The 121,896-nt window shown below is 42.9% G+C and overlaps 1 protein-coding gene across 1 annotated transcript; it reads left to right on the plus strand.

The window, feature by feature from the left end:
- The first annotated feature begins 13,880 nt into the window (after positions 1 to 13,880).
- CREB3L2 (cAMP responsive element binding protein 3 like 2) lies at positions 13,881 to 121,646 on the plus strand. The gene is made up of 12 exons (XM_010947492.3): positions 13,881 to 14,400; positions 78,365 to 78,581; positions 91,012 to 91,187; positions 92,699 to 92,786; positions 96,193 to 96,377; positions 98,465 to 98,611; positions 99,849 to 99,907; positions 101,202 to 101,270; positions 112,354 to 112,453; positions 112,736 to 112,862; positions 114,207 to 114,423; positions 116,138 to 121,646. The coding sequence occupies exons 1-12, from the start codon at positions 14,299 to 14,301 to the stop codon at positions 116,211 to 116,213; spliced, it is 1,563 nt and encodes a 520-aa protein (XP_010945794.1). The 5' UTR covers positions 13,881 to 14,298; the 3' UTR covers positions 116,214 to 121,646.
- Positions 121,647 to 121,896: the final 250 nt, after the last annotated feature.

A 121,896-nucleotide genomic window follows, 5' to 3' on the forward strand; every position in this document is an offset into this window, starting at 1 on the left:
ATTTGTATTGTCTATTTAATGTTACAGTTTTCACATTTCTGTGCTTTATGATGTTAATTTCACTGTTTATAAATGGCCCTCAAGTATAGTGCAGAAATGTTGTCTAGTGTTCCTCAGTGCAAGAAGGCTGTGATGTGCTTTATAGAGAAAACTGGTGTGTTGGATAAGCATCTTTCAGGTGTGAGGCATGAGCTACAGTGCTGTTGGCAATGTTAATGAATCAATAATATATACGAAGGTATTTTTAAACACAAACACACATAAAACAAAGTGTTTTGATTTTGCTTGTTTACATGTATTGATCCACTAATACACTGATATGTTTGTTTATATGTATTGATTGGTTGATGAAGCTTATGAGTAGAGACTTGCAGGAGCAATGGTTCAGTGTTTCCTAATTCTATGTTTGTGAAGAATTTATAGAACACAACTACTGCGAATAACAAGAACTGACTGTACAAGCAACATTATGGATGAATCTCATAGACACTGTGAACCAGATGCAAAAGAATATGTTCTGTTGGATTCTCAAGAATAGTAAATCTAATGGAATTTGCAAAAGTCATAATGGGGGTGTATTGATTGGAAAATACCACAGGGTGACTCTGGGTTTGTGGTAATGTTCTGAGAGGTAGAAATTAAGACAGAACATGAAAATCATTAGTTCTTTTCAACTCAGCTCTTCTAACCATCACTTTGGGTTTGCTAGCGGCAATGTTCATCTACAGCCACGTGGTGGCAGTGTTGTAGAAATGAACAAAGTTCTCGCTGGCACATTCCAGTTCAGATTCTAGTTCAGATGTTTATTTTCAGGTTCTGTCTTCCATCCTCCTTTTAGTGATCTCTGGACTCCACCTCCTTCTCTTATGACACAGCACGAACAATATCCTAAGGTGAGGGCTCTACCCTAGTCTGAGGCAAAAATATGGCGTGGCAAAGTCTATCTTTGAGGCCTCTGTCCCTTCCCCAGCCCTTCATGCCCTTTTAGTTCCCTACTCCTTTCTGTCTTCCGCTCTGGCACCTGACTCCGACTCCCTGGGCATCAGGTGCTGTTTAGGCTGTCAAATGCAACACGTGAGCCTAAGCTTCCATAACTGGGAGAAGGTCACCTACAGGGAAATTCAAAAGAGAAAACCATATTATCCCATGACATATAATTGATGTTTCTAGAAGTAAAATCTGGAAATAGTATAAATGCTTATCAATTGGGAGAATAAAAAGTGTTTTATCCTGTTAAAATAAGATAAGCGGCCTCTAATGGAGTCACTTAAGCTAAGCCCTACGTCACCAAACCAAGACTTAAATATACAGTTTCTCCTCATCCAGAAATGGAATCTCCTGATCAGCATTAGTTAGGTAATCTGCCTGACAGACCCTTACCATCCCCTAAAGGAAAATAACTGCCATAACCAACCCGCTTTTTGCCCAGCATAACTTCCTTGTTCCTGTTCTGTCCTGCCTGTAAAAGTCTTTCATTTTGAACAGATCCTGGGAGCTCTTTTCCATCTGCTAGGTTGACTGCTGCCTGACTCAAATGGCTTTTTGTTCAAGCAAACTCTTAAAACTTTAATTATGTCTCAAATCTTTTAATGGTCCCTTTTCAGTCGATCATTAACAAAGATGCATTAGATCTATATTGTTGAGTAAGAAAAGCAAAATGCAGGGAAGTGTGCATAATGCAACAATGACCAAACTCCCGTACATGTATGTGTATTTGTATAAAATGATATCAGTGTAAAGAAAAGTGTGGAAAGGTACACACCTGACTATTAACATGTTTACTTGGGATGAGATGGGCATACAGGAAAAAACAAAAACAAAAAAAAGGTCTTCACTAAAAAAGATTCAGCTTAACAACAGCATGTATAATACTTAAACCCATTTATTTAAATTACATATTCTGTGTGGATGTATATCTTTGTGTATATATGTGTATACACACACACACACACACATATATCTAGGTATACACAAATCTACATTTTCCTGTATGTTTTCTGTCTTTTATATTATGCCTGGATCTTGCTCACATTAAGATTATAGAAGCATTTTATCTCTATGTACTCGGAACAGCTTTGTTTCCTTTTATACTCATATCCTCAGTCCGTTTGAAGTTTATTTTCACATAGTTGTAAGGTAGGGGTTATAAAATTTTATTTTCAAACAGTTAGCCAGTTGGCTGAGAAAATGTTCTCAAATGTTTTAAAAGAAGCTGTACTGTACTAGCCAGCTCGGTCTCTGTGGCAAGTTAGAGTGTGGATTCTGAGTGTGACTGCGGAGCTGCCCTGTGGCACTTGGAGGGGGGAGTCAAGATCTACTGAGGGCAGCAAAGGTGAAGCAGGGCCAGTGACACGTGGCTGCAACTGCTCACATCTGTGGCAATTCTTGTTCTTCACAGTGGCTCTGACATCCCTGCTCTTGCCAAGATGGGAAGAGGGAACAGATTTTTTAGTAGATTTTTCCAAAGGTAGACTGCTGTCTGGTCTCCTGGACCTCCCTCTCAGAAATCCAGAGACAGAGACTGTTTCCCAGGCCGCAGGCAGAGGGGCACAACCCAGGACCCACCTCAGGGGCTCTTCTCTCTCAACAAGCAATAGTATCAGAAGCCAGGGTGCTTGTGCCCTCCAGGCCTTCTCAGCTCATGGTCTCCTCAGGGTGACTCCTTAGAGTTGAAAGCACCTCCCTTCACCTCCTCCTTTTGTTTGATTCTTTATCTCAGCGCTCAGCGGTCTCATTACCATGTTTTTCAGGATCCCTCAGGGCTAAAGGACTCCAGAGTTTACCTTGTAATCCCAAATGTTCTAGGGAGGGATTCTACCAGACATGTCTCCTCTCTGTGCTACACGGAGGAAAGAATGATGACGGAAATATAAAGACACCATTTCTGGTTAAGTAATAGTAATTGAAAGAAATTCCTCAGAAGCTGGAAAATTTCTTTGTTATACTGAGGAAGGTTTGAACAGAGAGAAGTTAAAAAGGACTGACAAGGAGCAGTAGAAGTTTGCTCTCATTCCAAACTAGAGTTAAGGGATAGAACATATTAAAACAGAATGAAAACTCTCAGAAAATGGTAGAAAGCCAGGAGTCTTATAGAACAAAATAGATACTTGTGTCTTCAGAATCATTAAAACAATGTTCAGAGACAGACTGTTTATCTATCTAGAATAGACAAGGGAGGTTCCCGGATAAAGATGATGTGGACTAAGAACGCCTGCCATATCAGCAAACAAAGGATACTGCTGCCATCAAGCCATCAGCCACTACGGCCGCCCCCTATAGTGAGCACTAAGGGGGCTTAGGATGAGAGAGAAGAGAATACTGGTCCTAGATAGTTAAGGTGCATAGCAAAGGAAGGAGTTCAATGAGCCTAGACTCTTGCATCTTCCCATACAAAGAAAAGTGTGACTACCTGGTTTTTGTTGCAAAACTCCCTATATATTCTGGCTCCTCTCTCACCTCTTCTGGAGCAGTCCCTCAGAGCTATCTGAGAGGCTGCCTTCTAGACTTGAGTTCTCAGAAAGTTCTCCAAATAAAACAAAATTCTGTTTTTAGGTTGTGCATTTTTTCCTGTCAACAATAATGACATAAGAGGATCTTAAACTCACCTCCTCTCATAGACACAACGAATCTATAGCTACACATGGAACAATTTCCTCTAAAAGAAACACCAAAACTAGCTAAGTGTCTCATACACTTGGGCAAACAAACAAACAAACAAACAAACAAAAAAACCCACATCAAAATGGGTAGGAGAGGCTGAGATACACCCTTTCCGTAAACTCACACCCAGTGCAGTGACCCACAATTGGGAGGGAACTCACAACCCCGAGCTTCACCCTGAGGAGTGGAGGATTTGAGCCCCACATCTAGCACCCCAACTTTTAAGACCTGCACCGGAGAAATGAGCCCCCAAAATATCTGGCTTTGAAAGCCAATGGGGCTTTGTCCATGATACCCACAGAATCATAGCGAACTGAGAAATAGTCATTAAAGGGCTCACACGGACTCACCTGGCTACCCTCCAGGACCCAAAGCTGAAGCAGCCAATTGAAACACATGTGGTCTTCCTATGAAACAGTCCTATTTGCTTATCTTAAAACTTTGGAGTGAGAGGCAGGCATCTAATTTAACACACATCTAGGTGCCTGTGAAATACTCTCCAAAAACACTGACCAGCAGGCATCATATTTGAGTTTTCCCTCTGCCTCACTCCGTGTTGCCAGTAGCTCCTGGAAAGGAGCTTGTAAACTTGTCAGGTGCCCCGATTTTTGCAGATGCTACCCAGAGGACACCTCTTGATCACTTAGCTCTGGTGGCTAACAAGCCTTATGCTCGTGGGTCCCACAGAACTGTAACAAATGCAAAAAGAGTTTTTAGCCACTTACCCCAACACCACCCCAGGACATACTGCAGAAACAACAAACTGAAACGCACCCCAGTCTTTCTGTGAAAGAGGCCTGTTAGTTTACTTCGCTAGTGCGGACTGAGGTGCAGGCTTCTAATCAAACACGTCTAGGGACAAACCACAATCCTCTCCAGAGACCAGGGAGGCCCATGAGTGCCATCTTCATGCTCTCCCTCCACCCCACCCCAGGTTGTCGATGTCTCCGAGCAAAGAACGCTGTACAAGCCTGGCTCACTGACTTTTTTTGTGGCTGCTACCCAGAAAACACATTCCTTGATAGCCTGCCCTAGTGGCCAGTGGGGCTTGTGTTCATGGGTCAACGAGATGGTAGCAAACTAAGAAACAGTTCTTAACTGGCTATTCCCCAGGGCTCAGTGCAGAGGGAGCAGACAGAAATGCTTTTCTGTGAAAGAGGTGTATTTGCGTACTTTACAAATTGCTACCCGAGATTCTGACTTCTAATCAGCTTGAATCCAGGTGCTGACTAAGACCCTCCCATTTAGGGTCCTGATGGGTCTTGGCACAGCCTCAACTACTGTGAACCACTATGAGTAAAGTATGCTGCTTGGACAATCACAATAGTTTGAGAGACATCCAAGAGCTAAGGCAGACTGAACAATAACCTTACATGTGGGCCACTCCTTCAAGAGTGGGAGAGGTGGCTATTTTATCTAATGCATAGAAACCAGCACAGAGAGTCAAGGAAGAAATGAAGAAACAGAAGTACATGTTCCAAACAAAAGAGCAAGATAAAGCTTCAGAAAAAGACCTTAATTAAAGAGAGATAAGTGATTTACCTGATAAAGAGCTCAGTTTAATGGTCATAATGATTCTCACAAGCTCACCAGAGAAGAATGGATGAACAAAGTGAGAATTTCAACAAAGAGACAGAGAATTTAAGGAAGTACCAAATTGAAATTACAGAGTTGAAAAATACAATACTGGAACTGAAAAATACAATAAAAGGATTCAACAGCAGACTAGATGAAGTGGGAAAAAGGACTGCTGAACTCAAAGACAGGGCAGTGGAACTCATCCAATCAGAGGAGCAAAAAGAAAAAATAACAAAAAAAATAGAGAAGATAGTTTAAAGAACTTATGGGACAACAGCAAGTGAACCAAGGCTTGCATAATGGGGGTTGAGAAGGAGAAGAGAGAAAGGGGCAGAAAACTTATGTGAAGGAAACAGTGAAAACTTCCCCAACTTGGGAAGGAAACAGAAATTCAGATCTAGGAAGCCTAGAAAGTTCAACATGAGATGAACTCAAAGACACCCACACAAAGACATATTAAAATTAAAGTATCAAAAGTTAAAGACAAGGAAAGAATCCTAAAAGCAGCAAGAGAAAAACAATTTGTTATGTACAAGGAAACCCCCATAAGATTTTCAGCAGAAACTTTGCAGGTCAGAAGGGAGTGGCACAATACATTCAAAGTGTTGAAAGAAAACAACTTTCAGGTCAAGAATATTCTACCTGGCAAAGTTGTCCTTCAGAATCGAAGGAGAGTTAAAGAGTTTTCCAGATAAGCAGAAGCAAAAGGGGTCCTTCACCACGGGACTCAGACTTACAAGAAATTTCTTTAAGTTGACATAAAGGGGAACTAACAGTAAATATATGACAATAAAAGCTCATTGATAAATCACTTACAAAGCTACTATAAAGGTTAAAACATAAAAGCAGTAAATAACTGTAACCACAATAAATTTTAATGGATACACAAGATAAAAAGATGTAAACTCAAAAACATAACATTGGGGGGAGTAAAATTGTAGTTTCAGAATGCATTCAAACTTGAGTTGTTATCAACTTAAAACACACTATGATAAATACAAATTGTTTTATGTAAACTTCATGGTAAACACATAGCAAAAACTTATAGTAGATATACAAAAGGTAAAGAGAAAGGAATCTAACTAAGCATACCATTACAGCAAATCGTTAAATCACAAAGGAAGAGAGCAAGAGAAGAAGGAAGGAACAGAGGAATTACAAAACAGCCAGAAAACAATTAACAAAATGGTAACAAGGACATACCTATCAATAATTACTTTGAGTTAAATAGACTAAATTTTCCTATCAAAAGACAGAGTGGCTGAATGCATAATCTGAGACCCATTTATATGTTGCTTACAAGGTACTCAGTTCAGATGTAAAACACACCACAGAGACTGGAAGTGAAGGGATGGAAAAAGATATTCCATGCAGATGGAAACCAAAAGAAAGCTGAGGTAGTTATATCAGACAAAATAGACTTTAAGAGAAAGATCGTAATAAGAGACAAAGAAGGCCATTATATAACAATAAAGAGGTCAATCCAACAAGAGGATATGTTAATTTGTAAATATATATTCACCTAACGTAGACACACCTAAATATATAAAGCAAATATAAAATAGTAGGGATCTTTTATATCCCACTTTCATCAATGGATAGATCATCCAGACAGAAAATCCATAAGGAAATATTGGCTTTAAATGACATGTTAGACCAGATTGAATTAACATATATACAGAACATTCTATCCAAAAGCAACAGAATATACATTCTTTTCAAGCATACATGGAAAATTCTCCAGGGTGGATTATGTTAGGTAATAAAACAAGTTTTAATAAATTTAAGAAGACTGAAATCATCATTAGGCATATTTTCTAACCACAATGGTATGAGGCTAGATATCAATTACAAGAAGAAAACTAGAAAATCCAAATATATGTGAGGATTAAACAACATGTTACTGAACAACCAACAGGTCAAACAAGAAAGAAAAGAGAAATCAAAAATATCTTGAGACAAATAAACTCAAAATGGCTTAAAAACTTAAACATAAGACAAGACACTATAAACCTCTTTGAAGAAAACATAGGCAAAACATTATCCAACATAAATCTCAGCAATGTTCTTCTAGGGTAATCTACCCAAGCAATAGAAATAAAAGCAAAAATAAACAAACTGGACCTAATTAAACTTATAAACTTTTGCATAGCAAAGGAAACCATGAGCAAAACAAAAAGACAACCTACAGAATGGGAGAAAATATTTTCAAAAGATGAGACCAACAAGGCTTAATTTCCAGAATATATATACAGCTCATTCAACTCAATAAGAAAAAAACAAACAACTTAATCCAAAATTGGGCAGAAGACCTAAACAAGCAATTCTCCAATGAAGACAAACAAATGGCCAATAGGCACATGAAAAAATGCTCAGTATTGCTAATTATCAGAGTAATGCAAATCAAAACTATAATCAGGTTTTCACACCAGTCAGAATGGCCATCATTCAAAAGTCCACAAATGATAAATGCTGGAGAGGCTGTGGAGAAAAGGGAACCCTCCTACACTGCTGGTGGGAATGTAGTTTGGTGCAGTCATTATAGAAAACAGTATGGAGATTCCTCAAAAGACTGAAAATAGACTTACCATATGATCAGGCAATCCCTCTCCTGGGCATATATCCAGAGGGGAACCTTAATTCAAAAAGATATATGCACTCCCAGTGTTCATGGCAGCACTATTTACAATAGCCAAGACATGGAAACAACTTAAATGTCCATTGACAGAGGACTGGATAAAGAAGTTGTGGTATATTTATACAATGGAATACTACTCAGCCATAAAAAATATAAAATAATGCCATTTGCAGCAACATAGACGAACCTGGAGAACGTCATTCTAAGTGAAGTAAGCCAGAAAGAGAAAGAAAAATACCATATGATATCACTTACATGTGGAATCTAAAAAAAAAGCCAAGCAAACTTATTTATAAAACAGAAACAGACTCACAGACATAGAAAAAAAAACTTATGGTTACCAGTTGGGGGAAGGGGGTGGGAAGGGATAAACTGGCAGTTCAAGATTTGCAGATACTTTAACTACTATATATAAAATAGATAAACAAGTTTATACTGTATAGCACAGGGAACTATATTTAATATCTTGTAGTAACTTACAGTTAAAAAGAATATGAAAATGAATATATGTATGTTCCTATATGATTGAAGTACTGTGCTGTACACCAGAAATTGACACAACACTGCGAACTGACTATATTTCAATAAAAATAATTTAAAAATACCTTGAGACAAATAAAAATGGAAATAAAACATACCAAAACTTATGGGATGTAGCAAAAGCATAGCGATAAATGCCTACATTAAGAAACAAGGTATCAACCAAACAACCCAACTTTACACCTCAAGGATTTTAAAAGGGAGAAAAAATGAAGCCCAAAGATAGCAGAAGGAAGAAAACAACAAAGATCACAGCAGATATAAATAAAATGGAGACTAAAAGACAATAGAAAAGAACAATGAAACTAAGATCTCATTTTTTTAAAAAAGTGAACAAAGTGGACAAATCTTTAGCTAGATTCACCAAGAAAAAAAAGAGAGAAGACTCAAATAAATGCAATCAGAATTGAAAGAGATGTTAAAACTGATATCACAGAAATACAAAAGATCTTAAGAGACTACTATGAACAATTATACACCAACAAAATGGACAATCTTGAAGAAATGAATTAATTCCTAGAAACATACAACCTACCAAGACTAATCATGAAGAAAGAAAATCTGAAAAAAGACTGATTACTAGTAAGGAATCAGTAACCAACAAACAAAAATTCAGGACCAGGTGGCTTCAGTGCTAAATTCTACCAAACATTTAAAGAATTAATGCCAATCCTTCTCAAACTTTTCCAAAACATAGAAGAAGAGGGAACATTTCCAAACTTATTTTACCAAGCCAGCACTATACTGATATGAAACGCCAGACAAGGACACCATAAGAAAAGAAAATAACAGACTAATGTTGCTTATGTACCTAGATGCAAAAATCCTCAACAAAATATTAGCAAACTGAATTCAACAATACATTAAAAGGATCATTCACCATGATCAAGCAGGATTTATTTCAGGGATGCAAGGATGATTCAATATCCACAAAACAATCAATGTGATAGATTACATTAACAAAATGAAGGACAAAAATCATACGATCACCTCAATAGATACAGGAAAAGCATTTGACAAAATTCAACACTCATTTATGATCAAAGTTTCTAAAGTGGGTATGGAGGAAATGTACCTCAACGTAATTAAGGCCATATATAACAAGCCAACAGCTAACATCACACTCAATGGTGAAAAGCTGAAAGCTTTTCCTCTAAGATCAGGAACAAGATAAGGATTCCCACTCTCACCACTTTGATTCAAAATAATATTGAAAAGTCCTAGTCAAAGCTACAGGTATATGAAAAAGAAATATAGGAAAGAAAGAAGTAAAACTGTCAGTATTTGCAGATGACATAATATTATACATAGAAAACCGTAAAGACTCCACCAAAAAACTGTTAGAACTAATAAATTCAGTAAAATGGCAGGATATAAAAATCAATATGCAAAAATATGTTGCATCTCTATACACTAATAATGAACTATCAGAAAGACACATTTAAAAATAATCCCATTTACAACTGCATCAAAAAGAATAAAATACCTAGGATTAAATTTAACCAAGGAAGTGAAAGACCTGAAAACTGTAAGACATGGATGAAAGAAATTGAAAAGGACACAAATAAATAGAAAGATATTCTATGGTCATGGATCAGAAGAATGAATGTTGTTAAAATGTCCATACTACCCATGGCAATCTACAGATTCAATGTAATCTCTATCAAAATTCCAATGGCATTTCCACAAAAACAGAACAGACAATCCTTAAATCTGTATGGAACCAGAAAAGACTCCAAATAGCCAAAGCAATTTTGAGAAAGAAGAACAAAGTTCAAAGCATCATGCTTCCTGAATCCAAACTATATTACAAAACCACAGTAATCAAAACAGTGTGGTATTGGCATTAAAAACAGACACATAGATCAATCAGACAGAATGGAGAGCCCAGAAATAAACTCACACCATTTACAGTCAAGTAATTATAACAAAGCATCCAAGAATATACAATGAAAAATGGACAATCTCTTCAACAAATGGTGTTGGGAAAACTGGACAATCACATGCAAAAGAATGAAACTAGACGACTATTTTACATCATACATAAAAATTAACTCAAAATAGATTAAAGACTTGAACATAAGACCTGAAACCCTAAAACTCCTAGAAGAATGGGCTTCTTCTTGTAAGATTCTTGACATTTGTCTTGGTGTCATTTTTTTTGTGGGGGATGGGGACTTGACACTAAAGCAAAGGCAATAAAAGCAAAAATAAACAAGTGAGACTACCTCAAATTAAAAATCTTTTGTGCAGCAAAGGAGATGATCCAAAAAAAGAAAAGGCAACCTATTAAATAGGAGAAGATATTTGTAAACCATATATCTGATAAGGGTTTAATACCCAAAATATAAAGAACTTATACAACCCAATAGCAAAAAAAAAAAAAACTGATTAAAAAATGGATCTAAATAGACATAATAGACATTTTTCTAAAGAAGACATACCGATGGCCAACAGGTATATAAAAAGGTGCTCAATATCACTAACCATCAAGGAAATCAAATCAAAACCATAATGAGGTGTCACCTTATACCTTTTAGAATGGCTATTATCAAAAAGACAAGAGATGACAAGAGTTTGCAAGAATGTGGAGAAAAGGGAACTCTTGTAAACTATTGGTGGGAATGTAAATTGGTGCAGCAACTATGGAAAAGAGTATGGGGGTCCTCAAAAATTTAAAAATACAAGTATCATATGATCCAGCAATTCCACTTCTGATTACTGGACCAAAGGGAGAGAAAACACTAACTCAAAAAGGTATCTGCACCTCCATGTTCACTGAAGCATTATTTACAACAGCCAAGATATGGAAAACAACCTAAGTATCTACCAATGGATGGATGGTTAAAGAAAGTATAGTATACATATAAATTGGACTGTTATTAAGCCATTAAAAGAAGGAAATCCTGGCATTTATGACAGCATAGATGGACCTTGAGGGCATTATGCTAACTGAAATAAGCCAGATAAAGAAAGGCAAATACTGTATGATCTCACTTATGTGTAATCCAAACAAACATACAGAAAAACTCATGGATACAGAGGACAGATCAGTGATTGCCAGAGGCAGGGGTTGGGGTGTGGGTGAAGTGGGTGAAGGGGGTCAAAAGGTACAAACTTCTAGTCATAAAACAAGTAAGTCCTAGGAATGTAATATACAGCATGGGGACTGTAGCTAGATATTGTGGTGATCATTTCACAATATATATAAATACTGAATCATGTCTGTATCCCTGAAACTAATATAGTGTGATATGTCAATTATATTTCAAAAAGAAAAAAAAAGAGCAAGTGATGCTACTTTTTAGGGATGCCAGAGAAGCTGGGGGGAAAGTCATCTAAATTGTTAACTCCTAAGAATGAGAGCGAAAGGACAAACTAGACTCAAGATGAAGAACAAGAAACATGCTGGTGAGACGTTTTGTGTACATGGAACAGGAGAAGGATACAGGATACAAAGGAGGCTGAAAAAACTCGTCATTAGGGATTGTGACATTATAATGGCAATACAAAGAAATTTAATCAAGCACTTGGGGCACCAATTATTATATTACTGATTTTATGAAGGAAAAACTTAGTTGCTTAAAACAACATACACTTAGTATCTTTGATTTCTGTGGGTCAGGAATCTGGGTGCGGCATCGCTGAGTCCTCTGGCTCTGGGACTCTCACAGGCTGCAGTCATCACAAGGCTCAGCTCCAGGATGATCTGCTTCCATATTCACTCATGTGGTTATTAGTGGGATCCAGTTACTCATGGGTTGTTGGACTGAGGGACTCAATTCCTTGCTGGCTATTAAATGGACACTTTCCTTGCTATGTGGGCCTCTCTATAGGGAGCTCACGGCATGGCTGCTGGCTTTCTTCAGAGCAAGCAAGTAAGGAAGAAAGAACCAGCAAACCAGGAGCCAGAATCTTTTTTGACATCCCATCACTCCTGCCATGTTCTCTGTTAAAAGGAAGCCCCCTCGTCCAGCCCACACTCAAGGGCAGGCAGTTACACAAGGGTGTGAGCACCAGGAGGCAGGATCACTGGAGTCCATTCAGAAGCTGCTAACCACCTGCGGCATAACCAGGGACTGACTTTGTCTAAAGCAGAAATGTTTGGCAGGTAAATGTTTGTATTCCCATATTAAGCAGGATGTACAGGTTTCTCACCTCACTGGCTCATGTTGAGTGTTATGCTAAGAAAAATAGGAAAGCTCTCTAAAAATTGAAAAGGTGATCTACAAAAAGGATGTGGTGAAGGAGGTAGCGGACTAGAAAATAAAACCCGGGGGGGGGGGTATAGCTCAACTGGTAGAGCGCATGCTTAGCACACATCCTGGGTTCAATCCCCAGTACCTCCTTTAAAAAGTAATAATAAATAAGTAAACCCAATTACCTCCCCCTCCTAAAAAAAATAAATAAAAGTGCAAAACATTAAAAAAGAAAAAAAGGGGGAAAAAAAACCCCCAAGGACCAAGAGAAAAATGAGAAAACTACTACACAAGGAAAGTGCAGGCTCATAAACTCAAATTTCTACTTAAGCATTAAAATATTTTCAAACGACCCAAGACATAGGACCAAACAAATAGGTTCCATGACGAACTGCTGCTTAAAGACAACATAAGAGTCCTAAGACAAAATGTGACTGGCCCTATCCACCAAAAAACACTCGCGAAGGGGACAAAGCGGCTTCTCCGTACCTGAATGTGCCATTGTAAGAAACTTCTAGAGACAGTTGACAAAGACGCCTTCATATTTAAAGTGAGCAAACTATATAGGCAAGCACTTTGTTTCCTACACTGACGTAAAAGCTCTGTGACCTGGAAAAGAAAGCTGTTGGCTCTCTTCAGTAATGTCTGTTGGGTAACAGAATAAGGAGAGCCCATAAAAAACATGTCTGGAGAAGAGCAAAACAGAAAGCGGGCGACAAATGTGAAGCACAAGCAATTAAAACTTGCCAGAGCTGTGCTAATACAAATACATGGGAATATTTCTATTTGTGTATAACATGTGACTTTTTTTCTTTAATTCTGAGAATCAAATACGCTAATCTACTTGAAAATATTGAGGACAGTATAGAAAACTGCCCTCGCAGTAGCGATCTCCCCCTCTAAACGCCCGCGCTAATTCCTCTGGATTCTTAGAGGCGACTGAACCCCCCCCACTTATAAAATGTATTCTTGTCGCTATTTGATTGGCTCTCCCTACAAGCACCCTTTTCTCATTGGTTGTTCCCCCAGTCCATCATTCCTGGACTCTAGCACTCCATTTGTCCGCTGCCTCAGACCGCGGCCGCAGCCGGCACTTAGGCAGGAGTAGTTCCCCGGTGACGTCAAAATCGCTCCCCGCCCGCATTCCAAAGCTTGGGCGGAGACTTCCCGGTGCTCCCGCCTTTGGGCGGAGAGATAGACTTCTGATTGGATAGAGCGGGCGAACTGAGTATCCGATTGGTCACCGCTCTGGAGGGAGGTGGAGTCGTGGCTGAGTCCCGGAGTTGAACTGAGGAACCCTGAGGAGTCTCAAAGTTTGTGTCTGGAGCAGTAGTGGAAAGTGGACTTATTGAGAAGGGCTTTTCTTGGGATGAGAGCTGATCTCCTGCCTTCATTTTGGATGCACACCCTGCTTTAACTTCCTCAGCCTTCGGTCTGATCTCTGGACAGCCTGTCTCCTCTGGGGATTCTCAGCTCTCGGAGGACACCGGACCGGGGCCCTTGGCAGCTCTCTCTCAGGCAGAGGAGCGAACGTTTTCCTTCCTAAGTGCATAAGCTACACGCACACCCACGCTCACACACACGCACACCCACTCGCGCGGAGGCAGATCTCGCCCTCCGAGGCGGCCCTGCCGGCTCCCCTCTTGCCCTCAGCATCCTCGGCCCAGCGCGCCTCGGACCACCATGGAGGTGCTGGAGAGCGGGGAGCAGAGCGTCCTGCAGTGGGACCGCAAGCTGAGCGAGCTGTCAGAGCCCGGGGAAACCGAGGCTCTCATGTATCACACGGTGAGGACTCGGCGGGGCCGGGCGGGGAAGGGGCGGCTCGAGCGGGGAAAGTGTCATCCAAGGAACTGCTCGGGGCTGAGAACTGGGAAGGAAGTATTGGGAAGAGCATGCCCAGAGTGAAGAGATCTGGGGAGAGCTGTGGTTTTTCTAGCTGCACACTGAAGGTGGGCAGCTAGCCCTTTTAAACTTTTGGTAGTAGTAACGACGCTTTGTATTCCTTTAGCAACTTATACTTTTTTCCCTGAGGTTTTTTCACCTACGCAGTATCATTTTCTATTGCTGTCAGCACTATAAAGCGGGAGAAGAGGTAGATGTTTTGATAATCTGCCTCTGTTTAGGTTGCTTCTGATTTTTGTGGGAAGGTTTTAAAAAACTAGACAAAATAAAGTAGCATTTTCTTTCCTTCACTGTCATATTCTCTCTCTCTCTTTACTTTCTTATTTGTATTTTACGAAGTATGCCTGTGCGTATCTGTGTGTTTTGAAAAGGCCCCTCCCCATTAGGAGGAAGGCTGCTTTATTTGGCTCCTTTAACTATACAGCCAAGAAATCTGCTTCCTTCTTCAGAGGAAAGATCAGAAAAGCAATATGGAAAATCTGAGGCAGTGCATACTTCAGAAGGGCTTTCGAGAAGGTGGGACAGCTCACCAGTTCCTTCAGTCTTATGCCCCAGAGACCCCTTTGGGCATTAAACTGTCACAGAGAGCACACATTTATTTTAAATAAATTTCAAGCTTTTGGTATTAAATTTGCAAAATGAAATTTTGTTTCCAATAGCCAGCATTGATAATATGATTTTATGTGAGATCTCTTTGTTTCTTTTTTATAAATGCAGAGTTTGTAATGAGAGAGAGAGGGAAACACTAATGAGAAAAATGAGAGGCTTGGCTGTTTCCCCTTCATGATTCTTTTAATGGGGTCAGTGCCAGGATATTTGAAACTTGCAAAATGGCCTGCAGGCTCCACCTCTTTGGCCTTTGCCTCTGGCTGACGTTATTTTGGGAAGAGGGATGCGGGCCTCCCTGTGATTCCCACCAAGGCATTTGTGGTGGCTGAGAGTGGCTTGGTGAAAACATGCGGAGTGCAGGCCTGAGAGGGAGTGGTAGTTCATGCTGGGTCAAAAGCCAGATGTGTGGTGTGATCTTCTGGGCTTTGCTGGCTGAGCCCTACCGGAGGAGACCACGTGGGCTGCGTCTGGATTGGGGGCCCAGATGTGCTTCCTGTTGTCAGTACAAAACTTTGAGCACTTTGGCCCCCAAATATCTTCTGAAAATTGGGTGCTCCCAGTCTTTCTACCAACACAGGCCACTTTTCCACCATTCGCGAGGGGCAGCTCTTCTCTTTTGTCCTCACACATGCTGTGAAAATATCTCATCCAGCAGTTGTGATGCCGTTGCTTTGGGCTTGCCTTTCAGCTGGTAAGATGAACTGTGCACAGGCGTCCACATTCCCTTCTTTGGGCCTCAGGATTTGCATTTGTGAGATCTCAGGCTGAGGTTTGAGACACTACCTGTGACTGTGACATTAACTCCAGGCAGAACAGCTTGGACTGGCGCTGACATCTGAATGCACAGTTTCAGGGGCAGAGACAGACCTTACATTCCTTTTGGTATTAAGGGCTCAGTTTTTCTATGTCATTATGATGAAGCAGTGATGTGAGATTTTTTCCTTCTCATTAGATTTTTTAAAAACAACTTTTATAGCTGCCGCTTAGGGACGTGTCTCTCTTCTGGGCAGTTCACTCGTATAAAATGTCACTCATCATTGCTGCAACTCATGGCCCACAAACTGCGTATATGAATTAGTGTTGAAAGAGGTATTGGAAAGTAGCACAGACAACTGGATTATATTCCTTCTAAACTAAGGGGAGTTTGGCAGAGATTTGAGAATAGATAACTTTCCCATCTGTTTCTTGCACTCTGTTGGGTATCCAGTTGCAGAGTTGGTTATTATTGCCATTTGTCCATAATGTAAAATGGCCTGACCTCCAAGTGGGAAAAGGATGGCCCGATTATGCATGTACTCAAAGATTTATTTGTTCTTTCAGTGAATGGTTATTGAACAGCTTCTATGTGCCAAACACTGTTCTCAGCTGTTGGGATACATCAATGAACAACCCCCCCCACTCCAAATTCTTGACCTTGAGAAGCTTACACTTGTGTATGTGTGTGTGTGTGTGTGTGTGTGACCAGAGAAAGATAAACAATGAATGATAAATACAGTAAAGAAGTACGTGATTAGTGTGTTGGACAATATAAGTGCTATGGAAAAAGTAAAAGTAGAGCAAGGTAAGAGGAACAGAGAAAACAGGATGGAGGAAGGGCAAAATATGATCATAAACTAACTGATCAGCTTAAGCCTCCCATAGGAAGTGGATCTGAACTGAGGCCTAAAGGAGGGGAGAAGGTTATCTCAGCTGACGAAAAGCCAGAGCAAAGGCCCTGAGATGGGAGTGCCTCTGGCATGAACCTATGGTAATATCACCTTCTGTTTTAGATCCTCCCATTTTGGTCAGTTATTTTCCTTGTCAATGCAGGTTACTTCTGAGACACAGTGCTTGTTTTTGGAATAGCCCAGTGAAACTTCCCAAGTTTCATATTGGGAGTGGAGAGCCTGCGAGGAGGGTAAGGCACAGCTGTAAGTAGGAAAGGGGGAAGATATAGGTACCATCTATTGAATATTTATTATCTGAAAGGGACAGCTGGCTTCATGGGCCTGCCACTTGTGCAGTCCCACAGGGCCCACACTTGGTTTGATGCTTTGCTGTCACTGTCTTGAAATCCTTAATAACTTTTGAACAAGGGGTCCCACATTTGCATTTTTGTATCAGGTCCCATCGGTTATATGATGGTCCTGATGAAAGGCATTGTATTTAGTACTTTACACAATTTATATCTTAATGACTCAGTGAAGGAGTCATTTTTCTTCTCACTTACACAAAAGAAAACTGAGACTTAATGAGCTTTAGTGACTTGGCAAATTAATGCTAGTTAATGACAGAACCAGACTTTAAAGTCTGCCTGCCTCCAGAGCCCAGGTACTTGCCTACCATTCTGTATGAATGAAGGGCCAGACTTAAAGAGAAGGAACTGAATCAGAGGATGGGAGAGGATGACTGAGGGGTCAGAAATTGCTGAGTCTGAAGGCGGCTAATATTTAACCAAAATGGCAATGCCAGCCACTAACCCTTCCTAGCGTGATCACTCTCTTTGTTGTACATAGGGATTTAGCTACCACGTGCATGATTGCTAATGCCTTGTCTTAGCAAACCTGTCACCTACCTGATTTTAAAAGCATGGAAAGTTCAGATTGCCCAAGGCTGGGATTGTCACACCTCCCAGGAGCCTTCCAGGAGCCATCAGGTGCAATGTTTTCCTCATTTGGTTGGTTATGAAGACTTCTTGGTCCAGAAGGACAAAGGCTTAGAGGAGACAGATTCAAAGTCTGCAAAATAAAGAGGCCCATAGATGGAGTAAATTTGGACTTTCTCATTAGATCCTGAATTATTAGAGCTTTGGGCTTTCTCTTGAAGCTTAAAAAATAGTTCCCATAGAGATGATGAGATATAATTTTAAGTCAGTGAGTAGTACTTTTGGGAAAGCTGTTGTTTCTAGAGTGGATACAGGCTAAAAGTGATTTCAGAAAAGATGGCAAATACAAAAAGTAGTGTATGTCTCTTTTCAGATCATTCTGAAAAACCTTGTCCCTTCCCCTAAACCTGCCTGGATGTTGGACATTTCTAACATTCATGTGTTATTCCTGTAAGATTCTGTGCAGATTGCATTTCTGGGAATTCACTGTGGGACTCTGCAATTTAAAGAGCAAACAAGTCTATAAGTCTTATCTATATATATTATTATATGCACCAACTATATCTGAAAGGATGCTCAAGAAACAGATAATTGATGTTTTCCTGGTAAGGGGATTTAAGGGTCTGGAGGTCAAAAGAGGGAGGGAGGGAGAGGGAGTTATTTACATGCTACCCCTTTTGTCCTGTTCAAATTTTTACCTCCTGAAAATATTTAGGAAGTGAAAAATGACCATTTAAAGGCACCACGTAAAACTGGACTAGAGGTACTTTTAGCCTGTGTTTCCTGGTGGGGACAGAGGGACCTGGGGCTGTATTAAGCTCAGCTCAACACCGTGGGAGTTGGTGGAGGCCTTGGATGAAGAAAGAGGAAGCAGGAGTGCTTGGGGAAAGGGGCTCTGAGGGTGGAGGATTAACAGTGGGTTTGTGGATGATGAACACCATGCTCTTGGTAACGTTCTTATAGCTCAGTTTAGCAATCTGGAAAATTTTTTATCAATTTTTGCAATGATTTTTTTTAAGGTATACAATGGGAATCACCAAGTCTTTGCAAAGATGACAGAAGTTCTGCTTGTTTTAAATGCTAAATTCACACAAATCCAGTTCTTGGGATAATTATTTAGTGGTTCTGCTGCTTAAATTTTATATCCAGTTGGTTCTTAAAGTGAAATGACTGAGCCCAAACAGTGGTTGGTGGGGAGTTGTGGGAAGACTCCACCTGGCTGGTGTCCAGATGTGAAGGCCCTCCGGCTCCCACATCCATCCCTGATTATCGGTACACGGTGACTGATCTCAGAGGCTGGTGGTTTCCCCTTCCTCCTGGTGGCCCAGAGGCTTAATAGGGCCCCAGGAGGACATGGGAACTTTGGTTTGACATTCCTCTCCTATTGTTGGCCCCTGGCCAGATTGTGAGCGGGACCCTGGGTCATCATTGACTTGAGAAATCATTACTTCTGGTCACCTGACCTCCACCAACTGAAGAAAGGTAAGAAGTTCCAGTAGGAGCCAAAACTGTGAAGTCAGTAGAATTTGTCTTCAAGACCCTCATGGCACCTTTCTTCACCTACACTCCTTTTGCATTTCCTTCGCTTCTTGGACTCTAAGTGCTCGCTGTAGCATGTTCTTTTTCCATTTCCCCCTCTTTTTTCTTTTTTTTTTCCAATCAAAATGTCTTTTTATTAAAATTGCTTTTACAGTTTTTTTTTTTTTTTGAGTTATAGTCAGTTTACAATGTTGTATCAATTTCTGGTGTATAGCACATCCAATCCCCCCCCCCCTTTAATTTTGCTCTCAGGAAAGATTTGTTAAGCTTATGCTAGAAATTTAAATATTGGTAAAGCTTAACATATGACCGCTAAATGGGCATTTATATTTAACAATAATTACCTCAGCTTAAAAGCGTGACTCTAAATGGAGAACTTAAGGCAATAGCCAGGTAGTAGGGGAGGACTATTTGGGGCATGGGGTGGAGCCCTCTCTACCCCTCTCCTAGTCATGCATGTGGCCCTTATTCATAAGGCAGCCTTGTATATGTGTTGCTAATTCATCTATTATCTAAAGGATTTTCACTGGCTTGGTAAAAAAATCTTTGACCTAGTTGTATTACTGTTTCTGAAATTGTTCTCATGGTGTTAGGGGAAGGTGGACTTGGGCACAGACTTGAAAGATGAGAGGACGGCACTGGGTTTTGCACTTGCCCTTTTTCTTGTGATATCCCTGAGTGATAGTGTTCTATGGAACTCTGATGTCAAATTGCTCTTGCAGGAGAAATGAGGCACTGCATCTAGATTAATAATTGAATTAAATTACAGTGCCTGCAGCTGCAAGTAACAAAACTGATTCAGATTGCTCACACAATAAGTAAATTATTGTGCCATGTTGCAGAAGGCCTAGAAGTATAGTTACTTGTTTGGCTGACTCAGCAGCTCCTTTGTGTCATCATGGACCTCGGTTCCATCCGTCTCCATGCAGATTTCATCGTCAGGTTAGAGGCAACCAGAAGGCAACTCATACCCATATGAGTTTCAGGTGTTCAATTCAAAATGACACTATACAGAGGAGGAAGAGAGGTTACATCTTCCCTGTGTCCCTTTTTAGGATGGAAGAAACTTTCTTCAGAAACCCACCAGCTGATTTCTCTTTGTGCTTCATTGGCAAGGATTGGATCGTATCACCATTTCTAAACCAATGTCTGGAAAGAGATTTAGCCGATTGGCTTAGATTAGTCATATGGGGATGGAGGGGGTATTGGAACCTCAGCCAGTATGACCATTTATAATGATCATTACTGAAACAGTCTGTGTTGGCAGACCTTTCCTTAACCAAAAGGTGTGTTCATTAGTCAATAACTTTTTCTCACAAAGATGGGCTAGCAATGGAAAATGTTTTAAAATCTGTAGTAATTGGCCATGGGGGCAAGAGACCAAACCAAGTACCATGTTACTCGCAAAGCTCTAAGAACATTGTTTATCCATGCTAATGGCACCCAATAAAGGAAGACGATAGAGACTGGAATATCTCTGCAATGCCTGCAGAGACTATCACGAGGGAGTATGGCTGTGGCCCAGCTCACTAACTAGGAAATGCAGTATTAGCTCTAATTATCTGAATTCTCTGCATCAGGGTCACATATCAGAGTTGGAGGTAACTGACTGGACCTGTAATCATGATCACCACGTAAGACAAGAATGGCTTGTTCTGTTCGAGGTCCACACAACCTCATATCTGTAGGCAGACAGCTGAATGCTGTTTTTCAAAGAAGCTGTGTTTTCAATTGCATGTGGCTGTTCAAATACTGATAAAGGCACATGTGCCTGTTTACAGCTTGAACTGCCTGCCTCAGCCTTATGGTTCTGATCTGCCTGTGGACTGTCTTTGGGCAGGTGGCCTTAGGCCTTGGCTGGGCATTTGGTAGCACTGAGGACCTATGTCTGTAGGCTGTCTGAATTGCCCAAGTGAGTGATTTTGTGAGTGAGAGAGTAGTGTTTACATTCCCTGCCTCAGAAAAAATTCCCATTCCCAGCTAGAAAAAAACAGTGAGACCCACCATCTTTTTGTCAACCTTGAGTCTGTTCCTTCTCCTCCGGGCTCAGCACATGCTCTCGGGTTCTTCCAAATGAAGTTCCAAGTGACCTCAATTCTTCCTTGAATGGAATGGTCTAGGTTACCCATGAAGTACTTAGGAGGTGATGGTCTGTTTTTAATCTATGGAGAATCTGAGGCCTCAAGCAATGAAGAGATTTGCTCAGCTGGGACACAAGCTCCTTGAAGGCAGGAGACATGACTGTCTTTTCTATACTCCCACGATGCTTAGCCAAGCACAGGATGCTCAGAGATATGTTATACTTCCTTGAGGTACAATTAAGTGGAGTGAGGCAATCTTGGAGAATGGATAAGCTCGGTGGCTTTCCTCTTTCATTAATGTATTTTTAAAGCTCTGGGTGCTTGTAAATGCCTCTGCAACTTTGAGAATTTAATATGAAAGTTATTTGGGTAATTTGATGTCAATAGTTTTTCATGTTTTGTTTAGAGAGCAAGATGGGAGGGAGGCCAGTAGTCTGAGAGTCCCAGTTTCCACTGGAGTAGAGTTGAAGGCAGTGTTGTGGAAAGGGTGGGCTTTCGAGCCAGGCGGACTTGGTGTCCAGGGCTGCTGGTTCTCTGGTGACCTTGGGCAAGTTACCTCACCTCTTTGGGGCACAGTTTCTTCACTTGTCGCTGCCTGGCCCGTAGTGTTCACGTCGTACCACTCTCTCCCCTAAGTCAGATGTCTTCTTTCTGGGGAAGAGGTGTCCTCACCTCAGAGGGCTGGCATTGTTCAGGAAGCACAAGGGACCTGTAATTATTCTTTCTCATGCATCTTCATTTCCTCTTCTCCCCAGCATCTATCTTCTGCTGTAAACACAGATCTCCGCCTTGAACACATGTTTGCCAGATGCTCTTGCCCCTCCTTGCTCTGCTCATTTTTTCTCTCTCGTTTACTGCCTGGTTCTCGCAGACAAATGGTCAGTGGCTGCGGCCTTGCTCCATTTCCTCACTGTGTGCTTCTGCCTCCTGTATGTTCTGGTTCCTCCTGCTGCCTGAAGGCTCTCCAGCTTCTCTCTCACTACTGGATCCACTAGTCTTCTCTCTGTCCTTACCTGCAGGGCCTCATGGAAATATTTGACAATACTGACCGACCACATAGTCATCTCATAACTCCCTCTTGCTTTGGCTTCCATGACACCCTGGGAGACTTAGTTTTTCCTCCTTTGCTGGCTTCCCTACCACCTGTTAAATGTTTGGTGCTTGGTCTTCTGTTCTCTCTGTACACTCTGCTGGGCTCCTCCATCAACTTCAGTCCAGCTGGTTCTCAGATCTTTCCTTCTGTTATTTGTCTGTTGATGGAAACTAGGAGATCTTTGGAGTATGACCCAAGATTCTTCTGGGCCTCATGAGCTGTAGGACAGCTCCAGCTGGTAACCCTTGAATCTTCCTGATGCGTTGCTCTGACTAAGAAGAGCTGAGGACACTTTGATCCCCCTTATCACGGCACCCCTGTTATCTCAGGGAATGTTTAGTGACTCAGCTCTCCTGCAGTGTAAACCCACAAGAGGCTCATGAGTCATTGCTGGAACGTAGCTGTTTCTGGAGGCAATGTCACCCATCAGACACAGGCTGTGTTTTGACTGGGCTTGTGCTTATTCTTCGGCTTGGGAAACCCTTTGTGGTGTTCTGCAATGTCTGATTTTTTCTAGGACTGCGTGGAATCTCAATGCAAAAGTCAGGCATGACCTCTTACATCCTGTCCCATCGAGCTGTCTGGTGTGTCTACTGCTGTCGAGCTCAGTTACAGTTGCCTTATGTTGCATTGCCCGCCTTTGAGTAGCTCTATTCTGGAGTAATTTATTTGTCTAAACTTTACTGACATTACCAAAGAGCTTTTTAAGAGTGGAGATGGGTTCCTCTGAGCCACTCAAATTTCTAGGCCTGCTTCTTGTTAGAAGTATCTTGGAAGAGAGTTTTTCTTTGGAAAAACTCATTATAGTACAGGTTACTTCACATGGTCAGTCTCAGTTTATCCTGCTATAAAATGCTGAATTGTATTACATGGTCCCAGAGGTTTCTTTGAATTCCACAGTTCTGTCTGAGTATCACCCTCCTACCCTTGAAAGCCTCTGATCTTAAAAAGAAAAAAACAAAAAAAAAACCAGGGTGATTTAAAAATAACAACAACAATGTGTACTGGATGTTTGTGTCCCCCAAATTTATACTTTAAATCCATAACCCCCAGTGCGTCTGTATTTGGAAGAGGGGCTTCTAAGAAAGCAATAAAGGTTTAAAAAGATGAAAAAATAAAACAACAAGAAGATTCAGCTGATTGCCTATTGAATTGGGGAACTCAGTTGTAGTTTGCATTTTATAGCCTCTGTTCTGACTTAAAAGCTTGCTTCAGTAAGACCCAGACAAAATAAAGAGTGGAAAAACAGAGAGGCACAGAGGTAGGAAACTTTTCTTTTTTTTTTTACATCAGGAAAAAAAAATCCAAGACACAAAAAAAACCCTCTTCAGACTTCTTGGCAAATAAAAGGAGTCTGGAGAAAAAAAAATCTACAAACAGTTTTCTAGTCGTCTGAGTGGAAAATCCTGGTTTTTAAACATCTCATATCTTGGAAATGACTGAATAGTTTTTGTTTAAAGGGAAATTCCTTTTGGCTGAGAAAGTGCCTGCAGGATTCAAACTGATAGGGTGATGTTTTTAGCAAACTTGGAGGAAACAAGAATTTGTGATGGAAATGCTTTCTCACTGGCCAATTGTGTTACACAGAAATTTAAATTCAAGGTTTCCAATCATAGCATTTTAAAGGTTCAGCCATTAATTCCTTCCTTCCCCTCACTTCCTGTCCGTACATCCTGGGGAAACATCTCTCATAGCTGGTCCTTCCTCCAATTTGATTAACTGCTTTTCTAAACCTATGCATGTCCTACGCAGGAGGATATAGAGTCTTGACCTTGTGGCTCTCCCAGTAGAGTGGAAGGAAGATATATAAACAAGTCATTAAGTATCTTGTGTACATTTTCCTTTAAAACTGTGTTCAAAGCATTTCTGGAGCATAGAGGGTAGAGTAACAGACCCAAAGGAGATGAGGAGTTGGAGAGCATCTCGCAGAATAGATGATATTTGCATGGGGTCCTGATGTGTAAATAGGAGTTCTCCAGGCAGTGGGGACAGCAGGTACAGAGTAGGAATGTGTAAAATGTCATAACTGATTCTGGGAATCACGAGTAGATTTATGCAGTTTGAGAGTAGTGTACTCTGGGGAGTGTTGGGAGATATGACAAGATCATACAAAGTTTGCATGCTTTGCTAACCATTTGGATATTCTTTTGTGGGTAGTAGGGTGGGAAGCTTTTAAGACTTTTGACAACAAAGAGACAGAGGTAGAAATGTGTTTTACAAAGGAAACCCTAGTGGTTGTGAAGGATGGGTTTGAGGGAAGAATGAATGGCAGCAAGAGGATCTGTTGGCTGGCTAGCTCATCCATGGCGTACAAGACACTGTGAAGGCGTTGAGCCTGACAGGGAGGAGCACGTGAATGCAAGAAAGGGTTAGGAGCAACCTGGAGACTTGGTGACAGTGGGATATGAGAGAGGGATGTGGGAGACTTCCTGTTTTCTGATGTGGCAGACTGAGTTGATGGTGCTGCTATTGATCTAGAAAGGGGATATTTGGAATGAAGAATGAGTTTGGTGGGGAAGATCATGAATTCAGTTTTGGATGATGATTCTGATGTGATCGTGGAACATTCAGGAGAGATACCTAAAAGGCATTTGGAAACTTGGGTCTGATGTTCTGGTGAAAGGTCTGGAGACCTTTCATGGGGGATAAGTGAAGCCAAAAGCCTTAATAAGATAGTCCAGGAAGGTCAGGGGGAGAGCAAGGAGTGTGAGAACAAAGCTGAGAATGAAGCCCTGGGGGGCACTTGAAGGGTTTGGGGTAGGGGCAGAAATCTGCAGATGGAACTCAGATGGAATCAGCAGAAAAAGTGGGGAAAATCCAGGAAAGTCCCGTCACAGGATCCAAAAGAGGGGAGAGTTGCTACAGAGTGGTCAGGATAAACAAGGGCTGAGTGTGCGCTTCGGCAGACCTCCAAGCGCTCAGAGGACCGTATGGTCGCTCAGGGTAGACTCGTGTCTCGGAGCGGAGAGGCCCCCGGGGGTCTGGACCTGTGGGCGTGCCCTGTGGCTGTGCCCAGGGCGTGGAGGCCTTGTTTCTAGGCAAGAGAAGAAACTGCAGAAGGGCAGGAACTGAGAGTAAATATGCATAATGGATAATATATACAATGGAGCCTCTTTCCTTTTGTTTCTTGTAAAATCAATCCTCACAATGGGCCTTGGAGACTGTCGCAGTGCCTGTGAGGTATTCTGGGGAGCCAACCTCTCTTCCTTCTTCTCTCCAGGCTGAATCCACCTATTCCTGACATTCTTCTAATCCTTCTAAAGGAGTTTGTGCCTGTGTCCCTTCGTGCATGTGTCATTCACAGTTCTCAGGCTTTGGGACGTGCGAAGGGAGCATCTCTAGATGCTTTATATCTGTACAAGAGGGCTGGGATTTATCCTATAAGGCTCGAGCCTTTTCCTTTCACTGTTTCTGCTGACTCTTCCCACTGAAAAAGGATCAGGTGGACCCACTGGCTGCCAAAGATGAGTTTGATCACAGAGACATCAACAATATTCAAATGGTAGAAAAACAGAAAAAAAAAAAAAAAACATTGGCCCCATTTTTAATAACATAATAGTTGCAGGTGAAGACAAATTGTTTTGTAATAAGAATATGAGCTCGACGGCCTTCCAGTGGAAGGAACATTAAAGCAAATGATGCTGCTTCAAAGAAAATATGCAGCTACGAGCAGTGCCTGGGTTTTAGGACCTACAAGGGGACTCTGACGGGACACCCTCCAGCGCCCTCCAAGTGCTGGGGCTGGCCTTTTCCTTTGCTCTCTGCTGCCCTGGGTCCGGGATGTTGCTTTCATGGCCCTCAGCCCTCCCAGGGAGATGAGGAACAGGAATAGGGGAAGAATTCTGCAGCCAGTACTGAAGTTGAGCCCAGGAAAGAAGTGGGTGGAGGATAAGGAGAATTCTACTTCGTGACTGCACAGGGTGGAAGCAGCTGGTGGCCCTTCTCAGCCCGGAGCAGATTCTTCAGTTTAGAATTCAGCTTGAGTTTTCTTCCTACACCTCCTTGAAATTATTGTAGTAGAAAAATGGAGGACAGGAACCGACTTTCTCCTAAGCGGTGGCCATGTCCCAGGCACGGAGATAGACACTTCATTTACATCATGTCACTCACCCTCCATCATGGCCTTGTGAAAGGTACCCAGAGTAGGGAGTGCCACAACCAGACTGCATGCCCAGAATCATTCATTCATCCATCCACTCAGCAAATACTTCACTGAATCCCTCTGATGTGCCCGCTACTGTTCTGGTAGCTTCCCTCCTGCGAGGTGACACTGAGTTTAGGATTTACCCCACACCATTCAGCCGCAGGATGCGTTAAGTGGGTCTCTGGGCTGACTGAGAACCAAATTACTTTTGATCACATTATTTCAATAACAGAATGTCTTGTGAGTTTGAAGCACTTATGTTGCAAATTTTTTTTAAAAAAGACAATTTTTTAGAACGGCTTTAGGTTCGCAACAAAATTGAGCAGAATGTGCAGTTTCCATACACTGCCTGCCCTCTCCCCTCCACGCATCCCGCTTTACAGACTTTTGGAATGTGGATTCATAAGCTGGGTTACCTGTGGCAGCTTTTGAATTTCACTTTGTTTTTAAAAATTAGTCACAGACAAGGTTCCTTTTGTAATCCAGCAAGAAGCCAGATTTGTCCATAAGGGCCTCAAAAATATGTGTGCAAATGTGTGAGTGTGTGTAGGCTGTTTTTTGCTTCATTTTAATAAAAACTTACCTCAAACAATTTTGGAGCAGACCTATAGATTTCAGCAGAATACAATTAAGAGGTTAAAATATGGTGAATGTCCTCCCCACCTTCCTGCCCCCTCCCCTTCCATTTACAAGCTTCAGATGTTGTCCTTTGGAAAGGAGTGTGGGATGGAGTGGGGGAAGTACTGCTTTTTTGGTACCAAAGAACTTGAAGCTGAGCTTTGTAGCTATGACTTTTAACTTCCTAGCCTGAGATGGTATTCATTTCTGAGGCACTGCCAGCAGTTGTTTTTCTGGTTCTGCTCTGAATTTGCAAGTTTTCTTTCCAAGGCTCTCCTGCAGCCCCTGACCTACATTTGGAAGCAGCTGCAAGACGTGGGGCTGTGGGCCAAGGAGACTGAGGAGGTCAAGACAAACCCAGACAGAGACTCACCTGACCCCCTTGGCTTCCGGGGCATCGTGTTCTAACTGAAGGGGCCCAGTGACCCTGGTAATCTCAATGTCCACATACATTTTTGTGTTTAATGAAAAAGAGGGAGAGAAATAGCAGCCAGAAAATCATTTGGTTTTTCATCTGTGTTTACATGTTGGGAACATAAGATGGGTTTTAAATCAAAAGAAACCCAGTGTTTCCTTTTGACTTAAATACAGACTTATAGGAGGAAACTGAAATTATGCCTGGCCCAGCTGAGAGGTGGATGGTTGAGTGGATTGGGCATGCTGAGGTTTTAGCTTTGTTATTCCTCCTACTCTTCCTATTTCTGCTGTTGGATTCTGAATGTTCTGTTGTCTGCTGATCACTCAACCACTGGGGCAGAGTGTTGGTAGAAAAAACAGGGATTTTGAAGTAAGCAAAAGCTTCAGAGCCTTTATCACCACCAACAAATTATGTATCCCGTGCTTCCCAGCTCTGTCAACATGGCACTCAGAGAAAATGATGGTGTCCACCCAGGGCATTGGAGTAATGGATGAGGCTGATCACAGCCCAGAATCTGTCAGCTCCCATCTCCACTCGGGGCTTTCCATAGGGAAGCTACCAGAACAGCGGCGAACACATCAGAGGTGTTCGGTGAAGTATTTGCTGAGTAAATGGACAAATGTATGATTCTGGGCTTGCAGTCTGGTTTTGGCACTCCCTACTCTGGGTACCTTTCACAAGGCCGTGTTGGAGAATGAGTGACATGATATAAATGAAGTGTCTATCTCCATGTCTCGGACATGGCCAGTGCTTAGAAGAAAGTCAGTTCCTGTCTTCCATTTTTCTACTCCACGAATTTCAGGGAGGCATGGGAGGAAAACCCTTACTGAATTCTAAACTGATGGAAAAAAATGAATGAATAAAATAAAGCCCCTCTAATGTGACCTAATTATTTTATTTATTTTCTCCAGTTTTATTGAGATATAATCGACATATAACATATGAGTTTCAGATGTACAACATAATGACTTGATATATGTATATATTGCAAAATGATCACCACAGTAAGTTTAGGTAACATCACCTCACATGGTGACAATTTTTTCCCCTTGTGTTGAGAACTTTTAAAATCTACTCTCAGAAACTTTCAAATATACAACACAGTATTGTTAGCTATAGTCACCATACATTACATCCCCAGGGCTCATTTATCTTATAACTGGAAGTTTGTACCTTTTGACCACTGTCACCCTAACATGGCCTAATTGTGATGACATTTAGGAGAAGAAAAAACTCTGAAAGTTTTTTTAGTTCCTACCTGAATCTTTTTAGGCTCAAGGCCTGGTATTGATTTGCATGACTGAATTCACACTGTGATTTTTCAGGCACCTGCTTCTGCAGAACTGAAATTCTTTGTAGGTTTTGAGGGGGTGGATTGGTGGCAGGTGTTAACATTCTTCAAGTCGCAAGAGGGAAGGCAGGAAGGGGCCGGCCCATTCCCTATTCCTGCCGTCACCTGAAGCAACCATCTGTGAGTGGATGTTGAGATAGTTTATGCTGCTTTTTAAAATATAAGTAGCATTTCTGGGCTGATTGTGATAAGCTTAGAAATTCGTTAACAAGAGGAGAGTGGGAAAGAACGTGAGCATGACGTGGAACAGCTCCAGTGGGGCCCTGCCCATAGCATCAGGGAAGTCCTGAGGGCTCTTCATCTACTGGGGCACTGCCTGTCCTCGGGGGCCTTCCCAGCATAGCAACCTCGAGTGCTGTTGGTAAGCTGCAGCAAAAGGCATTTAAGCCACAGGCCTCCTTCTGACCCACAGCCTGAGCTGACCTTCCAAAGTAGTTGCTGTAAGTAGAGTTCAGTGAAGGAGTCTTCCCTGGGTCTGCTTTCTTGGGAAGCCAAATTCTCAGTTGGTTTTCTCTTGATTGCCTTTTACGTGGACCAACTAGCCTTCTCTCCACAGAGATTCTGCCATGTACAGGGACCCACTTCCATGATGCCTTGTTACTATTTTGGCAGTTTCAGTAGGGCTTTGAGAGAGACAACTGTTAGAAACCGGTGCCCAAATCTTCTTTCCCTCTAGAAGTTATAATTTTTATTTTAAACAAACACACACATAACTCATTGCTGATAGTGGAGTGAATGCCAAAAATCCTTAGCTGTAGAGGCTACCAAGTCTGAACCAGTTAGCTACCTGACGGTTCTTCTCTATGGAACTGCATTATTGCCAAACAGCTGACAGTTTTGGAGACAGGTTAGCCCTTCATTGGTTTTTCATGAAATACAAATAATTTTCATGCAGAAGTTTGTTCTTTGGTATTTGTCAATCAAAAGAAAAATATCCTGGTAGGTAGATTTTTTTTTCTCATTGCCCTTTTGAGAAACTGTTGCCTTAGCCAAATTTAGAAAAACAAACCAAAACCAAAACCAAAACCAAAACCAAGATGGCAACATTTCAAGGTGACAAGCATGTATGTCACTTGGTTTCAAAATACAGTAATTTAAACATGTAAGGACCTTCTTATCTTATGGACCAAGAGGTCCTGAGTGAGGCCTTCTAGGACTAGCGTAGTGGTTGAACAGTGCCAAAGGGGCCAGGATTGTCCCATCTTTTCATTCTGCCATATTTAGCAGATAGACATTTGTCCTCATTGGCATTGCCTCATGACTGCAAGATGACTGCTTTACCTCCAGCGTAACATCGGCCTCCCTGACAGGGAGAATGTGGGAGGACAAAACAGGAGAGGGTAATACCTGTAGTAGAAAAGGCAAGTTTCGCTCTGAGGTCCCCAGCAGAATTCCTCTTAGGTTTTGCTGGCCACCCCTCACTGAAGAGAGGCCAGGAAGGTGAGTGTTTAGCTGGATATCTTGTTAGAAGATTGGCATGTCTGATGGGGAGGAGGGAGGTCAGGATGGATATTGAGTGGTCAGGCAGCAGTTTCTGCTGCACTACTTGGTAACATTTTCCCAAACTTAAAGGATCGTAGGTCTGGTAGGGACTTTCGAGATGGCCAAGCACAACTCTTTCATGCCACAGATAAGGGAACTGCTTTATTTCCTTCTACTTTGACTCCGTGTGTCCCAAACCCCAGTTGCACTTTTTGCCACTTCTGAGCTGGGCTATGCATCCCCAGATGTGTACGCTGTGCCCGCAATGTGAGTGCACTGTGAAGAAGCCCCTTTCACAAGAGAGGAGAGCAGCAGGGATGCAGGCAGTGTGTGTGGATAGGAATCCAAAGGTCTGATTGTGCTTTCTCAGGAAAAGCAGCCAGCCAACAATAATTACTGGGCCGCCTCTGAGTATGGAACCTGGAATCCCGCCTCCTGGAATGATCACAAACGCCACAGAAGACTCAGCCCTGCCCTTGAGGAGCAAAGCCTAGCAGGAACGGCCATGGCAGGCCAAGTAGCCAGGCAGGGAAGGCAAGTTGGAGGAGTAGGCCTTGAGCGGGGATTTGTAAAGGTCTGTTATTTGGTGGAGAGTGATGGTGCATAAAAACACTGAGCTGAGAGGAAGCAGCTTTGCCTGGTCAGAGCCTGCAGCCTGGTGTGTCTTCTTTAGAAGAGCAGCCTTGAGCTGACAGTGTTTACAGACTCCTCCCAGTGTGCAGAGGGGTGTGAAGGTAGGCAGCTTTATTGGAACGTGTCAGAAAGACCACTAGCTTTGTACCAGCCTTCTCTGTGAATCTTCAGTTTCAGTCCTCTTTTTCCCTTCCCGCACCTCCTGATAGCCCTGACATTTCCTTTCAGCCCTTGCTTCTCCTGTTTGAGATTCCTTCTTCAGGGGCACAAGCAGTCTCCCAGTGCTGCGTCTGTGTCCCTGAGAGCTCTCTGGAGGACATCCTCCAACCTTGCCTCTGGGCTGTGTGGTAGAGGAGGCAAAAATGAGGGGACCAGTGTCTCAGCAGCTCGTATGCCCCACAGTGGACCAGGTGGATGGTATTTGGTATTGAGAGTATCAGGTGAATTAGCCCGCCTGGCTATCACAAAATACCATAGACTGGATGGCTTAAACTATAGACATTTATTTCTCAGAGTCTGGACACTAAAAAGTCCAAGATCAAGGTGCTAGCAAATTCTGATCTAAGGGAGGGCCCTCTTCCTGGCTTTCTTCTCGCTATGTCTTCACATGGTGGAGAGTGAACGCTCTCTGGTCTCTTGTCCTCTTCTTATAAGGGCACTAATCCCTTTATGGGGGTCCCACCTTCAATCACTTCATCTAACCCTAATTACCTCTCAAAAGCCCCATCTTCATATACCATCACCCTGGGGCTTAAGGTATCACCATATGAGTTTTGGGATGACACAATTCAGTCCACAGCACTGAGGGTTCACTAGAGTTTCATAAGGCTCCCAAGTGATAAGGGGGGTGGGGTGACTAGGCATTGTACTTTCTGCTGGAAGAACCCTGTAGGAGTTGAGAACCTGTAAAGTATCAGTTCTTTAAAGGTGAGATCGTGGACTCAAGTGGGTCTGGGAACCTCCTAGCATGCTCTCCAGGATATTGTAGGTGTGGTCCCTATGTGCATTTTTCATCACGTTTTCAAAAGTTGTTCATGACCCCCCAAATGTTAAGAGCTACTGTCCTGCAGAAAGTGGAATCTGAGAAGGGTCGGGTCTGTGCACAGCACTGTCCACCACCAGCATCTGTGTGCTGTGTGCACGGACAAGAACCCCCTCCATGCCGCATCCATCCCCCCTTACCCCCAAAGCATTCTAGAGGAGCCGTGCTTCCTCTTACTGCTGTGCATTAATTATATTCTGACTGTTTTTGACAGGTGAGCTTACCAACCAAGAACCTCAAGGGAGCTCATACCCTGAAAGCTGCACTGTTTGTATCCTAAACCCTTTGTCTTCATTTTTGGAGAAAAACTTTTTTTTTTTTTTTTTTGAGAATGCATGAAAAATAAGTGGCTTACATCATAAGCCAAAAATAATCTGGCTTATTTAAGACATTTCATAGTATTCTCAAGATCCTGGCTGACAAAAGTTGAAGCTGTCTTTTCTAAACATACATGGAGGTCCCTGGCCCACATATTCATTCATCATACCCAGAGCATACCTAGTTTGCTCTTATTTTTTCTCCTCTACTTCCTGGTCCTCCCACATCACAAAATTCTTCTCTACATACATTTTTGAATTGTGTTTGACTTCATATTATATATTTCCTTTAGCCATTTTAAGTCATTTCTGAAACACGGTAAATATAAATACATTTTAAAAGCACAGACCTTCCTAGAATCTGGGCTTATCCTAAGGCTGACTCACTCCTGACCTGGGCACAGGCCCTGAAGGGTGCCAGATGCACTCACCTGGGTTCCACCTCCCCTTTCCCCACCTGGACTTCCTTCTTCTCCTTCCTTCTCTTTCCCTTCTTGTGTCCTTTGCTCTCTTGGACCTTTCCGTTCCTCTCTGACTATGCCCTAAATCTGCCACTGCTTCTAGAGCTTTGCTCAGCTCTGATGGCACAAGGACCCCAACTTGGGGTTTGGAACCTGTTCTTAGATTCTCCTGACTTATTGCCAGGACTTGGGGGTCCCCAGCCGATGATGGCATCCTGGAGGTTGGCACGTTATTGGTGTACATTGTTAAGGGGGATTGGAAATTGCAGTATTGACTCTGCAAATGTATGCAGTAGCTGGAGACCCAGAAGGGGTCATATTGTGGAGTAACTGGGCCGATGTATAAATAAAGAGCAGGAGTAGCTGAGAGAGGAGCCAGTCACTCATAGAGGTCACTGAGGGATTCTGCTTGTTATCAGGGAAAAACAACTGTCCTGTTTTGCCCTTCCTGGTTTTACCCCCTCAGCTGAATTACTGGGGACCTCCAGCTCTACCAGCTCCGTTGTCTACAGTGAGCAAGCCCCGTCATGTGTTTCGGGAGCCTGGTCTACTGGCTGGGGAAATCTGGGGCTAGGTTTGCTGGTGACTGGTGCCTGTAATGCTTCTCGTAAGCCCTGGGCACCAGCAACCCTTCACATCCCTTTCTCCAGTTGTGTTTGTCCAGGCCTGAGGTGTGGCCTATCAGTCTGGGTTCTCCTGACTGGGCATCTAGGTACTCCAAGTTGCTTTAGGCCTGATGGAACCCCTGGAACTGTGAGGCTCCAGCTGTGACCACCTCCATTTCCCAGAGCAATGGTTCCTGGTTTGGGCCATGTTATAATTACCTGGGAGCTTAAAAAATATTGATACTTGGGTCCCAGCCCATGAGATTCTGATCTAATTAGTTCTGGGATGAGGCCTGGTCAGTAAAAAAAAAATGTTTTTAACAGCTTCCCTGGTGAGTCCAAAATGAAACTGCTGTCTTTGCTACTCAAAATATGGTCTGTGGACTGGCAGTATCAGCATTGCCTGGGAGTCTGTCGCTGATGCAGAATCTACTCCAGACCTTCCAAATGATAATCTGAAAATCCATAGCTCCCCAGCAGATTCCTGTGCATGTTCAAGTGTGAGACCTGCTGGCAAGAGCATCGTGCTGCCCCTCCTGTGAGGGATAGGACCCCCGCCAGAACACTGCACTGAGTACTGATGCCAGATCAGGCTAGATGAACCCCAAGAAACTGACTTGCCCCACCAGGAGCCCTTCTTGGGGGTCAGTTCTACATCTGGATTAGACTCCCTCCCATTCCTGACTAATTCCTTTTCTATCTGTCCACTTGGAAGTCCCAGCGTGTTTCAGTGACAGGGATGCAGAATCTGGGTGACAGTACTCTTCTGAAATTGGAGACCAGTGGAACTGGTTGTAGCCTGTGCTTTCAATGTCTTGGCGTGATGGCCTGACCTCATAGTGCTTTGCTTAGTCAACCTGGCAAGAATTTGCCCTGTCCTGACCCTGGTGGGTGGAAATAGGGAAATCAGACTAAACACACTTGTTTCACGAAAGACAATGGAAAAAAAAATTAAAACAGAGATGACAGGTGGGAAGCACAGGTGTTGTTCTTCCCTCCCTTGCCTGCAGCAGACACCTTGTTTTGGACCCAGCTCTTTTACCTTCTGAGCTCACACAGGACCCTAGTTTCTCTCCCAGTAGGGCCCACCAAGCAGACATGGCCTATTCCTCAGATTTTGCACTTAAGATACAACGACTTTGAATTTTCTTTTTCCCAGAGGAGCATCATTTACCGTTCATATCGTGATCCTTGGGTTTCTTCATACATCTGAGTTCTCAGATACCCTGAGAAGCCATCAGTGCTCCTTTTGCCTCAATTTGCTGCTCTTGGATCTCTCAGCCCTCACAGGCCATTGATAAAATGAATGCATGCGTCTCTGAGAGTGTCATTCTTGTCTCCATCCCACAAATACTTCTCGAACAGCACTCTGCCCAGCAATGTAGAGGGTGGGACTTGAGGAAACACAGACTTAATGGATACCCAGCCCCTTGCCTTGTTGCCTCTCCCCTGCTGCCCTGACTCGAACTGGCCTCAACTTCTTTCGTTCCTTATCACTTGGTGGGCATAACAGTGGATTGGGTCATTCAGCTTCCTGATCCCCAGTATCACTGCCTGACCAGGGTCTTGTGTTCTTTTCATGCTCCCCGTTATTTGAACACAATGTGACCTGACTTACTAACCTTCATATAGCATCAGGGCTGTCCATTACCAACTTCCTAGATCATCTGCTTTTATGTTGACCTGAGCTCAGGAGTCAGGCAGGTAAAAGAGTGAAGCTGATCGGGGAGATGGTGGGGGCAGTAGGGACTGGAGAGACTGGGAGACCCTGGGACCTGTTAATAGCAGAATCAGTAGCCCCTCAGCCGCAATAGACAGTTGTCAGACAGGAATTTGGACTCAGTATTGGCAGATGATGTGGCTTTCAAAGAAGCAGAAATACATGCCCCACCACCAAATTAAAGAGAAAAATACAAAGTAGAGACAACTTTGGGCCACTCAGGCCACTCTTTATGGGTCACTCAGAGATAAATCTTGGACTCGCCCGCAATTCACAGAAATTTAGCAAATGCTCTAACTTGTGTAAACTGAACTGCCATCATCCAGACCGAGGCTTGGTGCTCCCAAGTTGTAATTTAATCTGTGTTTCATTAAAAGACTGCTGTTTCTGCATCCCACCCATCTGAAGCACCTCTGCAGTTAGAACCAGAAATGGCATCAGGACACTTTATTTGTTTTATCCTGTGTCTGCTTTTCAAGCTCATCTTTCCCGTTGTTAGAAGTTGTTAAGAGAGATTATTCTCTCTGACCCTGATTTCAGTTTTTCTGTGAAATGCTTTCAGATTGCAGAAATATGGCTAGAAATCAGGTCATTTATATTTTGGATTCATTGAGTGTCTGATTGAATTTTATTCATCTTGGCTTCATCTGCTGCATTTATAAAGTGGGATGATATTACCCATTGATTTCACAGAGTTGGCATGAAGATTAAAGGAGATTATTTAGGTGGAATCATTTTAGAAAATATTGAGTCCTCCTGCATTGTAAAAATATTAAGTTCAAATTAGAAGTTCAACGGCTGCTGCCAAAGAAGCATCTGCTTCTGGATCGTCTGGACTGAGAAGCCAAGGCAGGGTTTATTGTGAATCATCCATTCTCCCTGTTGCTAGATTTTGAGGATACCTGCAACCCCATTTCCAGGCAGCCTTCCACTGTACCTTGGAGGCAGCGTGATGGGGAAAAGGAAACTGGCAAAGATGGAGGCAGGTGACTGGGCAGGGGCCATGTACCAGTGTGTAAGCCCAGGGGGTGTCTTTAGACCTGAATTTTCCCTACTGCAGCCTCAGTGCTAAAGGAATAAAGGCAAGTCATTCCAACCCACCCCAGCATGCTTTGCCCTCTGTTTGTCTGTGGTTGGTAGTGTGTGCTACAGTGCACATACAAGAAGGCAGTGCTGCGGGCTGCATAGCTGGTGGCATTCTTTCGCCTCCACCCTCTGGCCTCTCCCGCTTTCACTAGGCAGGGCTCATGGGAAGCAGATGTAGTCTCTCATGGATCCCTTTCCTACATGTTTAAATTACCTGGGGAGAGTGAAAAAACAAACAAACAAACAAAACTGGTGTCTTAACCCCACTCAAGGTTAACTAAATCAAAATTTCTGGACATGGGGCATAAGAATTTTTTATATAGTGCCCGGATCAGGTCTGTATTTATCCTAGAGGTCTGTGATTTGCCATGTAACACATAAAAAAATAAAATGGAGTCATGGAGGAATAGACTGGGAGATAGATTTGTGGTAAAGCAGGAGTAATAAAATGTCAATGGTAGAATCTATGTGGTAGGCATCCAGTATTCATTATAAAATTCTTTCAACTTCACTCTGATTTACGTTTTTCAAATTAGAATGTTAGAAAAAACAAGTTCCCTGCTTCTCCAGATGATGAATTTGGGGTGGATGCCACCCAAGGCTTGATGGTGGAGATGAATAGAGTGGAACTGTGTCTGTTTTGTGGGGAAAGAGTGTAGGGTCAGCAGGTCTTAGCACCTGCCTCGTGGCTGGGTGATCATTGTATATTTAGAAAAGTGACCCCTAGAAGGCCCCAGAGAGAAAGTAGGTGAGAGCAGACTCCTAGCTGATAAAATACCCTTGTTGAATCCCAAACTTGATTAATTGGAATTCTGAGTGCCATTGATTCACATAGGAGCATAGAGAAAATAGATGTTTTTGAAAGATGCTGACTCTTTTATAAGAACATCTGGTTCTTACATATGGGAGCAGAATCTTGGAGCTGGAGAAACCACTGAGGGTCATCTGGTGCAGCCTCCCACTCGATGGCCCTGCGCTGAATTGCACTGATTTATGCAGCTGGACAGAATGGGTTAAGGTCACCATTCTGAGGGTGAAAATCACATTTAATTCCGGCAAATGAATATAGCTTAAAACAATTTTCCTGGGAGAAAAATAAAAGCTGTTTTGTGCAAGGCTTGATTGCCTCTCTCTCCTGCTACTTTAAAATCGGGTGTTGAGGCATTGTGAAATGAAGACAGCCTCAAGGAGAAGTGTGTTGTGTGGTGCTTGTGTTTGACTTCTCACTGAGTCATGGATCCTGGTCCCCCCTGAAATGGGCAGAACGAAGTCTCTCTCTAACTTCCCTGCTCCCAAACTTCATTCTGTTTTTAAGGTCTACAGAAGCAAAGGCCCTTCTGTCTGGCCTGTGGGGCTGGGGAACAAGCAACAAAGGCCCTTTAAGGGAAGGAGAAGGGCAAGAGTCCTGCAGATGTGAGGTTACAGTGTGTCAGCCAGGCCCCTGGGAGCTGCAGCCAGCTTATTGCAGAGGCCTGAGTACGGGACTCATTTGTGGCTTCGGGAAAAGAAATACCCCGCTGATTATGAGTAACTCTAAGCCTCCTTCCCAGAGCCTCTTGGGCTCACAGAGAACTCAGACAGTCTGTTCTCTTGGACTTGCTGGAGCTTTGATACGGATTATACTCCAGCCCAGTCTTGTCTGTACAACTCCTGGCCTTGTTAAGCTGGATCTGTAATCTTTCCTTCTACACTTATAAAATGCAGAGAAATGTTCGTCTTCAAGCCCTTTCAGGGTTTATAGTAACAATTTTTATAGTGCTTTACAGTTTATAAAATCCATTCATATATGTTCTCTTCTGGGAGTCACACAACCTTCTAAAAGGGTTTGAGTACCTCAGGTCTCAATGCTGAAATGTCATCTCTTCTCACTCTGTAACTGCTTCTTGGGCAACTTCTATTGTTTCAGTTACCATCTATATGATGATAGGCCTATAATTTATATCTCCAGCCTGGATCTCTCTCCAAGACCTGATTATCCAGCTGCCAGATGGTTTGTCTCTCCACTGGGCTGTCTCAAAGTTCCTCCATGAAATGTGTCAAAGACTGAACTTAGGATACTTCTCTCTCCCAGGCTCCACCCCAAACCTTTTCCCTGTGCCAGGACGTGGTATAGTCATCCATCCATTCGAGCAGGCCGGGCACCCTGGAGCCCTTCTCGATGTCATTCTCCCCCTGAACCCTAGTATGCAATCTGTCACTCAGTCCTATGGACCTTTCCTCCTAAATGTCTTGACTCCATCCACGTTTTTCCATCTCCTTGACTGCGTCATTGAGACGCTTCCCCCATCTTTTCCCACGACTACTGCAGTAACCTATTAACAACTCTCTTCAAGTCTGGAATTAACAAGACATACATTACTGTATATAAAATAGCTAAACGACAAGGACCTACTGTACAGCACAGGGAACTATACCCAATTTCTTGTAATAACATATAATGGAAAAGAATCTGAAAAATATGTATATGCATATGTATAACTGAATCGTTTTGCTGTACACTTGAAACTAACATTGTAAATCAGCGACACTTCAGTTAAAAAAAAAACAAAACACAACTTTCCTCATATCTCTTTTGTTCACTCTCCTTCCCATCATCCCTTAATTTAGAAGAAATTTTTACAAAAATGCAAATTTGTCTAGGTCACTCATTCCTTAAGCTCCTCAATGGCTTTATTTTGCTGTTATGATAAAAACACAATCCCTAACAAGGCCTACAGCTCCATCTGTAGTTTGACTTCTGTAGCGTTCTTTCTTGGCAATTTGTGCTCCATGCATAAGAACGCCCTTCCTCTTTTTAAGTTCTTTAAATGCATTCCTTTCTGCCACAGGGCTTTTGCACATGCTAATCCCATTGTCTGGAACTTTCTTCTTCCCCTCTTCCCTTGCCCAGTTAACTGCTGCTTATCCTTCAGACTGACCTCAAGCCTCAAGGAAACTCCCTGCTCTTAGAGATCTGGTTCCTTTCTTTCAGAGGTGTTATAACATTTTATACTTTATATTCATTTTTCTGACTGATTGAATCTTCTCTCAATATAAGTTCCAGTCAAGCAAGGATCTGTTTGCTTTTCATCACCATTGTACCCCAGTCCTCGTCACACAGAAATATTTGTTCAGTGAATGAACTCAATGGGGTAGGTAGGATAAGCCTGTTTATTCACTTTTTTTTTTTAACACAAAGAGATTGGTTTTTTTAAAAAGCAGATGTTTGGCTTTATTTCTTTTACTTCTAATTTTATAATATGGCTATTTCTGCCTCTGATCAGTCCCTTCTTCCATTTCTCCTTACCAGCTGAGCAATCACTGGTTTGGAAATGCTCCTTAGAACAGAAATGCTGACTCATAAAATGTTTTTAGATTGCTGGAAATCTTGTGAAATCTTGCTTAATTAGCTATGGGAGAATTTAACTGTGAATATGGATGGGAGAGTTTTTAATTAGAAGCTCTGTATGAATAATTGTTTAAATGATAAAGGTGACTTTTTAAGAGAAGGGTTTTGAGACTGAGACCCCTCTTGCCATTCTCACGTTTTGCCTCTGTGGCATCAGAAAAAAAATGACCTGTGCCTTCCAGTGTCTCAGATCCATCATATTAAGTCTCTGAGCACAGCCATGGATCTGGTGCCAGACGGTCCCTCGGCTACTGCTTTCTGTACTTTAAACATCTCCTGTTACCTTTCGCTGCTGAGTTCCTCTGAAGAACGTGTAGAATAACTTGCTCTAGCTGTGCTGCCAAGGGCCATGCTGACCTCCACTATGTTCAAAGAGAAGAGGCACCCGTGGGCCACTGTCTAGGAGACTCTATCGTGTGTTTCTTGCTGTCGTACTAAACCAGTTTAGTAAAAGCTTATCAACTTTGAGCACATACCCACAGTGAACTTACGGATTCAGAGACCAGCCAGGATCTCCACCCCTTAGGACCCAAGTCTTCTGCACAAGGCAAACGTAGGTATAGGGCCCTGTGATAGTGTTCATCATTAGTTGAGGGATTTCAAGCCATTTCAGTCCATCCTTCAATACTAGCCGATTTGATTTTCTGGTGTGGGTGTGTGTGTACGTTTTCTTGTGTATAAATATTTTCTCAGAGGCCCCTCGCATTGGCATTTGGGGACATTCCCCAAATCAAACAGGAAGACCCTGTTGCCAAGGTGTCCATATGTGAACTTGCTGATGTGAAAATACTCTCTGTGTTGACTGATTCACAGTGTATTTATCACTGAATGTTACAATACCCAGTGTTAAGTTCCCTTAGAGGATGTGGAATTCAAAACAAGAAATCTGCCTTTATTTTAGATTCTTTATTTTGCTTTTTCTTGTCCAGAAAAACTATTATTATTGTTTATTACAAAAAAGAATATTACCCCATTACAGACACTGAAAAATAAACAAAAAAGACATCTCTCAAAAACTCATCCCCCCTAAACTGCTATTAATTTCTTTTGCATTAGCATTCAGAGATTTTTCTATGAATATAGCTACATAGCTATAATTCATGTCCTTCATATAACTTTTGTGTTGTACTTTTTATTCAATGATAGACATTTAAAAAAATTTTAATGCTTCTTGTCTATTACTTTTTAATGCCTATGTTTTATTCGTTGTGTGTATAGTTTATAGTTTATTAACTAATAACCAAGTGTTCTCTTTTAAATAGATTGGATTAATGTTTTTATAATATTAGAAAGTTAAAAAGAGCCAGAATATGCATTATAAACATTCTATGGCTTTTTGTGACTATCCAGAGAAGTCCATGATTAAGGTCAGAAGAACACATGATAAGATGGTTTGCAAAGATGTTGATTAGTAAGGGAAATTGAGAGATGTGAGGCAGTGTAAGGGAACCCTGTGTACTTTCTGCTGTTTTGTTCTATAAACCTAAAAATGCTTTTAAAAATAAAGATAAAATTTTTTAAAAAAGATGGTTTGCAACCAGGAAGGAGACCCAGGGAGTGAAGACTCGAGTTCTGCATGTACCCAAATGTCACAGCATTGCCACAGTTTGGCTGTGTCTGCAGCTCCCCTCGGAGTCCTGTGTAACAACTTATATGCCACCCAAAACTTAAAATATATATATAAATATATATATAACTCAAATTCTGGGAATAAGTGGATGACTTTAGGCTCTATGTAAACTTGATAATTTTCTTTTAAATTTGTGTGTCTCAGTATTTACGCCAGCTGAATTCAGGGTCTGGGTTCGTACTGACGTTGGAAGCATTCCATACTCGAGGCTTTTTAAAAAATACGGGTATTCTGAAGTATCTCACACTGAGGTACACAGTTATAAAGTAGGTGCAGCATAGGTGGATGTGCACGACATAACAGTTCTTCTGTAAGCTGGAGAAATAGCTGGAGGAGAAATCTGTTCTTAGAACAAGGCACAAGCTGTTGGTTCCAGACATTCTTTCTTGCTGGAGGATACAAACGTGGTGTTTAACGGCTGCTGGCCCCACGCCCACTCTCCAGCCCTAAGGAATGTGCTCTGTCTGGGCCACACTCCCAGTCGTCAAGGCAGTGACTGTGGGGAGGGAGAAGCCAGCCCTCCAGTCCCTGGCCTGAGCTTTTCCTACCAAAAGAAGGAATCTGTTTTGACTTTGGACTTCCCACCTGGCCCCTGCCCCCACTTCCATGACCTGTCCTGCTTACAGGAGAAGCCTCTTTTTCTTTCTTACAATTGCTGTCTCTTCACTGGTAGTGCTTCACCTGAAAGTACTGTTAAAAAACAGAGTTTATGAGAAACTTTGTTTGGTAAAGAGGCATCGCTGTGTTCTCCCATTAGAGATGTGATGTGTAGATCGATTCCAATATCCGTGGTTTCTGGCACATGATATCTTTCTGAGATTGCTTCTCTGTGTTTTACATAAAAGGAAGAGAGAAAAAGAAAATCCTAAAACAAAATAATCATCTTATCCTTTAGAATTCTACTTGGGAAATTTGGGGATAATAATAATAATAATAGTAACTATTTTGAATTATCTCATTTAATTTTCACAATCAATTCCTGGAGTTAGGTTCTATTTTTGGCCCCATTTTACAGATGAGGAAACTGAGGCTTGAAGGGGTTAGGTAACTTGTTCTGCTCATCAGTGATCAGTGATATCCCAGCACAGGCAGCATGAATCTGGGGCTGGATAAGCCTTCAACCCCCCAAAAATAGTGCTTTCAAGGTCAATAGGTGAGGCTTATGGAATTTTTGCTTCTTAGGTTGGGGCTAATTTATAATTTTTTCCCTCAACTTTCTATTTTGAAAAATTTCAGACCTGAGAAAAGTTGTGAAAATAGTACCATGAAGACATGTATCCTTCAACTAAATTTACCAATTGTTACTGTTTTACCGTATTAGCTTATCTCTCTGTCTTTCTGCAGGCTTGTGTGTTTTGTTTTGTTTTGTTTTTGCTGACCCTTTAAAGGTTAGTTGAGACATTGCGACATTTCATCTCTAAATGCTTTAGCAGGTATCTCTGAAGAACAAAGACATACTCCTAAACAACCTCACTGAAAATCCTGTCGCTGCAAAACAGTGTAACATTGATTCACTGCTGTCCATGTTCAAATTGCCCCAGTTGTCCCCCAAATGTCCTTTATAGCTGGAATTTTTAAAAAATCCAGCATCCAGTGAAAAATCAGACATTGCTTTTATGGTTTGTAATCTTGATATCATGCACATTCTCTTGTCCAACTAGGAATAGTTTGCTTTGGCTTGACTAAAAGACCAGGGATCTTGCTGCAGTTCCAGGTTTTCCTGTCCCTCCTGACTAAGCAGCCCCACAAATGTCCTTATTTGACACATGTTGTTTTACTGGGCACCACATCTTCTTTTTTCCTTCTCTCTCTTCTGCTCTACTTTTTTCTTGATTCTTTCTTCTCCCTTTCTCTTTTTCCTTCCTCATTTTCTTTTTTCCCTTCCTCTCCTTTCTGCCTCCTTTTCCCCAACTCTCCCCTGCCCCCAACCATAATATACACAAGACTTCTTCTTATGAACTGTGATTATTTTATGTTTCAGTTTGGAATCTGACCACGTGGCAGGTGGGAGCTGCTAAATTGGATTTCTTTATGGGCTGGGATAGAGACCAGGTGATGGGGTTGAGGAGGGTGCACTGGGGGACTGACTTGAGGTAGACTCTGTGAGGAGGCTCAGACAGCTTCTTGGCACTGCATAAGGCAAAGAGGATATAAGAGTGGTCAGCTCCAGTCCAGGGAAGCATCAGTTGTGGAAGCTAGGAAAAGGTGTGCCAAAATAGGAGGAAGTGGCATGGTGGTGTATTAGGAAGACTGTAGACTTTAAAGTCAGATAGACAGGTTAAAATAGCAAGACTTTACTGACGAGCTATGTGATCTTAGGAAAATTATTTAACTTTCTAAGTTTCATGCTCTTTCCCCACAAATGGGAAGAGTAATATCTATCTTGCAGCACTGTGTTGAAGATTAGGGATCATGCATGTTAAAGCAAAGATCCCAGCACACAGCTGGTGCTCGACAAACAGTGTTTACATGATGTTAGGTATTTACATGGTGTCCTAACAAGTGAATGGAACGCTGAAGTGAAGGGAATCCCAGGTAGGTGGTGGTGGTTAAGTTTATGCAGGTGGCCAATATGAGGCTGACCCATCAGTGGGTAAAAGGAGGTCCTTTGGAATGGAGTTCAGGGTAGGCCTCCAGTGACTGGGAGGGAAACTTGTTAAGACAAGTTCCAGCAATGAGAAGCACCATTCCAGTTAGAAGCCATGGGGCTCGGGATCTGGAGGAGACTCCAAGTGCCAGAACCAAACTGTCCCTTTAGGTTCATGGTGAATGGTAAGGGTGACTTGCTGCTGAGCCACCTGGAGGATCTTTTGTTCTGGGTTAGCATGAGGGAGCCACTGTGGGAGGAGGGCTGGGACTCACACTTAGTCTGGGATGTATTTTCCCTTTAGATCTGCTATTGATGTGATGGTATAAGTACCTTAAAGAGGCTCTTCTTCCTGGGTACTTGGCCCAAATTGTCACTAGGTAGATGATGATACTTTGATCATGAGTTCAGAGCCTAAGCTGCTGGGCTGATCTAGATTTACTCCCCTTCTGTCTCAGTTTGAGTTGCCATAACAAAATACCTTAGACTGGGGGTGACTCAAACAACAGACATTAATTTTTCCCAGTTGAGAGAGAGAGAGAAAGAAGGAAAGAAAGAACAGATGAGCAGGCTCTCTAGTTCACTTATCTCTTCTAAAAGGGCACTAATCCCATTGTGAGAACCCCACCCTCATGACCTCATCTTAACCTAATTGCCTCCCAAAGGCCCCATCTCCAAAAACCATCACACTGAGGTTTCAGGCTTCAACATACGAATTTCAGGGGAGCACACATATTCAGTCCATAGCCCCCTCCTTCCATGGTCCCATGCTCAGACACTTGAGAATCTGTAAGTAATGAGTAATGAGAGATGTTACCTTGAAGAGAGTGCTATTCATATGTCTTACATGTAAGCAGAAAAATTATTCGGAACCACAGTTTTTGCAGCTTGTCAGTAAAAAGCCTTTACGGAGAAGCTCCAGTTAACTCTCATATTACATAGGTTCTCCCTTTTCCCCTTCAATCTTTCATTTTATAATTTCCTTATTTTTTTATTATTTTTCACTCAAGTCATGAAATTGGCAAAATCTGTTATTGCTTGTTCCTTGTAAAATCTCCAAAGTGAGGCATTTTTCTCTGTTCTCTCCAAAAGATTAGTTTGTTCCAAGCTTTCCCTCTTTCATTCGAGCCTGGCAATAATCAAAAAACACTTCTTAAATATTTACATTTAACACCACAGATAAAGCCACTCCTTCCCCCTGAGAACTGATGCTTCCATGTATTTCCAGTTTTCTTTGCTGACTGAATTTGCTTTTGTTTTTACTTGCTTTCTGGAAGAGCAATAAATTACAGTCTGAGCTTATTAGGACAGTTTTGCTTGTTTGTTTTATGCAGGGGAGGTAATTAGGTTTATTTACTTATTTATATTTTGAGGAGGTACTGCAGATTGAACCCAGGACCTCGTGCATGCTAAGTATGAGCTCTACCAGTTAAGCTATTCCCTCCTCCCAGGACATAGTTTTTATTTGCTTAAATCCTTTTTTTAAAAAAAAAAAAAAAACTAAGCAATTGAAAATAACATGTAATTTATTTTATAAATTATAAAGTAATAAACATTAGGATATAACTTAAGAAGATGGAACTAGCCCTGGTTTTTTTTTTGTTTGTTTGTTTGTTTTTGTTTTCACTTTTTGGAAGAATTTCATGGCTGTTCACATTTGTACCTTCTTCTCTGGTCTGTGTCTTCTTTGACTCTCCTGCCTTGGTCGACCAGTACCCCTCCCACCCCCAGCTCCCTAAGTCCCTGATCTCATCAGTGAACATCAAGGCCCTTCCCTGGAGACCAGTGGTTCTTCACATGTGCCCTGTGGACTAGCAACATCATCTGATAACTAGTTAGAAATACATATTCCTGGGTCCCACTCCAGACCTGCTGAATTAGAAACTCCAGGGATGAGACCCAGCCATCTTTGTTTTAAAGATTCTTCAGGTAGTTTTGACACATGCTTGCAAGGGACTGAATGTTTACGTTCCCCCAAAATTCATCCGCTGAAATCCAATATAATAGTATTTGGAGGTGAGGCCTTACGGAGGTGAATGGGATTTAGTGCCCATATAAAAGAGACCCCAGAGAGATCCCTGGCCTCTTCTGCCGTGTGAGGTCACAGTAAGAAGACACCGTCTGTGAGGAAGTGAGCTCTCACCAGACACTGAATCTGCTGGCACCCTGATCTTGGACTTCCCAGCCTCCAGAACTATGAAAAAGAAACAAATTTCTGTCATTTATAAGCCACCCAGTCTATAATATTTTGTTATAGCAGCCCCAAAGGACTAAGACAATGCTTAAGTTTAAGAATTCCTGCCTCAGACTAAGAGGCTAGATTCAGTGGTCTTACCTCCCAGTCGCCAATGTTGGCATAGATAACAGCACTTCATTTCACTCCTTTTCAGATGTAGAATCAGACAGTTTCAAGGGGAGCGAGACTTTAGGATCACGCTGGTCAGTTCACTTTACCGTAGAAGAGAGTGTGTGACGTGCACTAAGGCTTTGCAGATAGTCAGTTGCATTGTTCAGATGGGAACCCAGGTTCCTGGCTCCTGGCTTCTGACGTGGGCTGTTTTCCTTCTCTAAGACTAATGAGCCCAGGATTCTTTGTAAGTTGGCCTAAGGAAATATTCTAGAAGCACGACTAGCATGGGTCTAATCATGTAAGTTTTCTTAACATTTTGATAATAATATTCTAACATTTCAGAAGAAGATTCCAGATCCTTAAAATCGAGTGGCTTATTGATTTCCATTTAATAATTCTAGAGGGAAAAGTGAAGTGCTTAAAATAGCAGAATTCCACATTTTTCAGTCTTTTTAAAAAAAGCTTTTTTCTCTAGGAGATCTTCTATTGTGTATTGTGTTTTGTGTGTGTGACATGTGTTTGAGACAGAGAGGGAGAGAGGAGAGCAAAATTTCTATTTATGGTGAAATTGTTAGTTATCTGTGGAAGATGTGATTACTGGAGTGGCAGCATCTGGAGCAGTTGTGGGGCACCAGCCACCCAGGTGCCCCTTGATCTCACTTTGGTTTTGGAGAGATGTGCATTTTGAGTGCCTTCACCTTGGCAGTTTCCTCCTCAATCTTGTTTTTCCCCTACTGGATAATCTCTAGTGTATTTTACTCATCACTGGCTCGTGATTCTCTGTAATCTGAAGGAAAGGGTAGAATCTGAAGCCGTTGGTCCAAATAATTCGATGTCTGTCTACCTTGCATCTCACACCTGTCCCCCTCCTTCCCTCCGTGGAGGCAGAGGAGGCCAAATAAAGTCTTTACCTGAGTGAGCTGGTTTGTCTGGATGGCTTAAAATTCTTTCTTGGGGGGAGGGTATAGCTCAAGTGATAGAGTGCATGCTTAGCATGCATGAGGTCCTAGGTTCAATCCCCAGTACCTCCTCTGAAAATAAATAATAAAACCTAATTACCTCCCCCTGTCAAAAAACAAGTGATAATAAAATAATACAGTAATAAATAAATTAAAAAAAAATTCTTTCTTGTATTGGATGGGTCCATAGCCCTGAGTGCTTCAGTATGTGTGCTGAGTGTGTAGAAAGGATAAACACCTGAGGACAACAGTCACCTGTCAAAATACATGATTGATTTGGTGGTGACAAGTGTTTTCGGAGCCAAGATATAGACTTGCTGGTAGATTGAGGGTTTCCTCAACATGGTTATTTTAAAGAAGATAAGAGGACTCTTTAGACTTTCTAGGATTAATTTCTGCTGAAAATAGATTATACTAAGTTCTTATTTGGAGGTTGTCATTGTTTGTTCTTTTTTATTTTTTCTTTCCTTCTTCTACAAATATGCCAAACATTGAGCAAAATAGGCTAAAAAAAAAAAAAAAACAAAACACCCCATCAGAACTAAGAGGGGATTGACCATTCTATTTTAAGATTATAAAAACACATCAAGTAACACCTGAACATAATTATGTTCATATCAGAAATTAAGGATTTTAAATGATCCAGGGAAAAAATTAGGTAATTTCCATGGCCAAAGACTCTAATATAAATATAGTACATGAAGGATGAAGTCAGAAGAAAATGTAATCTATAAAAAACTTGAATAAAGCAAAGATAGGGTGTAGTGACATCAGAGAGTGACGAGAGAGTTTTCTGATAAGCTCAGATTTCAAAAGAATGTATCCAGAAGATAGAAGGATTGGTGTTTATCTTAGAGCAAATATAAAAGTCCCATGGACTGTTAAATTGTAATAAGAAATACCAAAGTGAAGTGTGAGTTACCAGAGAACTAGAGGGAGGTAAGTCAAATATAGAATTTTTCAAAAGCAAAAAGCTTGGCATTAATCCCTGGAAAACATCTAGAGCTGATTATTAAACAGATCCTTGGTGAGTAGAGGAAAGTAGTGCTGGCTGAGTGGTAATATGGCTTTGCTAAGAGGTAGTCAAGTGAAACATGCTGTACACCAGAAATTGACACATTGTAACTGACTATACTTCAATTAAAAAAAAAAGATAGTCAAGGGAATGTAGTAGATTCCAGCTTAAAGACAAAGAAGAGGGTGGTCTTTAAGAGGGCTGTGTCCGTTCATCTTTCATGTTGGCAAATTAGAGGATGACATAGACCATATACTCTTCATGACTTTCGTTGGGGTAGAAGGTTCCGGATTAGGAAGGAGAGTAAAGGAGGGGGCTGGCATGAGGGAGGGAAGAAAGGACAGAGAAGTGGAGGACAGAAGACCCAAGGGACTCCAAACTGAGAGGGAGTGCTCACGTGCCAGAGTGAGTATTCACAGCCCCCTTGCTGGAGAGGAGAGCTGGATATGCAGCCAGTGTGAGAGAAAGGGAATATGTCTGTGAGCCACGGGAATGGTGAGGATGGGGGTAGGGGGATTCCTTTCTTGAATAAATATTTACAGAGTACTTGCTTTATACCCAGTCCTGTATTCTGGGTGCTGGGGGTGCAGCAAGCAGACAGAGGTCCAACCCTCGTGAGCTGACTTGCAACTGAGGGAGAGAGAAAACAGGTATGTAATTTCACAGGAGGTATTAGTGTTATGGAGAACAATTAAATGGGGAGGGGGGAGCCTTGTTTCTGTAGGGCGGTCAGGGAAGGCCTCTGCTGTTGCGGCATCTAAGCCAGAAGGTGAAGGAGCTCTCAGCCCAATGTCTGGAAACAGCAGTTCCCCAAGATGTGTGTGGGCACCTGAGGGGCACAAGGAGGCCCAGTGTGCTTGAGCAGAGACAGCAAAGGAGGTGGGGGAATGATGCCAGAAGAAGAGGGAGGGCGGAGGGGAGGAGGGAGAGCCTGGCAGCCAGCTGCTCATCGCCTGAGAGTCAGAATTTTGCGCAGAGGAGGGACAAGATCTGAGAATAAGTATTCTGAGTCCTGTATGACAGTCTTCAGATAAGTTCCAAAGTCAGAATCACAACGACCCAGTGAAAGTTACAAGGAGATGGCTTTTTGTTCACTATGATGACAGCTTAACAGTTCACACTGCTCAGCTGTGGTCCACACTGCCTCTTGACGGCTTCATCTCCAGGCCCTGCATTGAGCGTGGTTTTAAATTTGAAAACCTCCAGAGTCCCTTTCAACATGAGCACTCACTCTGATTCTTCCCCCTGGGACAAATTTCCTGACTTTGGCCATGACTTTTGATGGGATGGCAGATGGGGAAGTAGAGCAGGGTCGTGGAGGTGAGTGGGGGTAACAGGAAGGAGAAATGTAAGGCTGGATACAGGTTCGTGGAGGCACTGGGCAGCAGGCTGAGATTCTAGGAAAGGGCTCTATGGTTCAGATGAGTTAGGGAGTCAGGCATAGAGGGATGGGTGGGCTGAGCAGTGCAGACATGAGGAGGGCATCATTGTCATCATAAAATCAGGTCAGAGAGGCCTGGACAGTGTGCTAGGTGGGGTGGGGGGTGGGGGTCCTTCAGCAAAGGATGAGTCTGAGAATTTCCAGGAACCTGAGTGTGGAGACAGCCTGTCAATGTGATAATTTGGAGGTCTGTGAGAGGTGCCCCTGGGCGAGAGAAGAAAAAAAAAGCATTTCTGCAGGGCCCGGCACACCAGAGAAAAACGTGGGGTGGCCTGGTGTAGAACTGGGGAGGGGGAAGACATGGTGATGTGACTGAGGAGTGACAATGAGACAGCACAGCAGGAGCTGAGGTTCACAGAAGGAAAGCTCTGAGTGTCCTCCTGAAGAACCTCCTCCAGAGAGGGCAGAGTGGGGAAGCTGAGATTCCCCCAGCTTTAGGCCCCTGGGGGTGAGGAGTGACAGTTGACTCACCCAGAGAGACTCAGACTCAGCTTTGCTTTAGCTGTAGGTTGGGAGAGTCCCCACGGTAGTGGTCTTTCCCTAGTTTTAATTGAGAGGATTTACACACTTTGCCCCAAACTGCTGCTTAATTATATGCTGGCCTGATCTCAGGAAGACTGGACTAATCAGTTGAAAGTGGAAAAACTGGGGTCAGTCAAACATTTAAAATTTTTTTCATCTATCCCCTCCAGTTTAGAAATAATTTGGAAGAAGGAAATGAATTTAGTATGGGACAGAAAGAGTCGATCTAAATACTTAAGTTTTTTACTAACGTGGTAGATTTACCTTTTTTTTTTCCTAAATGGAGGTATTGGAGATTGAACCCAGGAGCTCGTGCATGCTAAGCATGTGCTCTACCACTGAGCTATACCCACTCCCCAGCAGCAATAGATTTACTTTCTAAGGCCACATTGCTTTTTGAGTAAAAGAGATAATTTACTTTTGTTTTAAATAATTGATAAATAAGATTGTATTTATTTGTTCATTTAAATACAGTGTATGTTTGACTTTAGCTGTGGTTATATTATGGCAGAAACTATTCACAAATACTCGCAATCAGCTGGCTGCATTTCTGTGAATTTTCAGTGGCTCTTCCCCCAGTGTCTTCACATGAATATGCTTCCTGTTCAGAGATGATTGGTCTGATGATGCCTTTTACTGATAGTTCCAAACTAACATACCACAAATGCTAGCCATTTGTAGTCACTGGATTTTAAGCTTGCTTTCTTGTGAGGAGTCAGTTACCAGCTCAACACTCATTGTTTCGTGGAGGCAGTGTCACATAATGGAAAACTTTTGAGCTGTGTAATCACACAGATGACAGTTTAAATGCTGGTTCCAAAGAGGGTAGAGCACATGCTTAGCACATGCAGGGTCCTGGGTTCAATCCCCAGGACTGCCTCTGAAAATAAATAATTACCCACCCTCCACAAAAAAAAAAAAAACCTAAAAAGAAAAAAAAATGCTGGTTCCAGCACCTTCAGACCACATAACCTTGGCAAGGTAACCTTGCTGAAACTCGGTTTACTCTATAAAATGGGTCTAATCATGCTCATATAATGGAGTAATTGTGAGAATTCACAATATAATGTGTTTAAAGCACCTAGTAAATCCTCTGTAAGTGGAAGTTACGGCTGCTCCTCTTGTTTTTGTTAGAGAACTACCATAGGGATATGAAGTAATGGGAATTATAAAAACTAAGGAAGGGGGAACACAGAAGAGTAGACTTCTGAGAAACAAAGGAAATGGAGTGAGAGAAGTTACTGAGTTGAATAATTTATCATTTGATTTTCTGCTACACTGGTAAACTGTGGAATAAAATTCTCTCACTGGATGGTAAAGGGAGCACTTTACCTGGGATAGTTTAATTTGGTCTTTATGACTGATTTTCATCATGATTTCACTCACTTTAGTTTGTAGGATGTTTGAGAAATCATTGGTCTGGTTGCCTGTCTTCAAGAAATTGAATGCCATTCAGATGTATGTTCATTTCCTCTCTTCCAAAAAGTCCTTGAGAATGGTATGTGAGTTTTTGCTGCTAATAACTGATAATAAATTAGTGATTTAAAACATGCAGCCATTTATTTAGCCCACAATTCTGTGGACCAGCAATTCAGACTCAGCTCAGATGGATGGTTCTGCTGATCTCAGCTGGGCTCCATGGTGAATCTGTAGTCAGTTGTTGGTCAGCTGGGAAGCTCTCCTTCTAGAGGGTGGTTGGTGATGAGCTGGAGGAAAGAGGAAGGGAGTCAGGGGTGGGGACGCTGAACCTTGGGTCTCCTGTCATCCAACAGGCTAGCCCCTGTTTGTTCATACAGCAGCTCAAGTTTCTAAGAAGGAGATTAGAGGTGCCAAAGACTTTTAAGTTCTGTCCAGTTTCAGAAGTTGGACAGTGTCAGTTTCATCTTGTTCTGTTGGCCAAAACAACTCAAAGGCCATTCCAGAGTCAGTGAAGAGAGAAATAGAGGCCACCTCTGAATCGGAGAAGCTGCATAGTAATGAGGACACTTTTACAGTCCCCCCAGAGGAGGACACTACAGTCCTCATCGATAAGTCAATTACAGTTCCTTGGAGTCAACAGATTCTTTCTGAAGTCTACCACAGTATCTTCTGCTTTACCTTTTTGTCCTTTTTGGGTTTTTTTCTTCATGAATTGGTACTCTGAAGACTGAAAAGAGATGCTTAAGTTATTACTTCCCTCATATAGTGGTTAGAGCTCAAGTTTGTAAAATCCTGGCACAAGAAAGTTGACCCTGACCCCACTTGGATTTCATCCCTGACCAGATTCACTCACCCATATCCAAGTGATGGCCAGGCAGAGTGGGGAAGTGTCAGCTGGATGACCTTTCTGGAGGCTGCTCAGGTGGCCTGTCTTCAAGAGCAGCGTTTTCATTGTCCTCTGACGCAGAAGGTTTGTGGGGAGAAGAGCCTCTCTGCTTACTTAACTGGCTCTCTTGGAGCATTTAGGTATTGCCTTGCAACAAATGCTAAGCAGGTAAGTTAGGTCCTTAAATAAAGTTATTTTGAACTCTTTTAAATCTACCAGATGATCTCAAGCTGCTGGGTGTGTTTTAAGTAGCTAAGGATTCACTTTCTGATCATTTTGTGGAAGTAGAAATTCCAATCATTTTCCCCAGATACTAAATTTGAGATCTCAATGGCTTGTCTCCAAGTCCCAAACTTAATGGGATTCTTTTTTTTTAAATAAATGAATGCTCTTCTAACTTAAGTTAGACCATTAAGGCTGTTAGCCATTGCCTTGACATTGTATGCCTTAAGTAATACGAACTCCCTGATTGTCTCTGTCCTGTAAATTTTAAACTCAGCTGTGTACCTACTAACCCCAGGGAACTACATGAGCAATGATGGAAGAGGGGGCTGCCTGTGTCTCTCAGTGACCATGCAGGTGCTCTACAGTGATGATCTGGATTTAGGAGAAAACTAGGAAGTGATTGATTCAGTTTAATAGTTCCTCAAGACTTAAGCGGGTCAAGCCTACTATAGAACATGCCAGACACGGTGCTTCCAGCTCGTGGGAGGAGATGCTGTATTATGATCATCATTCCACCTGATATTACAGCAAAAATTAGTAAGAGCTCATCGGATGTGTTTTTGCTTATTGGTCAATTAATACCTTGGCAGAGGAAAGATAAAGGTCGTTGGCTTTCTCACTCTTCTTTTACCCCTAGTCATCTTTCTACAGGTGTGTTCCTTGAAGAAAACTAGTGAAGCAGGTAAATTGAGTGGTGGGAGTAGGAACTATTTGGATTAGCAAAATATTCTTCATTTTCTAAAAACGAAGAAAAAGTATCCATCGTCTGTTGAGCTTAAGAGTTCTTCATTCGTTGAGGGGATGGCCCGGTTGTTTAGGTGGCAGTTGCTGTATTTTTTTCTGGTAGGAGGCAGTCAGGGCTGAAATGAGATTTCACTATGTAGGGTGACCCCAGACTTGTATAACCAGGCAGCCCTCTGGATGGTCCAGATGTGCAGAAGGGCAGGGAAGGCAACAGGACATGACTCTCATTGGATCCATCAAGCATTTATTTGGCTTCTGCCATGTCTAGGCACCATGTTAGATCCTGTGATCACATCCTTGAAGAGGGGGAAATAGTGAAACTGCACAAAGTAAGTGATGAAGGTACTAAGAAAAGTGTTTGTAAGGGGCTCTGGGTGCACTTTGTGTGCAGAGTGACATGTGTAAGTGGGAAAAGGCTGGGTGATATTGGTTTTTCCAGGTGGAGAAGGGAGGGCTGTGGAATTCCAGGCTGCAGAAATCTTGTGTCCGAAGTCAGGCAGATGTGATAAGCACTGCGTGTTTGGGGAAATCTATGTCATTATGGCTGGCTTCATGATATTATGGCTTACAGACTGGGGGACCTGTGTGAGTGGAGATGCAAGAAGAAAGAGAGACAAAACATTTTGAGAATTTTAATGTACATCACAGGGGAAATTGGATTAAATTCACACACAGTTTTTAGAAAATCCTCTGTTTTACAAAATGAAATTCTATTCATCTTTAAAAGCAGCTCTTCAACAACTGGGTTAATTGAATTTGACCACTTTCCTGTAACTGGCGTATTCCTTTTCCTAGAAAAAGGTAAACAGATTGTTCTAGCCTTGGGGAATGTTATTTCACCTGTTTGAATGGTCTAACTTTTCAGGTGAAGCCTTGTTCTGTATATACTGATTGTCACATTTGGAACCTGAAGTGTGAAATATAAATTAAAATAAAATAACCATCATTGTTTATTTTGTGCTATTTCAATGTGACATTTCTGGACTTCGGCTTCTCAAAAAATATTCAGCGTGGCACTGTGATAGATTGTCAGGGCCCCCAGTGGAAAATGTAGAGTGAAATGGCAATCTGAAGGGAGCTGAGGTGGGCCTGAGAGCTTTTGTGATTAAGAGAGAACTCAGTTTTATCTGGAGGAAATTTGAGAAATGATTCATAATTTTAAGTGGTCAATTATATTGAAATCATACTCTCCTAACTATATCTTATTTTCTTTACACAGTTACTGCTTTTTTATTTCATTACCATTTACTTATAAGCAGGAAGTGATTGTTTATAAGTAACTATAAGGCTTTTTGCGTCTTTTCTGATTCAAAATTTTACATTCCTGAGATGAATTGACTGTTGCGTGTCACCACCAAATACCTGACATCTTTTAATACTTGGTGGCAGCAAACTCTGAGCCCTGGAATCAAAGTGTTCTGGTTAGTGTTTTAAGCATCAAATTAGGACTTTTTTTTTCTTAATTTTTTATTGTTGTTGTTGTGGGGAAGTATTTATGCATTTATCTTAATGGAGGTACTGGGGATTGAACCCAGGACCTCGTGAATGCTAGGCATGTGCTCTACCACTGAGCTATGCCCTCACCACCTGTTTTGAGTGAATTGAAAGGCACAATGAGAAAAGAGCACTTTTACTTGCAGCAAGGAAGACTAAGATTTGAGGGCTCCCGGAGACCCTGCCTCTGTAGCCTCGGGAAAGTTACTGAATCTTTCCCATCTTCAGTTTCCACCTTCCTGTGGCATCTGTCCCTTTTTGAATGGGATTCTAGGGTTACCTGCAACATTTCAGTCCTCTTTTGAAAACCTGAGGCCAACATAGCAAATTGACATTTGAAAAATCTAGTGGTGGGTTTCCGGGGTGTCTGTTACATTGTTTTCAAATTATTTCCTAATTAGAACAAAATTTTAATCAGAAATTATAAGTGGAAATGCGAGGTGCCTTCACACCTGTCTCTAGACTCAAGAAGCATTTTTTAATGTGATGTTTATGTTTGGCTTGAGGGGCTTGAGGGGAGATGAAGGAGGTGGCAGTACTGAAGAATGAGTCCTAAAATTGTCATTGTCACACTCATCCTGTGGTTCTTAAGAAAGTACAGTGCAGCTTTGCTTCCGTCCAGCAGGACTTTGCTGCTTGCTTCTTAAAGGAAATGTCTGTGAGTGCAGGCTTTTCCTGTGCCTGTTTGATGGCTTTGTACTCTACAAAGATGGAAAATGGGCAAGGATTTCTAGAGAATTTCTAATGATGACATGGCAGTGTATATGCTAACCACTTACAAGAGGCTCTCCTGGTGAGAATGAGAGGTCAGGAAGGTACTTGGTTTATCGTGGCCATCGGTTGTTCACCGCTAAGTGTAGGGTAAAATTGTGGAAGAATGATGTCCCTACCAGAAGCTCTGTTGGAGGAATGTCATGCTTGTTTGATATTCAGTAAGAACCCAGACGCCCAGCATGGGGAGCAGGGTGGGGAAGCGCCATCAGCACAGGTGCTGGTCAGTGCAGCATGAGAGCAGGGACACGGTGGAGCAGGCTTTGCTGGGTCTGGGTTCTCTGTGACTAAGAGTGTGGAATGACTGTGTACTTCTGTGTTTAGGCAACGTCTGCAATTTTCTTTCTACTCCTTTGTACGTTGAGCCATTGTCCCAGTTTGCCCGTGACTGAGGAGATTTCTGAGATGCAGGATTTCCAGTACTAAAAGCAGGGAGGTCACGGGAAAATTGGGCAAATGGTCACCCTCCCTTCCCGCCCCTCTGCCTGTCTCCTCTCTCATCTCCTCTCACTGCCACGCAGTACAGGACACATCCCAAACAACTCTGTTTGCTGTTTCAGGGGCCTTTACACATGGGGGAGCCTGGGGAGCTTGACAAAATAAGCAATCGGTTTTTAAAGATAAGGGTGCTCCATAAGTAGTTCAGACTTAAGTATGACTGTCTTTATAAAGGGTGACGCCACCCGGCGATGCTCTGATTAATTCTTTGTAGTGCTTTTTCTCTTGCTGATTATTTATGAAAATAGAAAACGGGCCACTGCAGTGAGAGCAGGGAGCAAACAGCTACCTCTGAGATGACCTCAAGCCCACAGCCCATTCCTCGTTCCCCTCCTGCTTCTCCTGGAGGGCTATCCACTGTCCCCACCTGGAAGAGCAGGTGTAGTTGTAGCCTGTGAATTATGTTCCTAAGATTGATGGCTAGTCTTTTCTTTCCAGGAAAGTAACACGCAATTGGAACAAAATTAAGTAAACATGAAATCCTACACTTTGGTCCCCAGTGAATGTTAAATGCTATGGGTCATTTCACAATTTAGCTGCCATTTTAGTTATCTCTAATGCATAAGAGCAAATACAACCTGTATCTCAAGACCAAAGGACAGAATTCTAGTTTTGCTTGTGGAACTTCAAAATCCCAGCCAGAAGCCCATGAAGGGGGCCTCTCAAGATTTTGATTGTTTCTCTGTGGAGAGTAACTGGATGTTTTTCTCTATACAATTCATCAAGAAGTTTCCATTTATTCTGTGTTTCCTGTTCACAAACCCCTGCTTCTTTTTCCCCTGGCAAAGTTACATGGCTGTGTGATCTTACTGGGTTGTGTGAAAACCCATGATCATATCAAACATTAAACAGTTGCCTAGAAACCATCATGCAAACAGGATTAAGTGAAGCGTTTTTCCTATATTACAGCTGCTTTCTGATTAAGACGTGATGTCAGAAATAGCTCCATGTATACCTCTTCATGGCCTTAGGACGTGCATAAATGAAAAAATTTTATCAACAGAGATAAAATGATTGCTCCGTACTCGCATTTCGAGATGGTGACCACCAACCGAAATTTCCCTTCCTCCACAACCCACACACACCTCCCTTTCTGGAGGATCACCTGTTGGGGTATTGTTGGCCGTTTTTAAAAAACATAAACGTAAACCAACACAGATCTCAAACACTCTTATTGGTCCATCGATGCCTCAGGCCTCAGCTGGAGTGGAGTATGTGTAGAGAAGTTAGAAGGCTGTCGCAGGAATTTGGTCATGAGGAAAGAATGTGATACGTGAAGTAGCTCAGTGATAAGCAGGTTTTCAGGAAAACACCACCGGGGACTAATCCCACTTTAAATCCACTGCAGTGAGTTAGAGAGAACTAAATCTCTAACTATGGATCCTGTGTCTCCCAGGAGGCAAATCGGGACGGAATCAAGGAACATGGAGAAGTATGAATTCAAAGGACTTAATACAGCACTGCTGTATTCCCTCACTCCTTTTGGAATAAGATAGTCAGGTAAATAAATGATTATGGCTGGTTTGGGGTCAAAGGGAGAAAAAGGAATCAGGAAAACCTGAGAGTAGTAAAGTCAGCAAATATTTATTGAGCCCTTCCTATCTGCAAGCCGGCCCTTCCAGGTGTGGTGGGGGTGGGGTGGGGTGAGGTGACTGTCAACAATGAGTAGGGTGGACAGTCCTATATGTTCCAGTGAGGGGGCAGGGGGCAGGCAATAAAAGTGGAACAGATAAATATGATAATTTTAGATATAATGGTAAATGCCTTGAAGATGATTAAACAGTTAGAGGCCTGGGCACTGCCTTTCTGGGATGATGTTTGCGTTAAGGGGCCAAGAATCTGAGGGGTCTTGGAGCGATGCTATATTGGCAGTGGGGAAGTAGGGAAGGAGGCTGAGTATATGGCAGCGAATAGTTAGTAGAAATCAAAACATGAAAAGAACCTTCAATGATGTTGGATCATAAATTAGACTCCGTTAGGAACATCTTTTTCAAGTTTCTCAGAAAAGTGAATTAAACCTCACCAGTCCTCCAGATGGTTTTAATTACCTTTAGAAGGTTTGTCTAATATAAGATTAGTCATTGAATTGACAACAAGGACTTTCGTGTTTTTCTCACAGGTATTAATGGTGAGAGTTACTTTGCATTTAAAATTTTATTATTAAACTATGAAAATAACATATTACCAAAGTTGGAGAAATAAGAAAAGAAAAATCTTCTATAATTACACTAACCTAGAGGCACTGTTATCTATTTTGTGTATTTCCTCCCAGTGTTTTTCATGTAGCTGGTTTCAGATAGTTAATCTGTAGCCCTTTAGTTGGAAAGTACAATACGATAAATATAATTAACACTGTGGTATGTTATATATGAAAGCTGTTGAGAGTCAATGCTGAGTTCTCATCACAAGAAATTTTTTTTCTATTTCGTTAATTTTATATCTATATGGGATGATGAATGTTCACTAAACTTATTGTGATAATCACTTCATGACATATGTAAATCAAATCATCATGCTGTACACCTTAAACTTATGTCAATTATATCTCAATAAAACTGGAAGAAAAAGTAAGTGTCCCTTTAAATGCATAGCAGGCATTTTCCTGACCTTCCTCAAACTTCTCTTCCATATTTACAAATTTTAGTGACTAAATATAGTCCATTCTTGTTTGGGAAGTGGTCATGTTCTGTACAGACCTTGTGAACACTGAATTAGTGAATACGGAATCATTGCTCCTAGGGGAAATACTGGGTTAGGTTCCTGTGAGCCTATGGTCACACATTTCCATCAACTGATCAATATATTGCCTTGTTTCATGTGTGTTTCTATTTTAAAACACCTTATTTAATTTAGACTCATTAACACTGAACTCATGCCAACAGCAGTGTAACTCATGTCTGAACGGAGCTTCTCTGACACACGTATTTTTTCCCATAGGGCACATCACAGTTTTTTTGTGCTTAGAAACACTAGCCAGCACTTTAGCACTGCACTTGAGGGCCATTTTAAACAGCAAAATCACCAACAAAAAACAAATGTGTGAAAATGGGCACTAAATAGACCACGAGAAGGACATGTGTTTACAGTATGAGCTGAGACAAGAAGGCAGAGCATAGCCTCGTTCAGCCTTAACTGAGAATGTGCACTTAAGAAACCCAAGAAGCTCTGTGCATATTTGTGAATGACTGTGAAAGTACCACAAGTATTGTTTTGGGGGTTACAAATAAATTTTAGCAAGTAGGCAAATTCGCAAAAATGGAATCCATGAGTAATGAGGGGCAGCTGTACACTCCTCTACTGACTGGCTGTCCCGTGGTTAACGGGACCATCAGTGGCTCACCCTGGATGTGTACAGACACGCTTCTGTTCTGGTGTCTGTGGAGCCTCTCCAGTTCCTCCTCAGTCCCCACCCCAAACAAACTAAGTCCTGAAGAAGAACTACTAGGGAATAGCTCAGAAGCATAGGTAAGAGAAACAGTCCTCTGTCTGGGTAAGGGATGATGGCAATCATATCACCTTACATTTACAAGGGCTTTCTTTGATGTGGTCTACGTAATTTGATCTTTACAAGGACCCAGTAAGGGAGATGGAACTGTTATCTTCATTTTCCCAGAAAAAGACAAGTCTGAATTGATGGTAGGCATACCTGACCTTACTTGTCTCTCTGAAATGACTCAGGCCTTTTGCCCTCAGCAGATGCCCAGGGAATACATATCTCATTGGAAAACACAGTCCCTCTCATGTGTCCCCCAAGTGCATGACAACATCCACCTGCATTTTCAGCATGGAGGATTGAGAAGCATGCGGTGTAGTGGAAAGAGCGTGGCTTTCACAGTCAGAGGAAGCGATTTGATTTCCTGGCTCTGCCCCTTCTTTACCTGTGCAACATCCGCCAAGCTGCAGAACCTCTCTGAGCTTACATTTTTTCATTGGTAAAATAGGGGTAATAACATTACCTAACTCACACATTTGTTGTGAAGATTTAAAGAAATAATATATTTAACCACTTCCCTCTTTCTACCTCTGATGATAAGAGCTATGTTGACAAGAAGCTTATTGAGAGAATCTTAGAGAAAATCAATCAGGAATCTTGACAGTGAGCTCTGTCTCCTAGCAACTCTGCCTGGAGATTACCACCCCCAATAGAACCTTTATCGAATAAACAGTGTGCATTGGCTTCTGCATCAATGAGTGCCAAAGCTAATGTCACTTTCATAACACATTATTTTCCCCTCGTGTAAGGAACTTAAATGTTTCAAAGTAAACATGAATGAAGTCTCCTTTAAATTTTTTTCTAGTCTCAACTGGGATGTTGACAAGGCTTATGTATGTGTTAGTTGTTGAACAAAGTGGTGGAGGAGGCTTGCTGCAATGAACAGACCCAGGTCAAATAAGTGGTGTGGGAAGAGGCTCGTTTTGTTGATGGGAAAGTGACATCTAGGAAAGTGGCTCGCGCAGTAAGACCCTCAAGGTAGATTAAGCCTTCCCGAGCAGCCAACCTTTGAATTACTATGGTTGGCCGGGGGGGGGGGGGGGTAGTAGAAAAAGATTCTTTTCCTATAATTTTGCAATTAAATGAATAAGTCCTTTATGAAGTGTTTTGAGATCCATTTTACACCTATACAACACAGTTTCCAACACGTTCTTTTTTAAACATCTGTGTGACATTAGCAGAAAATGAAACCCAGCTGCTCTAGTGCTCTTAAAAGATCACTGTAAACCTCACAGTGGCAGGGATGATGGGGTCAGCAGTCTGAATGCTTATCTCCAGGTTCAAGTGGCTATTTCTCTCTGAACTTTGATAGTTGGTATCTGCCTGAGAGAAAACGACATTTGTTTTTGCTGGCTTGGCCTTTGAGAGTACTCAGAGACCAGCGATCTCTGGACCCTGATGTGAGCTCTAGACTAGACAGAAGAGTGCCTTCGTGTAGAACTTATCTAGGATTTTTCCCATTTTTGCATGAACGTCCCATTATATTTCTGATGATTCATGCACAGTCATCCTTAAGCTTGGGGTAGGGTGACAAAACGGACAGGGGCAGTTGCAGTGATCATGCTGGTTTTCATTGTCATCACTGGAACTCATTTGAAAGGCCACTTGCTCATTATGTTGTGCGGGTCACAGAACCTGACAACACCTGATCTGCCTCCTAGGAGCTTGCAGTCTAGGACAGATACGTAGGTGGGGATGGTCAGCTTACTTTCATGAGGCTGTTTTTCAGTAAAACCCTAATATTCATGCTTATGGATCCAATAGGAAAATTCAAACTAGGAAATTCTTGTGTTGAGCCTAGCACACATTTGAATAACCAAGAGAACCCTCTTAGAAGTTAGTATTTACCTCTACTGATTCACGCCGGCTGAGGCGAATCAGTATCCTATTTTCTTCTGTTACTTGTAATGGGTATCTGCAAGTAAACAATCTAATAGTGAGAAGCCTAGTAGAGAGATGGAACTTACACACTGGGATTCTATTGTATTTGTTTCCTTACAACTTTACAGAGCATCCTTATAGGAGATAGAGAAGTTGCAGGTTAGTTTTGGTCCCCACCATGGTGCTCCTTTGGCTATTAGCTAGATGCCACTTAGGCACCAGCCAAGAAAAATAGGTTGGCCGTGAATGGGGTTTTGGAATAATGTAGTACCGTGTTGGACCAGGGAACATATTTTAGGCCATTCTAAGTAGGCCTTGAGCTGCATGATGGCGTCTCTGTAGCACTGGAATTCAGCACAGTTGCTTGACACACAGTGAATTCTTAATATATCTTAGGTGAATGAAGTTAAAGAGGACAGAGAGTAAGAGTAAGACACAGGAGCTCAGGGGTCTAAAGACAACAACTGAAGCAAAAGTGTCCTGTTAGGTTCCCCGTGTGAGGCCTCAAAGAGGAACCATTGAGGTCAGATGGGGAAGTTCTCTCTCATCCTTGCAGCCAGAAACCGGAGAGGGAGGACCCTGAGGGAGGCTCCAGGGCTAGGAAGATGCCAACTCAAACCCAAGTCGGGCCAGAGGGAGCCTGGCACCGTTGTGAACCTCCTGCAAAGACAGGGCTGGGGAGGGAAGCGGATGTGGAGATGAACGTTCCAGGAATGACACCAGCCAAGCCAGGCTGTGACTAGCCTTTAGTTAAGTTAGAGCAAGAAATGTGTCCTACCTACGTGTGTCTACTTGCATTTCAAAAACTCTTCTTCCTTCCTTCCCTTGGTTTTCCTGTAAAAGTTTCTTCAAAAAATATCAGTTTGGCTTTGGCCGGTGTATCAGGAAAAAGATTTATTCAAACCTAGATCTGGGATCTGGGAGGCCAGGTATTGAGTCACAGCCACCATGTAAACCTGACTTCCCAGAAGGCGTGAACAGAGGGAGGGGAGGCAAAGCTTTGGGTTCGAGAAACGGGTGGAGTGCCTCAGACAAGTCGTCGCCAGGTGGGCCTCCCTCCCCAGTTTGAGGCTGACTCCAAGGATCACAGAGTCTCCAGCCCTCTTGTCCCCAGGATTCTTTTTTCCTCCATGTAGACATCCTCAGAGGGGGTGGACAGGAACAAGAGTGTGGGCAAGGGAGTGGACAGATACATGGCCAGTGGTGGGTGTATTCATTTTCTATTGCCGTGTAACAAATGATCACAAACTTAGTGACTTAAAACAGCAACATGTATTATCTCACACTTTCCCTGGATCAGGAATCTGGCTACAGCTTCACTAGTCCTCTGCTCAGGGACTCACTCACCAAACTGCCGTCCGGTGTCAGCTGGGCTACAGTCCCTCTGAGCTGGTGGTTGTTGGTAGAATTCAGTTTCTTGCATCTGTAGAATTCTTGATGGCCAGCTACTTCCAGGCCTGCAGAAGACTCTGTCTCTGACTTTTGGACCTTCTTTGAAAGGGCTCACTTGATTAAGTGAAGAACACTCAGGGTAAACTCCCGTCTTGATGCACTCGAAGTCAACTAAATTGGTACTCTAATTACATCTGCAAAATCACCTTCCCCACAGTGTAACCAGGCACTCACAGAAGGCCATCCATCATGTCCCTAGGCCACCAGGCCACACTTGGGGGGACCTTATAGGGTGTGTCCACTAGGGAGCAGGAATCTTGGGGTCATCTTAGAATTCACCCTCCTACAGAGGCCGAGAGAGTAAAGTAACAGTGCTTGTCTATTCTCCCCATTTAGCAGACTGTCATCTGTGAAGAGGGCATGGGATTGGAGAGCAGGATCGAAGATACTATGTTAGGAATGTGGCCGGGGGCCCCAAGTCATGAAAGAACAGAAACTACCACTAAGTACCATCTAGGGATGAAAACTTAATTATAGCGGCTTGGGGTGGAAACTTTGATTTCTAAAAGAAAAAGTGTTACTGATAGGGCAATTGTTGGGAGCTGCTTCAGGGCCCACCTCGGTGAGGAGAGGGTGAATGAGAGGAGCTCATTGCCAGTGTTTGCGATTCTGTTTCATGCGGAGATCCGGATGGAAGCTGTTTTGAGACTAACCCTGCACGTGACCTGTAGGTAGAGGTGCTTGCTGGAGAAAGGCTCAGTTGTTGTGGGTCCTGATTGCTCTCAACATGGAGGACGAAACCAGAGAGGAGGTTTTTGTCCATTTAACATGCAAAGTTTCGGGAAGATGCAGTATAGTCATCCTCCAGAGGCGACTTTTAAGCCTGTGCCTGCCAGTGGTTTATTTTTTTATCAGGAACAAAATATAGAATATCCGTCTTCTGGGCAGAAAATGTTGTCTCTAGTCAGCTGTCCTCACTGTTCTTTGTTCCCTGAGGACTGCTGAAACCAGGTCTCACTTAATTCGATTAAATGGAGTCTGTTTTTAAAAAAACAAATACTTTCCCATCCTTTATAAACTGGTAGATTTCCCTGTAGAAAAAATATATAAGAACAAAAAAACCACATTTGTTATTACAGTAAGTACTGTCAACATTTTGCCAGATATCCAATACATTTCTCTTTTTTTCATGATACAGACAGATACATTTTAATAGTGAACTTACTGAATTTTTTTTGTCCATAAATTTCCGCATTATAGCATTTACATACAATCTCTATAATCAAAAAATAGGGAATTCAGTTTTTGTAATATATTTTCACTTTGATATATATTATGATCATTTATTAACAAATAGCTTTCTACAATAACTGTTTTTAATAACTATGCACTTAGATATGCTTCAGTTCATTGAAACAATCTTATATGGGCTATTGTAAGTTTCAGATAGGTGGGAGCCAGGGTTACCACCTTGGAGCAGTACATTTTTCTTAGCAGTTGTGAAGATGCTGTGGTGTTCGCCCAGTGCTTGCTTCATTTATCTTCACTCGCTGGGTGCTCTGATGTCGTCGATGCAGGGCTTGCTGCTCGCAAAGGCGAGACTTGTGCTTTGTGTTTACTTTTCCCCTGGTCTGTTCCCAAGGCTACAACGTGTAGAGTTTTTAAATACCTCTTTTTGTGAGCTAGAAGCCCTAATAAACAAACCACTTTGTTGAGACTGGAGTATTAGCACTGGCACAATTTACTAATTTTACTGCACGTTACAGACATCACGAGTCAGCAAGGTGGTCCAGCTGCACCTTCGTCCGACACACGGACTGTGTACAGCTTTGTGAGTTGCTGTTTTTCTTTCCCTTTCCCTTCCAAATGGCCTGTTTAAACAAAGGTGAGGAAAGGATCCGTTTATTACAAGGCCGAACTTTTAAAAGTTAGAGGTTTAACCTATTAGAAATCTGAGCTTTGCAAATGTTGAGAATATTGGGATTAATGGGGGAAAGGGGTGCTCTGATATTGTTCATTAGGCAGTGGAGGGAATATAATTCAATGACCCAGATGGTTATCAAGAGAATTTTTTATGATAATGAAAACAGACCCACAGGAATAACCTGAATCAACATAAAGATGCCTCATAATCCAGCCAAGTCTACATGTTGAAAGGCAGTTTCTTTTGCTTTTAGAAATATATGGTAGCATTTTAGGTTGACATAATGATGGGGAGGGGAAACTACTAGTGTTTAGTGCCTAGGGGACCTGTAATGTTCGGGACAATCCCAATCAATGAAGAATCTTTGTGTCTAAAATTCCAACCTGGTCTGTTTGAGAACCTCTAGCCACTTTAAAACTTTTGGTTTCTTGAAAGGAACAGAGAAGAAAACAAGAAATTTTGGCCATGAACTTTTTTCTGAGGCTTCCTAGAAACTGTCTAGTCCTCTCTCTCTCCCCCATTTCTCATAGCGGGGTCTGCATAGCTGAGGTTAGAAGGGGACTGGTCCATGTAAGGGGAGGGGGATCAGGAGAAAGCAGTATAGAAATTTTTAAGTCTATTTTTTCTCCATCTAACCTTGGCCTGTAAAAATTGAGTCATTTTTTTCTAACAAAAGCCTGTCTGGTTGTTTGTCTCATAGACCAGCTGTTCAAAAGCAGAAGTCAGCCAATACTGTCCAGCTGTTAACTCAGCCATCCTCAGGGGAACTAATTCTTTGCCAAAAGAGTCTCAGAAAAGGCCAGAGAGAGGGAGTTGCAGGGAACACTGACTCAGGCTTGAAATTTGTTTTCAGGCTATTTTATTCCCTTAGGTGCTTGGAAGCAGAGGCCACCTACATCATAACCGGTCTCAGAATGTTGGAGCTGCAGGGGACCTGGGAGACCAGCTGGTCCTATTTTTTTATTTTGTATTTTAAAAGAAGAGATCCAGATAGGTTAAATGACTTGCCTGAGGTCACAGAGCCATGTTGTGACAGAGCTGGGTCTAAACCCAAACTTTTTAATTCCAAATAGAGCATTCTTCCTACTACGCCTGCAGCTACCCTTTGACTTATCATATTATTTATTAATGAAGCTTTGCTGACTTTCTTTCCAAAATATTCCCCCAGCCCCATCAAGGCATTGCATCATTGTTACATTCAAACCTTATGTCATTTTTGAGACTATTGGCTTTATGGCCAAGAGAAAAGAATCTTTTATGAGCAGAAGACAAAGGCTTCCAATTCATGATACAGTAAGCAGTTATCCACCAATGTCCAATCATGAAAAAAAAATGTAGAAGCATTGTTCTACATTGTCTTTGGGAGAAAAGGACTCAGTTAAGCTGTTTGGTATTAAGTTTTAACATGGTGTTTGCACGTGTTTCCCAGAGGGGCTGCAGAAGGTCTTCATTTGCTTATTCTCAGAGCAACTCTGAGATCACTAGATTCCATTTATGATCTTTCTTAGAAAGAGAGTATTATAGCCTCTTTTTTTTTTCACCTAACTTAGACATTGTCCAACTCTTCCAAGGCCAAATGAAGAGGAAGAGCAGGACGCTAGATGACAGGGACTATCCTAGTGTTAAAAGCACTTAGAGGGGTACCTTTTGGAGCACCTGGACTCCACTTCTAGAACGAGACTTGATAACCTGAACATACCCATCTGTTGGGAAAGATTTGCCTGGCTGCTGCTTAGATCAGGGTAAGGAATTTTTGAGCATGTCCAGGACATTTTCTTACAACCAAGTTGCTCTGTTTTTCTCCACTTCTGCTGGTGCACTGTCGTGGACTCTAAGTTGCCCACTGGATGACGATCTCATTCTTCTTAATGGCTTACTTTGGGTTTTCTGGGTCTTTTTTGGTCAACAGTACCACCAAAGAGGGAACTTGATAATCTAGTTTGGCTCTTATAAATATTTGAGTGAGAGGTTTACATAAAAATTATAATTGCTGGTTAAAGCAAAGAAAGAGCACTGAATAAACATATGGATGTGGTTAAAGTGTTGCTGATGGTCTGTGGAAGACTGCAGGGAATGGAAGAGGTGTTTGAGACTGGAGATGTGGTCCTGGTTTTCAAAAGGGGAAATGGAAGTTGTATCAATTATGAATGATGAACTGAACCTTGAACCCCTTGGTAAGCAAGCTAGTATGAGATCACTAAGAATAAACGATATTTAATGAGCCTTGTAATTTTTTATAGTGTTCTTAGGCTGATAGATCAGAAAAATGTTTAATAATTGTCCCAGTTTCAGCAAGGCATGTAGTAACAGCAACAATAAAACAGCTAACATTTATTGAGAAATATCAGCTTCTTGCTTCTTTTTTGGGCACGGGGTGAGTGGTTTATATCTCCTAACTTCATCTTCTTTTAAAATAATGGAGCTTGCCTTTCCAGTCTCTCTGGTTTCTACTAATGGGGCTGGAGTTAATGGCTCAGACTGGAGCAGGCAGGGTAACAGAGAGCTAATTGGTGGTTTTTCACTTCCTACTGTCCCAAGATGTCCTGTACTGACCAGGCTGTTGAACTCCTGGATTCTCGTAGCACTTGGAGATAAGAGAGGGTTTATTACCTCACTGGGTTGAGCTTCTTAAGGGGAAGGAGCATGCAGGAGCAGACAGTCGGATGCCATGCTTCCTAAATTGGTCGTTGCTAACTGGCTAGTCAGGATAGAGGTTAGAAATAACTGTGTAGATGACTGTCATGTAGCTTTCATGTCCACAGCCCACTAATTGCCCTTAGCCGATTTTCACTTACCATGGTACTATATTGTATCTGGATCAGACTATGATTTCATTTTGTCTTCACAACAATTTTGGAAGGCAGATTATATTTTTCCTAATTTCAGATGGAACAGAAAGCATGAGTGATTTGCCCAAGGTTACTGCTGATAATTACAGAGCTGATCTGGAATACGTGCCTTCTGACTCATGATGCCAGCGCATAAAGCATTCTTTCAGATGGTTAAGATTCTCTAGTATGTTTCAGTAGGCTAGCATTCCCGAGAGGTGGAGGTGGAGCATGTGTGTGAGATCTGACAGAGGGAGAATCTAAGTGGCTTTCAGCCAGAACCTGCCTGGGACTCCCAGTTTGGCAACCTCTGAATTTTTCCTTGCTCTTATCTGGGGGTGAAGGGGTAGGTTTTTGGCTGTGAGTCACCCCTGTACGTTTACAAAACAAGGCAGATAATACTTTGTACTTCTGAAACACTCCCCCTTTTCCCCTGCGTGCACTCTAGGGATGAGATTATCTCAGTTATTCTTACAACATATCTGGCTCACAAATAAAGGATAGCTTTCGAGGGAGTATGCCATTTTTTTTAATAAAAACTTTATGACTCCTTTAATTTTTCATACCTGACATCTTTGGCATTGGATCTTGACTTGGAGATAGAGTTCTTTATTGCAAAACATACATCCTATTCAAAGAATTCCCTGGAGAAAGTCTGTGGGACTCTCTTCAGTCATCCATTTGGTGATCCCTGTGGTTAGCCATTATCTTTCTTATTACACAATCCACAATGTAAAGAGCTCAACCCTCAACTGTTTGATTTCATGTACTACCCTGGACCTCGGTTTTCTCAAATTGGAATGACTGGGTAGACTCAGATGATTTCCAACATTCCTTCATGCTTTATCAGTCTATGATTTGGAGCCTCTTATCATAATTGGAAGTTTTTCTGGAATGGCAAAATACCAGATTTTAGTTATTTTAGAGTAGGACCCGAGAGAGTAGAAACAATGAATATCTTAGCTTGGGCCTTCACTGAAGGATATGAGGGAATGCCCTGGGTGTTTCCTAGTGGGAGTGTTGATAATGTGATGGAAGAGGGAAGAGGCAGCTGTTTTCTGTTTAAGAGAGTGGAAGGAGTCTGAGAGGAGAAGATATGTTTGTAGAGGGGGTAGGAGACCCAATTGGAAGAGCCTGACCAAAACAGCCTCTGAATTTGCTTATATAATGAGAACACAAAGGGGTTGAAAACCACAAATTGAAGATAAAGGACAGAAAGAGAACCAACAAAAGATAAACCATCAATTAGGAAGAAACCCTTTAGAGACTTTAACTGGGAGATGGTGAATAAGGAATTTAAATCTATTTTAACTCTAACTGTGGGGGAATTTGGACTTTGAGTTTATGTTGGAGCTTTAGGTGTGGACGTTTAAAGGCAAACATACTGTTGGCCTTGGCATGCAGGACAGGTCAGGCTGAAAGCCCTGCTGGGTCACTGGCACTCCCACTGAGAGTGTGGAGGTAGAATCTGGATTTAGGGATCAGAGTGGAGAAGGCAGGAGGGAAGAATCGGTCGTCAAGATGGCTGCCTCTCAGCATCCCAGTCTCTGTGGCTCTCCCACTGTGGATGGAAAAAGCAGAATGGCAGATTCTGTACTGCTCAGCCTCGAATGGTTGGTTTGATCATGATTTTGAAGGGCTTTTATTTGTTGTGGGGAGTCAGCTGTCCGTTATGGCAAGAAAAGGACTCTGGGGGATGGTTTGAGTTTCTCAAAACAGATTAAAGAGGACCTCTCCATCTGATATGGAATATAACTTACTTCTGGAATGGTCCTGTCTGCTCTGAAAGGATCCTAAGGATTTCCTCCCATAATACGAGGAGATTGCCCTGATCTCAGACCCATGTTGCAATTCAAGAAGCATCTGACAATCAGGAATCTGGTTGCTGAATTCTCTGCGTTACCAATTGGGAGGCAACAGGCTGTGCTGAAAATACATGGGACTGGGAATCAAAAGCCAGGAATCCTGCCCTACTCTACTCTGTTCCACAATCTCCATCTCTGCGCTCTGGATAATCCTTGATCTTGTCAAGATCAGATACAATAATGATGTGGAAGTGTCTTTGTCATTTGTAAACCATGGTGTGTTGAACATGGAAGATGATGTTATTATTATTGCTATTATATTTTCTTGACATTTTTATCCCTACAGGCACTAATTAGATACTGTTAAGTCATAGAAGGAGAGCCTTCTACCAGGCTAAGGCTAGTTTGGATTCAGAGAGAACTAAGAAGTGCATTTTGGGGTATCTGCAGCTATATGTATAAGTGAGCCAAGAAGTAGGCAGATTGAGTTTCTTTGTGAACTTTAGCTAACTTTTAAACTCTTAGCTCTCTTTTGCCAGTAGGAGCCACTCATGAATGTTTTAATCTCATTAACTGGTATGTCTGTATAAAATAAGACAGTGAATTTTTTCACATCAAATGTTAAGCTAAGAACAGCTGTAGACCATTCAGAATTGGAATGCATTTGGAGAAAGTGCATCATTACCTATTTTAATGATGAAAAATGATGTAACTTAAAAGGAATTAGAATTGGTACATCACCCTTAAAGCAAATAGCATATGTAAAACTTCATATTTACATAATAAATAAATTAGGGGTGATCCTTTTTACAAAAAATAAAATATATCCTACCAATGAACTTATAGCAAGTTTCCTTTAAATAAACATCCCTGGTCCCTTTATAATTTGACCTATTTCACATACTTCTTTTATAGAGAAAGGCATATCTGGATATTACAAACCAAAGTATGCATGTTTTGGAATATGGCTCTTTAAAAAAGAATTTTTGCTACTGCTTGTGAAATTTCAATAAAGCCAACATAACTTCATCGAAGGAAAAAAAAAAACCCAAACTACCAAACCGCTTGTGTAATAGAGTTCCAACCCTCAGCTCTCTCTTTTTTTTTTTTCAATTTAGAGAAACATGTACCTAAATTTTGGTATCAGAAAAAAATTGGGTCCCCTTAAAAGTTCACTGTATTAGAGTTTGACTCGTGAGCCTTTTTATCTCCAGGTGGTCACCTGGCCATTTTCTGTGGGGTATGTGCACAGGGCACGTATGCAGGGCAAGAACCCCCTTAGGTCTAAGGTGCAGCTTTTTGAAGGTGGGCCCCTGGGAGAGTGGAGGGGGGAGGATACCTCCTCCTTCCCCTTTCCTTCCCTCCCTCCCTCCTTTTTCTCTCCTCCTCAATACAGGCGAACTGTGTTTTACTGGAGGGAAAGCTTGATTTCTAAAGTGAGTGTGAGGTGCGCCCTGAAAATTATTTCTCTGCGTTTCTTTGAGGCTTTGGCGGCTGTCAGCTTGCCCCTACCATGTCCACTACATCTGTGACTGCAGTCTTTGGAGCATTCTGTGCTCTGGGCAAGTCTCCTAGCTGCTGTTTTTCAGTAAAAACCCTTTTTCCTCTGCGTGAAATTGAGCCTCCAGCCAGAGGCCAGCAGCAAAGGCAGCCGTTTCCAGGCAGCAGCCCTGGAGAATAGGATCTTTGTGGGCGTGGGCGGTGGGCAGCCCTTGGACCAGACCCTCCCAGGGAGGGTCAAGTTCTGTTTTTGGAACCTGCGCCCCGCCCGCTTCACTGTCCCTGGGCAGGGTAATGGGCAAAGCTAAGCAAACCCAAGAAGCAGAAAGAGGGCGTTTTCCCTCCTCCTTTTCTTAAGTTGCAAAGTTTTTCCATTTTAATGTCTCCTGCGACATTTTAGAAAATTATAGTGTAGCAGAGCTGAGTAGATTGTCAGCAATGACAGATAACTCGTCGTGTGTTCCTATTACCACCTCTGCTGAGAGTGTTTCCCTGGGGGGCCATGGAATCCTCCCCCAGCCTTGGTCCCCTGGGCCCCCTGGAATCTGCACTGTGTGTGCCCGTGGGCATCTTTCCAGCAGGAGGCTTTCATTAGATTCTCAAAAGAGTCTACACATCCAAAAAAGGTGAGAAACTACTGACCAAGTCCAAAGTCTACTCCATCACTTCCCCCAACCTTCCAGCACACACACACAGTTTTGCAGACAAGGAGACAGAATCCAGAAGAGCGGGATGACAACCAGCGAGGTGCAGGGCTGGGACTAGAACTCCCATCTCCACTCTGGTTTAGCACAAAAGATGCCTATTGGGCCCACCTCAGCAGACAGAATCACTTTAGAACCTGCTCTGAGCACAGCAGTCATACAACATACTTCAGGTAAATCATGTCACATCTCAGGACAGTGTCTGTTTTATAAGATGACCCATAACCATCTTTCTGTCCACTGCCTCACCCAGCCCAGGCCTTCCTCAGAGTAGCTGCTCACTGTTGGGTGAGTGAACCTCTTTGGTGAGCAATACAAGGAAGTCAGCTTAGGAGCTTAATGCAGCCAATTACCTGAGCTCAAGAAGTAGGAATCCATTTTCCTCTTGCTTTACTTCCCTTTCCTCATCCTCATGACCCCCATTCTCTTCTCGGGGCAATTGTTAGCAGCAGGAGGCTGCCCAGACGTTAAACCACTCTTTCCTTGCAAGCTCCTTTGACAACTAGTTAATGACCTGCAAACACATTTACAAATGTAAAGGCTTCAGAGCAAGGGTAACTTTTTATAAAGTTAGTCATTTATGTAAGGTTAGCAACTTCTCTTAATTTATCTGATATGTAAGGTTGGACACTTGTTTAAAACATTTGATAGCATTTATTTATAATCATTGGGAGGCCTAGGCTCTAATTTAGATTTATTTACTGTTTGGCCAGGATATTGCAGAATGATAATAGATGGAAACAAGAGAAAATTGGTGAGGACATATGATCTATGATCTGTGTGCCAGGCTCAGAGAGGATGGGTAAAAATATTTATGTCTGGGTTATAGAGTTTATAAGGCCTAATGACAAAACTTTAAGTTGGCAGTGAAAAAAATATCAAAGAAAACTTTTAAAAAAAAGTCAAATGAAGAAATACTTCTTTGAAGGGCTGTTGGTCAGGGAAGTAAAAGATCAAGCTGTGTCCATCTAGGATGACTTCATAAAAGAAATAGGTTTGTTTTGTCTTAGGTAGTTTCCTGATAGATATTGGGGAAAATGAAAGGATATTCTAGGAAGAACAGTGTGAGGAATCAGTGTACAAGCAGAGAATGCCAACATGTTACTGTTTTAATTTTGATAGGGTTTTGTCTTTTTTTAAAGAGCTTTTTGAAAAATGGATTGCTGTGCCAGGGAAGTGTTAGGTGCATCACATGCACTGTTTAATTTAATCATCACATCAGGAAGCTGGTGCTATTGTTATCCTCGCCATTCAGTTGGAGCAAACCACGGTTTAGAGAACTGAAGAATCTTGTTCAGATTTGCACAGCTAGGAGCCAGCATTCAAGTTCAGGGTTGTCTGGCTCCAAAGGTGTATTGTTCCAATGTCATATGGACACCATTAGGGTTGGAATGAAAATATCACGTATTAGAATAAAGGGAGACAAGACTTTACAGGATGGTTGCAGGATATTAAATGCCAGGTCTTCAATAATGAGGAGACAAGACCTTGATACAGACTCATAAAGAAAGTTGCCATGCCTCTTCACTGAGGAGATGAGGAACATTCATGTCATGAGACAGGGCAGGTTTCTTCCAACCTCGAGAGTCTGTGATGTTACTCTGAACCCTTTGACAGAACCATGCTCCTAAAGGCAAGTACCAGGAGCCTCTCCATCTAACAACCACCTGGCACATTTCTATATTTTGAATGTGGAAGACTGTGTGTTCATGGATGAGTGAGTAGGCTGTCAGTGAGTCTATCTTTTCAAACTCTCGTCTCTACTATGTGTCAGCTTTAGAGGCTGACTTAAATGATGGAGCATTCTGTGGTAGAAAGTGCATGGACTTTGGAACCGACTAGATTTGGTATGGAATCTCAATTTAGTTGTGCAATCCCAATGGTAGGCCATGCACCTAACCACCCTGAGTCCCAGTTTTCTCGTCTATAAGTGGGGATATGCCTGCCTTATGGGAAAGTACCTAGCTCACTTTCTGAAAGTCTAATACGTCAAGCACTTAGCCCATCAGATGAGCCTCCCGTCAACGTCTTCATTAACGACCATCACGAGCATCATGTTTTCACGCTGGTTAGAACTTCTCCATGCAGTTGGATTATAAGGCTCAAATACCTCTTTCCTAGAAGAAACAATGTGGGGAACGTTCAGTCAATCTGCAATAAGAGGATCTGAGTTTAAGGCCAAGCTCTAACAGTAGGTGACTGAGACCTTGGACAATGGGTTTCAGCTGACTTCACGGGATTGTTGTGAACCTTGGTTGAGGGAAAAGCTGTGAAGTGCTTTGTAAACCCATAAAGCTTGATGAAACTCTTAGGCAGAATGGTTAAGTACTATTATGCCATGTCTTTGAAAGAATTCATCTGAAATTTTATAACCCTTGGATTACTACATGAGTAGTCCTTTGCTAAAGTATTTGCAGGAGCCAGAAAGGTTCCCTTTTTGAGGCTCACTTTGCTCCTTTCTCTAGTTTTTGACCTTCAAGACCATATGGCCCTCTCTCACTGGCTGGCATTAATGATGGGTCAATTCTGGCCTGGTCCTTGAACTGGCGGTGGGATCTTGACCTATCTGCTGAGTCCCAGGACCCACAACTGCCAAGGCGACCCAGCTGGAACTAATTTGCTGGGCTGAGTCACAGCGTCTGGTTGGGACAAGTTGGGCGTATCTTTCAATCACAAGTGTCTCTCTGGGACCTTTTCAGTGCTCACCACTTTGCTAAGTTCCTGGGTGTGGCTGGTGGTTAAGCACAGTTGGTCCCTTTTTCTGAGTTTCTTTTTCCAGAGGAGAGGTTATCCTAATGCACTTGATAACAACTGTGAGTTCTTCAGGGCTCCCTATCATTTAGGGCTAAATTATTTGATGACATGATAATTACTACAAAATCCAAAGTAAGGGGAGTTCAGGGATGGTTAGCAGAGCTAGAGGTTTATTACTGGTTATTCAGGGGATGTTCATGAAAACATTCATTAGTGCTGCTCAGGAGAAAGAAAACAGTGTCAGCAGAGTAGCCCAACCTGGCAACTTCCATGGGAAAGCATGGGCAATCAAAGAGAGCCTTGCCTCAGGATAGAACGGGATTCTGGAGGCTTAGCAGGGCCAGCACAGCTGGCCGGAGCTGACCCTGCAGCTCAGGGACAGAACTGTGTGGCTGGGGAATGCAGGGCCTGTGAGTTCAGCTCTTGCTTTTGCATTTTACATTCTTTGTCATTTATTTCTCTTTTAGTTTCCCTAATTTTGTTCTTGAAAGGCGTTTGGTCAGACACTTGCAGAGTATTCACCATCAGGTAACCAGTAGGTTTGTCTTTGGGGAGCCTCTTAGGGAATCAGACCCTGGCTTCACGTTATCATAGAGTCAGGAAACCTGCTTTGCACCCTTAGCCTTGAAGCTGTTCCACTCCTTGCTGTGCAAAGTCTTATTGTGGACCAGAAGCATTCCCTGGGAGCTGATTGGTAATGCAGAATCTCGAGCCCACCTAGGCTTGTGAATCAGCATCTATGTCTTAAGATTCCCAGGTGATTCATATGCACAGAAAAGTCTGAGAAGCACCAACCTAGTTGATAAGCTCAGGTAGGCAGGGGCTTTTTCTATCTTTTTATTTATTATTTTGTAGCCACAGGACCTACCTAAGGTTTACTAGATGGTAGCTGCAAAATCCATGAATCTCTGACCTTGAGCATGTCTGAACTTCTAGGGACTTAATTGTAAAGTGGTGTAGGGAGAAGGGTAGAGAGTAGAGATGGGGGTCAACCTTCAGTAAAAACTGAAGTGAGCGTTAGAATCAGAGGTGTGATGGTAGTTTTAGTATGGATGTCTTTGACCTCCTAAATCAAAAGCTCTGAAGGTGGGTCATAGGATTTGTATGTTTTAAGTTTTCCCTTCATGTTCAGTAATGTTTATTACAGTATCATGTAATAAAAAATCTTTAAATGTCCCTCAAGAGGAAATGGATAAATACAATATAATGCCATTCAGAAATTTAAATGAGTGAAATAGAGCCACATACGTAAACATGAAAGGGTCTAAAACTTTTTTTGAGAGAAGAACATTGCAGAGGATATATGAAGTATGGTACTATTTATTTAAAGTTTAAATAGTATGTATTTAAACTATATGTAGTGGAAACAAACTTATGTAGTAACAGTGTCATGTCCTAGATGGGAAAAAGAAACACCAAGTTCAGAGTAGTAGTTAACTTTGAGAAGGAAGAAGGGGGTTGGATGGGAGTTTAATGGATTTTTTTTCACTTTATTTTTAAAAAGTGGGAGAGAGTGCTTAGGTATTTATTTGTTTATCTATTTATTTATCTATACAGAGGTACTGGGGATTGAAAGCACACCCTCTACCACTGAGCTATATCCTTATCCTCTCCCTCTGTGGTTTTTTTTGTGGGAGGTAAATTAAGTTCATTTATTTATGTATTTTTTTCAATGGCAGTTCTGGGGATTGAACCCAGGACCTCGAGCATGCTAAATACGCACTTTATCACTGAACCATACCCTCCCTTCCGTGTTTTATTTTTTCAAAAAATAAAGACAGAGTAAAGAAAAAAATGTTGCAATAGAAAACATGGAAAATAAGATTTTTTTTGAAAGGAATGAGTACATAATTTATTCATGGAACTATTTTTTATAATTTTTTGAATGCTTAAGATACTTCATTATAAAACAACTAAAACAAAATTCTCCTGGTAATTGTGATGCAGACAGCTTGCCTTAGATGCTCCTAAGGACCTTTCGGTTCTAAATATGTTTGTGCACAGAGAACCCTCTCCCAGCCACCTTCTCTTGTTCTTGTAGACAACCTGTGCCTATTAGGATGTGCCGGTGGCCCGAGGCTTCTCTGCCTTCTGTCCAGATGCGATGCAGCCATTTCTCATGTTTGTGCTGTTGGTGAAACCCAGCGATCTAACTCTGCTTTAAGGACCTAGCCTACAAGGGCCTCCTCTCTGTGGTCTGCTTCTCTCCTTCATTAGAGAAGTTCTGCCCTACAACTATCCTAATCCTAGCACTCTAACCTTAGGGTCACCTTCTGCCCACCACCCCTCGGCTGCATTTATTTTTATAACACTTTGGCTAACACTTCAGTTCAGCAGTAGGACTCAGCTACCCTGTGAGTCCCAAGAGTCTACCATTTGCAGTCAGTCCTCTTATTGCTGTGTCTGCTTTCCTCACTTCCCTCCTGTACCAGAACTGTCCCTAATGTTTCATTGATAAGGATGACACCTGTTGATCTGTGACTCAGGGAACATTAAGAAGGTAGAAGTGGCTGTAACAGCTGGTGCCGAGTAACTTTTAAATTAAATTAAATTATAATCATTTTTAATATACTCTATAGCAGTACTTCTAAACCAAGGATGGTCCTGCCTTAGACCCCTAGAGACTTTTGGCAGTGTTTGGAGAATTTTTTGGTTTTCACAGCTAGGGACTCCCTACTGGTGTCTAGTGGGTAGAGGTCAGGGATGCTGCTAAACATCCAACAATGCGCAGCCCCACCCCCAGAACAAAGAATTACCCATCCAAAATGTCAGTAGGTGAGGAGGGTATAGCTCAAGTGGTAGAGTGCATGCTTAGCATGCACAAGGTCCTAGGTTCAATCCTCAACACCTCCATTAAGTAAATAAATAAATGAACCTAATCACCACCCGCCCAAAAAATGTCAGTAGTGCTTAGGCTGAGAAACCCATGTTTACAGACCTCATATCGTGAATATCCCCATCGGTGAGGGCAAGTGGATAGGGTTACAGTCCTTTAGAGTGGGGCAGTGGAACAAGAATTAAGGACGCCCTGTGAGTGTGTGTGTCGACCATTTCTATATCATGGTCGTGCCATGGTTGGGGGCTGGAGGGTTGGTGGTGTTGGAGATGGAGGATAAGAAGAAATCAAGGAAAAATTGGAGAGGAACAAAGTCCGGGTGGTTGGGAGAATAGAGGGAAGCTGTCTCTGATGCCTTTGAACTTGACACTTTGCTATAAATAACACTTTAATGCTACGGAAGTACCGGACACCTTATTTAAAAATACTCCCAATGTAAAATGTGGTAGATCATTTCAGTGATGGCCCCAAGTGAGTCATGCTATCCTGTTTACACTTGCCTGCAGTGTGGTCTTGCCATTCTTCTGGTCAAGAGGTGGTGTCGATTTTCCCACCCCATGAATCTGGGCTGGCCTTGTCACTTGACTTGACCTGAAGAATGTGGAGGGAGTGATGATGTGTGACTTCTGAGGGCATCTAGCTTTGGTTTTCTCCCTCTTGGAACATTGCTACCATCATGTGAGTCCTAGCCTGATACAGCCTCTTTGAGAAAAAAGCCCAGGTGTACAGTGTCCCAGCCCAGCCCCCGGCCAGCCTTCTGGTTCATGTGGGCCTCTGTCAGTGAACCCAGGTAAAATCGACTCATCTGCTGAGCCAACCCACAGACTAATGAGAAATAGTAAATTGTGGTTGTTTAAAGCAGCTGCCCTTTGGGGTGTTTTGCTCCACAGCAATAGATAACTGGGCATTGTGTATAAGTGACTTTATTTGAAGTGGTGGATGGTATTTTTCCTTAGAATATGTGTGTATTAGATCATGATTAGGAGAAACTGAGTTCTTCCTCCTTTGTTTCTTATAGCACTTCTCAGAGCTTCTGGATGAGTTTTCCCAGAACGTCTTGGGTCAGCTTCTGAACGACCCTTTCCTCTCGGAGAAGAGTGTGTCCATGGAGGTGGAGCCCTCCCCAACATCCCCAGCGCCTCTCATCCAGGCTGAGCACAGCTACTCTCTGTGTGAGGAGCCTCGGGCCCAGTCGCCATTCACCCACGTTACCACCAATGACAGCTTCAATGACGGTAAACTCAGAGCAGGGGAAGCACCTGGGACCTTGGCACCTTTGACCTTCTGGAGGGTGTGAAATGTGTGTTGTATTATTGTCAGCACCCCCTTTAACTACATACCTACTGACTGTGGCCTTGTGCTTGGGCCATAGGGAAATGCAAATACATTTCTCTACCGGAGATTGTGTGCTCTGGGAATTTGCTAGAACTGAATGGTACTAATTGCTTTCTTTGACCCTGTGGACTAGGCAGCAAAGCATCCTTTTGCAAAATCAGGTTGCCTATCTGACTGATAATTCTAGTACATCCTTTGTTTCAAGAGATCATGCCATTTTTTTCTGAGAAAGAATTTTTATGACCACTTTTCTCTGTGAAAGCTTCTTGGGCATCCTCTTAACCCATTTTCTGCATGTTTCATTGATCCCCTGGTAAGCAAGCCTAGACCTTTCTTGTTGGTTCCCCTTTGGTGCCCATTATCAATGCCCTCAGGATGGTATGTGTTGAAGTCTAGTTTTCCTGGCCTTAGAGATGTTAAGATATTTTTACCATTACTCTATAGGCCTTTAATTAGTATATGTTGTATGCATACTTTTCAGATTTAATTTTCTGTTTTCTTTTCCCAGAAGTATAGCCCACTATTTTAGTACCTTCAGTAAGTTTTGAAAACTATACTCTCTAATCCTAATTTGACGTATGCTCTCTTCTCCCAGGACAATGACAGAGTGGGGAATGGTCACTGACTTAACCTCTTCAGGCCTCACCTAGATGTCCCCCTCCCATCCTGTACCACTGTATACATGGCAGAATCTTTTGAAGTCACTGCCCACAGAACAAGGTCCCTCATGTTTCCTTTAGGTTAATGGCAAATGCCTGTATCTTTTTCTCAAATAGATCATTAACTTTGTGGGGGAAATCCCTCCTCCAGTTCTACTATTGCCAATAGATCTACTATTGGCTTCTAAAAGAACCAATTCTGGAATCAGTAAAACATCATATCTTGGGACAAAGAATGCTGTTAGGCTTTTTCTTTCCCATCTCAGATCCATTCTTCCTTTGAATAGAGGTATACTGGCCAGCAGCTCAGGAAGTTTGGCCTTACATCTTCAGTGAAGGGAAGGCCCCAAATCTAAGCGGATTCTTTCTTGATGAGACCCTGCTGGAGCCTTAAGTATATGCTCAGATTTTTCCTGGCAAGAGATTAGATGCATGATAGTTTAATCCTTCTTCTCTGTAACATTGCTAACTATTAGAGAAATGCAAATCAAAACTACAATGAGAATGGCCATCATTAAAAAGTCCACAAACAATAAATGCTGGAGTGGGCATGGTGGAAAGGGAACCCTCCTACACTGTTGGTGGGAATGTAGTTTGGTGAAGCCACTGGGGAAAACAGTATGGAGTTTCCTTAAAAAAACTAAAAATAGACTTACCATATGATCCAGCAGTCCCACTCCTGAGCATACATCCGGAGGAAAGTCTAATTCAAAAAGATACATGCACCCCAATGTTCATAGCAGCACTGTTTACAATAAGCAAGACATGGAAGCAACCTAAATGTCCATCAATAGATGACTGGATAAGGAAGATGTGATACACACACACACACACACACACACACACATACACACAATGGAATGCTACTCAGCCATAAAAAAGAATGAAATAATGCCATTTGCAACAACATGGATGGACCTAGAGATTATCATACTAAGTGAAGTAAATTAGAGAAAGACAAATGCTATATGATATCATTTATATGTGGAATCTAAAAAAATGAGAGAAATGATCTTATTTACAAAACAGAAGCAGACTCAGACATAGAAAACAAACTTGTGATTACCAGTGGGGAAAGTTGGGGGTGAAGGGATAAATTGGGAGTTGGGAATTTGCAGATATGAGCTATAATACATAAAATAGATAGACAGCAAGGTTCTATTGAATAGCATGGGGAACTTTATTCAATATCTTGTAATAGCCTATAATGGAAAGGAATATGAAACGGAATATATATGTGTATATTTGTATAACTGATTCACTATGCTGTACTCCAGAAATTAACACAACATTGTAAACCAACTTGAATTAAAATTTTTCTCTTTAATTGAAAAATAAAAAATTTATTTCATAGTTATTTATTGAGCACCTGCGGTGTGCGTAATCTGCCAGGGACTAGTCTAAGCATTGGAGGGTAAAGGATTGAACAGAATTTATAAAGATCCCTGCTTCATGCAGTTTGCCTTCTGGGATGTGAGGGGAGAATAGAAAATAAGAAAAATAAATAAGTAAAATACACAGTGTATTAGATGGTGACCAGTAATATACATAAAAATAAATCAGAGAAAAGAATAGGGAGGGGCTGGAGGAGGGGGCAGTGTCTTAATCCATTCAAGTTGCCATAACAAAATACCACAGACTGAGTTATAAACAAAGGAAATATATTCCTCACAGTTCTGGAGGCTGGAATTCTGAGGTCAGGGTGCCAGCAGAGTCAGGAGAGCACCCTCTCTGGTTGCAGACTTCTCACTGTGTCCTCACTTGGTGGAAGGGGCTGGGGAGCTCTGTGGGGTCTCTTCTACAGGAGCACTAACTGCGTTGCAGAGGGCTTCACCCTCGTGACCTAATTACCTCCCAAAGCTCCCACCTCCAATTACCATCACTTTGGGCATTAAGATTTCAACAGAAGAACTTAGAGAGAACACAAATAGTCAAACCATAGCAGTGGAGGAGTTGAGATTTTAAATAGGATAAACAGGGAAGGCCTTTCTTTGGAGGTAGCATTTGAGCAAAGGTCAGCAGATGAGAGAAACTAGGTGTATGTCTCAGGAAGAGGCTTCCAGGCAGAGGAAGCAGCAAGTGCAGGGGCCCTGGGCAGGAATGTGGTAACACTATACAATCTCTATATTGTATTCTGACAGTTATCTTCTGTGGAGTTAGTCAGCCATTCTTCAGCCTTGGTTCTAGAATATGCAGATTAGAGCCGTCCTAAGCAATCTGGGCAACTTTTTCCTTCAATTCCATGTTTGTTGAACACCTACTATGTGTAGATACTGGTGAGACAATTATAGTAAAACTTAGACCCTGCCTCAAAGTAGCTCAGAGTCTAGGGAAAGTGCCATGCACCCCAATACTTTATCAGACTGAACATGAGCAATGTCCCAAGAAGAAATGAAACTGTGGAAGTTCAGAGGAGAGAGAGCATACCCAGTGAAGATCACAAGGAAAGTTGCATGAATGAAGCAGAATTTCATTTGGGCCCTAAAGCGCTGAGTAGAGTTGAAACAGAGGTGATGGTTAGAGGAAGCAGAGGGCTAGGACATTGATTCTTATAAATCAAGATCCCTACTGAAATGATTGCAGATAAGCAGATTTCTGAAAGTTCAGAGTCCCTTTCTCTTCCTGATGACACTATTTCTTTGCTTTTTAATGCTATTTAATATAAATGCAAAATGAAGGAACTCATGGGAACCACCTATGCTAACGGCTTAATGTAAGGGGGAATAGTCTTTTCCAAGAAGGCTTCCTTGTCATTAGGCTAAAGCACACTTCGGTTCACATCTTTCAGTTTGCCCAACTGGCTCCTTGTTCTGTGTATCGGTCCTAAACTGCAACAGGCCAAGCTAGTAATTTGCTGAGAACAAGTACAATGGGCCAGATAATATTTTGCAGAATTTCTGATCAGCAGTTCATCTTTGTGAACCACCAGTTTTTCTTCTGAGTAAAAGCTACCTTTCTATGCCAGCAAAAAGCAATCTTATAGGTAGGGGGATAATAGACATGGATAATAACCATTTGGGACCTGTGAAATCAAAGTCAGGCAGCGTGCATGAATGGAGGGGGCACTTTCCCAGGAAGGCTTTGTCTAGGTCCTGGCTTCAATTGTTTTTCTGAGTTTTGTGTGGATAGACAAATGTTTGCGAATAGAATTATTTGATTATTTGAACCTTAGTTTGCATCCACCTTGAGGATTAATTCACAAAGATTCCTTTCGAGTCAGTGCTCTGTTAAGCAGATTGCCTCCCTGATGGAGGAGGATGATAGTTCTTTAGGCAACGCATAAATAGGCAGCATTTTACAAATGCTGTTTGCATTAAATTCAATGTTCTTCATCTTTTGCATTGTAAAAGCAGCTTAAAACAAAACTGCGAGTCCTTGTGTCTAGTGATGGAGAGTATTTCATTATACTTCGGAAAGCCAATGATTCCAATCTTCTTGTCTAATTTTACTTAGATTAAACACAGCTCTTCTGTAATTGCTTCCAAGCCTGAAACTAAGTGATAAGATAAATAGTTCATGTGGAGACTCTCTCTCAGCTTATTAGGATTTTTCTCTTTCTTTTTTCCCCCCTTCCTTTCTTTTTCCCTCTGTCCTCTCTCCCATCGTCACCTTTCTTTCCCTTCTTCCTTCCTTGTTCTTTCTCTGCTAACTCTGTCTTTCCCCTCTTCCTCCCTCCTTGAATCTCAGACCAACTCTATTGGGCAAATGTAGGTGTCCTTATCCTGTTATTCTTTTTCTTCATTTGGATCCTAGACCCCTAAAATTGTATACAGAATGTGGGCTGTCAACATTTGTCAGTTTTTTCTGCTAAGAACATTTATAACTTTTTTTAGATCCTCAAAAGAGTCTGTGACCCAAAAAAGGCTGAGAAACACTCATCTAAGATTACATAGGAGTCATCTGTCTTCAGGGCTGAATTTGACTATAGTCTTCTCTGAAACACTTGAGCTAAAGAACTTCACGTGGTTCAGCAACCTCAGGAGCCAGTCCTGGGAACATGCGCTTGGCCTTCAAAACCACCAGAAAGACGTCCTACTCGCAGCTCGTTCGTTTCTTCCTATGATTAAGGCTGCTAAGTAGGGTTTTCTGTTCTGAGGGTAAAAAAGAGTGAAGACGTTTTAAAGAGATAAGCAGAAACAGCCAAGTAGAATGTTTGTGGATATTTTATGCTTTGATTGAGGAATAAAAAGCTTATAGTTAAATGACCAAGTCTTGCGCCTCACCCCCGGAGGGTGTCTTCATGCGTTTCCCTATTTTAGTCACGTTCCTTTGTAGTTAAATTCGGGTGCTCGGTATTCATTTGCTTTGTTCTTTGATTTCAGTCTTCTTCTTAAAGAAGAAACAGTAGCGCTGGATGAAGGCTGCTCAGAGAGAACTAGACATGGCGCCTATCCTCCAAGATGATATAGGAACCAAGTTAGAAAATATATAAAATATCAGTAGATTCAGCATAAAATATACTAATACAGAAATGATCGAATACAGTATCGGCTCCATGCACAAGTCAAGGTCACTTTATTTTGGGTGGAATAAAGGACTGTAACTGTGGCTGTTCCAGGCCTAGAGAGTGGGGCCAGAGCATAAATAATAATCTTCCTTCTGGTTAGCCTGGTTGGGTTTGGAGAGCTAGCAGGCAGGAGATGGCTGGGTGCGCTGGCTTCCATGGGTACCCTCAATTTATGGAGCTGTTTTCACATGTGGGAATGAAAACAATAGTCTGTGAGCCTAAGATGAGCAGATGCTGCCGGTACGAGGTAGCCTGGTGGAAGGCAAAGACTCAGCGCTCGATGGGAAACAGGGCCTTAGGAAAGTAGGATGGTGTTTTTTGGAGACCAGAAGAAAATAATGTCTTGATGATGTGAGAGCAGGGAAGGTATGCATGGATATAGCAATGCAGGGAGAAATGGAAAGGTGGATACACCCATGGCAAAGGAAAAATGGAGTCTGAGATGATGAGATGAAACCCAGAGCAGGATTAGCACACCATCGGGTAGGCTGAGTAAAGGATAGAGATGAGTCATGGGTGACTTAGATTTCCTGTCTGCAGTGGTGAAGACATCTTGATGTTGAAATGTTCCAAGGACATGGGTCCTAGGAAGGACAGTCACAGAGAGCTGATAAATAGCTGGATCTTCACCGCATTTGATTTGAGCTGCTCTGATAAGAGCATTGACCTGAGCTCTCTCTCTTAGAGGGGATTGATTCTAGGGTAAAAGAAAGCAGATGTGTCTGTCATCTCCCTACGGGAAGTAGCGGGTTCTAACAGGTAAAGAAGATAATGGTGCTTCCCCCGCCTTTTCAAGTGAACTAATGACTTCTTCATTTGCCTGGCCATTGCAATGCGAGAATAGTATAAGGAAGTAACATTTACAGCTATCTAGCAGTGAACTTACTCTAACTATTCATGAGTAAGAGTCATGATTTTGGTGAAGAAAAAAAAGTGCACAGACATTGTTTTGCATGTGTATACTAAGTAAATCTTTTGAGGTTATTCATCTGTTCCACAGATATTTATTTAATGCATGCTGCAAACACAGGTCCTACAGGAGGACCAGAGATGCTAAATGCAGGACATGGATAAAGTATAGTGGTTCATCTCTGGAATCCATTTACCTGGATCGAATTCTGGGCTCTGCCACTTGCTGATGGTGTGATCTTGAGCAGGGGGTCAACTCTTGTGTTTCTTTCCTGATCTTTAAAGTGGGAATAATAATAATACTATTAATAATAATAATAATACTTAACCTTCTGCTGTTATTGTAGAGATTAAATGAGTTAATATGCACGAAGCATTTATAATAGTGCCTGGCAACTGGTAAGCAGTAAATAAATATAAGCACTTGTTATTACTGCCTTATGCAATTACCACATAATTAAACACATAGTTTACCAACTGGCCACAATATGAATGGCTGGCATAAGGGAAAGAGGTGGTAAACACAGACACAGAAAGAACACGGAGTGAGGGAGATATCAGAGGGAAATCGCTTCATTTACAGGAACCCATCTAAATACATGAAGACGTTTAGAATGGCGCCTGCCACTCCCTGAGCACTCCAAACGTTTTAGCTAGTATCAGCTGGTCTTAAACTGGGATTCTTCACCTCAGGAACATTGCATTAGGACTCTATGTAAACAAAGGCGAGAAGTATAGAAAGAACCAACATTGCACCTTTTGTAGTGGCTAATTTTGGCCCAAACTGACATTAATTGAAGAATAATCACTTACGGCTGAAGGTCTGTTCCATCATTGATCTCCTGAGCAGCGGTGTGCTAGTGACCAAGAGCACGAGCTGTGAAGCTGGTGCGCCTGAGTGTGAATCCCAGGTCGGCTGTACCAGCTGTGTGACTTAGGGTGAGTGAGCTCATCGTGTAGTTTCCTTGTCTATCAAATGAGGGTAATAGCAGTGCCTGCCTTCCAGGGTCCACTCTTAGGATCAAGTTGATTAATATATGTATAAAGCACTTAGAACAATACTTAGCACACAGTAAACACTCAGAATTAAGGGTCTGCTATTTTCACTATTTTCAAAACCTCTTCATGCCACTCACGGCTGGAGGTTATTTCAGGGTTAAGGCACTCATGGAGGGGACCTTGGGCAGACAGTCATCTAACTTCCATCTGAATGTGCAGTGGGCTGTAGCTTAATGTGATTCTGACACATTTAACTGAATCCTTGACCCTCTTCCAGCCTCCAGAACCCTGCCTTAGCATTTTCCTTTAAGAGATGTTTACATCAAAAATTGGTCAAGATTTGTTGACTCCTTTGAAAAATTTCAAAGGGCAGACATAGTTATCAAATGCTGAAGGATTTAGATGAGGCATACTTACTTAATTTACAAAAATTTCCTTTTCACTTTCAACATATTATATAAATAGCGAATAGATACATATGTGTTTATATCATGTAAGGGATATTTTCCCCATGTGATTTCTCTTTTTAAGAATATATGGGCCTACTATATGTACATAAGTGTATATGTGTGTGTATGTGTGTGCATGTGTGTGTGTATATATATATATATGTAAAAAACATATTTATAAAGATACTGCTTACTCCCAGTTTAGAGTTTAATCTTGTTTCTCCCCTTCCCAGGAATTAGTATCTATTCAATGCAATTATTTATGCAGTACATATGGAAATGGTTGAGGACCTGCATTTTCAGTGTCCCTCTCCATTGGCTTTGGTTTGTGTTTCTTTCAGCTACTGTTTTGGTAATCTCAGCATCTGGCCCCATTGCTCATAGTTACCCCATTTCGTCCTTGCATGTAAAGGACTCATCACTACGAGACAGTGGCTTGTTTTTATTTTCTGGCTGACAGCTAAGTGGTGATACTGAGGAAATTTGCCAGTTGAGTTTGACCTTTGAGAAGAAGCTGTTTCAGTAGAATCAGATGATATGGCAGACTTACTGGATGATGTGTTCCTTCTGAAATGAAACTTAAAAGGCATATAAACACAGTGTAGGAAAAAAAAATCTGAGCTCCAAGTTTTAGAAATCCAAAGGTGTATAGAGTGTGCACTGATTCTTGTTTTTGTACTTTAAGCAATAACCTAAACATCTAAGTTTTAAGCCATGGTGCTTTACTGACCTTTTTGCCAGTGAAAGAAACCTTCAAAAATAAGGTCATGTGGGAAAACTGTGACATATACTCTTTTTGCTTTATCCTTTGTTAGCCCCCTGCCTCATAGGTGACATTTGTCATTTTGTTTTCTCTGATTTGAAATGTAGTTCCATTGAGGGACAGGGTACAAGCCAACCTAGCAGTTCAGAATGAAAGCTCTTTTCTCTAGTGTCAACTGCCACTGGAATGTTTTTCTTACCAAACTTCTTACTGGCTGACTTTCTTCATCTGCAGTCATTTATTCTGTGATTTAACTGGTAGATAGAATCAGTCAGTCTACTGATATTTATTGATATGGTTCACAGTTGATGGTTTAGAGGAATTACTGTGGAAACAAGGTACAGCTATTTTGTTACAACAGGTTCTGATGTAATGGATTTAATTGCTTGCATTGTATCAGCCAGCTGTATTCCTGCATAACAAACCATCCCCAAACTAATTAGCTTTAACAACAACCATTTATTATTATAGTTCACGTGTCTGTGCCTTGGCAGGAGGTTAGGTGATTTAGATGGGGTCTAAGTGACTTTGCTGGTTTCGGTTAGATTCACCCACATGTCTTAGACTAAGAGTTGGCTGATCTTGGGCAGGTTCATTTGGGGACAACTCTATTTTATGTGTCTGTCCTCCTCCTGGGATCAGTAGATTGTCCTGGCACATCCTTCTCCCCATGATGGCAGAAGTACAAGTGTGTAAATCCAGTTGTGCAAGTTTGTGTCCAGAGTCCACTTGTGTTAGAAGCTAACATCTTTCTGGCCACAGCAAGTCATGTGGCCAATCCCAGGGTGAAGATTAGTCCACAGTGGGAGGGAACTGCAAAATTACATGGCAAAGGACATGGATGGAGGAACAAATGAAGAACTGGAGCCAATTATGCAATTTATAACCTATATTTAGGTACTCATTGACTCTCGTTAAGTCAAGGGATGCTGAATGGGCCCCTTGACCCATTGAGGCTCTGTCTAATAACTACCATCATAAGGCATAAAGTAGAGCAGGCAGAAGCGGGCCATGTCTGAGTGTGATCATCCACAGACAATATGTTCCCAATACAGGGAATCTAGAAATGGTATAAAAGTAGGGGGGGAATGTCATTTGCATTCTGAATTGTTCTCCAGAGATTTTTTTTTTTTTTGACTATTCTGGCATATTTCTTCTCAGTCTTTTTGTTCTATCAATTTCTTCATTAATAGTACATAAATTTATATTTAGCCTTTTTCTCTTAATATTCTAATGTAAATCTTTGCCTTGTTATTTAAAAGGCTTTCACGTGTAACATTACTGGCTGCATACTATTTCTGTTGTATGGATGCACCATAATTCATTAACCTTGCCCTTCCTTTTTACTGTGTTGGTTACTATCAGTGTGTTGTGATTATAAATAATGCTGCAGTGAGCATATTTGTGCACAAATCCTCATCTCCGTGTTTAGTTGTTTCTTGAGGGGACAGAATACGATTGAGAGTGCTAAGATCTGGGTTCTACCACCAATTGGCTATGTGGTTTAGACCTGCCTGTCCGTTTCCTCATCAATAAAATGATGTGTCTGAGCTGGATAGCCTTAAACTTCTTTGTAATTCAAAAAACATCGTTCAAGGTGGAGTCATAAATGGCTGTATTAAAATGGAAGCATGAAGGCAAATCCAATTGTTTGTCCCCCAAAAGTCTCAGGAGTGGAGAGGCAGCTTCCTTGGGCTTCTCTCTTGGAAGAGTTCACTTGTCTTTGAGAGAGGAGATTTTGTTTCAAGTATCATCATTTGTCCTGCAGTCTCTGTCTCTGATACAGCAGATTACATTTATATTAAAAAAAATTTTAAATGGGGGTATAGGACACTGAGCATTCAGAATATAAACTATCTTGACCTATTTTATAAATGGTGTGCTTTGGGAATGGCTTAGTTCTATTGGAAGAACTGATTTCATTACCTGTCTTCCTTTGCCTTGTAATCTTGTATTCACTTTTTTGTATTTATTTTTGCCTTTTCTTTTGTGCCTTGGAAATTAAGTTTCATCACAGTAATCCTAACTGCACAGCCAGGGGTCTAGTCTAGCCTTATCTCATCATTTCTTGGTAATTACATGTGGCCTTTTTCTCAGGGATGCCTCCTTATTGTTAATTTTAATAAATCAGAGGCTGTATTTCATCTTACTATCTCTCTTCCAGTCTCTGCTAGGGATAAATATTGCTCAATGTGGACAGTCTATAAGTGTTGACAAAGCAGAAGTATCAACACATCACTGCTAAATGGAGAAAGTGTGGCCTCTGCTCTCTTGCTCGCTCTCTCACTCTCTCTCCAACCCCTCCCCACGTCTGTCCTGAACATGTCTTGCAGGTGACAGAGACTTCTTGTTCCTAAGCTCCTTTTGGGAGGGGCACTGGCATTAGAAACTTCATTAGGCTCCTCATCCAGTTGCTTCTCTAAGCTGGGCTGGGGCGCCCGTCTGGCCAGCAGGATTCTGCATCAAGTACAGTGTGGTCTCCATCCTCTGGCTGCTGGCAAAAGGCCCTTTGTTTCCTGCCCCTCCCCCTCAGCCAGGATGTGGTGCACACGCTGAGAGTGATGGAAATTCCCCCATCACCCACAGCCCTCAGCAGTTCCACAGAACTAGCTCTAAAAGCAAACCATCTTCAACCAATCTAAGTCTTGTCCGTCTTTATTGTGCCTCAGGAAATAAATTGGGGCTGGAATAATTAATCAAGTCAATGATAAGCTGGATTTAGGGGAAAATCATTTACCTCGGTGAATATGAATCTAACCTTTCCCTGTGTTTGAAGGAAGTTGCTTATGAAATACAACTTTAATAATTGTGAACTTCAGCTTTTAGCTTCCATGCCCACTCTCCCACTGGCCCCTGATGGTTCTGAATGACGCTCGTGTACCTTTTCATAAGAAAACTTGAGCCCAAATCATGAGTGTAATTCACAGTGTGAACAACTTTGCTCCCCTGTGTAGTAATAGTTCACTAGGCATGAGGGGTGTATATTTAAGTGTTTTCATAAAGCCAGGGAGCATGTCTTTATTTTAGCCTCGTTTTGGAAAACTGGTGTCAGATGAGGAATGCTGACTTTGGGAATCTCTGACTTGCTTTTTTTTGTTCTGCATCTTTTTGCAGCCTTCTTGCTGTTTCCTTTCCTGCCCTCCTCCCTCCTTTCCCGGGGCTGTGCAAGGTACCGGCTCTGAGTACGTTGGTAAGAAGTGCAGGTACCATGCAGGCTCCCAGGAGAACGTGCGCTGAGAGAGAAAGGGGCTTTTGTGTGCTCTGCGCTGTTGCTTTGTTGAGATCCCCAGGCCTGTGATCATCACAAAAGCCAGAGGCCAAGACCCAGACTTGGCAAGAGGCAGCCTTTTCCTCTGGATGAGTATTTCATCCATTTCAACAAGGAGCAGATGTCTGTAACAAACTCTGAAGTTTCCTAGAGGGCTTCCTGCTGGAAGTTGAGGTCAGGTGTAAGGCAAAAGTGAGGTTGTAGGGAAGCAGACAAGGACCAAGGACAGGGAGTGAGAAGGAAAAAAAGAAAGAAAACAAATAACCATCCACTGGGGAGAAGGAAGAAACCTAACCATTGTCTCCAGTCCTGTCTCCTGAGACCCTGGTTGTCAACCATTCACTTCTTTTATTCTTATTTTTAAATGCACTTATTTATTGGTTTATTTTTGAATAGATAGCATGTTCATTTGGTTTGAAAATGAAAAAGTACAAAACACTACCCACTGAAGTTCCCCCTCCTGACCTATTCCCCATCCACCCAGTCCCCTTGCTGCTCTGCCCAGGAAGCCAACTTTCTTTCTGTTACGTGTATCCCTCCAGAATTACTTTAGGCATACTTATGCTCAAGTGAATATGAGCATAGACTCTTACTTTGCCATTCATTTCTTTATCAATTTATCTCCTCTCTCACATCCTCATTTTATTTACTTTTATCCTACTCTCAACAATTCTTTCTTGGAGGTTTTTTTGGAGGAGAAAGATCAGTAGTCATTTACTTTACTTACACCTGAGGCCCTGCACAGATTCATATGTGTGCTTGTCTTTTTCCCACAGATGAAGTGGAGAGTGAGAAATGGTACCTGTCTACAGACTTTCCATCAACAACCATCAAGACAGAGCCGATTACAGATGAGCCGCCCTCGGGACTTGTTCCTTCTGTCACTCTGACCATCACAGCCATCTCCACCCCTTTTGAAAAGGAGGAACCCCCTCTGGAAATGAACACTGGGGTACACTCCCTTTTCTTCCATGTAAACAGATTGGGTCAAAAGATACAGATCCTCATTCTCCAGTAAAGCATTTAATCTTTTTGGAGCTAGTGTATGTTTAAGGATATATAGTCCTATGTGTAGGTATGTATGTACAAATGTATTTATGTGTATATCAAGGATATGTTGATTTGGTGTCAACATTGGTTATATCACTTTCTTTAAAGGCATTGTCCAGAAAAATTGGTAGAAAGTCTGATTTAATTTTTTCTATGATTGCTGTTGTAAAATTAAAAAAAAAAAAAACATGGATATCCATGGTGGAAAAAAAAATTCTCCATGGGATTGATTTTTAAGCCAGTGGAAAGGGAGCAGTTACAGTGATGGTGCAGTCCATGGCTTTCTGTGCCATGGCTGTAGGGGTGCTATTTCCTGTGGAGTGTTTTACTTTCCTAGAGCAGTGCTGAGTTGCCCTGACTTAATTCAGAGATTGCCCCCCTACCAATTCTTATTGTATTTCCTGTGGGAAACGTAAGAAATTCGGAATTTCTTCCTCGCTCATTTCCATGCCCACAGCAAGTAGAATTTAGTTTTACTCCACCTTCTCTTTGGTATTTCCAGGCTCTGGTGATGGACCAGAGTATTACTTGAATGTCTTCTTCCAGATACTGGAATCCAGCCCTAAGTTTCCTTAAGTTCAAAGCCACAGGTCATAAACAATGACCCCACTAACGTAGGTTAAGTCAGATCTCCTCTGAGCAAAGTGTAGTAGTCCATCTGTCCAGGAAAAGGTAACACAGAAGCAGGGGAGCCACTAAAACTTCACTGCATACTCACTCCTTGTGCTCTTTTGCATCCCACCTGGGTGGAAGATGAGGGGCTGTGGACAGACCACCTGCGCTGCCGTGTACAATTCCTTTCTCCACAGCTACCTGAGTCTGTTTACTGGACCAGGCTTTGGCAGTATGTATTAGTCTCCTCGCTCCATGAGATTTTAGTTCAGTTCCTTTTTAAGCATGTGACTAAGAAAGGTCAGGATCATGGCCTTGCACCCCACGCATGAGCCAGGTACCTTTCCTCCTTTCCGGCCCAAGTGTTTCATGGTTAGGTGTTGTCAGTTGTCAGGAAGCCTGAAGAGGCTGGATGCAGCACAATTCACACAGTTCCTGCCTCGGGACACAGTGCTGGAAGCCTGCAACCCTTTAAAAATGTACCAGACTATTTTGTGATAAAATGCCTTCTATATTACCATAAAAACAGGAGAAAGAAGCACTGATAAGTGAGTCCGGGGTTCTTAATTTTAGAATTCTGAGGATTCCATCCCCTATAATGCCCAGATTGGTGACGAGGGAAAGGTTAAGGACTGAAACACCTCCCTGCTCAAGAAGCAGCCTGCCCTCAGCCAGGCCTCCTCCAACCCCAGAGAAGCAGGACTGCCCTGGGAGGGAGACAGATGACAAATAGCTCCCTGGGGTGTTTCTTCGGGTTTGTTAATTGGTTTTTAAAGACTGTGTTTGAAATTCTTCCTTTAGGTTGATTCCTCGTGCCAGACAGTTATTCCTAAGATTAAGCTGGAGCCTCATGAAGTGGATCAGTTCCTAAACTTCTCTCCTAAAGAAGGTCTGTCTGCCCTCTCCTCTGGGTTTAGAGATGTGGGTGCACCATCTAAAGAGATGGGGAGTGTGGGAGACAGTGCTGGGGTTAATTTGTACCAAAGGCATAGCTTGCTTTACAAAATAGCTCTGTTCTTGATTCTAAATACAGACTTTGAAAGCTACATTTTATTTTCCCAGATATGTATATGCTTAATTTCCAGCTAAATCTTTAACTTTTGCTTCTAGTCGGGGTGACTTTTCAGCCTGTTTTTAGACGACTGTGACTAGGGTGCTGATGAACATGGATCTGCCCTGAAAATAAAACCCAGCTCCCTGCCCTGCAGTGAGGATCAGTAGAAGCAAATAGGCAAACATCCACAAAGGCACCTTGCTTGTTTAAAACAAGTCCAGTTTAAACCCCTAGTAAAATGAATTCACAGGGTATCTGATCCATTCAGCGTTTTTAAATGTTAATTGTCGGTGACAGTAGTTGCAAAGAGGCTTCTGTATTCATACATCCCACCTGGCTTCTTGCCATCCGTTTAGAATTAAGTAATGTCACACCTGACCTTGTCATACTCTCACTTTTTTCTTTCTCTGAGTCAGTTTCTTGTCCTCATATGAAACCCATAGTTAGGAATCCTGAACGCAGACCTCTAAGTCTCATGGACCCTAGGAAACTCTCTCAGCCTTTTTTATTAAGCTACTTTGCACAGATCCTGCCCTTAATTCTGTACCTTCAGACACGCCATCCCCTCCCTTTTTACTTATACTTTCAGTACAAGGTCAGAAGGACAGCTCATCAGTGAGGTCAACAAATAAGAAATCAGTATATGCGCTTGTCACAGAAAAGGTACCTGAGCTCTGGTGTAGACGTAAAGTCCAGATGTTCTATATGAGCAGTTCTCATGGAAGCATAGGCTGCCTTCAGCCCACCAGACATATACTCAGGATTTGATTTGATAAAGGCATTTATCTTTATCATCAGTAAGGAAAGGATTCAGTTTTTAAAATTAGTAATACTGGCTAAACTCCAGATTGAGACAATGCTTCTTTTCCCTGAGTGAGACACATTTTAGTGCCTTTCAGCTCTCTATACTGCTCTAAAGTAATTCCTTTCATTTTTATGAAATGGGTTATGGCCATCAAATACACCTTGCTCTTTTCACCTGTGTTGCAATATGCTTCAGAAAGTGTCATAACTGTAACAGTCGGTCCTGTAGTGGCTTCAGAATCTGGAGAAGAAGAATTTCCGGAGTAAAGTAAATGGCCTTCCTTCCTCATTATCCTAGATAAACAGGGAGGAGGAAATTCGATATCCTTGAATGCAGCAGGGCTTCTAGGCAAAGTAGCTGGTTGTCCCCAGCCCTGTCAGTAAGTAACCCAAGAGCAACATTTCAAGTGATATTTAGAAATCTGATACTGAGGCACCTGTGGCCAGGGCAAGAGCTCTTAATAAGCAGGTAAGACGAGATTCCAGTTTGCTTCACTTTTCCTGCCTGGCCATTTCCATTTTTTGTGGAGCACCTTCTGCTTGGAAAGGAGAAAAGTATGAGAATAATTTGGACTGTGCCTAGTGAACGGGAGGGGACTCTTGGCTGGTTCTCCAGGATCTCCCAGCTCAGCACGGCAGGCAGATTCGGTTCTGCAGCACCAAACTGGAAGTGGTTAGGAGAGCTCCACCAACGAGAGCTTGGGAGGGGGGATTTTTATAAAGAAAAGGTGGAAGTAAGGAATTATTGGTTGGCTATAACTTAGAGCCCAGCTGGCTGTTTGTGACTGGTTGTCCCTAGGCTTCAGTTTGGTAACCTTGAGGCATTCACAGGCTCATATTTTGGTTTGCCTGTGGAGGCCACCAGAGCACTGGAGCTACCCCAGTCTAATGACCTCCTTGCTTAATTCATCTGACACCGCAAGACGCAGAGGTGTTCATGGCATTGGGAAAACCTTGGTTAACACTCTCAGGACTCCTCCTTTCTAGGTGAGCACATATTTAAGGCATGTACCTATCCTCTGGCTGCCGAGAACTGTTGACAGGGGAGTTGGCAACAGAGGTGTGTAGGATTGGTTTAGAATATTCTTTAGCTTTAAAAGCGCCGTAGACTAAAAACCCAGGGAGCTCTTCAGCAGAGAAAAAGGGAAGTATCTAGTGAAAAACAGTTATATTAGAAAGAGAAAAGAGAAGGGTTTGGGTAAAAGTGAGAAAAAAATGTGTGCTGTGAATGGGGGTGGAGGCGAAGGGGGTGGCAGAGAGAGACATCACATGTGGTTACCTGGGGTATTCAGTAGGTGAGAGAGCTGTCTGGTTGCAGCTTGTCACCTCCAAAGGCAGCTGTGGGGGTGGGGTGGGAGTGGGGGAGTCCTTTTTCTTAGTCTCAGAAAGGTCCTTTCCATGAATAGTGAGGACTTTCCACGGCCCCAAGCCATTCTCTGGCCGAGCAACCCCAGGTATACGTGAGGCACCCAGGCACCTTGCCCAGTGCAGAGCTGCTGCGCTAGAGGCTCTGTTGTCCTGGGGGCCCCAGCATGGGTGTGGAGTGAAAGGCTTACCCAAGGTCCTGATCCTTGGGTCAGGGACGGTGCCTGGCTCTCAAGGTGTTTCAGCACAGCGCAAAGATCTGCAGGTCAGAAAAAGTGTCAGACCCCAAAACTCTTTGGCCAGCTTGATCTCCCAGCGGGTTCCCCCACTCAGGAACCCATCCCTGCTGCCCTGGAAATACATGATCTACACCATCTAAGGCTCAAAGGCCCCGGCAAAGCATGAGTGTGCCTCCCTGAGGAGAGGCAAAGGCTGGACTCAGGTGATGGGGGACTTTGCAGGAGAAAGCCCCTCCCCATCCAGTTTGTCTTTCAGTGCCTACCTATCTATCTGCAGATGGATTGGGTATTTTATGAACCAAGAATGCCTGGCATCTGGCCTGTGGGCCCTACCAGGCACATTCCTCCCGAAACAAATGAGCTTTTCGCAAACTCTCACCGGCTCCCAGCTTTTGCTCTTTTTTTTTTTTTTTTTTTTAAAGATCATAATACGTTAATATAGTTTACAGGTCAAACTATGGACACTACGTGAAATGAGCAGAGGGAAAGTTACGGCAGGACTGTCCCTATCTACTCTGATTTCTGCCTTCCTTACATCATAATTTTGTTAGTTTCTTATATATTTTCCAGAGTTTCTTATGTAAATACAAGCAAATAGGAGCCTGTATTGTCTCTCCCTTTTCATACAGAAGGAGGGCTACCGCATACACCGTTCTGCACCTTGATTTAGTTCCCTCCCTTATCTTTGTACATCCACACCCACCTGGAGAGTCCCCATTCTTTTGTTCTGCTACCCTGGGCTCCACTGTATGGATGCTTAATGGTTCTTTTAACTGCCCCCAAGTCCTGCTTCATTGCTCCCTGATGGATGCCATCCATTCTCTTTCCCGCAGGCTCCGTGGACCACCTGCACTTACCGCCCACCCCTCCCAGCAGCCACAGCAGCGACTCGGAGGGCAGCCTGAGCCCCAGCCCACGCCTGCACCCCTTCGGCCTGCCGCAGACCCACAGCCCTGCCAGGGCCCCGGCGCGGGCCACCTCAGCGCTCGCCAGCTCCCCGCTCCTCACCGCACCCCACGTGAGTGTTCACCACATCCCCGGACTCAGACTCTCCCCATTCTGTCGTTGGGAGCCTCACCTAGAGTGGGTGCCATTTGGGGCCACTTGGCTTTTATTCCTGTAGGAAGTTTTAGGTCTTAACTGCTAAAGCTGGGAGGTAACAGTCTTAAAGAACATTTTCTAAGTGCTGTCTGTGGTCTCGTAGACACATAGCTAACTAACACATTCTCCTCCTTTTCTGTGCACACTTCTGGTTTTTATTCATATGTTTATTTTACATAGCTATAAGCATGAGGAATAAAAATGTGTTGTTATTCTTCTCAAATTTATATCACAAATATTTACCATCAATTTAAGTGGTCTTTATGACCTATGATAGGAAATAACTTATTTTTTAAGTAAGCAGTCTTTGATGAACTTAAAAATCTCTCTAACAGTAAACTCTTTGATGTCTGATAAAGCTCAAAGATATTGTTTAACCCTTTTCGCCCGAGGTACAACTCTTAACCCAGTGACTCAGGATAGAAATCATGACATCATTCATCCCTCACATAAGTAATTTTTCCAAATAAAAAATAGGGATAGATAATTAACTTCTTATTGTCCTGAATAGTCAATTGATTTCTATGAAGATTTAAAAATGATACACCAGAAACTAACACAGGATTGTAGTCAACTATACTTCAATTAAAAAAAAAAATAAAAAATAAAAATTATAGTCAACCTTATTGAATTTATAATATCATGTAGAGCAAATTTAAATGGAATAAGATATTTTAAAGTTCTTATAAGAACCATGTATCAATTAACACAATTTTGAAAATTTGAAGTTCTAGATCTGTGTTGACATTCTTATGTATCACTATTACTGAGACCCAGGGAATGAACTCTTTCCACTCCATCTCCACCTCCTCACCTCTAACCCTTCACTCTTTTGATTACTGAAATGGTGTTCATCCTGTGGATCTGTGGGGTTCTACCACATACAGTCCATTCCACATGGTCATGGAGGAAACCCTCCCCATATCATACCCTGGCTCAACAACCGTGCCATGTTTCACTATTATCTGTTGGCATCAAGCCCTAATACCTCTGCTGGGTACCAACACCCTCCGAATGTGCCCAACCTGCTGCTGCTTCAAGAATTCCTCGCGCCTCTGTGCAGAGTGGCTTCTTCAGTTACTTTTCACAATACTGCCTTTTGTTGGAATGCCCTCCTCTCTCTATGCAAATCATCCCCTTTCTTTCAGGAGGCCCAAATCAAGTCTTATCTGCTACCCTAAGCCTTCCCTTATCACACAGACTCATCTAAGTGTTCTCATTCTCCACGTTTTTAATGCACCTTGAGTAAATTAATGTTACAGTCTAGCATTTAATTGCTCTCATTCTCTCATGTGTGTCAATTCAGTCTCCGTCCTGATCATTAGCTATTTTAGAGACAGAGTTTGTTTGGATTCCTCAGTGCCTTTAACACAGAGCTAATATGCACTAGGTACTCTGTTGGACTAATTATAAACACGTTCTAACACAGGTTAAATGACATGAGCTGCAGTTCTCATCTCCACTGATGATGGATGTCCTGGGGCTGTGCTGACCAATGACTTCCATGGAACGTGCCTACAGGCATATCCCTGGGAGTCCTGGCCCCTTAGCTATAAGTGAAGGTCAAGAAGTGACTCCTAGTGTGTAAAGAGCATCTTGCAAAATGGCATTTTCAGGAGAACAGCAAAATTCTCCCACAGACAGAGCTGCAAGTGAATCCCTCATCACGCCAAGGCCAGGAAATCTCTAGGGACATGGGAAACAAATTCTATCCTTTAATTTTGACGTTTTAGCCAGTGGGGTACTTCTAGGAAATCATGGGTGGTTGTTTCTTTACCTGCTCCCTTAAATTACATTCCTTGGGTTGTAACACTCACATGTGAGTGTCTTCTCCATTTTTGCTTCCACTTCAAAGTACCCATTTCTCACCAAAACACAGAGGCACCCTTTGCCCTTAGCCATTTGCGAGATATCACAACAGACCCTTCTCACCCCTCAGGAGGTGTTTCTCTGATGCGCCTGGCTGTTCCTCTTTGACCCTTTTGTTCTCCTTGGTCTGCACAGAAGCTGCAGGGATCAGGCCCCCTGGTCCTGACAGAGGAGGAGAAGAGGACCCTGATTGCTGAGGGTTATCCCATCCCCACCAAGTTGCCCCTGACAAAATCGGAGGAGAAGGCCCTAAAGAAAATCCGGAGGAAAATCAAGAATAAGGTAAGCCCTTCAAATCCAGACACTTCTGGGAGCAGAGACAGTGAGCAGAATCAAGCCCGCGTGCCCGCCCGCCCTCCCTTCCCAGCGGCCAACACTGGCCTGTCCCATGGTGGGGACCAAGGCTTGCCCCATCTTCCTCCCGCCCCTCCATCCATCCTCTGGTCAGCGGGCCCCCAGATCAGGGGTGCACACTTAATGGTGCCCAGGATGACCCATTCGGGGGTGGGAGGAAATTTTACGGTGTTTAAATCTCAGCCTTAAAAGTTTCTGTTTTATGATATACACAGGTATTTCTCTCTGGTAGGCATGCATATAATTTACAAAAAATAAATATAGATAAATATATTATGGGTGCTTAATTTTTTTTGATAAGGTTTTTGATAAAAAAAAAAAAATTCTGCAGGCCACTCTTCTATACTTGGGTCCAGCAGTCTCCTGGTCCTCAGCGCCTACAGTGCAAATCGGGGAGGGTGAGGCCCAGGGGCATGCCTTGGACAAGGGCAGAGCAGGAGGGAGGAGGCCAAGGGAAGAAGTTATAATTCTTCATCCATGTGCAGAACCACCAGAGAATTCTTATATAACAAACCCCAACTGTCTCATTTTATTTATTTCTTTTTTCTGGTTTCTACAGATGTGATTTATTTGCATAATTTCTTTCCTTTAAGATTTTTTTTCATCAGCAACTTTTTTAAATTGATTTATAATCATTTTACAATGCTGTGTCAAATTCTAGCATAGAGCACAATTTTTCAGTTATACATGAACATATATATATTCATTGTCACATTTTTTTCTCTGTGAGCTACCATAAGATCTTGTATATATTTCCCTGTGCTATACAGTATAATCTTGTTTATCTATTCTACCATTTTGAAATCCCAGTCTATCCCTTCCCACCCCCTGCCCCTCATTTTATATATTGGAGTTGAGCCAACTAGGTCCATGGAGTTGAAATCATTTATCTGAGACCATACAGATGGTTCATGACCCCCATGTTCTGGTCTGACTCCTGGACCACTGTGCTCGCTGGGGACCTCATCTGTTGGAAAGCAGATGAGAATATCGGTGGGCTAAAACCAGAGAGGACAGAAGACATGAGTAGATGAGTCAGCAGGTTAAGCAAAAGGGAAGTGGCAACAAGAATGAGCAGGGCTTTTGTGATTTCTGTGTGAATGTCCTCCTGTCATTCTTTTACTGGTTTACTGGTATAATCCTTTTTCCTCCCCTTACATTGCAGATTTCTGCTCAAGAAAGTAGGAGAAAGAAGAAAGAATACATGGACAGCCTGGAGAAAAAGTGAGCCTCCTGTCAAACTGGTTGCATGTACTGGGCCATCACGGAGAGGAATCTGAGCGCAGAGCATCTGTTTTTCACGAGAAGGGGGTTCAGATCCTCATTCTGGTTCCCAGTAAAGTTCCCTGGTTTATCAGCTATGTTTTGCCTGCCACCTAGTGGTTTTTAGAAAGGAAGCTTATAAGTATAGCAAGAAATAAAAAGTACATTCAATCTTAGTAGGCATTTGTACTGTTTCCAACCAAGGGTCCTTGAGACCTTGAAAGCTCCCTTTCAAATAGGTACAAATACTAACACTGACGCACATTCCTGGACCCCTCAGATGAGAGGCCCTGTTTTGGCAGGAAGGAGCAGCGCTAATTACTCAGCTCCTGCTGGCCACACTCCCTCATACCCAGAGGAAGCAACAGGGAGTGAAGTAAGGCAGGCTGGCGTTCTTTATTTTCTGTCCCCTATAATTCATGCTAGAGGAGAGTGACTTTTCAGAAAAACACTTGAAAGCACCTTTTGTTCTTCTGAGCAGCCTGGAACATCAGGAAGGCTGTTAGAAAAATGTAAATGAAATACAATTTTGTATTAGCCCTAGAAAACAGTTTTCCCACTGAGTAATGAATATCATTTTAAGATGGGAATGAGGCCCCAGACCCAGAAATGAATCTTCATGTGTATCTGACAAGAGGAGTGATTGGTGGGTCCCAGCTGTTTCTCAAAGTTCCTACTGAAAGTCAGCGTTTCTACCTCCTGATTTAGGTATTGGTGGGACAGCGTTAAGCAGTCCCTTTCTGTTCATTATTTTCCATAGGCATCTGGGGTCAAAATGTTCGATAAAAATCTCTCCGTGGCCTCTTTGGGGCATTCCTGCTCAGGCACCTGGATTACTTGTCTGGAGGTCCTGGGTTCTTGTCCTTTCCTCTCCCCCTGTGGCCGAGGATAACCGGCAGCATCCAGACCCTGCAGCCTAGAAGGAGAAAGATGGTGCACTGAGAGCAAGCCGTACTAGACAGCTGAGAGAAACCAAGATTGGAACACCCTAAAAGAAGTTTACATTTTGTACCATCCCTGTTTATTTTCCATTACTGAGGCACTTGCTACTTACTCATCTTTCTCTTTATTGTTTTTCTTTTGTCTCCTCACCCTTCTTCCCAACTCAGGTTGACCAGGCTGTCTCCCTCACCTCCCTGGAGTAGCTGCTTCCCTGTCTTTTTTTCTCTGAATCCCACCTGCCTCCACCCCAGCTCCTGGCTTAGTGTTTGCTCTACTGATAAAACTAAGTTTCTTCTTTCTCTCTCCTCTTTAGGGTGGAGTCTTGTTCAACTGAGAACCTGGAGCTTCGGAAGAAGGTGGAGGTTCTGGAGAACACCAACAGGTGAGGGGCCCTGGAGTCAGAAGCTGATCCAACTGCCTGGTGGAAGGTGGAGAAGAGGGGGCAGATTGAGGATCGGAGCTGGGAGGCAGGCGGAGGAGGTGACACTGAAAGTGCAGTTGTGCCAGGAGCCTCCGGACGGCCGTACTCCTTCCACCTGTTCCTGCTGCGCGCACACATGTGCCTGTCCTTCACTTTCCTAAAATGTGTGGGATGATGAAGAGGCTGATTCTGACAAGGGCAATGATAAGGGGCTAAGGAAGAAGCTTGGAGAATAAGATCAGTGAGTCTGATTGTCCTGAAAATGACATCAGGCTTCAGAGGTGGACAAGGAGGGACCGGCCAATTTGAGTAATAAATGTTGTTTATTGGTGAAAAAAAGGAAGAGAAAACCAAGTTTGTTTTTTTAATTACTGTTTTTAAGAGTTAGTCAATGACATCGTAAGCCTATTTCATCCAGTAACGTAGGGCAGAGCGATTAACAAGGTCCTCTGGCACCTCCCGCGCCAGGTACTGTTTTCAGCACTTTACAAATATTAGCTCATTTAACCTCTGGGTCAAAATAAGCTGGTCCTATTATTCTCCCTGTTATACAGAGGTGGTCTCTGAGACTCAGAAAGGTTAGGTGATTTGCCCAAGGTCACACGAGAAATGCTAGTGCAGCATTTGAATGCAGGCAGTCTGGCCCAGAGCCTCCGTGTAGGAGAAGCGGATTGAGCTCCATCCTGAGTCACATGCAGGAGAAAGGGGTTAAGGGACAGGGTTGAGAAATGGCAGTTGGGGAGTTTCATCCAGACTGTGAGTGCTTGTACCTGGAGCCTCCCTATGCTTTGAAAATTAAAAGTGTTCATTAGTCAAGGGATCCTGGTGCCATGAGTTGTTATAGATCCAACAATCCCAGCAGAGGAAAATTGACTTTAAGGCAAGCAAAATATTAACACATCATTTTAAGGCTTAGCATTAATGCCTAATAACAATTTTGCAAATGTTTAGAGATCGGGTTAAATCTATTTGCATGTCATTTGATAAGAACATGAAATTTGGCTCCCATTTCCTAAATCTGCATGGTGCTGGTGCTCAAACAGCAGGCTAACATAGTCAGAAGGTAAAAATACCATCAGTGGAAAAGTGGACGCTGACCCCACTGGGTTTCCCCTCTGCATTTCTGGGAACATGTGCTCATGTAGCAGGTCAAGGACAGTCACCTCAAGTGCTCTGTAGACAAACAACAGAAGTTAAGTCAGTGTCACCAGCTCCATGTGGTATCACTTTGATCCCCCGAGGCAAAGGAGCTGGTTTCCAGTGCCACTTTAGGATTCCAGTTTCATGGTTGCCTTTGGCTATTAGTCTCCTGAGGCTTCATGCCTTCTTACCTCTGCCTTCGCTCCTGCCAGAGTAGTTCTCTGGATCCTGAACCCCCACCAGAGTCTGTGTCCATTTTGTTAGCATCCTGAGCAGATAGCGTTCCCACCCACCGTCCTAGAACTTGCTGCTGCAGAAGCCCCTTGTTCATGAGTGGGACAAATCCAGACCATGAATCGGTGGAAAGGGGAAGAGGGAATCAGTCCAAGATAACAACCTCTGAGTTTGGTCTTGTCTAGAGGTTCTGGATGTCATGTCTCCGTGTGGCCACATGGGGGTAGCAGAGGCACAAAGAGTAGTGAGTGCTTGTGCTGAGAAGGGCTTGCTGCCACCTGTTCTGGGAGAGGGCCCCCCTCTTCTCTCCAGGCTGACTGTGCTGTATCATATTCTTTAAACTTAAAAAGAAAAAAAAACTCACCCATGTAATATATATCCATTGTAGGAAAAATTAGAAAATACAGTTTAAAAAGAAAAAAAGTCACAATCTTTTCACCCAGAGGGATGTTTACATTTTGGAGTGCTTTGTCTCTGTGTACTCATATTGTACATCCTCTTCTGTGATGAGCCTTCTTCATTTAACAAAAAACACTGGTCGTATCAGTAAATGTATGTCTACAGAATCCTTATTTCCATCAGATTTTGATACAGAGCTGTTACGTGAGGAACACTGACATAAGCACATCAGATTCCATTTAACAACAGTCCAAGCTTTGCCAATTGTTTATATCTTTTAAAATAATGGCCGCAGCTGTTTTAACATGATATCAGTTATTTTACAATGTGAGTTATGGGAGCGAGTGCATATTTGAGCTTGGGGTCAGCGTATCTCAGCACTGAGAGCCAGAGCTGGTGGTTTTCCTTCTGTCTTCTTCCCTGACTGTGTGGAAGCTTCTCCCAGCTATTTAACCTGCTGGAACCCCAACTGAATAAACAATCTACCTCATGCCATTGGTACCTCTGCTCTGTCCCTTGACTGTCAGGAGCCTCCACTGTGTTTCCCCCGGAGGCCCTGTGTGAGATCTCCTCCCTCTTCAAAACTTACTGCTCCTAGAAGACAACCCTTTTATGGTGGTAGTGGTTAATAATCGATTAACCATAATCTCCCCACGGAAATCTGATCGGGGGCTCCTATGGTCATAATCTCTAAAGGCAGCAGGTTTTAATGTGTTTTGACTTGAGAAGTCGAGGAATAAAAGCAGAGCTGCTCTTGTTCAGACAATGAAGGGCCTGCCTTCCCTCCAGCTTCCTCTTCTCCCTCATCCTCCTGTTCCCTGACAAGGGCCCCTCCTAGCCCAGAGGACACTCCACTAGCCAGAGTGACTGTAATACAAACCAAGGACTGTAATACAAACTCCTGCCCTAAACCAGTCCTGAGGAGTTAGTGTTTGGGGCCTGCGGTAAGAGGAGACTTTCGGAACCTTTATTCGCATCACATCATGTGAGTGGCCCAGTGTTTGAACTAAGTACAGGGCTGGGCCCAGTGAACACACACCTGTGTTTGTGTTCTGGTCACGCTTCTTGTATTATCCTTCAGAGGGAGCTGGGCAGAGGTAGAGATGGCTGCTGGAAGTGGGCAGGATCCTGGGTCACCAGAAGTGGGGGGGGACACTTGGGTGCTGTTGCTTCACATAGCATGACGTGGCAGAAAAGGCGAAGGGGTGCTCCTCAACCAAAATGAAGATAACAACACCTCTTTACTTCTCACTGCTTCTGTGCTCCACCGCACGCGGGGGTTTTCCACCTATCCAGAAGAGAACACGCACTTGGATTCCGAGTCAGTGCTGAATCTTTTCGCTTAGTGACCACCTAGCGTGGTATTGGCTTCTAGGTGAAAGGCCCTTTGATCTGGGCTCAGGAAGCTGGGAGAGGATAGGGGCAGGGAAGGAGACTTCTGCAGCCTTACCCCAGAGCTTCTCGGAGCAGCTGAGGGAAGGCACCTTCACACTTCCAAGCTTAGGTGACCCAGTGATGGCATGCATGCCACCAGAAAACGTGGGAGCTGAGAGTGAGATGGTTTCCCAGGGGCCCCTCCTTCCTGCGCTCAATCAGGAAGTACATTTGGACTTGTGAAGTCCAGGCGAAGCCGCACAGCTGCCGGAGGGTCTGCCTAGCCTTCCTTGCTGAGCATTCTTCTCTCTAAGCTGCAGGCTCTCTGAGTGGCCCTACCCTGGTCTCATTCTTCAGAAACTCTGTCTTTCCCCCACTACTTATAGCCTTTTCTTCAGCACAAGTGAAGCACACATACTGCTTATCCCATCCGTGTTAGGTGTTTGTGGTCCAGTTTGCCCCATTCATTTCTGTCTTTGCTCTTGTTAGTCCGTAGGACTGTGAGCCATGGTCCACAGCTCCGGCCTTGATTCGTAGACTCACAGGAGCTGAGACCTGAGCTTAGGGTGCCTTAGAGGTCATCTCGTTTAACTGCTAATCAGTTCATCTTACAGACAGGGAAACTGAGGGCTGCTGAAGTTAAGGTCACCAAACATTTAGAGGCAGGACAGAGACTGGAACTTAGCCACTTACTTTTTAGACTGGTCTTTTCCTCAGTTTCTCTTGCTGGGGTTGAGCCTCTCTCTCTCCATGGACCACTGCCTTTCCCCAGCACAGGGCCAACCATAGATCCGAACAAGAGGGCCTCGCTTGGGATCCATGTTTTAGAGGATGCTGCCCTGGCTTTCCTCTAGCTGTGCCCCTCTCTGTGGGATGCATAGTCAGCAGGACCGAGGCCGCGTGTCTGTCTGGAGCTCTAACCTGGCTTTGGAGGGAGCTCGAGGGAGCAGATGTTGAGGGTACCAGTGGGCAGCATTTGCCTGGCTTGGGGAAGGTGGGGAGAGAAACCTTAGGTTGTATGGTATGTGTGGGATGTGGGCCTCTTTCCTTTCCTGGACCTCACACAAGTAGGGGACATGCTTGTCCTGACACGTATCTCTGTTGTTGTTAGAAACAAGAATTCCTTAGTTTTCCTTGTTGACCTTCCTCTTAGCTATTGTCCTCTGCCCTGTCTGCCTCTACTTGTCTTGTTCTTTAAAATCTACATACAATGCCTGATAAAGGTCTTTCCAGCTAAGCTGGCTGGGCTTTGATTGCCTCCTGCTCTCCTGATTTGTTCAGCCGCACAGCTGTGTCACCTTGCAGCAGTTTTGTATATTGGCTCCCTCCGCACTCGTGTGGACTTCCGAGTATGAAGTCTTTTCTTCCCTGTAAACTGACCTTAACCGGCTGACCCCACTCCCCTGCTGTGCCAGAGAGGCCGCTGGAGAGCTGATGAATGACCCGAGTTCATGAATGCCCCTCTACAGACCTTTATCTTGGTTTAAATCACTTTTCATTTCTCCATTATCTATAACGTCTGGTTGTGTGAAGAGTATAAGGTTTCTTTTTAGGTGAAAACATTTCAAACTTCAAAGGATCATTGGGCCCTAGACTAAGTTTCTCAGAGAGTTTAGAAAGGCATTTTAGTATGATTTCACGGTAAAGTTAAACGTTTATTCCTCAGCCCCAGAAAACATTCTAGAACTCTCTCTCCCTCTCTCTCTCTTTTGTGTGTGTGTGTGTGTGTGTGTATTTCTCGGTGAATGAGGAACAGAACATTTCAGACATCCCTCGTCCCTCTGGTCCCTGCAAAATAAACCTCCTTGTAATGTGGCAATTACACAACTAGAGAAAGGAGACCATTCATATTTTTTCTTAACTTAGGCCAGAGCTGCATGAACAACCCTCAAAACTTAAGTGAAAAATCATAAATAAATGAGTATTTTTTCATAGTTTAGGATTTTAGCAGAATGTGATTATCTTTTCTATGAGATTTTGCATTTTAGTATTTAAAAGCTTTATATTGTTAAATATTGTTATGCAGTGTTTTGCATTATTCTGGGCATTATATCCCATCACCAGCCCACCCTCCACCTGAGGACTTTGGGGTGCGTTTTTCAATTTTTTTGGTCCCCTCCCTCTGAACCCTCAGATCTTAGACACTAACTCTGGAAGACGAGGGTGGGTGGGGAGGGATTCAGGTGGGATTTTGCTTGGAAAGGACTTGGATGCCTGGCTCTTCCAGCACAAAGCCACCTGATACTCACTCATATTTGATTTTTTTGCATGTGTGCACTAGCTAAGTATCACTTAGACTTTTTTGATTATAATTTTACATGTGGGGACCCAGGCACACCATACATACATCATATACATGACTAATATGAATGTTTCAGAAATGAATGCGTATTTACTATGTGGGATGCCGTTGAATATTGGGTGCTCTATTTGATTCTGTTTCATTAAAAAAAACACACCAGGCACAACCCAGTTGTTTTCACAACCCGCAAATGGTTCATGATTTGGAATTTGGAAATTACTTCTCTAGATAGTTCCATAAGGATGTGGAAAAAGTTCCTCCATCCCTGTAGGAGGCTGATTCACCCAGGGAGTGTCTTCCTTACACACACAAATGTGCACACACACTTCATAGCCCAGCTAGTTTATTTTCTTAGTGAGGTGTGTTACAGGATTTGATGGAAAGTGTGTTTATAGAGAGGACCTGGTTTGAAGCTCCTGTCATTGCAAGTAATTGGGAACCACCAGTTTATTCTTTTTTGCGAGTCCTAGTTTCTGGCTGCAGTGGAAAGTTAGGTACTTAAATATGCAAAGTATAAGATGCAGTAATTGTGTGACTATGTCTTTTTTTCTTACTCCATTCCCTATACCCCCACCGTCTCTCTTAAATAAAGGAAACAGAAGAAAACAAAATCAAACCAAATACAAAAAAAAAAAAAAAAAAAAAAACACACATGAGGCTGTTGATGCCTTTCCCAGTTCTTGTAAGATTGTGTCTCATACTCTTGGCTACTTTTGAATGTTTTGCCCAATTTCCTTTGATACGCCTCCCAAGATACAGGGTGATGCTTTATTTTGAGCAGGGCTGGCAGCTGCCTTCGACTGCTCTTTTGCAAGGAGCAGTATGAGGACAGCCACAAAGTTTATTTTTACATCTCACTACAGGACCAAATCCACATTTTCAATCGAGTGTTGGACACTCTGATTTAACAAATTGTGAAAAATCTCTTGGCCCAGATAAACATTTCTCTAAATTAAGACGTTGCTCCCGGAAGCTTAGGAATTCATTAAGCCATAATTAGCCTTGATCACTGATGATTTAAAATACAGTAATAAAGGAGAAGTTTATCCTGAGCTTTGAATGCACTGTTGGAGAGAGTCTGTCTTCTTGATTGACTTTTTATAGCTTTAGTTTTAAAATGATTTTTTCATTTCATCTAATAGCTGCCTTTTCTCGAGCCAGCCCTTTGTGCAAGTTGGGTAACAGCTGTCATCCAAGCTCCCAGTGCTGCAGGCCATGGCATCTGTCCCAGTAGCATCAGGGACAGTACCACATCATCTCAGACCAGTGTATCAGTTTGAGGTCCCAGGCTTTCCCATAAAGAGGCCCAGCTTCATCTGTCATCAGTGGAAAGAAGTGGCAAGCCCTCTGCAACGCTGCATCTGCTTCAGCAAACCCACAGTACCTCAGAAGGGGATTCTCTCATTCCGTTAGCTGATGAGGTCAAGGGAATTAACTGACTAGCTGCCTAAACTCAGGACTTAAGGACCGGGATTAAAGTCACACATGCTACTGAGATCTAAAGTCAGGTTTCTCTGCCTAGGGAGCCTATTCCCCTTTTCTGGTGCATATGTACCAACTTAGTAATCCTAAAGCTATCAAATTCCACTCTGTTGGTGTCTGACAGAAGGCAGGTCTTATAGTTTCCATGTTCTTAAACAAAGCCCAGGTTTGACTTCCTGACACTTGAAGTAGGGTAAGGAGCCCCTGTGATTCTTTTTCATCCATCACTTGCATTGTATCTTAGTAAATCCAGAGGTGTGCCAGGGAATGTTCATTTTGCCCTATTGCTTTTATTTGTATCATTATCACCAAAGCTCTGTTAGTGTCTGTCTCATTGTCACTGGACTCACTCTGGCCGTCTGTCTGCAGCTTGGTCCCTGTTGATAGTAATCTTTTTTAATCTAATCATGGACAGAGCTTTTGGTTGGGCTGTTATCAGTATGATGTTAATGATACTGGATTTAAGAAAAATCTACTTAACTAAGACATCTTTTGATCATAAATTTAATTTGCTTTCAGGTTAGGGGACCTTACTGTGCTGCTTTGGAAAGTACATGAGCTACGGAGTCAGATAGGTTTGGGTTTGCAACTTAGGTCTTCTGCTTTCTAGTCCCATGTCATTGAGACATCTACGTAGTGTCTCAGTAAATGAAGCTTTAGTCTGTCAGTGGAAACTCAGTCACTGTTAATTTTCCTTCCTTATAACAAAAATGAGTGTTTTCTGTTATATGAATGTATATGAATTTCCCAAACTTTACCTCATCGTGGAAATCTACTTAGATTTTGGGAGGGATGAGCTAGCCCACTCTCCCTGCGTGAAATCGCTCCAGGTGACTGCCGGGCGGGGCCTTTGGAGTGTCGTCGTTTCCGCTGTCTGCCTAGTTCACCTCTTCTAATCCGAGTAGAAGCAGCAGCAAATAGCACATTATAAATCAGTGTTGCTTTTCACCAAAATTTCAAACTGAAAAAAATCGATTTTAAACTCTACGTTTGCTCATCTTAAAGAGTTGGATTATAAACAGTCAGAAATCAGGGACCATTAAACAACCATTTTCTTTTGCAGTGGGTTCAGAAGATAATTATCTTCGAGTTTGGAAAGGATGTGCCAATGAGTGCCAAGCAAAGCACCATACGACTTGTAAATACACAGTCCTCCCTGCTCTCCCAGACAGACTTAAATGGTCCTTCTTCCAAACTTGTAGCACCTTACATGTATGGTTAGGGGTCCCAAGTTGAGCCAAAGGCATTACACCACTGGGCTTTAGGTGTGTCTGGCCTGTTAGAGATCTGTTTTCAGACCTGGGAGACTCTTCATCCCAGGGAAGGGGTACCAGGCCTAGTGATCTCAATTGAAAATTAGGAGAGGAAGGATTCCAAGTATTGTGAGGAATTGGTTTTCTCAGTGCTTCCTGCTCTAAAGACTAGGCGAGGAGCAGAGAATGCCCAGGGAGGAGGTGTGGGAAGATTTTGGGTCCATAGGAACTGTTGGTAAAGACAGAAATGGCAGTTTCACTTTAAAAACACCTTAAGAGTTCAGAGCAAAAGGAAATGGCATTAGTAACACCTGGAAATCTGCTGCCATGTGGAAACCTGGATGGAGAAATGTTCCCCACTCCTGCACAGAGCACAGCTGAGCTTCAGCAGGGAGAACCCAGAGAGGGCTTTGGGGCTGGCATTGCAGGGCGTTGTCAATGAAACGCATACCACTGCCTGCCAGATCTCAGCTCTGCCAGAAGGAAGGCTCGCCCAGGAAGGGGTGTGTGGTAGGTTGCTCAGCCCTTAGCTTTGAAAGGGCAGCTGTGCTTGAGGGTGAGAATGGGGTGCTCTTGGGAGGTCCTGGAAGAAGAGAGAAAATGTGATAAGGAAAAAAAAACCCTGCTCTATCATACGATCATTTAGCTGCAGACTTTTTTCTTTTTTTCCCCCATTTTTATTGAGGCATAACTGACAAGTGAAATTGTGAGATATTCAAAGTGTACAATGTGATGATTTGATATATGTGTATGTTGTGAGAGTATTCCTCACAGCGAGGTAATTACCACCTCCGACACCTCACCTGTTTACCTTTTTTAAATTTTTTTTTGTTAAGCACTTTGAAATTCTAGTCTCTTAGCGAATTTCAATTATATGATACAGTGTTATCACTTATAGTCACCAAATTTTACACTAGCTTCTCAGACCTTATTCATCTTATAGCTGAAAGTTTGTGTCCTTTTCCCAACCCTCCTATTTCCCCACTCCCCAGTCCTGACACCCCCTCGTTTACTGTTTCTCTGAGTTCAACTTTTTTTTTTTAAAGATTCCATATGTAAGTGATACACGGGGTATTTATCTTTTTTTTTTTTTTTTGGTCTGGCTGATTCAACTTAGCATAATGCCCTCCAGGTTCATCCATGTTGTCACAGACAACACAACTGCCTTACGGAGGGTTTAATCACCCTGTCCGTATTTCTCAGCCTTGAGCGAGGTACAGAACTCTTAAAGAACAAGTTGCTTGAATGTATAGAGACACAAATCAAGTCTAAACTGCTTATCATTATACTTCTAGATAACCGTAAAACAAGAAAACGTACAACTCGGTACTAAAAAGGCTTCCATATTAATAGAATTTAAACTAACAATATGAAATAATGGGATGGATGACTTTGTTTTGCTTAAATTAAAACCACCACCCAAAGTAAAAATATGGTGTAGGTGAGACCACACAGGGGTTTTTGAGTTCAGACAGCCTTCGCTGCACGTACTGTGGGCTTCAGAGCTGCCCGCGCTCTTATCCACTTAGCGGCTGAAAGCAGCATCATTCTTATGGCCAGCCTGTCCTTAGTTGGCTTGAACCTGGGAGAACTCGTTTCCTTGGCACCGATCTAGGGGAGGGGAAACCTGCTTGTCCTTGAAAGCTAGTCAGGAGGTGAGCTGCGGGGAGAGGCACGTAATCTGCGAAATCCCAGAATTCTGCAAATGAATGATTTGCTGCTGATGTTCTCCAGTGAACTTGTTTGGCTTTTTACTGTTACATCACAGCATGCATTCTTTAAAAATTTCTGAGACTCAAGAAAAAGCATCTGCTTGTCAAGTCTCTCCACTTTGTGGAGTGCATCGGGCTTGTAGGAGAGGAATGGGGGCGAGGAGCTCTTTATGCTGCTGCTCACGCAGAATGCTTCCCCGAGGCTCTAACTCAGGAGGCTGTGCTGTGAGATCCTTTTCTGTGGCTGCAGTGTTGAGAATTTACAAAGAATTTCACCATCTGCTCCTTCTGTGACCTGACAACGCACAGAGCAGAACATCCTCTTCTCATCCCCAAACACTTCCCTTTTAGGGGCACACGCAGCTGTCCGGTCTTAGGGGTAGAACAACTCTTTTTGCTCCTGCTCTCGGTCTCTTCCTGGATAGACATCAGAGTCTGCATCAGAGGATGGCTTCCGAGATCCTGGCTCTGGGCATGTGTCCAGCTGAGTGGGCTTCTTTGCTCCTTCATATTTAGGCTTCCTTTCTGACTGTGGAGCTGCTGTGAGCCTTCAGGGTCCACAGGCTTGAGGTGCCCATGGCTGTTTCCACACTCCCTTCCGTCATTCTTGTTTTTCCTCTCTTTCTCTCTCCCACTCTTCAGATCTGCCATCTGAGTGTTCGCTGCTCAGTGCTGCTGCTGCCACGTCCAGTCCCCACCACCTCCTCTGGCCACCCCTCCAATGGCTCTCCACTGGGCATCTTCTCTGTGCTTTCCTCATTTCTGGAATCTTCTTCCATGTTTCTCTTCCCTTGGGTAAATGAGTTCTTCTTGTGTCACCAGCAACCTTTTGCTTTTTTTTTTTTTCCTCTCAATGGCTGACAAACAAGTCCCAGGATAATTTGTCAGGGATAATTTGGGGCATTGAGGTGACTATTACTCGGAACAGCACGGAATGGACAAGATGCTCAAGGGGACTGATTCAGATCCCTGTAAGCACTGCGACACTGGTGCTGGAAGGCGCTGGTGTCTGTGACTTCATGAGAGGAAACTCTCCCTGGATACTGTGTTCAGATTCAGACACAAAGCCACAGCAGTGTCCCTGGCCCAGAGGTCACCCACAAGTATTGTCTTGCCCCTTAGATGGTTGTGATTTGTTGCATTTGCAGAACTCTCCTGCAGCAACTGCAGAAGCTTCAGACTTTGGTGATGGGCAAGGTTTCTCGCACCTGCAAGCTGGCCGGCACGCAGACTGGCACCTGCCTCATGGTGAGTCTCCCAAAGGGACAGCACCACAACTGCCCTGGCCCACTCCCCTATCTCCAGTCTCTCCCGCACTGGCCACGTCCAAGTGCTGGGGGTTGGGGGAACCACGCCGCTCATTCGGAGGCTGTTTCTCCGCTGTGATGGTACAGTGATTGACCTGGATGCAGTCTGCGGCTGTCATGGAGGGGCGTGGGCTCCCTGGACTGCCCAGGTGTTGCGGGTCTGATGCTTTGCTGTGTGGATCTTAGAATCGACAGCTCCCCATGTTCTCTCCTCATCCCGCAGGTCGTTGTGTTATGCTTTGCCGTAGCATTTGGCAGCTTCTTTCAAGGCTGTGGGCCCTACCCTTCTGCCACCAAGATGGCCCTGCCCAGCCAGCAGTCCCTGCAGGAGCCCTACACGGCCTCTGTCGGTAAGGCAGGTCTCAGCAAGTTGGGAAGTGCCTTATTTCTTTTCTCTTTCATTTCTCAAAGCTCAGCTTTCTGAAAGAAGCCTTGTGTGGAAGTCTAATTTTTAAAAAGTGGTACAAGTGTAGCTTCTCCATTGAAGGGAGGAAGAGGGATGTGGCTGGTCCAGTACCCAGGCTGCTGGGTCCTTCCTTGGGCCCGTCACCCATGGGGAATTCTCTAGAGCTCGACAGAGCACAGTTTGCAAACTGCTGCTCTAGACTGTGCTCCCTGGCAAGTTCTGAGGTCTTCTTTTTGACTTCTGATCAGAGGGAGGGATGTGCATTTGGTGGGGAGGGAGTAGGGGAGCATTAAGTTTTCCAAGACATTTTAAGGGAATTCCACTCAGTGAAATTGTATGTTACCATAGTAAGCATCTGTAAGGTGAAATTAAAGAATCAGCCTGTCTTACAAAATATTATGCCCAAGATTTAGAGAACTTGGAAACTCAGGTGTTAGAAGTGATATTCTCACCTAGATCAATGATCTCTTTCAAGTATGTAGGAAATAAAGAGGTGGTATCCAGAGATCATAAAATATATACACTACTAAGAACAGGTGTGGAATTAGGAGGCACTGGATTAGGGGGGAGGCACAATTTTGCAGTTCTGAAAGATCTGTGGTCTTTACGAGGTAGGTGTATCCCTGCCAGGTATATGACAGAAAGGCTAGCAAACAATTTCAGCTGTCTCCTGGGAAATTCTTTTTTCCCTAAATGAATGTATCTCTAAATTTAAGTGGGAGCCGATGAGAGCATCATTTCTGTGTTGCAGAAAATTGCTACTGAGCCATCTAGCTATGCAGCTACCCTATAAAACAAAAGAGAGTGTCTCCATGGTTTGATTTATGGCTTTGACTTTGTGTCTTCTCTTCCATTTCTAAACAAAAATGCAGTTTTCTGCCCTTCTACCTTCTCTCGATGCGAGACCTATTCATCGAGAAGGCTTATTTTAGCTGGGTCTGGACATCTCCAAGTATTTGACTCCCATTCTCCACGAATCGTTTCCCCCAGATGGTTGGGGGGGTGGGGCACGGAGGGGAGTTTTATTTTCAAAGCAGTGAGGGGTGGCAGTTTGCTTCCTGTTTATTTGCTTTTCTATTGTTCTTCCAGCTTTATAATTGGTATCATTTTTCAATGCACAAAACTCTGAAATCCTGAGGCCTTTATGGAAAGCCAACGTTAGTTGGCACCCTCAGTCCTGGGTAAGAAGAACCCATGAATTGTTTGCTCTCAGCCCTGGTGTCAGGTGAGGGGAGGTGGTGCACCGTCGTGGTCTCTCACTCAACATGTTACTTGGCTTTGTTCGCAGTGAGATCCAGGAACCTGCTGATCTATGAGGAACATTCTCCCCTGGAAGAGCCGTCCAGTCCGGCCTCAGCCGGGGAGCTTGGGCGCTGGGACGGAGGCTCCTCCCTGCTCAGGGCCTCGGGGCTGGAGTCCCTGCCTGACGTGGATCTTCCCCATTTCATTATCTCAAATGAGAGCAGCCTGGAGAAGTCAGTGCTGTTGGAGCTGCAGCAGCACCTGTGAGTCAAACAGATACAGATTTGACTCCTTTAAGGCACCTATGATGGGTTATGAGTCAGCAACCTGCCGTGTATGGTGGAGACTTTCCCACTGGCCTTGTCCAGCCCTCAGCTTTTTTAGGGCTTATTTGCAGCACCCAGACTCTGGAGAGTCTACTGCTTGCCAGCGGCTGCCCTTAGCAGAGAGTGAGGAAAAGGCCTGGTGTGAACTGTCTCCTGGTATCAAGGGAGACGTTCCAGAACATGTGGGATCTCATGCTCCACCCCGTGCATGCTCCGCCATCAGGGAGCTGGCGGTGGTGGCTCCAAAAGTGGAGAAAAGGCTTGACTGTCTTCCTCACTACCTCCTTCATCCCCTCAAAGGCACATGAGTAGACATACAGTCTGGTAACAGCAGTATACTTGCTATGCAAATGCAGCCTCAGACACATTCTCGAGCTTTCTTCCAACTAGAAATACATATATGTTATGCTACATGTCAATATATGGTTTTAAGATTTATACGTAAATAAACATGCATTACCTATAATTATATAGTTGTAACTATATATTAATATTGAGAGACATTGAGAGGCAATGTGCATGTAGGTATTTCCACATTGAAAATAATATATATTTGTCTCCAATTCTCCATGAGTTGTTTCCCTTATATAGTTAAGAGAAAAAGCCTTGTATAAGCAGAAAGGCTTGCACAAGTGTTGTTCTTGTGCTGGGGAGAAACTGGGTACACCGAACGGTGTGGGAAGGAGGGTCTGCACGCACTCCTGGTTATGCATGGTGTGGTTGGTGGTCTAGTTGAACTCTGCCTCTGTGCCTCTCCCAGAAATGATGCAATTCCAATGCAAGTGGGAAAGATTTTGTTTCAAATTCTTCAGCTTTCTTTCCTTAATGCTGCAGAGGAAAGTTCATAATTATATGTACTTTTATATGTTTACATGATGCATGCATACTTAACATTTACTAGTGCACTATGTAAATATGACATGTAAATCCTTTGCAATACTTTAAGAGGTTAGGCATTATTATTATTCCCACTATGGTGAATTGTACAGCTGCCACTGGGACCCAGAGAAGACTCAGCTGCTTAATTACTTGGCTCATGACACAAGCCTTCTCTCCTCTTATCTCCTCTTATCTCTTCAAGGCCCCATCGAGAGCCCATGTATTCTGGAATGTCTCCCTTGATACCAGAGCCCTCACGGCTCTCTGAATGCCAAGAGACTTTCTAAGCTGTTACACAATTTAATAGTGTGTTTATTTTTCTGTTATATATTTATTGTTATTTCAGGTTAGTTTGGGTGCTGGGTTTTTTTAAATCTTTATCTAGATCATCAGCTATTGTAGACCAGGGATCAGTCTTTATCCTTTTATTTTCTCCTTCCCAGAGCTTAGCATAAGGGTAACTAACCATCCTCAAAAAATATAATATTTAAAGCAACGTGTAACAAATCAGTATCAAACCGCCATGTTTATCCTCTGGGTTGGGATTTCTCCTCTTGCATCAGGAAAAGGGTAGGAGTGTGGATGAGTGGCTGGGCTGGTAGTGGGAGGCACAGGGAACAGAGAATTGCTACTGGGAGGGAAGTGGACAAGAAGCATGCTTGGGCCAGTCCACAGAGTCACAGTCATGGAACGACTCTGTTCTTCCACCAAGCATGAGACTTGTAGTTGGCAACTGGTGGCTAAGACTTCTTTCCTTTCAATGCCTTCGCAGGGTCAGCACCAAGCTGGAGGGGAATGAAACACTGAAAGTTGTAGAACTCGACAGAAGAGTGAACGCCACCTTCTAAAGAGGCCGTCACCACCTCTCCCTCTTTCTCTTCACTCTACCTTTATGTCCCCAAACCACCTTTGTCATAAGTTTTCCCTTTTTGCCACCCAATCTTGATGAAGACATGGATGAGCAGTCATGGCTTTGGGTGGGAGGACAGCCTGAGATTTCCACCTGCGTTGAGAGAGCACCCCCCCTAGTCCCACGTCCCTCAGTGCAGAAGGGAGCCCCCGTCTCTTCCTCCCTGTCGCTTACTGCCATAGGAAAGTATTTGAGGGTCAGGGGTGGGACAGCAGGCATGTTTCTACCGACAGTGCCAAAAAGATCCTGCCTGATTCTCAGCTGTGGTATGTCCCCCTCTTTGAAGAAGAGCTGACTCTTGTTCATTCAAGACCCCAGACTCTGGCCACAGAAGTACCAGGGTGCCTGCTGGAATCTGGCAAAGCCCTGACTGACGCCCTGCCTTCCTCAGCCTGGGTCTCCGGTGCCTCTGCCCCCATCAGCCCTGGAAGTGCTGGGGCCTCCTGCGAGCATCACCCCCGACTCTGACCCCGACCGTCCTCCCGGCACTGGAGCGAGGTGTCCCCGTCGTATTCTCAGGCCGCAAGTGCAATGCCTGAAGGAATCAGGCTTTTCTACTCCAGGCAAACCTGCCCCCTCTTGTTGCTTGTAGGATTTCTCTGTAATCGGTGTCCCCACACGCCCCTAGTTCTGCCTCCCTGGCTTCTCCTCCCCATTTGTAAATAGTATTTATTAGCTCGCTGAGGCTTCCCGCTGGCAACCACACTGAAGAGATCCGGCGCCTCCTTCCAAGCTAGCAAGGTCTTCTGTTGGCCCTCGGAGCTCTGGGGGCCCCAGTCCTTCCAGGCCATGCTTTAGTTCCTTTTCTTCTTTTTCTACTGGAGGCCTATAATTATAGTTGGGAAATCTCCCTAAACAGGGGTCCTCCTATAGAATGAACTCAGAGGGAAGGGTGGAACAGGGCCTGGCTCAGGTCTGGGCTCCATGGACAGATGCTTTTTCTGTCCTGTGCCTATAACTGGGAAGGGAAGCCCTGCCCCTGACAGCAGGCGTTTGGGACAACTGTGCTAGCTTGTCTTTCCCCACCTCCCCGACACTTCTGCTTTTCTCTCCTCTTCTGCCTCAACACGGAGGGTGGGCTTGAGGCCTGTTCTTGGGGACAGAGGCGGTGACATTTGTGTATCCACCGTCTTACCTTTTATAGTCAGGCCTGGCTACTTTGCAGCTCACCCAAAGAGAAACAACCTAATCCCCCAACCTACTTTTTTTTTAATGATTAAAAGTAACTTTTGTAGTTTAAAAAAAACTTTCCTCTTTCATACAAATAAGAAATGGAAATTGACTTTTTATTGTGTAATGTTAGGAGACAGCTAGCTTGTAAAAGATTTTGTGTAAGAAATTTGCTTACATTTTATTCTATTTTTAGTAGTAGCTGAACCACCTTTAGCTTTAACTCTCTCTCTCTCTGTTTCTATTTCTCATCTACGTTGTCAGAAGAGCCTGTACTTAGAAGGGTTAAGCCACACCTGGGCCTCCTGTTCCATATCAGATACAGGATTTGGTGTCATTAACGTTGGCCATCATACCTCATAAGCAGATCCAGTACCTCTGGGGCTCACTGGCATTGATTCCTCTCTCTCCCTACTGTGATGGAGAGAGTTCCAGCTGGGAGGTGGCCAAGTTCATCTCGGCACTGTGTAAAGCTGGATCAGGACTGCAGTGGTGCTGGCAGCCCTCGTGGTCCTCTGCACGCCTCTTACTGTCCCGTACAGCTGGAGAGGCTGAGCCTGGCTGGGCTGTGTGGGCAGAGGGTTGCAAGCATGCCCCCTGCTCTGTTTCTCTCTACTTTCTCCTTCCTTCTATTCTGCCCTAGATCCTCCTGGGCCCTGGCTGGTACCTGCTAACTAACCATGGGCCACTACTGACCAATCCGTCTCTTTAAAATGTCATGTAATTATCAGGCACAGGCAGTGTGCTGGTGGAGGGGGGCGCATGGCCAAGAAGGTGAGAAGATAGAATTAACTCAAGTAGTATTTGGATGATGAGAAAGGAAAGCTAGGAAAGCTTTTGTAAGTCAGTGAGAACAGGTCAGCCTACTCGCCTGATGCACTGGAATTAGATGGGTTTTTAAGGCTCCTGGATTAGCCTGAGTGGAAAAACCTCATCTTCTGAATGAGGAGGGAGAAGAAAACGGGCAGTGAACTCCTAGCGCCTGTTCTCGTGCCTTGAGGATTTTATTTGCTTGCCTACCTACACTTGCTTGACATCACTCTCTCCAGCCCTCCAAACAGCAGGGATTGATCTCTGGGAAACCATCCTTCCAGAACTGAATCTGTGTCCAGAGACATGAGACATCAGCCTGAGAACTCAAGTGGCCACTGGAAGGGGTTCCAAGAACCAGCGTTGCTGCAACTTTGAGAAAGACCTCCACCCTCCACTTCTTGCCCGGGCAAGTAAGCGGGAACTAAACAGTCATCTGGCTCTTTAGGAGGGCGTAATGGAGTCAAGAGGATGCAGAAGAGCGGATGATCCCAGGTTGATTGCAAATAGTTCCTGGGTGTGGGCACGTTTTCTGTCCCAGGGCTGAGCCCACAATGTCAGTGGATTTGTTTCCCCCGCAGAGCCGATTCATAGACAAGTCAGTAATACGTGGTTAGCGCTGAAGATTTCAAGTAGCGGCAGGCGTTGGCTTCCGAACTTCAGTTTTGGAAAATACGAGACTGTTAGTACAACCATCAATCATAAAGAATCATGTTAATTATAAATATATTAATATATTTATCATCATGTCAACAAGTTTTCCTCTTTCCTCTTTGATTAGCCTAGTGGAGGAGACGTCTTGCAAAAGTTCAGAGAACACATACTTTTTTTACTGGATGAGGCCTGTGTAACCCAGGCCCCCCAGCACGGTTCTTTTCACAGCTCTAGACTTTGCACTTGGAAAGGGATACTGTAAATGAAAGGCCTCAGTGCCAGATTTAAGAAAGAGTTTCTGTGAAGTGTTAGGACTCTGGAGCCTCGCTCACATAAAGGGAGTGTTACATAAAAATCTGACAGCTGAACTAGTTGCTCCTTTTGGGCAGGAGGTGGGGGTGAGGTGTGACACCAGTGCGGGAAACTTAGATAACCTTTTTGTTAATATAAATGCTTTTGATTTGGAGACCTAATTTGTAGGTTGTGAAAGCAGCTTTTAGTTCAGCTTATTTACAAACCAACTGTAAATACCATGTTTTTTTCTCCCTAGATCTCTCAGTTTAGCCTGAGTGCCGAGAGAGGGCTGTGAATCTCAGGTGCCCTTGGAGCAGGAGTGTTGAATTGGTTCATCTTTATTCTGGCAGTGAGTCACTGTTCAGAATTTTTGTCACAAGTGTTTTATTAAATTTTTCGGCACTTGGTGGCTCCTTCCTCCTATGTCCTCACACCAAGTAAAAGACAAGGATCAGAGCCCCCCCACCCCACCCCGGGCCAGCTCCTCCGAACATACATGTCACGTGAGCATGGTGCACACACGGAGACCTCCCGCTCCCAGTAAAAGAGGTGGAGCGTCCGTGCAGCCTGGCTAACTGGGGGTTGGGGGCAGAGGAGAAGGCTTTCCGCCCCACCTTGTCTGCCAAGTGCCCTTGTCACTATTCGGTTCCCTTAAATCCAGTCTTTAAGAGCCTTTATTAGAGACACCAGGTCTCCTGCTTGCAGTGCTGGCCAGACCTGTGAGACAGACCAGTAGAAGGTAGTACACTGGTCAGAGTCCTTTTCTTTGAATGCTTTTCAGTTGAGACAGAAGATATGTGATTGGATAAGCCACTCTGGGAGGGTAGTTTTAGGAGAGAGTCAGGGGCTGTAAAATGGGGGCTGTGAAGCAGCCAGAGACAGATTTCAGATGTTTCATTCATTCATTCATTCATTTGAGTCACTAAGTCAGTCTTTCACTCCTGAGGAAGAGTATTGCAGGAGGCCTTGGAATATTGGGGAATAAGGGGGCTGAGGACATTTCATTCATCAATAGCTGTTCAAAAGACCCACGTGCCAGCTCGCTCTCTAGTGCATGTGCGTGCATGCGCACACATACACACACATTCCTCTGTCGTCTTGGACACTCTGTGCCTTACATGTGCCTTGTATTTGAATCCAGGATGACTGAGCACTGCCTCATCACTGGGAGATTTCATATACATCCTTGTAGTACTAGATCCAAGTGGGTGGATGTGGGAGAAGGAACTTTTTCCAAAGGCTTGAAAATAGTTTCCTAAAAGTGAGCCATGATCATATTTGCCCATCAGAGAAAAAGAAACAGAGTTACATCCATTAGAAAAATCCCATTTTGTAGAGGTTCAATCTCATCCAAAAATGGCCAGCTGGGATTAAAAGTATTAGAAATCCTCATAGCAGAACATTTTCTCAGTGCAGAGGAACCTGGTGCATTTCAGGATTAATGCTCCATGTCTCCCGGGCCAAAGGATCCACAGTTCCCTCAGGAAAGACAGCAGTGTTCATTTTGTCATTTTCAGCAACAGAAAACTTGGAAACGCTTTATTTTGTCTTGATTACTAGAAGGCAGGGAAATGTTTCCTGAGCACCTACTAAGTGCTGGGTGCTGTGCGAAATAAGTTTTAGGTCTTTTAATTTTATAGGAAGAGGAAACGAGGGTAACTAATTACTATGAGACAGGTAAACAGCTATGTGTTGTGGGAAGTGCAACCATTTGTGGATTAGGTTGAGCAGATTTCTTTCTGTGTGAACACGCTGTAAACTTTTAAAGTTCTCTGGGCAGAGAACGCAGCGTGTGCTCCCTGGGCTGGCCCTGCTGTGTGCAGAGTTCAAGTCTTTGCCTCATGTGGCGATGTCCACCAGACGTGCATCTGCTGGCCGGTTCGTCCAACCCACTGTGAGTTCCAGTCAGCAGACTTTGCATCCTGGAAAAGCAAAAGGAGCGGTTTTGGCCCTGTTTTTCTGCACCTCTCCCTTGCTCACTAGCTGGCTGAGAACATGAACTTTTTGACCATGGACACGTGGCTTACACTGTTTAGTAAATCTCCCTCTCAGATGAAACACTTCGTGAGTCTCCGGAAAACGCCAGCACTCTTTGACAAGTTGTGAGTGACCCTTTTTAAACAATGCCGAGCAGGCTCTGGACTCTAATCCACCATGAGCTTTAATGTCTATGTTGACAGGCTGGGCTTTCCTCTCTTTGGCAACAGGTTGTATGGATCAGCAGTGTTTAAGTCTGAATGCATTGTGAGTCTATTAGCTGTCGTATCATGCTGGGGTTTTTTTTATGGCTTTTTATTCTCTATCATAGCTAAATAAATACCAAAAAAATAAGTAAATGCTTTGTAGGATACTTGTAGTTAGTTTGGGGGAAAAAATGAATTGAAATTGTTATGCTTTTGTATTTCCATTTCTTGCAAATAAAAATATTTTTCTTAAATATTAACATGTTGTCCAGTCTTTAACATTCTGATGCTTTGTTTTTAAAAACTTTTCTTGTGAACGTGGATTTGCAGATATATGCCTAACCATTCTTTTCCTGATTATCCAGTCAAACGAAAAGAAAAGCCTCAAACCAGCAATTTGTGCGTTATCTAGTACTGAATCCAAGACTTGGTTAGAGGAATATTGAGAAGTGTAATTGTTTTTTTTCAGTCAGTTACAGGAAGAAAAACAATATTCTCTGGAGATTCGTG

Source organism: Camelus bactrianus, chromosome 7 (genome assembly GCF_048773025.1).
Source record: "Camelus bactrianus isolate YW-2024 breed Bactrian camel chromosome 7, ASM4877302v1, whole genome shotgun sequence".
NCBI lineage: Eukaryota > Metazoa > Chordata > Mammalia > Artiodactyla > Camelidae > Camelus > Camelus bactrianus.

Bases quoted from the DNA above. Each gene is read 5' to 3' on its own strand.
- CREB3L2 (XM_010947492.3), top strand. From the start codon at position 14,299: ATGGAGGTGCTGGAGAGCGGGGAGCAGAGCGTCCTGCAGTGGGACCGC. The intron at 99,908-101,201 runs GTGAGCCTCCTG...TCTCCTCTTTAG, and splicing joins ATGGACAGCCTGGAGAAAAA to GGTGGAGTCTTGTTCAACTG. The intron at 112,454-112,735 runs GTGAGTCTCCCA...CTCATCCCGCAG, and splicing joins AGACTGGCACCTGCCTCATG to GTCGTTGTGTTATGCTTTGC.